This window comes from Pan paniscus, chromosome 1 (genome assembly GCF_029289425.2).
Source record: "Pan paniscus chromosome 1, NHGRI_mPanPan1-v2.0_pri, whole genome shotgun sequence".
Taxonomy (NCBI): domain Eukaryota; kingdom Metazoa; phylum Chordata; class Mammalia; order Primates; family Hominidae; genus Pan; species Pan paniscus.
This window is the reverse complement of record NC_073249.2, coordinates 186,147,070-186,291,248: the sequence shown is the minus strand read 5'-3', so window position 1 is coordinate 186,291,248 and position 144,179 is coordinate 186,147,070. Positions and strand designations below refer to the sequence as shown.

The 144,179-nt window shown below is 45.3% G+C and overlaps 2 protein-coding genes across 8 annotated transcripts; one reads left to right on the top strand and one right to left on the bottom strand.

Moving 5' to 3' along the window:
* The first annotated feature begins 2,102 nt into the window (after positions 1 to 2,102).
* Positions 2,103 to 20,455, top strand: ZNF684 (zinc finger protein 684). Of its 3 annotated transcripts, none has more exons than XM_008968408.5 (5): positions 2,106 to 3,846; positions 5,199 to 5,237; positions 12,583 to 12,756; positions 13,674 to 13,769; positions 18,850 to 20,455. In XM_008968408.5, exons 3-5 carry the CDS (start codon positions 12,723 to 12,725, stop codon positions 19,746 to 19,748), a joined length of 1,029 nt encoding a protein of 342 aa, XP_008966656.1. In that variant the 5' UTR covers positions 2,106 to 3,846; positions 5,199 to 5,237; positions 12,583 to 12,722; the 3' UTR covers positions 19,749 to 20,455. The 3 variants fall into 3 exon arrangements, with proteins under 3 accessions (XP_034818182.1, XP_008966656.1, XP_008966655.1); XM_008968407.5 differs by having other exon boundaries at positions 2,108 to 3,846; positions 12,630 to 12,756; XM_034962291.3 differs by lacking the exon at positions 12,583 to 12,756 and having other exon boundaries at positions 2,103 to 3,846.
* A 45,931-nt stretch (positions 20,456 to 66,386) lies between these two features.
* Positions 66,387 to 137,945, bottom strand: RIMS3 (regulating synaptic membrane exocytosis 3). Of its 5 annotated transcripts, none has more exons than XM_034962367.2 (9): positions 137,633 to 137,945; positions 119,889 to 120,064; positions 113,902 to 114,149; positions 108,083 to 108,224; positions 105,245 to 105,357; positions 101,460 to 101,561; positions 100,999 to 101,138; positions 98,816 to 98,919; positions 66,387 to 66,522 (listed from the first exon to the last, which is right to left on the bottom strand). In XM_034962367.2, the coding sequence occupies exons 3-9, from the start codon at positions 114,116 to 114,118 to the stop codon at positions 66,402 to 66,404; spliced, it is 939 nt and encodes a 312-aa protein (XP_034818258.1). In that variant the 5' UTR covers positions 114,119 to 114,149; positions 119,889 to 120,064; positions 137,633 to 137,945; the 3' UTR covers positions 66,387 to 66,401. The 5 variants fall into 5 exon arrangements, with proteins under 5 accessions (XP_034818258.1, XP_034818259.1, XP_034818266.1 ...); XM_034962368.2 differs by having other exon boundaries at positions 119,889 to 119,983; XM_034962375.3 differs by lacking the exon at positions 66,387 to 66,522 and adding an exon at positions 92,717 to 94,757 and having other exon boundaries at positions 137,633 to 137,944.
* Positions 137,946 to 144,179: the final 6,234 nt, after the last annotated feature.

The following is a 144,179-nucleotide window of genomic DNA, read 5'->3' as shown; positions in this document are numbered from 1 at the left end:
TAACAATAATATAGTTTCAGATAGCTAGAAGGAAGGTATTGAATATTCCCAACACAAAGAGATGATAAATATTTGAGATGAAGTGTATGTTAATTACCCTGATCTGAACACTATACATTATACATATACACTATGCCTATGTATACACATGCACTATACATATACACTATATGTCAAAATATCACTATGTACCCCATAAATATGTACAGTTATTATATGTCAATTTTTACAAACCTCACCAGGGTCCTACAAATTTAGGTACTGTTATTGTTCTCATTTTACATTTGAGGAATCTGAGGCACAGATAAATTTATAAACTGGCCCAGTGTTGCATACCTAATAAGAGGTAGTGCACTGATTCAAATCCAGGTAGTCTATCTCTGCAGCCCACACTGTTAGCCACTAGTATGTCAGAAATTCAAAACTTCAAAGTCAATGTCTAACCAACCCAGGAGCAGTGAACACCACCAGATGCCTGATCAAGGTCTTGAAATACCATCTCCCATTAAAAAGAGCCAGGTTCCTTGGAGAAATGGCTGATTTAAGGTCTGGGTCAGGAAATGAACAAGAGAAACCTGAAGCACCTTGTCATATAGATAACAAGCTATTGAAGACTAATAGGATCATTCCAAAAGAAGAGGACTCTCAAGAGCCAACTTAAAGAGGCTCCCAATGGCCAAAGATGTGACAGTTTGAGTATCAGTAGGGATAACAATAGCAATAGATTGAAGCACATCAAACATGTTTAAATCTATGAGTTCATAATGATGCTCAAAAATGGGTCATGTTTAGAAGATAATTGGGAATTGTTAAGTTGAAAACTGGTAAATAATTTTTTTTCCTGACATTCCTATGTGAACTGTATACCTGAATAACTACATAGTACATGATATGAAGTTCCTCTTTATAGGAATAACCCAGCTGCTAAATGACAAAGGAATGATAGAATTAGAGTGTCCCTTTTTTACAACCTCTGAAGTTGTGGTATGATCATAGCTGACTGCAGCCTCAAACTCTTGGCCTCAAGCAATCCTCCCTCTTCTTCAGCCTCCCAAAGTGATGTGGTTACAGGCATGAGCCACTGTGCCCAACGTATGTACTTAATTTTTTTAAAACTCTAAAAGAAATTGCATTTATGAGAAAATTGATAATTTAAACAATGACTCAATGTTTGATGATGTTAAGGAAATATTGTTAATATTTTAGATGTGATAATAATATGGTTTTTTTAAGCCTTTATTTTTATTGGTGAAATTATATGCTCTGGGATTTGCTTCAAAATACTATGCAATGGGGTTGGGGGTAGAGATGAAACAGAATTGGCCCTGAGCTGATAATTATTGGAGTTGGGGGATGGATACATGGAAGTTCACCACTATTCTTTCTACTATTGCATAGTTTAAAATTACCATAATGAAATGTTTTGTAAAATTAAATGCCTAATTTTTGGGTTGCACAAAATACATACTGTTTCTAATAAAAATACACAAGTAATTTGGTCCAAAATACTTTAGATATTAAGATGTAATGAATTTATTCTACTACCCATGTCTTTAATATATGTCCTTTCTGTTGAGAGAGAGGAGAGGGGAGGGAAGGGGACGGGGGGGGAGGCAGAGAGAGAGAGATGTGTTTATTGCATAGAAAATGCTAGTAAAGTCAATGGGTACTAATATCACTTGATCTTAGCCAAAAGGCTGAGAAGCGATAATGGCTACTAATATCAAGCCAGTTCTTAATGGTGCCAGGCAATAGTACTACATTTCCTTAATCTATTCACTTGCTCACATTCATAAATCATACTTTATCGAATCTCAGATGCCATTGATTATAAATTGTATTATTATTTTATGTACTAATAAAAAACAATGCTCCTGATTAAACTATGGAATGCCATCACTTGTAAGACAGCAATTTCACAGATGTTAAAATATGAAAAAATCGTGTTTCAAAATCATCATAATACAGTATTCATCTTTTCTGTCAAGTCTAAAATACTTTCCCCCATCTTCATTTCAGCTTCCTATTTCACTGGGAAAATAGAAGCACTCAGAACAGGGCATCCTCTTTCTCCTACCACCATATTTGTCCACCTGTTTGGATCTGTACTTATAAACTCTGCCTCCCCTTTTATTTCAATGGAGATGAATTATCCATACTCTTACTTAGAATGATCCCTGTGATTGTGTACTGAATTCCATCCCTTCTCTTCTCAAGGACATTCCTCCGAGTAACTAGCCTGTCTATCCTGAATTGTGTATTTCCCGCCTCTACTGGATCTTTTGTTTTATTTTATTAACTAATTCATTTATTTGAGACAGAGCCTCGCTCTGTCGCCCAGGCTGGAGTGCAGTGGTGTGATCTCGGCTCACTGCAACCTCTGCCTCCCGGTTTCAAGTGATTCTCCCGCCTCAGCCTCCCAGGTAGCTGGGTTTACAGGCGTCTGCCACCACGCCCGGCTAATTTTTGTATTTTTAGTAAAGACGGGGTTTCACCATGTTGGGCAGGCTGGTCTCCAACTCCTGACCTCAGGTGATCTGCCCACCTAAGCTTCCCATAGTGCTGGGATTACAGGCGTGAGCCACTGCGCCCAGCCTAGATTCTTTTAATTAGTACATAAACTTACTATAATTTCTTCCATCTTTTTTATTTTATTTTTTTGAGACAGAGACTAGCTCTGTCGCCCATGCTGCAGTGCAGTGGCGGGATCACGGCTCACTGCAGTCTCTACTGTCTGGGCTCAAGCGATCCTCCCATCTCAGCCTCTCAAGTAGTTGGGACTTCAGGCGGGTGCCATGCCAGGCTAGTTTTTTATTTTTTGTAGAGATGAGGGTCTCACTATGTTGCCTAGGCAGTTTCAGACTCCTGGGCTCAACCAATCCTCCCACTTTGGCCTCCTGAAATGTTAGGATTACAGGCATAAGCCACCACACTCAGCCCCATCTTTGAATTAAAAAAAAAAAATTAGAACATGTGGAAAAACGCAACAACAACAAAAGATTAACAAAATCCCTATCCCATGATAGCCTTATTTTTCTGCTCACCTTAAAAACAAAACTTCTTAAAAGTATTGCGTATATTTGCTTTCTCCATTTCCTCTCCTCCCATCCTTCCCTCCAACTCCTATCAAATTTTCATCAGACTTCATCAAACTTCCACCACTGCCAAAATGGCGTTTCAACATCACTGGTGACCATTGCTACAGTGGCCCATTCTTAATTCTCATTTTACTTGACCTATGAGCAACATTTGAGACAGTGGGTCACTCCCTTCTTGAAACACTTCCTTCCCTTGGTTTTGCAGATCTAAACTCTCCTACTTTTCCATCTACTTCATGGATTATTCCTTCTCAGTCTTCTTTGTTGGATCCTCTTCACCTCTCCGACTTAACCTGGTGCATTGCTAGAAGAAACCCTGCTGAGTAAGAGCAAATTTTTTTTAGCATACCGCTGATTTTACTTTCCAGTATTTAAAAATGCTGTGTATCCTTTTAAATGAAAACGACTTAAAAAGCGTGGCTCTCAGGCTAGCAATAGAGATACCAACCCGGGAATCTCCGCACCACCCCCCAAGAGGAAGCAGCGTCTGACGTCTTCCGGAAACGAGCTCCACTGGCCTTATGGGAAATGTGGTCTCCGACGGATGGCCTACACCCGGGAGGAGTCCAGGAACTCTAGGTGGACAGTTACTTCCGCACACGCGTAGTAGGACGGTAGCCGGTATTCAATCTTCAAATCAGCGCCGCGGGAAGTGCTGGCGGGGCTTGCTCCCCTGTCTCTGGACGACGCTGTGACTGATCCCAGGCTTGGAGCCGGAGCTGCGAGCGAGGCAGTGAAAGGGTGGCAGGTATGGCTTTGCTGGACTCGGAGGACGTAAGAGAAAGGCGGGGACTGGCTTCTAGGTTTACCCTACCGAAGATAAAACTTTAGTCTCCAAGCGCAGTGACTTCAGGTTTGGATATGTGGGTCCTGTTCAACTCGAGTAGCTGAGAGAAAGCAAGAGTTGGGCTCCGACTGGCACTGGGTAGATGTCCAGGGCTCTGGTGGGACTGGGAGAGGCTCAATTTGCATTCCTGCTCTTGTAGGTCAAGGTCACTATGTAGGAGTCTGTTCATCTAACTGTACCTTTCCTGGTTCCAAGAGCATAGTTGGCCCGACTGGAGCCTGCGACAATTTTAAGCCATGTCAAGGGATCCAGTGGAAACTGTAAGCTATTTCAAGGGATCCAGGAAGAAAGCATTCTTGAGAAACTGCTATGGATTAGAAGGGTATTCTCAGCAATCATTTGAAGTAAATGCTATTACCATTTTGCATATGAGTTAACTGAAGCTGAAAGGTGAAATTACTTGCCTGGACTCACACAGCTTAGTAAGTGGAAGAACTGAGATTCAAACTCAGATACATTTTCTCCAAATTTCATTTTTTTTTTTTTTACAGTATAGCATTCCTGCATAAAACAGAGTTGGATTTATTCTCCTGAAATATTTGAGCAATGAATGCTGAGTAAATTTCGATTTGTAGTCATTTTGTAGAGTCTCTTGTTGTATCTGCAGATCTTCCAGTGCAGACTGTGTAAATGAAGATGTGAGTCCCCGGTTTGCCCATTATACCCTTTCTAGAGCCCCAGCAGTCTAAGCTCATAGGAGATGGCGAGTTTCTACAGAGAAACATTTGGAGTTTAAACTGAAGGATCCAGCTTAACAAAAAAAAAAAAAAAAAAAGTGTTCCTGGGTCCCTGAATCCAGCCTTCTCAAGAAAGCCCAACCTAATTTGCAATCTCTTATCCCAGCTTCAGAGTAGAAACCAGAGAATCACAGGAAAGAATCATTTTTAGACTTACGGAGCTTCAGAGACCAAGCTTTTAAGTGAGTCAACTCATTCATTATTTCTTCAGGATAAATTTCTGGGAGGAAAAAAAATAACTGTTTCAAGAGGAACCACTTGGTGCTAGATCAGTAGGACAGAAACATGTAACATCCTTATCTAAGCTCCATATATTCCTAACAATCACAAGTAGAGATCTGTGCTTATGGAACATGGACTTTTCTGTCTTGCTAGAAATGTCATTCTCCCCCACTAGGTGGCATTTTCTGAGGCTGCAGTGTGGGTACTTATGGTCTGATAGAGCAGGGTTCTACTTTGCATGCAGTCCTGGTATCTCAGGTCTTTCTATTCTCTTCCCCATTTCTACTTTCGTAGATTTCTGTGTAAGAGCTGCAGAAAATGATCAGCTTCCAGGTAAGGTATCCATCTATTCATCCAGTTGTTTAAATCTCCCAAAAATCCATATGATAAAAAGGAAATGTATGGTCAGGAAAAATGTAAACCAAATAAAAGATCAAGTCTAAAAGGAAATTTAGAAGATTGGTAAGTTGATATTCAAGTCATAGGGTTTGCAGATGGTTGGAACAAATTTGAGCTGCAAATGTGTACTCAGTCTTCCTGGAAATCATAGTAAATGGATAACCAGCCAGTTAAAAAGTATTGGCATTGCTGTGAAGATAAAGCAAAATTATTCTCCTTGTAAGTAAAGTTTTTCCTGACACATTTCTTTGAAGAAAATCTTTTCTAATGAGTTTTCACATAGATAACATTAGAAATAACATTCACAGCAGTAGCCTGCGATAAATACAGCATCAGGTTTCCTATGACTTTCTTAGAGTATTCCCTAGAGTAAGAACATAGTGCCAAGCAGCACTAAATGAACTCAATTTATAAGTCCAGGTATGTGGCCTTTTTAATGCCCACCTGGATCCATAAGTAAATCTTGTACCTTTTCCAGTCTCTAGCTATCCTGAGCATTTACTCTTCTATATGAATTTTAAGGTCATCAAAATAACAAATATTGTCAAGGTTCATAAAGCAGTATGTTGGGTATTGTTTTTTTTTTTTTTTTTTTTTTTTGAGACAGAGTCTTGCTCTGTTGCCTAGGCTGGAGTACAATGGTGTGATCTCAGCTCACTGCAACCTCTACCTCCCAGGTTCAAGCGATTCTCCTGCCTCAGCCTCCCGAGTAGCTGGGATTACAGGCATGTGCCACCACGCCCAGCTAATTTTTGTGTTTTTAGTAGAGACAGGGTTTCACCTTGTTGACCAGTCTGGTCTCGAATTCCTGACCGCAAGTGATCTGCCTGCCTCAGCCTTCCAAAGTGCTGGTAGGATTACAGTTGTGAACCACTGCTCCCGGCCAGATATTCTTATTAGGATTGCATTAAACCTAATAGGTTAATTTGGAGAGAATTCATGACTTTTCAATGAGTCCTATTTATTCAGGTTTTCTTATAGGTCTTTTATTATAATTTTTTTTTTTTTTTTTTTGAGACAGAGTTTCACTCTGTTACCCAGGCTGGAGTGCAGTGGCACAATCTTGGCTTACTGCAACCTCCATCTCCTGAGTTCAAGTGATTCTCCTGCCTCAGCTTCCTGAGTAGCTGGGATTACAGGTGCCCGCCACCACGCCCGGCTAATTTTTGTATTTTTAGTAGAGACAGGGTTTCACCATGTTGGTCAGGCTGGTCTCGAACTCCTGACCTCAGGTGATCCACCCATCTCAGCCTCCCAAAGTGCTGGGATTATAGGCATGAGCCACCGCACCCGGCCATTTTATTATAATTTTATAGGTTTTATAAGTTTCTTATTGTAATTCCTGTACATTTCTTATATTTATTCTTACATATGGTTTTAGTTGCTATTGAGAATGAGGTAGGCCTTTTTTTCATTATCTCTTCTAATTGGCTATTTTGGTAAATAGAAAAATATGGACTTCTCTTGGCTGGGCATGGTGGTTCATGCCTATATTCCCAGCACTTTGGGAGGCTAAGGTGGGAGGATTGCTTGAGGCCAGGAGTTCAAGACCAGCCTGGGCAATATAGCAAGACCCTATCTCTAGAAAAAAAAAATTAATTAGCATGGCATGATGGCACACACCTGTAGTTCCAGCTACTAGGTAGGCTAGGGCAGGAGGATCTGTTGAGCCTAGAAGATCAAGGCTATAGCTAGCTATGGTCACAGCACTGCACTCTAGCCTGGGTGACCCTGTCTCTGAAGAAAAGAAAAGATGGATTTCTCTATGTTGAATTTATATCCAGCCAATGTACAGAACTCTTGTTAGATCTAAGAGTTCTTTAGTTGATTCTTCTATTTCTTAGGTAGACAATCATACATTCCAAATGGAGTTTTATCTCTTCCTGCCCAATATTTATACCTTCCCCCATATTTTCCTTATCTCATTGCAATGGCCAGGACTTCTAGTCACTGCAGTTTTGAATAAACAGCCATCCTGTGGTATCCATGGGAGACTGGTTGCAGAACTCCTGCAGATCCCCAAATCTGAACATAATGAAGTCCCACAGTACAGTTGGCCCTGTGGAACTCAAGGATAGGAAAAGTTGGCCATCCATATTCATGGGTTTTGCATGGGAGGAATACTGTATTTTTTTTTATCTGCATTTGGTTGTAGATGTAGAACCTGCCAACCAAGGGCCAACTATATTCATTGCAAAAAAATCTGAGTGTAAGTGGAACCAGGCAGTTCAAACCTGTGTTGTTCAGGGGTTAACTGTAATTGCTAGCCAGAAGTCTTTTTTGTCCTAATTTTAATGGGAGTCCTCCCAGTGTTTCACCGTTTCCTCTTGTATTCTAGTAGATAGTTGTTTTTTTTTAATTTTGTTTTTAATCAAGTTAAGGATTTTTAACTTGCAAAGATTATTTTAATAACTAGGGACTTTTGGCCTCATACCCTTTTTTAAAATAGCTGTCAGTAATGTAATATATCTTGCCACCCTTAATATACCAGTTTAGAGAATTTTCAGTGCATTTCCCAGTACTGAACTATCTATACATTCCTGGAATAAACCCTTCCTAGTCCTAACTTTTTCATAAAGGGTGAGATAGTAAATATTTTAGATTTGAAGGTCATACAGCCTCTGTGGCAACTACTTAACTCTGTCCTTGAAGCTGAAGTAAATGAATGAGTGTGACTATGTTTCAATAACATTCTGTTTACAAAAACAGGAGGCCAGTCCATGGGTTACAGTTTGCTAATCCCTGCTGACAATGGTCTTAACTATCTCTTTTGTGGTAGATATGTAACTACTTGTCTTTAATTTCGGTGCTTTTAACATTTATCCCTTAAACATGATTTTGGAATTATGGTTAAAAGGACATATTTTAGCTGGGTGCGGTGGCTCACGCCTGTAATCCCAGCACTTTGGGAGGCCGAGGCGGGCAGATCACGAGGTCAGGAGATCGAGACCATCCTGGCTAACATGGTGAAACCCCGTCTCTACTAAAAATACAAAAAAATTAGCCGGGCATGGTGGCGGGCACCTGTAGTCCCAGCTACTCAGGAAGCTGAGGCAGGAGAATGGCGTGAACCCGGGAGGTGGAGCTTGCAGTGAGCCGACATCGCACCACTGCACTCCAGGCTGGGTGACAGAGCGAGACTCCGTCTCACAAAAAAAAAAAAAAAGAAAAAAAAAGGACATATTTTATCATGTAAAAGTATCCATGTGTTCCTATTTTATTATGCTTACATGCATCTGGCATGTAAACCTTACAGTCTCAGTAACATCTTTTTTTTTTTTTTTTATACTTTAAGTTTTAGGATACATGTGCACAATGTGCAGGTTAGTTACATATGTATACATGTGCCATGCTGGGGCGCTGCACCCACTAACTCGTCATCTAGCATTAGGTATATCTCCCAATGCTATCCCTCCCCTCTCCCCGCACCCCACAACAGGCCCCAGAGTGTGATGTTCCCCTTCCTGTGTCCATGTGTTCTCATTGTTCAATTCCCACCTATGAGTGAGAATATGCGGTGTTTGGTTTTTTGTTCTTGCAATAGTTTACTGAGAATGATGATTTCCAATTTCATCCATGTCCCTACAAAGGACATGAACTCATCCTTTTTTATGGCTGCATAGTATTCCATGGTGTATATGTGCCACATTTTCTTAATCCAGTCTATCATTGTTGGACATTTGGGTTGGTTCCAAGTCTTTGCTATTGTGAATAATGCCGCAATAAACATACGTGTGCATGTGTCTTTATAGCAGCATGATTTATATTCCTTTGGGTATATACCCAGTAATGGGATGACTGGGTCAAATGGTATTTCTAGTTCTAGATCCCTGAGGAATCGCCACACTGACTTCCACAATGGTTGAACTAGTTTACAGTCCCACCAACAGTGTAAAAGTGTTCCTATTTCTCCACATCCTCTCCAGCACCTGTTGTTTCCTGACTTTTTAATGATTGCCATTCTAACTGGTGTGAGACAGTCTCAGTAACATCTTATGGCACTTACGTTTACTTTGTAGAGTCTAATAGAGTGTAAGATCCCTGAGAGGAGTAATAATTTTATTTCTTTTGATATCTCCAGTATAGGGTTGGTAGAGCCTCATTAAATATTTTATGAGTGAACAAATAAGAATATGTAAGTGATATTTTTAAATAGCTTTATTGAAATATAATTATCATACCACAAAAGTGACCAAATTAAAGTATATACAGTCAGCCAGGTGCAGTGGCTCATACCTGTAATCCCATCACTTTGGGAGGCCAAGGTGGGCGGATCACTTGAGGTCAGGAGTTAGAGACTATCCTGGCCAACATGGTGAAACTCCATCTCTACTAAAAGTACAAAAAAAATTAGCCAGGTGTGGTGGTGCATGCCTGTAGTCCCAGCTACTCAGGAGGCTGAGGCATGAGAATCACTTGAACCTGAGAGACAGAGGCCACAGTGAGCCAAGATCACACTACTGCCCTCCAGCCTGGGCGACAGAGCAAGACTCCGTCTCAAAAAAAAAAAATAACAATTGTATACAATTCAGTGGTTTTTTAGTGTATTCACAGAGTTGTACAGCCATCACCACTATCTAATTTCAGAACATTTTCATCACCCTAAAAGCAATTCCATACCCTAATTAGCAGTCACTACTCATTTCTCCCTTTCCCTAGCACTAATCTACTTTCTCTTTCTATGGCTTTTCTCTTCTGAACATTTCATACAAATGGAACCATGAAATATGTAATCTTTCATGACTGGCTTCTTTCACCCAGTACGATAGTTTCCTATTTTTCTTTTTTATTTATTTATTTTTTTGAGGCAGGGTCTCACTGTGTTGTAGCTTCAACCTCCCAGACTCAAACAGTTCTCCCACCTCAGTCTCCCAAGTAGCTGGGACTACAGGTCCATGCCACCATACCCAGCTAATTTTTTTTTTTATTTTTGTAGAGACTGAGTCTTGGTATGTTGTCCAGGCTGGTCTCAAACTCCTGGGCCCAAGTGACCTGCCTACCTCAGCCTCCCAAAGTGCTGGGATTACAGGTGAGAGGCATGGCACCTGGCCCCATACAGTATTTTCAAGGTTCATCCATGTTGTAGATGTACCAGTGCTTGGTTCCTTTTTTATTGCCAAATAATATTCCATCATATGGATATACCACATTTTCTTTATCCATTTATCAGTTCATGGACACCAGATTATTCCACTTTTTTGACTATGAATAACTCTTACTATGAACATTTGTCTGTGGGTTTTTGTGTGGACAAATGTCTTGAATTCTCGTGGGTATATACCTAGGAGGGGATTGCAGGGTTATATGGTTACTCTATGTTTAACACTTGGAGAAGGCTGGGTGCAGTGGCTCATGCCTGTAATCCCAGCACTTTGGGAGGCTGAGGCGGGTGGATCACTTGAGGTCAGGAGTTTGAGAGCAGCCTGGCCAATGTGGTAGAACCCCGTTTCTACTAAAAATACAAAAATCAGTGATGTGCACCTATAATCCCAGTAACTCAGGAGGCTGAGGCAGGAGAATTGCTTGAACCCGGGAGGCCCCACTGCACTCCAGCCTGGGTGACAGAGTGAGACTCCATCTCAAAAAAAAAAAAAAAAAAAAACACTCGGAGGAACTGCTAAACTCTTTTCCATAGTTACATAGGCTGGGTATGGTAGCTCATGCCTGTAATCCCAGCCTTTGGGAGGCTGAAGCAGGAGGATCACTTGAAGCCAGGAGTACAAGAGCAGTCTGGGCAATGTAGTGAGACCCCATCTCTAAAAATATATATATATATATTTTTTGAGACAGAGTCTTACTCGGTCACCCAGGCTGGAGTGCAGTGGCGCAATCTCGGCTCACTGCAACCTCCGCCTCTCGGGTTCAAGCAATTCTCCTGCCTCAGCCTCCTGAGTAGCTGAGACTACAGGCGCATGCCACCACACCCGGCTGATTTTTCGTATTTTTAGTAGAGACGGGGTTTCACCATGTTAGTTAGCCAGGATGGTCTCGATCTCCTGACTTCGTGGTCCACCCGCCTCGGCCTCCCAAAGTGTTGGGATTACAGGCGTGAGCCACCGCACCTGGCCCCCAAAAAATATTTTTTTAATTGCCTGGGTGTGGTGGCATGTGCCTGTAGGCCCAGCTACTTGAGAGGCTGAGGTAGGAAGATCGCTTGAGTCCAGGAGTTGGGTGCTACAATGACCCCTGATTGCACCACTCCACTCCATTCCAGCCTGGGTGACACAGCAAGACCCTATATCAAATAAAAGAAAAGAAAAAAGAAAAAACGTAGTTGCTGCACCATTTTGCAATCCCAGTGTACAGGAGTTGAGTAACGTACAAGAGTTTCGGTTTCTCCACATCCTTGCCAACACAGGTCATTGTCTGCCTTTGATTTTAACTGTCCTCATAGAAGTGAAGTGCTGTCTCATTATGGTTTCGATTTGCATTTCACTAATGACTAATAATTAATGATTTTGGGAATCTTTTTTCTTTTTATTTTTTTTTTCTTTCTTGCTTCAGTTTCAGACCCTAATGTTGAGCATCTTTTCATGGGCTTATTTACTATACACATACCAACACAGATACATACATACATACATATATCTATGTCTATATCTATATATAGATATATAGATATATTTTTGGAGAGATGTCTCTTTAAATCCTTTGCCCATTTTTAAATTGTGTTGTCTTTTTATTGTTGATTTTTTCTCCCCTCCCCCTATTGTTGAATTTTAAGAGTTACTTATATATTCTAGATACAAGCCTCTTATCAGATATATGATTTGCAAATATTTTCTCCCATTCTGTGGATTTTCTTTTCACATTCTTGGCAGTGTCCTATGGAGCACAGAAGTTTTAATTTTGATGAATTCCTATTTATTTTTTACTTTGTCACTTCCACTTTTTCTGTCATATTTCACAAATCACTGCCTAATCCAAGGTCACAAAAAACTTTTTTTCTGTTTTCTTCTAACTGTTTGATAGCTTTGTTTCTTACTTTTAGCTCTCCGGTCCATTTTAGTTCATTTTCTTATATGATGTGAAATGGGTGGGGAGTTCAATGTCATACTTTTGCATGTGGATGTCTAGTGGTCTCAGTACCATTTGTTGAAAAGACTTCTTTTTCCCCTGTTGAACTGTTCTGGCACCAGTTGGATATGTTTAATAAGATTTTTGTTACTATCACAAAGCATATTTCCGAATCAAGCATGTAATCATTATAACTGATTTTCTACAAACTCGACAGTGAACATGATATGATATTAAGGAACTGCCTTGATTCTCTTGCAAGTTCGCTAGTGATGCACACTTTAGTTTGAAGAAAATGTGCTGTTACAGGAATCAGTGACATTCCAGGATGTGGCTGTGGATTTCACTGCAGAGGAGTGGCAGCTGCTTGATTGTGCTGAGAGAACCCTGTATTGGGATGTGATGTTGGAGAACTATAGAAACCTCATCTCAGTGGGTAAGGACAATGAGTGGTAACTTTTCAGTGTAATTCAGTGTATACTAATAGTGCTCATTTTTTAAGACTTGGGAACATTTGCCAATTGTGGTCGCTCATGCTTATAATCCCAGCACTTTGGGAGGCAGGAGAATTGCTTGAGCCCAGGATTTCAAGACCAGCCTGAGCAACGTTGTGAGACTGTCTCAACAAAATTTAGCTAGGTGTGGTGGCACATGCCTGTCGTCCCAGCTACTTGGGAGGCTGAGGTAGAAGGATCGCTTGAGGCTAGGTGTACCACTGCATTCCAGCCTGGGTGACAGAGTGAGACCCTATCTCAAAAAAAAAAAAAAAAAAAAAAAAAATCGTATGAAAACTGTGAGCATTCTGAAGCATTAATCAGCTGGGCCCTAAATTTTAGTTGTCAAAGATTCTGAGTCCCCTTTGAGCTTCACGTAGTCTGCTTATTCTTCTACTTCCCAGATGGAGGAGAAGGGTCTGTTCTATTTTTTTTTTTTTTTTTTTTTTTTGGAGGGGGGAAGGAGTCTCGCTCTGTCACCCAGGCTGAAGTGCAGTGGTGCAATCTCGGCTTCACCTCCCAGGTTCACGTCATTCTCCTGCCCCAGCCTCCCGAGTAGCTGAGACTACAGGTGCCTGCTACCACGCCCGGCTAATTTTTTGTATTTTTAGCAGAGACAGGGTTTCACTGTGTTAGCCAGGATGGTCTCGATCTCCTGACCTCATGATCCGCCCGCCTCAGCCTTCCAAAGTGTTCGGATTACAGGCGTGAGCCACCGCGCCCAGCCTGGGTCTGTTCTGTTTTAAAGGCTGCTTGTTATCCTTTAAAAATCCTGAGACTCAAGGAGGCAACCCAAGTTGTGAGCTGGTTGTTTGCCTAGTACTTTGGCCCCACTTCTATGTTGTTTTCCCACCAACAGGATGTCCAATTACCAAAACAAAAGTGATCCTCAAGGTAGAACAAGGACAAGAGCCATGGATGGTGGAGGAAGTGAATCCACACGAGAGCTCTCCAGGTGAGTGAGAGAAATTCAGATGGGGGTGTGTGGAGTTGAGATCCCCATTGGTCAGTGAGGGACAGGAAGTTCTGAAATACTCTTAGAAGCACCTCTTAAAAGCCACACACCTTTAACGTAACATCATCAGCCAGCTCCCCAAAAGCTGCCTTCACCCTCATTCTCCCCACATGTGCCCTTTCTCTTTGCTCAGCTGTTGTATGGAGGGTTGTCCCTCTCCTGTCTCCTCAGGCTTCTCACACTGCCTGTTTCATCTAGGTCCTTGCTTTGTTTATGTTCTCTTAATTCCTAAAACCCTCATTATTCTTCCCTTCTCAACATCGATCTTTTTCTATATACATAGTCCTTATAATGAAGTTAAATTATCTGAATTTGAGGCGTTACTCTACCAATCACTGTCTAACCTTAAGCAGATTATTTTGTAGCATAATTTTCAATTTTCTTTATTTATAAAATAGGAACATTAATCCTTACCTCAGGTTTGCTGTAAAGATTATATGAGGTAATACATGCAAAACACTTCAAATAGTTGGCAGATAGTAAATGTTCAGTATATGCTAATTATTTTTTTCAAAACTTTTAGGTACATCATGTTCTATTTTATTTTCCTTTTGTTTTTTCTTTAACTTATTCCTTTTCTTGCATCATAAATCCCATCTTGCATCTTTCTTCTCCCTGATAATTTGGGATATGTCTTGTAGCGCAACTTTCTGTTTCACTTGGTAATATTGATAACTTTTTGAAATTCCCCTCCAGCTTTTTGTTGTCTTACTAATCTGTTCTCACCCTTTCTTACTGCTTATTCACCTTTTGCTCAGGCCTTCTCTTCCATCTTCCTAACTTCTCTCTACAATAACTCCCTCAGAAGCCTCATCACTCTGAAGACTAAAGTTACTTGTTTTATGCCAACTCCAGCATCTTTGCCTCACCAACTTTTCATTCCCATAATTTTACTCTACCTGGCCTTCATGGTAATTAATTTTTTTATTTCTTCAATTGTCACCCTTAGCTTTATATCACAATAAATAATAATGAATGGCCCCCTGCTTTGTAGTCTCAAAACCACTGCATTAAGCAATTTGATTTTTTTCCTGTTATAGTTTCTCCTGAAATATGATACTAACTTATGGCCTATGATTTCAGCGATTAGTTTATTCAAGACTGATTCAAAATTAAATTTTCCCTTTCTGCAGAGTTCACAAAAGAACTCTTTCAAATGATTGACATATCTTTCAAATGATTGACACCAATTAAACATATTTCAGATTCCCTGGGACCCCAACTTCTGTTGACATAAACCAAATGACTTTTTTTTTAGAGACAGGGTCTTACTGCATCGCCCAGGCTGGAGTGCTGTGATGCCATCATAGCTCACTGCAGCCTTGAACTCCTGGCCTCAAGCAAGTCTCCTGCCTCAGCTTCCCAAGCAGCTGGGACCACAGGCACATGCCACAGTCCTCGGCTGAATTTTAATTACTGATATTGTATCTAGACTGTTTATGTTACTGTCTTACAAATTACATTCTATTTTCTAGTTTACATTAGATATTTCTACAAGATTTATCCAAATTATTTCTCTTGTCACTCTCCTGGAAAATGTAAATTATCCCCTTTATAACCTGTGTTGTGATATTTAAATGGCTTTTAATGTCCTCTATAACGTGGTCCCATTTTACTTACCCAGAATTATCCATCTTTTTTTTATTCCATGGAAATTGGCCTTTTTAATGTCCACTATATACAGTTTTCTTTTTTTTTTTTTTTTCGAGACAGAGTCTTGCTCTGTTGCCCAGGCTGGAGTGCAGTTGCAAGATCTGGGCTCACTGCAAGCTCCGCCTCCTGGGTTCATGCCATTCTCCTGCCTCAGCCTCCCGAGTAGCTGGGACTACAGGTGCCCACCACCACACCCAGCTAATTTTTGTTATTTTTAGTAGAGACGGGGTTTCACCACGTTAGCCAGGATGGTCTCGGTCTCCTGACCTCATGATCCTCCCGCCTTGGCCTCCCAAAGTGCTGGGATTACAGGCGTGAGCCACCGTGCCCAGCTTATATACAGTTTTCTTCTCTGCATCAATCCTTCTGATTCTGGTCTGCTCCTAAAACCAGCATTTTCTTAAGTCTGAGTTCAGCTTTTCCTCTTTCATTGTAACTCCAGTCTAAATTAATCTTCACTTTCTTTGAACTCCCAAGCCAATTCTATTATGACTCTGTCATGAAAAATTTACGTATACTGTCTTGGATATATTTTTTTAATGCATGTGGCTTTTAAGGCCTGTTTTCTTTTTCTTTTTTTTTATGATAGTGCCTGAAGAGAATGACCTGTTTTATGCAGAGCACATCATGGTATCCAATGAATATTTTATTAATTTATTGTTATAGAGCCAGACATTGTGGGGGATGTTTCTTTTTTTATTTTTCTTTTTTTTCAGTATCCCTGTCATAGCAATGTGGGAGATGTTTCTTATTCTTCCATTCAACAAGGCTTTTAAAAATGTTTCCTGAAAAGGTTCAAAGGAAGCAAAAATCTCATTACCATTTTCTAACTTATGAAAGGTAGTTGGAACAGCAAAACATGTTCATATTAAAATATTTTCCCTGGTGGTTTACTGGTTAGGAAAACAATATATAAATAAAAAGTAAAAGTTTTGTTTTCTTGTTGTTGTTTGTTTGTCTTTTTTTGAGACAGAGTCTCGCTCTGTCGCCAGGCTGGAGTGCAGTGGCACAATCTCAGCTCGGGTTCAAGTGATTCTCCTACCTCAGCCTCCCAAAGAGCTGGAACTACAGGCGCCCGCCACCATGCCTGGCTAATTTTTGTATTTTTAGTAGAGACACGGTTTCACCATGTTGGCCAGGATGGTCTTGATCTCTTGACCTTGTGAGCCACCTGCCTTGGCCTCCCAAAGTGCTGGGATTACAGGTGTGAGCCACCGTGCCTGGCCCAAAAATAAAGTATTTTAAAATTCAACAAATGAGTATGAAACATTTCTTCAATGCACATTAACTTTGCAGTTTTGTTCTAATTAACTGTCAAAATGAATGGTACAGACAGCAGCAGTGACTATCTTAGAAATTCATAGAAAATGGAGCTTAAAGTTTAAAGTATGCAAAATTTGGAGAAGTCTTTTTTTTGAGGTCATGGAACAGTGGTTCCTCCCTAAAGAGTATCTAAGTTCTAGATAGGACGAGAGGAGATAAGGGGGGGTGCAAATGAAGGTGGAGAACGAACATGAGCAAAAGATTGAACTTAGGAATCTAGAATCCATGGAGTAGAAGGTATTTGTTGAGGACTAGTGAAATGCATGCTTCCCGTGAGTGAATTCATATCTTGCATAATTTTGTTTGCCAGGCTGATTATGTTGAATTTTTCAGTGGATTATTGTTGGTAGAGGTAATGCAAGATGCTGCTTCCCATCGGTTGAAATAGAGCGGAAAGAAGAAAGGAACCAAATCCCCAGAGTCAGAACCACTCTATAAAGAAATGTGTACCAATGGCTGTAGCCCACTACTCAGTCTAGCTCCGCAGAGAATAAGGCATAGAGAAAGAGGCTTGGAGTATTGTACTAACACTCCACATGGAGGAAAACTTAAGCGTGGGGAATTATGACCCCCTCTCCCCAATTTTTTTTTAATGGGAACAGATTTGGGATTTATAGTGTTTTGAGGATAGTGAAAAAATGTGAATTCAAGAGCAAAGCAGCTTGCTGAAGACTGGTTTGTTAGATTGAAAGAGGATGTAAAAAGAGTATTTGCCAAATAGAAGTATGACAGGTATTTGTCATATATAGAAACTCAGTCAGAATAAAAAAAAATAGCAAATAGATAGAATCTGTTTGCTATTATTATCCCAAGCTAAGGATGACTTACTCTTGGATGACTTGCTGGACATTTGTGTTCCTGGGCTTACAAGTACAGGTACAAATGAATTCTAGCTCTCAGTAGAGCTGGAGCCATGACTACAGACATGCTTCAGCTGTGGTTTGCTTGGGGTTAGAGGACTGGAGATTTGAGAATGTTTCTAAAGGAAACTGATACTGTGCAGAATGATTAAGAGGAAAAAGACATAAGTGAGAGAAATAGATTTGAGAATGTTTCTAAAGGAAACTGATACTGTGCAGAATGATTAAGAGGAAAAAGACACAAGTGAGAGAAATAGATTTGAGAATGTTTCTAAAGGAAACTGATACTGTGCAGAATGATTAAGAGGAAAAAGACACAAGTGAGAGAAATAGATTTGAGAATGTTTCTAAAGGAAACTGATATTGTGCAGAATGATTAAGAGGAAAAAGACATAAGTGAGAGAAATAGGGAATTATCCTACCAATGTTGTCTAGAAATTAATTATGTAGTGATTTATATAACTCTGCCTGTTACCACCTCCTCCAAACCTAGTCTGTTCTCTGATATTTTCCCTTAATCCCTTTGCCTTTGTCTCCTTTTCTTTTCTTTTTTTTTTTTTTTTGGAGATGGAGTCTCGCTCCGTCACCAGGCTGGAGTACAATGGCGTGATCTCGGCTCACCACAACCTCCACCTCCCAGGTTCAAGCAATTCTCCTGCCACAGCCTCCTGAGTAGCTGGGACTACAGGCATGTGCCACCACACCTGGCTAATTTTTGCATTTTTAGTAGAGGCCAGGTTTCACCATGTTGGCCAGGATAGTCTTGATCTCTTGACCTCATGATCCGCCTGCCTCGGCCTGCCAAAGTGCTGGGGTTACAGGCATGAGCCGCCATGCCTGGCCTATCTCCTGTGTATTTGGTTGTCCTATCCATTAATCAGATCTCCACAATGGGTCTTCTTCATTTTATGAGCTAACCCTGCACCCTCGTTGAGCAGCCTTTTGACTTCCTTTGTACCCTCACTCTACCTTGTGCCTAATTTACTGTCTTTCCACAGGTCACAAGTTAAGGCATCTGCTCCCATTCCCTCTTCAGCAGTTTTATTCTTAAAGCTCAGGAGGAGTGAGGCAAATATAAGATTTCTTTCAGAATGAGATACTGTATTTGAAATTATAGATGTTTTTCTCTATAACATGTTGATGGGAAAAAGTAACTAGGAATGTTTTGTTGTACTCCTTTTTAGAATCTGACTACCCACTTGTTGATGAACCAGGGAAGCATCGGGAAAGCAAAGACAATTTTTTGAAGTCAGTTTTTCTCACGTTCAATAAAATTCTGACTATGGAGAGAATCCACCATTATAATATGAGCACAAGTCTTAATCCAATGAGAAAAAAATCATATAAATCGTTTGAGAAGTGTTTGCCACCTAATTTAGACTTACTTAAATATAATAGAAGTTATACTGTAGAAAACGCTTATGAATGCAGTGAATGTGGGAAAGCCTTCAAAAAGAAGTTTCATTTCATTAGACATGAAAAAAATCATACAAGGAAAAAACCTTTTGAATGCAATGACTGTGGAAAAGCCTATAGCAGGAAGGCACACCTTGTAACTCATCAGAAAATTCATAATGGAGAGAGACCCTTTGTGTGCAATGATTGTGGGAAGGCGTTTATGCATAAAGCCCAACTCGTGGTCCACCAGAGACTTCACACTGGAGAGAAGCCTTATGAGTGCAGTCAATGTGGGAAAACATTCACTTGGAACTCCTCATTTAATCAACACGTGAAATCTCATACACTTGAGAAGTCATTTGAATGTAAGCAATGTGGGAAAACCTTCAGGTATAGTTCATCCCTTTATAAACATTCCAGATTTCATACAGGAGAGAAACCCTACCAGTGTATCATATGTGGCAAAGCTTTTGGCAACACATCCGTGCTTGTTACACACCAAAGAATTCATACAGGAGAGAAACCTTATAGATGTATTGAATGTGGCAAAGCCTTCATCAAGAAGTCCCATCTCCTCAGACATCAGATAACTCATACAGGAGAGAAGCCCTATGAATGTAACAGATGTGGGAAAGCATTTTCCCAGAAGTCAAATCTTATTGTACATCAGAAAATTCATACATAATATTCACTTTATGAATATGAGAAGGCCTTATTAAATATTTGCTAAATCTTATTAAATACTAAAGAATTCATGGTGAGAAGTCTACAATTTAAATGAATTTGGAAGAGTAGATTCCCATAAAAAACAATCAATGCCAATCATGTTCTGGAAGTGATAATAAACTTTTTACAGAAAATATGACAGAAAACAACTATAAATAATAGAGCATAAAGCTTGGAAAGTAAGCATAACTTAAATAATCAAAGAACCAGTGAAAACTACATTTGCCATTCCTGACTTTTAATTTTTATAATAAAATAATTATGCAAGTGTGAGTTTAAAATATATGCTTATACATTATATTAAAGTATGCCTATTAACAGTTTCTGCAGTAAATAACATTTTTTCTTCCAGTCTCAACATACATAATTAATCAAGTGAGAAAATGTGTTTTAATATGTCATATGAATTTCAGTGATATTTTCATCCATTTTCTGGCACTTTTAATGGGCATGACAGTGTTTCTGAATCTGAGTCTCCTTTAATTATACAAGTGAAGACTTCTTATTAAAATTAATATAAAGATATTTTCCTATGTATGTAAATACCAGAACAAAAAACAAGACACTAATTGAGGAGAGAAAGGCACTTGTGTTCTGTATTACAGTAAGTATTCAGTTGAGGAAAAGAATTATTTAAATATGTAAATAAATAATTTGCACTTCAAATATTTCTGTTTTGCTTTTTCATTGATATATCTACGTAAGCTGTAAGGATAGCTTAAGTGGTTTTGTGTTTTTTGTTTTTCTTTTTTTTGAGACAGAGTCTCACTCTTTCCCGCAGGCTGGAGTGCAGTGGTGTGATTTCGGCTCACTGCAACCTCTGCTGCCTGGGTTCAAGCGATTCTCCTGCTTCAGCCTCCTGAGTGGCTGGGACTACAGGCGCATGCCACCACACCTGGCTAATTTTTGTATTTTTAGTAGAGACAGGGTTTTGCTATGTTGGCCAGGATGGTCTCGAACTCCTGACTTCGTGATCTGCCCACCTCAGCCTCCCGAAGTGCTGGGATTATAGGTGTGAGCCACTGCGTCCGGCCAGCTTAAGTGGCATTTAACTGGGGTATCATCTGTATTTTATTTTAATTAAGTAGGGTCTCATGATACTTTGCAACTTTTGGGGAGAGAGTTTTGGGGATTTTGTTGTTTTGTTTGTTTGTTTGAGGCGGAGTCTCACTCTGTCACCCAGGCTGGAGTGCAGTGGCGCGATCTTGGCTTACTGCAAGCTCCGCCTCCCGGGTTCACGCCATTCTCCTGCCTCAGCCTCCCGAGTATCTGGAACTACAGGCGCCTGCCACCAGGCCTGACTAATTTTTTTTTTTGTATTTTTAGTAGAGACGGGGTTTCACCGTGTTAGCCAGGATGGTCTCGATCTCCTGACCTCGTGATCCTCCTGCCTCAGTCTCCCAAAGTGCTGGGATTACAGGCGTGAGCCACCATGCCCGGCCTGTTTTTGTATTTTTAGTAGAGATGGGGTTTCACCATGTTAGCCAGGATGGTCTCGATCTCCTGACCTCGTGATCTGCCCACCTCGGCCTCCCAAAGTGCTGGGATTACAGGCGTGAGCCACCATGCCTGGCCTTTTGTTGTTTTATAGAGACAAGGTCTCACCCTGTTCCTGAGGCTTGAGTGCAATGGCACAATCATAGCTCACCGTAACCTTGAACTCCTGGGTTTAAGCATTCCTCCTACCTCAGCCTCTTAAGTAGCGAAGACGACAGGTGCAAGCCACCACACCTAGCTAATTTTTTATTTTTTGTAGAGAACGCGTCTCACTATGTTGCCTAGGCTGGTCTTGAACTCCTGGCCTCTAGTGATCCCCCTGCCTCTCATCCCCCTTCAGCCTCCCAAAGCACTGGGATTACAGGGATTTTTTTTTTTTTTTTTGAGAAGTCAAAACATGTTTAGCCCCGAAGATGCCTGGAATTTTCCGTATGAACAGCATAGGCATCATTAATGAAGATGAAAACTTGTTAGGAAAGAGCAAGTTTTTCTGCTTAGCAACTTTGGAATATGACATTTTGTAAGTTCTACATATTCCCTTCAAGGATTAATTAGCCATTATTTAAAGTTTTCTTGCTGTCCACAGTATTCCTTGGTAATGCCAAAAAACTTTTATGTCTTTTCTTGAGTGGTGACAAAACTTAGACTTGAACCTAAATTCAGAAATCAAGCCTTTTAAGTTTAAGCTCAGTTACAATTATGTTGCATTGTTTTCTTTTATTAGCCATTTTTTGAAAGAGTAGTGTTGGGTAATAACCATAAACGATAGTGCTTTTTTGAATAAGCATACTGGGACTTTAAAGACCTAAATTAAATCTTGTCTTTCTAAGTTATTTTAGGAGGCTATATGCTAATTTCACTTATGAGGTCATTCCAAAATTTCTGGAACCTTCTTTTCATGGAGTTGTCTTCAAAATCAGTATGCCATCCACACAGGAAAATCTTGGTATTTATAGTCTCAGTACTTGCCTTTTTTCAGCTCAGGAGTTTTCTGTCATTTCCTACATGAAGTCCTCACTTCAGCCTATGTAGTGCTTACCATTTCCATTCTCTCTCTCCTTCCCCAGCCTGTAACCTTCATCTGAGAAACTCCAAACTACACAGATAAAGGAAGAGAGATAGGGGGCAGGAGGCTCCACTGTTGCTGCATGGTATGAGATGCCCCTGAAAGAGCAGCTATGTAGGTCAAGGTGGCAAGAAGTGTGCAATAGTCTGCTCCAGCTTACCGGAAATAAAATATAGCCAGGACATTTAAATTGTAATATATCAGGATGTATCTGGTTTCATAATTTTGTTTGCTCCCAGACAAATGAATTCTACCTAGAAATCGAGTGGGATAATTTTCTGCAAATATGCCTTAGCTGTACTTTGGATGGAGTCAGAGGCTGAGGCTATGAGAAGGTGCCTATAATAAGAGGGAGTTAGTGGCTGACAATTTGCTTGGTGGTTTTGTGCAAGATAAGTAAGAGGGGAAAGACCAGTGTATGAAGGAGACTAAGGAAAATCCTAACAGGACAATTTAATATTTGGAAATTGTGAACCTTGACTCTGATCGAACTCCAAACCAATTCACCTCCTCTCATTTCCCCATCATGCCTTTATCTCCTTGTTCTGATTACCCTCCTCATTCATTCTTCTGAGATGGCTTACCCGATTCTCAGAGTTCACCCTGCATCCTTGTTAAAAATCTTTTAAAAATTCTTTTGTCATCATTATAACTTTGTATCTATTTCACCATCTTTCACAGGTTGGAAAGTATTGTTTCTAACTCTAAAAAAGCTATGTGATGGGGCATAATAGTTCATGCCTGTGATAGCGGTACTTAGGGAGGCCGAGGCGGGAGGATCACTTGAGCCCTGGAGTTTGAGACAACCCTGGGCAACATAGTGAGACCTCCATCTCTGTAAAGGGGAAAAAAATGAGCCAGCTTTGTGCACACCTCTAGTCCCCCCAGGAGGATAGGGGGCGACTGAGGTGAGAGGATTGCTTGAGCCTGGGAGGTTGAGGCTGCAGTGAGCCATATTTGTGCCACTGCACTCCAGCCTGGGTGACAGAGCAAGATTGTCTGAAAAAAAAGCTACTTGTTTTCAATTATTGTCAGTTTTCCAGACCCCTATTTTAGCAGTATTTTCTTAAAGCTCAGGGGCAAGGCAAATGCAGGATTCTGTTTTGTTTTGTTGTCCAGAATGGGAATGACAATTATCATCTATAGGGTAGGTGGTAATGAGATGGAAGAGAGATTTTGACCTTTTGTTTTGTTGTCCAGACCCGAAACCAGAAACTGTGTGTGTAAGTGTTAAAAAAAAAAATGAAGTGTACCCTATCAAAATGTTAAATGTACAGTACACTATTGTTTACTAGATGCACTTCATTGTAGAGCAGATCTCTAGAACTTTTTCATCTTGTATGACTGAAACTGAGTACCCATTGAACAATTCCCCATTTCTAACCCCTCCAGCCCCTGGCAACCACCATTTTACTTAACTGATTCTGTAAGTTTGACTACTTTAGATAATACATGTAAGTGGAATCCTGCAGTATTTGTCCTTTCATGACTTGTTTATTTCACTTGGCCTATTTTTTTTTCTTTTTTTTGAGATGGGGTCTCACTGTGTCACCCAGGTTGGAGTGCAGTGGCGCGATCATAGCTCACTGCAGCTTGAACTCCTGGGCTCAAGTAATCCTCCCTCCTCAGCTTCTTGAGTAGCTGGAATCATAGCTGCATGTCACTATGCCTGGCTTAAAAAAGTTTTGTTTTGTTTTGTTTTGTTTTTGGTACAGACTGGGTCTTGTTTTGTTGCCCAGGCTGGTCTCAAACTCCTGACTTCAAGTGACCCTCCTGCCTCGGCCTCCTGAGGTTCTGGGATTGTAAGTGTGAGCCACCCTGTCCAGCTGACTTACCCTAATTCTTAAGGATCATTCACATTGTAGCTTATGACAGAATTTCCTTCTTTTTTAAGGCTGAATTATTCCATTGTATTTATATCCCACATTGTCTTTATTCAACTATTGATGGACATTTAGGTTGTTTGTAATTCTTGGCTATTGTGAATAATGCTACTATGAACATGGGACAGCAACTATCCCTTTGGGATCCTGTTTTCAATTCTTTTGGATAAATACCCAGAAGTGGGATTGCTGCATCTTATGGTAGCTCTATTTTTAATTATTTGAGAAGCCTTCATATTGTTTTCCATAGCAGCTTGACCATTTTACATTCCCACCTTAGCGTTCAAGGGTTCCAATTTCTCCACATCCTTGCCAACACTCGTTATTTCTTGTTTTCGTAAGTGATATTACTGATTTTATTGAAAAGATTACAGAAAATTTTGAGTTATAAGTAGACAATTTTAATGTAGAGTATAAAGCTTAGGAAATTGTGAGGAATTGAATATGAGGCTTCAGATGGACTATAATTACATGTATGCACTGCCCCGATTTTTTTAATACAAATTATAGAAATATCTGCATTGCTTCAAAATTTATATAACTATAGGTTTGAAATATGTCATGCACTTTATACAAAATTTTATCTATTATGATAATGGTTGTACAACATCATGACTGTACTTAGTGCCAGTGAATGATACACTTAAAAATGGTTAAAATCTTAAATCTTATTTACATTTTACCACAATTTTTTAAAATGCTCCCAAAATTGTGTCTATTAAAAGTCTCTGGCCAGGCGTGGTGGCTCACCTGAGGTCAAGAATTTGAGACCGGCCTGGCCAACATGGTGAAACCCCGTCTCTACTAAAAATACAAAAATTAGCCGGGCGTGATGGCGGGTGCCTGTAGTCCCAGCTACTCAGGAGGCTAAGGCAGGAGAATTGCTTGAACCTGGAAGATGGAGGTTGCAGTGGGCCGATATCATGCCACTGCACTCCAGCCTGGGGGACAGAGTGAGACTCCATCTCAAAAAAAAAAAAAAAAAAAAAGAGTCTCTGGTAAACACCTTGTCTCTTCAAATCCTAAAAACCACCATTTGCATAATTGCTGATTGTAAGTGAAATAATATGATTTATTATCTAGTATGAAGTTCATTTCTATGAACTTCATTTCTGACCATTTCCTGGTGCCAGTCAATAGATGTGGCAGTTGTTACTGAGCATTCTCGAACCTCCTTTTAGATAAAAGAAGTCAGGGACAGTCACATAGTCTTCTACTGCCTCTGCTCAGCTGAGAGCATTGTAATATGTTTTCTTCCCCATGCAAACCACAAACGGGGTGTGTGTGTATGTACATGTGCATATAGATATATTTAATCCTGATTAACAAGATACTGAAGAAAGAAAGCAGCTGTGTTCTGTATTACTTTAAGCATTTAGTACAGGAAAAGAGGCATTTCTGCAGGTAAATAGTTTTATAAATATAACTCATCCTGTTTCACTGCCGTAGCTACATATGTAGGAGTAAACCTACAGGAGGTCAAGCAGCATGTAACTAGGGAACTCCTATATTTAGTTTAGAAAAATTAATCATGATACTTCGCAGAGACTTCTGGAAGAAAATTAATTAGCATTATATTCTAAAGGAATTTAGGATGGGGGAATGAATAGGTCTTTGCATCAACATACGTGCTATGATTGAAAGGCAAATAAAAACTAGTTAGGGCTTGGTGACTCTTCTTCCCTAATAAGGGAAATGTTCATGATATTTTAATTGAAAAATATTAAAAAAGTTACAGAGAATATCCCAATTTAAAAAAGTTTTATATACATATGTGTTCCAAAACATAAATAGTAGTAACTTTTGGGTGATGTGATTATATATTTTGTACTTTTTCTACATCTTCTCTAATTATATATAATATTTGCTTTTTTTTTTTTTTTTTTTTTTTGAGACAGGGTCTCACTCTGTTGCCTAGGCTGGAGAGCAGAGGTGCAAATAGGGCTCACTGCAGGCTGGACCTCCCTGGGCTCAGGTGATCCTCCCACTTCAGTCTGCTGAGTAGCTGGGACTACAGGCACACATCACCATACCCAGTTAATTTTTGTATTTTTTGGTAGAGAGGGGGTTTCACCATGTTGCCCAGGCTGGTCTCGAACTCCTGGGCTCAAGGGATCTGCCCACCTCAGCCTTCCAAAATGCCAGGATTACAAGTGTGAACCACTGTGCCTGGCCTTAGCACTTTTCTTATCAGAAAATAAAAATTATATATATATATATAGAGAGAGAGAGCAAATGAAATGTTATTCCCTTTGCAGTGGTGAGAGGTGTAGTTGAAATGTTTGTTGTTTTCTTTTTCCTTTTTTTTTTTTTTTTTTGAGATAAAGTTTCACTCTTGTCGCCCAGGCTGGAGTGCAATGGCGCCATCTCAACTCACTGCAACCTCTGCCTCCCAGGTTCAAGTGATTCTCCTGCCTCAGCCTCCCGAGTAGCTGGGATTACAGGCATGCGCTACCATGCCTGGCTAATTTTTGTATTTTTAGTAGAGACGGGGTTTCCCCATGTTGGCCAGGCTGGTCTCGAACTCCTGACCTCAGGTGACCCACCCACCTCAGCCTTCCAAAGTGTTGGGATTACAGGTGTGAGCCACTGCACCCGGCCGAAATGTTTGTTGTTTACATCAAATTTTATTTTCTTTTTCTTTCTTTTTTTTGAGATGGAGTTTTACTCTTGTTGCCCAGGCTGGAGTGCAATGCCATGGTCTTGGCTCACTGCAACCTCCATCTCCTGGGTTCAAGCGATTCTCCTGCCTCAGTCTCCCGACTAGCTGGGATTACAGGGGCCTGCTACCATGCCCGACTAATTTTTGTATTTTTAGTAGAGACGAGGTTTCACCATGTTGGCAAGGCTGGTCTTGAACTCCTGACCTCAGGTGATCCGCCTGCCTTGGCCTCCCAAAGTGCTGGGATTACAGGCGTGAGCCACCGCGCCCGGCCCAAATTTCCTTTCCATGGATGAATGGTGATGATAACAACCATCCACAGCCTAGGAAAAAAGTCATAATTTAAGTATTCTAGCCTAGAAATACAAGCTGTCAAACTAGTGGGCAAGATAAGAGGCTTACAGTTGCTGATGCAATTATTATATAAAAAGAATACGCAGCAGTCAGAGAAAATCTTTAGCCAAGTGAATAGATAGTACGACTATACTGCACACACATTCTGGAAGAGAAGAATATGGAGAAGAACCAGAGATCATACTTTCTATATGTAAAATCAAGTAGATCGTAGGCTTAGAGGTTTCATTTATATCAGCAACTAATTTACGTGTGTCTGTATTATTCAATGTAGGATCATTATAGATATGAGGTATTTTAACACTGCAGATGATCTTTCAGTATGGTCTGAGGTGGTATAGTCATACATGCACTTGATCTTGCTTCTTTTCTCATAGCTAAAATAAACTCTAGGGTTGGGCATTAAAAACTATGGTTTTAAGCATTTAAACAGTAAGAAGTTTCTATTCTATTTAGAAATAAATTTTACAAAATAACAATGTAACTGGTATGGTTATTCATTATTAACTAAGAACAAAGCCAATTTTATGTGTGTACCTGAGTAAATTTGTAAAGCAAACTCCTTAGCAAAATATTGTCAAGCTCCCTATATTCAAACTAAGTCAAAATACTAAAAGTTTCTGTATTTTGGAGACCAACTTAAATATGTTCATTTTCACAACCAGTTCCCAAAAACTTGTCATAATTAAGGATTGAAAATGATTGCTACTATGTGAACATATCTAATTACTGGGAATTTACTCTGATCAGCTTTGGTTCTTAAGTTGCTATGTCTCTAGATTTAGTAATTTTGCATTAATTCACTGTACTGCAATGAATGGGTTTGTGATGATTCAGGTACAAGATTGAGACAGTGGATAGGTATTCACAATTTATGTTTTTTTGTTTGTTTGTTTGTTTGTTTGAGACAGAGTCTCGCTCTGTCGCTCAGGTTGGAGTGCAGTGGTGCAATCTTGGCTCACTGCACCTCCGCCTCCCAGATTCCAGAGATTCTCCTGCCTCAGCCCCCTGAGTAGCTGGGATTACAGGTGCGTGCCACCATGCCTGGCTAATTTTCGTATTTTTAGTAGAGACAGGGTTTCACCATGTTGGCCAGGCTGGTCTCAAACTCCTGACCTTGTGATCCGCCCACTTCAGCCTCCCAAGGTGCTGGGATTATAGGCGTGAGGCACCGTGCCCAGCCTAGAATATATGTTTTAAATGTGCCTTTAAGTAACATATAATATAGTTTTAAAAAACAAGGGTTACAATTATTATGGACTAAACATTCATTATGCTGATGCGTGAATTTCAAGACTGAAAAACCACTAGTAAATTATTTCAAAGCTTTACAAAAGACAGTGAATTTTATTGTGTCATCTCACAATGCAACTTAATTTTTCTTCTTAGAACCATAATAAATACAAATAACCATACTCAAAGATCTAGCACATCCTTATTCATATGTTTTATAGCGCAGTAACCGGGAAGGAAAGTACTAGCTTTTAAGTAATCCTATAAAACAATTTCAGTTGATAAAACACCTGCCTACTTATTGGCAAAACTACCAGTTCTTATGAAGGGTATTTTAATGCTCAGCTGCTCTATTGAGGTGTGAATGCAGCTAAGTTTGCACTTGTTAGTCTATAAGATGGTCCAAGCATCTACAAATTGCCTTGAAAATAGGAATGATATCTTCTGGATCAAATGAAAACTTTACATTTTGTGAAAATGAGGATCAAAAGACTGTCAGTATAATTTATTAGAAAGGTTTTGGGCCAGGTGCGGTGGTTCATGCCTGTAATCTCAGCATTTTGGGAGGCTGAGGCTGGAGGACCGTCTGGGCCCAGGAGTTCGAGACCAGCCTGGGCAACACAGGGAGACCCTGTCTCTACAAAAAACAAAAAAAAATTAGCTGGGCATGGTGGTATGCACCTGTGGTCCCAGCTACTCAGGAGGCTGAGGTATGAGGATTGCTTGAGCCCAGGAGGTTGAGACTACAGTGAGCCATGATCACACCACTGCACTCCAGTCTGGGCCACAAAGCGCGAGACCCTGCCTCCAAAAAAAAAAAAAAAGAAAGAAAAAGAAAACGGATCCCAAACTCCTAAGCAACACATATGGTTATTGTCTTTAAAAATTAATGCATGTGGCCGAGTGTGGTGCCTCATGCCTGTAATCCCAGCACTTTGGGAGATGGAGCCAGGTGGATCACCTGAGATCAGAAGTTCAAGACCAGCCTGACCAACATGGAGAAACCCTGTGTCTACTAAAAATACAAACTTAGCAGGCATGGTGATGCATGCCTATAACCAGCTACGCAGGAGGCTGAGGCAGGAGAATTGCTTGAACCTAGGAGATGGAGATTGCAGTGAGCTGAGACTGCGCTATTGCACTCCAGCTGTGTCCGGAATTGGTGGGATCTTGGTCTCACTGACTTTAAGAATGAAGCCGCGGACCCTTGCGATGAGTGTTACAGTTCTTAAAGATGGTGTGTCCGGAGTTTGTTCCTTCTGATGTTCAAACATGTTCGGAGTTTCTTTTTTCTGATGGGTTCATGGTCTCACAGGCTTCAAGAGTGAAGCTGCAGACCTTCACAGTTGAGTGTTACAGCTCTTAAGGCAACACGTCCAGAGTTGTTCATTCCTCCTGGTGGAGTCGTGGTCTCGCTAGCCTCAGGAGAGAAGCAGCAGACCTTCGTGGTGAGTGTTACAGCTAATAAAGGCAGTGCGGACCCAAAGAGTGAGCAGCAGCAAGATTTATTGCAAACAGCAAAAAAACAAAGCATCCACAAGGTGTAATGGAACGTCAGTGGGTTGCCACTGCTGGCTCTGGCAGCCTGCTTTTATTCCCTTATCTGGCCCCACCCACATCCTGCTGATTGGTCCATTTTATAGAGAGCTGATTGGTCTGTTTTACAGAGAGCTGATTGGTCCATTTTGACAGGGTCTGTTTTGATTGGTCTGTTTTACAGAGAGCTGATTGACGCATTTACAATCCCTGAGCTAGACACAAAAGTTCTCCAAGTTCCCACTAGATTAGCTAGACACAGAGCACTGATTGGTGTGTTTACAAACCTTGAGCTAGACACAGGGTGCTGATTGGTGTGTTTACAAACCTTGAGCTAGACACAGAGTGCTGATTGGTGTATTTACAATTCCTTAGCTAGACATAAAGGTTCTCCAAGTCCCCACCAGATTAGCTAGACACAGAGCACTGATTGGTGCATTTACAAACCTTGAGCTAGACACAGGGTGCTGATTGGTGTGTTTACAAACCTTGAGCTAGACACAGAGTGCTGATTGGTGTATTTACAATCCCTTAGCTAGACATAAAGGTTCTCCAAGTCCCCACCAGATTAGCTAGACACAGAGCACTGATTGGTGCGTTTACAAACCTTGAGCTAGATACAGGGTGCTGATTGGTGTGTTTACATACCTTGAGCTAGACTCAGAGTGCTGATTGGTGTGTTTACAAACCTTGAGCTAGACTCAGAGTGCTGAGTGGTGTATTTACAATCCCTTAGCTGGACATAAAGGTTCTCCAAGTCCCCACCAGATTAGCTAGATACAGAGTGCTGATTGGTGCATTTACAAACCTTAAGCTAGACACAGAGTGCTGATTGGTGTATTTACAATCCTTTAGCTAGACATAAAGGTTCTCCAAGTCCCCACTAGATAGATTAGCTAGACACAAAGCACTGTTTGGTGCATTTACAAACCTTAAGCTAGACACAGGGTGCTGATTGGTGTGTATACAGCCCTCCAGCTAGACATAAAAGTTCTCCAAGCCCCCACTAGACTCAGGAGCCCAACTGGCTTCACCTAGTGGATCCGCCCACCAGTCCCGCGCCCTGTGCCCACACTCCTCAGCCCCTGGGTGGTGGATGGGACCAGGCGCAGCAGAGCAGGGGGTGGCGCTCATCGGGGATGCTCCGGCCGTGCAGGAGCCCACTGCGTGGGGGGAGGCTCGGGCATGGCGGGCTGCAGGTCCCCAGCCCTGCCCAGCGGGAGGCAGCTAAGGCCCAGCGAGAATTCGAGCTCAGCGCTGGCGGGTCAGCACTGCTGGGGGACCTCTGCAGCTGCTGGCCTGGGTGCTAAGCCCCTCACTGCCTGGGGCCAGCGGCGCCCAGCCGGCCGCTTGGAGTGTGGGGCCCGCAGAGCCCACGCCCACCCGGAACTCGCGCTGGCCCGCCAGCACTGCACGCAGCCCCGGTTCCCGCCCGCGCCTCTCTGTCCACACCTCCCCACAAGCTGAGGAAGCCGGCTCCAGCCTAGGCCAGCCCAGAGAGGGGTTCCCACAGTGCAGCAGTGGGCTCACTCTGTCACCCAGGCTGGAGTGCAGTGGTACGATCTCGGCTCACTGCAACCTCTGCCTCCTGGGTTCAAGCGGTTCTCCTGCCTCAACCTCCTGAGTAGCTGAGATTACAGGCCCGTGCCACCACACCTGGCTAATTTTTGTATTTTTAGTAGAGATGGGGTTTCAACATGTTGGCCAGGCTGGTCTCTCCTGACCTCAGGGTGATCATCCCACCTTGGCCTCCCAAAGTGCTGGGATTACAGGCATGAGCCACCTTGTGCAGCCCAAATCATACAGTTTGAAATGAAACTTTGCTACAACCAGCTTTTGCTGTAGCACACACATACACCACTGAACCTGTTTGAAATACAGTTTTTTTCTTTTTCATGATTCATCTTTGAGTAGCTCCAGGCTGAAGGACTGAGGTACCAGTAAAAACTTAAAGGCACAAATTCTCCTTGAAGACCGTCTCCCTTTTCTTTGTCCCCATATTTTATGTTGCTTTATCTTTGAAATTTTTCATGAAAAGGAAATTAGTGGGTTCAAATGAAATTGTCCTTTAGAGCATGAGTACTTGTTCCCATGGACAAATCTTTTTCTCCCCTTGCTCTTCCTGGCCTGAAACACAGGAAACCAGAGTCAGAAGTTATCTCCCTCTCCCTGTGATGCCTTGAGATTTTTTCTGCATTGTTTTATGCCTGAAATCCAATAGTCTTCCTCCATTAGAAAATACTGTTATACCAAATAATTCTAGATGAATAACAAAGATCTTTGTAGGCCTTCATTTTATGTTTTTTTCTTAACTGTTTTATTATCATGACACAGATTGTAATATTACTAATTTTTGGACGTTTCAAAAGGTCAAGAAGTAAAAGATGTTGGAAAGCAATGAGTGAGTCCTTTTGATTTTTAACTTATTCCTCATGTCCCTATACTTACTTCCTGTGCTTTATCTTTTTTTTTTTTTTTTTTTTTTTTTTTTTTTTTTTTTTTTTTGAGATGGAGGCTCGCTCTGTCACCTAGGCTAGAGTAAAGTGGCACGATCTGGGCTCACTGCAACCTCTGCCTCCTTGGTTCAAGCGATTCTCCTGCCTCAGCCTCCCGAGTAGCTGAGATTACAGGCACGTGCCACCACACCTAGCTAATACTTATATTTTTAATAGAGACGGGGTTTCACCATGTTGGCCAGGCTGGTCTCAAACTCCTGACCTCAGGTGATCTGCCCGCCTTGGCCTCCCAAAGCGCTGGGATTACAGGCGTGAGCCACTGTGCCTGGCTTATTTTTCTTTATGTTTTTGCTTCATAAGAGGTTCTGGTTAAGCAGTGATTCCCAGCTCTCACTGACATTAGAGTTGCTGGGGAAGCTTTAACAAAAAAATGCCCCACAGAGATTCTGATTTGATTGGCTTGGAGTAGAATTCAGGCACTGATATCTTTAAAAACTCTCCCCAGTGTTGAGAAACAAATTTAGAGAGTTGAGAAGTAGTATGTTAAATTACAGAATCGTACTGAGTTTTCGTAGTCTGGTAATACAATTTGCTTTGCTTTTCTTAAATTTGCATCGAGATGGGATTTGAAGCATATTGTGCTCTTTTGAATGTTGAAGTTGCATTGTAGAAGTTTAGAAGCTCTGGCTCTGGGTTATCTAAGTTGATGTTTTGAGGAGGCATATTAATGTTATATACTTGGCTGACTTTTAAGGTTGTGTTGTAGCATGAGGAACACAAATAAAACAATTCTAAATAAAAAAAAAATTGAAGTGCCTGTGGGACATCCAATTAAAGAAGTCTAGATGGTAGGTAGTAGATATCAAGGTCTGAGAGAGATCCAGGGTAAAGGTACAAATTTATGAGTTGTCACCATAGATTGGTCATTAAAGCCATGGACTTGGTTGATACGTAAGAAGAGAAGAAAAAGAAACAGAGAAGAACCTTGAGGAACACAAATATTTAAGAAATGGGCATAAAAAGAGGAGATTATATTGCAGAAAGGCAACATGGTATATAGACCAACTAGGAGGAGAGGTGAGAGATCACAGTGGCTCAGAAAAAAGTGGCGGCAGCAGAGATACTTATTTATTTATTTATTTAGCGACAAGGTCTCTCTCTGTCACCCAGGCTGGAACACAGTGGTGCAATCATGGCTCACTGCAGCCTCGTCCTCCTGGGCTCAAGTGATCTTCCTATCTCAGCCTCTTGAGTAGTTGGGACTACAGGTGCATGCCACCACACCCAGCTATTTTTTTTTCTTTCTTTTTCTTTTGAGATGGATTTTTCACTCTTGTTGCACAGGCTGGAGTGCAATGGCGCAATCTCAGCTCACTGCAACCTCCGCCTCCTGGGTTCAAGTGATTCTTCTGCCTCAGCCTCCCAAGTAGCTGGCATGCACCACCACACCCAGATAATTTTGTATTTCTAGTAGAGACGGGGTTTCTCCATGTTGGTCAGGCTGGTCTCGAACTCCCGTCCTCAGGTGATCCGCTTGCCTCGGCCTCCCAAAGTGCTGGGATTACAGGCATGAGCCACCACGCCTGGCCTTATTTTTTTTCTTTTTGGTAGAGATGGAGTCTCCCTATATTGCCCAGGCTGGTCTTGAACTCCTGGGCTCAAATGATCTTCCCACTTGGGCCTCTCATGGTGTTGGGATTACAGGCGTCAGCCACCACACCCAGCAAAGAGATATTTAGATTTAGTGATGAAGCAGATGTGAGGGAGGAGGGAGAAAAAGAAATCAAGGATGACTCATATTTTTCTGACTTAAACATTTTGGTGGTTGGAGGTATGATTTCCTGAACTCAATTTCCTGATCATTTCCTAAACATGAAAGAAAAGCAGGAGATAAAGTTGGAATTTAGCATGTTAATTTAGATGCCTTTGAGACATCCAAGTAGGTGTTTGTTTCATTGGGTAGATATTTATTGATTACCTATTCTAAGTCAGGCACTGTGTTTCAAACTGGATATTCATCTGGCACGTACTTGGGTCTGTAACTGTCTGGCTTGAGGTCTCAGCTGCAAGTGTACATTTGAGTTGTCAGCATTCAAATGGCATTTGAAGCTATACGAATAGATGACATCACATAGGAGGAGTAAGTAGAGTAAGAAGAGGGCTTAGGATCCAACCTGGGGAACCCCAACATTGATGAGTAAAGGAGATTGAGAGTGATCAGAGAGGTAAGAGAAAAACCAGGTTACTATGAGAGGAAACCAGGTTACTATGAGAGGAAAGAGTTTTGAGGAAGACTGTGTAGTCAACAGGGCCAAATAATGTCAAGAAATCAAGTATAAAAAGGATTGAAAACTTTCCATTGGATTTAGTGGCAAGGAAGTCATTAGTTATCTTAATGAAGATGAATTTCTGAAATTGGAATTGCTGGGTCAAAAGATGTTTAATAAATATTGCCAAATTGCTCCCCCAAAAAAGTTTACAACAATTTATACTCCTTCCAACGGCATATGAGGGTATCTGTTTCCTCATACCCTCACTAATGAATATTATAAGTCTTAATCTTTGCCCAATGGGTTGAGAGAAATAATGTCTCATTGTTATCTGAATGTACATTTCTTTTTCTTTTTTTTTTGAGATGGAGTATTGCTCTTGTCGCCCAGGCTGGAGTGCAATGGCACGATCTTGGCTCACTGCAACCTCTGCCTCATGCCTTCAAGCAATTCTCCTGCCTCAGCCTCCCGAGTAGCTGGGATTACAAGCATGTGCCACCGTGCCCGGCTAATTTTGTATTTTTAGTAGAGGCGGGGTTTCTCCATGTTGATCAGGCTGGTCTCGAACTCCTGACCTCAGGTGATCCACCCGCCTCGACCTCCCAAACTGCTGGGATTACAGGCATGAGCCACGGCGCCCAGCCTGAATGTCCATTTCCTTGATGATTTGTGAGGCAGCATATGTTTTTGTCTGTTTATTGGCCATTTGTTTTTCTTCTAGGAATTATCAGGTCATTTTCCATTTGTCCATTTTTTAACCAGAGCATTTTATCTTTTTCTGACTGATGTTTAAGAGCTCTTCAGATTATTAAGGTTAGTGAGCCTCTGCATATGACACATGTATCTTTCTACATTTTTTAAATTGTTCTTTTAATTATTCTTATGGCTTGGGGCGAACTCTGAGGTTATCTACCTCCCCCAGTGTTGCCAGGTGGACACTGTGTACCGCATGCATTGCTGTAGATGCTTGCTCACTGAAGAGGAATTCCTGTTCATTGGTGTTTTAGGAACCTGTTACATTCAAGGATGTGGCCATGGACTTCACCAAGGAAGAATGGGGGCAACTAGACTATGCACAAAGGGCCTTGTACAGAGAAGTGATGCTGGAGATCTATGGCAACCTGGTCGTAGTGGGTGAGGACAACTACTCTTTGGAGAATTCTGTTTTCCTTGGTTGTAAAAAGCTGTGGACTCTTAAAGTGTTTAACAAAGCTAGGGCTTGAGATTCAAATATCAGAATTTCCAAATCGTGACTGAAGAAATAAAATGCTTCTATCTAAGTAAAAACTCAAGTTTCAGGGCCAGATGTGGTGGCTCACTCCTGTAAACCCAGCACTTTAGGAGGCCAGGGCAGGAGGATTTCTTGAGCCTAGGAGCCTAGACCCTGTCTCTACAAAAAAATTAAAAATTAGCTGGGCGTGTTGGCACATACCTGTAGTCTCAGCTACTTGGGAGGCTGTGGTGGGAGGATTGCTTGAGCCCAGGAGTTTGAGGTTTCAGTAAGCTATGATTATGCCACTGCACTGGACCTGGGTGATAGAGCAAGACCCCCATCACCCCCTGAAGAAAACCCTCCAAGTTTCTACATCCCTATTTGTTTTCTTTTCTTCTTTCTTTCTGTTTCCTTCCTTCCTTTCTTTCTTTCTTCTTTCTGTTCTTTCTTCCTTCTTTCCTGAAATAAATAACCTTGTACTTATATTTTTGAGTATTTGTTCCAGTATTTCTATAGGATAAATCTCTAGAAGAGGAATTGATGGATCAGAGATTTATATATTTACTATAAATTTGCCCCCTGAGAAGTTTGAATTAATTTCTATTCTTGTCATGGGAATTCCCATTCTCCACACTCTCACAACTCCTAATCTTTTTATTCTTCACCTACCTGAAGAGTGGGGAAAATACTATCTCACTGTCTTTTGATTTGCCCCCTTTCTCTCCCAACTTGTTCTCCCTCTATCTTCTCTTTCTCACAATAAAGTGGAAACTGCATCCTTCAAGTTGCCTAGGCCAAAAACCTTGGAGCCACCCCATTTTTCTTTCTCTCTCACCACCAGATCAATCCATCAGCAAATCTGTCAGCTCTACTATCAAAGTACATTCAGAATCCAACCACTCCTCACCACTTCCACTGTTGTTACCCTAATTAACCCACTGTGCCTCTCTGTCTCCCCCTCCCTTTCTCTCATTTTGAAGAGCCTCCTACTCTCCACATCCCAGCCTGTTTTACATGTGGCAGTCACTGCGATTGTGTAAAACACTCAGTCAAATCAAAACCTTCTCAAATCAATGTTCTTCAGTTAGCGAATACACAAACTGGAGTATATCCATGCTTTGGAATTCTACACAGCATAAAAAGAATGAACTATTGATTCACACAACAATTTGGATAGATTTGAAGGGAATTATGCTAAGTAAAGAAAGGTAATCTCAAAAAGTTACATACTGTGTGATTTCATTTCTATAACATTCCTGAAATGACAAAATTATCAAGATGCAGAACAGATTATTGGTTGCCAGGGACTGGAGAGAGGAAGTGGGAAGTGAGGTGGGTCTGGCTGTAAAAAGGGTAGCACAAAGAATCCTTACGATAGAATAGTTCCTTATTTTGTTACACAATTCTACACAGGTAATAAAATTGCACAGAACTAAATACACACACAAATTAGTGCATATAAAACTGGCGACATTTACAAAGACACATGCACACATATGTTTATTGCGGCACTATTCACAATAGCAAAGACTTGGAACCAACCCAAATGTCCAACAATGATAGACTGGATTAAGAAAATGTGGCACATATATACCATGGAATATTATGCAGCCATAAAAAATGATGAGTTCACGTCCTTTGTAGGGACATGGATGAAGCTGGAAACCATCATTCTCAGCAGACCATCGCAAGGACAAAAAACCAAACACCGCATGTTCTCACTCATAGGTGGGAATTGAACAATGAGAACACATGGACACCGGAAGGGGAACATGACACACCGGGGCCTGTTGTTGGGTGGGGAGAGGGGGGAGAGATAGCATTAGGAGATATACCTGATGTTACATGACGAGTTAATGGGTGCAGCACACCAACATGGCACATGTATACGTATGTAACTAACCTGCACGTTGTGCACATGTACCCTAAAACTTAAAGTATAAAAAAAAAAAAAAACTGGCGACATTTGAATGAGGTCTGAATTGGTAACATCATCTTACATGTAAACCAAATTATAAAAATTAGATTTGAAAATATATTTATTCTACAGAAATTTTAGAAAATACAGATGCTTAAAAATAAAATGTAGGATGGAATTTCAGTAAATGTATTCTCTTAAAAAATGAAATATTAGCTGGGCATGGTGGTTTATGCTGGTAATCCCAGCCCTTTGGGAGGCCAAGGCGGGCGGATCACCTGAGGTCAGAAGTTTGAGGCCAGCCTGGCCAACATGGTGAAACCCTGTCCCTACTACAAATACAAAAATTATCCAGGCATGGTGGTGCATGCCTGTAGTCCCAGCTACTCGGGAGGCTGAGGCAGGAGAATTGCTTGAACCCAGGAGGCAGAGGTTGCAGTGAGTGGAGATCATGCCAGTGCACTCCAGCCTGGGCAACAAGAGTGAGACTCCATCTCAAAAAAAAAAAAAAAAAAAAGGGAATATTATTCAGCGCTAAAAAGAAATGAGCTATCAAGCCATGGAACTTTAAATGCATATTACTAAGTGAAAGAAGCCAAACTAAAAGGCTACATGTACTGTATGATTTCAGGTATATGACAGTCTGGAAAAGGCAAAACTATGGAGATAGTAAAAATATCAGTGGTTTCCAGTGTTTAGCGGGGAGGGAGGATGAGTAGGCAAAGCACAGATTGTTAGGGCAGGGAAATATTCTTTATGATATTAAGATGGTGGAGACATGTCATTATACATGTGTCAAAGCCCACAGAATGTGCAACACCAAGAATGAAGCCTAGTGTTAACTATGGATGTTGAGTGATGTGTGGGTATAGGTTCAGCAGTTGTAACAAATGTACCATTCTGGTACAGGAAGTTGACAGTGAGGGAGGTATGCATGTATGGGGGCAGGGTATATGGGAACTCTACTTTCTTTTTTGAGATGGAGTTTCGCTCTTGTCACCCAGACTGGAGTGCAATGGCGTGATCTCGGCTCACTACAACCACCACCTCCCGGGTTCAAGCGATTCTCCTGCCTCAGCCTCCCAAGTAGCTGGGTTTACAGGCACGCGCCACCACGCCCAGCTAACTGTTTTGTATTTTTAGTAGAGACTGGGTTTCACCATGTTGGCCAGGCTGGTTTCGAACTCCTGACCTCAAGTGATCTGCCCGCCTCAGCCTCCCAAAGTGCTGGGATTATAGGCATGAGCCACTGCGCCCAGCCAAGATTATCTCTTTATCTTTAAAGAGGTTTAGCAAAATCCTCAGAGGCAGAAAAATGTCCTGCCATTTCACTAAATGTATCTAAGCATGAGTTTTTTATGTTTTTCCTAATCAGGACACATTATGCTTCTTTCTTGGTGCTATTTTCTATTTTATTAATTTTTAAAATCTTTACTAAATCCTTCTACTTATTTTAGGGTGTTTTTGTTTGTTTTGGGGTGTTTTTGTTTGTTTAGTTTTTAGAGAGACAGGCTCTTTCCCTGTCACCCAGGCAGGAGTGCAGTGGCATGATCATAGCTCACTGTAACCTTGAACTACTGAGCTCAAGGGATCCTCCCATCTCAGCCTACAAAGTAGCTAGGACTACAGGCGCACACCACCAATCCTGGCTAATTTTTAAATTTTTTTGTTGGGGATAGGGTCTTGCTATGTTGCCTAGGCTGGTCTTGATCTCCTGGCCTCAAGTGATCCTCACATCTTGGCCTCCTGGACCTCTGGGATTACAGATGTGAGTCACTGCACCTGGCCTTCTTCTATAAACTTCTTTTAAGTTTATAATTATTTTTCTAGTTTCTTGAGTTAGAGCTTATTTATTCTTATTTTCTAATAAATGCATTTCACTGAATTAAATTTTCCCTGAATACTTTGGCAGCATCCTGTCCAGAACACAGTTTGGCAACATATATCAAAAGCCTTTAAATGTTTCTGCCATTTGACTTAGAAATTTTACATCTAAGAACTACATTAAGGAAATAATCAGATGAATGATGTATAAAAGGTATATATTACCATGTTATTTTTAGTATTTTTTAAAAAAGGAAAAATTTTACATTACAATAACAGAAATGTTTTTCTGTAAATTATAATATTTATATATCATTCATTATTCTCTAGCAAGAAAAATTATATTTTTGGATTATTTTTAATGACTTAGGTAAATGTACATAAGTTATAGCAGGATGTTAAAGATACATACATATAAGAAAAACCTGGAAAGACACTAATATATTAATAGTATCAATGAGTGGTTTTTATTTTCTATTTTATGCTTTTCAGGATTTTGCAAGCCATCTCGAATGTTTCCCAATACTATTGCTTGGCAAATAGCAAAAGTACGCAAAAGTAAGTGTAACTGGTTTATTGTAGAGTGTCACCTCAATGGGGCATATAAGATTATGAAATGGTTTTTTTTTCCAATCACTGCTTTCAACCATATTCTATTGAATTCCTCAAATAAATTAATGTATGAATAAATATTGAATGGGAAAAGAAAACCTAGAGGGAGGGCTTTAAAAAAGAGAGGTTTTCCCCTTTACCAGCTCCCAGAGGAAGAATACAAACGGAGTAAAAGATTACAAACTGTTGAAAATATTTGCAATTCATATTACAGACAAAGGGATCCATTGCCTTATTTATCAAGAGCTCTTAGAAATCAAGAAGAAAAAGCATGGAAAATATGAAGAGACTTGTCAGAGAGAAATACAAATGATCCTTAAATTTTTGGAAAGGTGTTCTACCTTTCTCATTATATGAGAAATGAAAATCAAAACCATACTGAGACACCATTTCCTACCTATCAGATTAGCAAAAAATTGAAAAGGTTTTTTTTTGTCTGTTTGTTTTGTTTGTTTGTTTTTTGAGATGGAGTCTCGCTGTTACCCAGGCTTGAGTGCAGTGGCACGATTTCGGCTCATTGCAACCTCGGCCTCCTGGGTTCAAGCGATTCTCCTGCCTCAGCCTCCTGAGTAGCTGGGACTACAGGTGCATGCCACCATATCTGGCAAATTTTTTGTATTTTTAATAAAGACAGGGTTTCACCATGTTAGTCAGGATACTCTTGATCTCCTGATCATGATCTGCCTGCCTCGGCCTCCCAAAGTGCTGGGATTACAGAAATTGAAAAGTTTTAAAACCCATTGTTAGTGAGGCTGTGGAAAAACAGGCATTCTCAGACTGCTGTGGGTAGGCACAAAATAGAATAATTCCTTTGGAGAGCAATTTGACAGCATCTACCAAAACTGTAGATACACTTGCCTTCCAAGCCAAACACCCCATTTCTGGGAGTTTATCCCACAGATACACTTGCACATGTGCTTTGAAAACATTCGGCATTGTCTCCATTAGTAAAAAATGGAAAACAACACAAATGTATGTCAATAGAGGACTGGCTTAGTAAACTAGATATCCACATAGTGGAATAGTATGCAGCTCCAATGAAGAGTAAGCAAAATTTCCTCATCAAAATGGAAATATCTCCAAGATATGTTATTAAATGAAAAATGCAAGATAAAGAACAATGTATGTATGTATGTATATATAAATATATTAAATATGTACACAGAGTATTTTATGTAAGGGAGAATGAGAATTATATCCATATTTGCTTATATTTGCATAGTGTCACACTGGAAGCCTAAATAGGAACTAATAAAGTCATTTAATAATCAAAACTATATTTAAAAGTTGTCTGGGGAAGCAAGGGTAAGAGTGAGGCTTTCCTGTACTTTTTTCTTTTTCACTTTTAAATATAGTTTTGATTGTTGAATAACTGGAACACATTATCCATTTTTTAAATATAAACAACAGAAATGTATTTCTCACAGTTCCAGAGGCTAGAAGGTAGGGATCAGAACCTCGCCAGAGTCAGGTTCTGCTGAGGGCCCTCTTCTGGTTACAGATTGTAGCCTCCCATAGCAGAGAAGGCTACAAGGACCCTGGTTTGTTTTGTTTGTTTGTTTTTTGAGACGGAGTCTTACTCTGTCGCCCAGGCTGAAGTGCAGTGGCGTAATCTTGGCTCACTGCAACCTCCACCTCCCGGGCTCAAGCAACTGTCCGGCCTCAGCCTCCCGAGTAGGTGGGATTACAGGCGTGCGCCACCATGCCCAGCTAATTTTTGTATTCTTAGTAGAGACAAGTTTTCACCATGTTGGCCAGGCTGGTCTTGAACTCCTGACCTCAGGTGGTCTGCCCACCCTGGCCTCCCAAAGTGCTGGGATTACAGATATGAGCCACCATGGCTGGACCCTGTTTTTAAAATTGTGCTAAATGAGAGCCAGTGGGTTTTCAGTATTTATTGATATTAAAATATTGTTTTTCCATATTAACTTTTTTTTTTTTTTTGAGACAGAGTCTTGCTCTGTCACCCAGGCTGGAGTGCAGTGGCACTGATCTCGGCTCACTGCAACCTCTGCCTCCCGGGTCCAAGAGATTCTCCTGCCTCAGCCTCCCATGTAGCTGGGACTACAGGCACCTGCTACCATGCCCGGCTAATTTTTTGTATTTTTAGTAGAGATGGGGTTTCACTGTGTTAGCTAGGATGGTCTCGATCTTCTGACCTCATGATCTGCCTGCCTTGGCCTCCCAAAATGCCTTATTAACTATTTATGTGATTTTTTAAATAAAATACTTTATTTGTAAGTTTTACACCTATAGATTTGTCTGTTTTTGTTTTTTTTTTTCTTTTTTAAATTTGTGTGTGCTATTTTAGTCAGGATTTGGTATTATGGTTATTTGGTCTCCAAAATGGAGTATAATCCACCTAAATAAACTAGAAAAAGAAAAGCAAAAATAAAGCAAGCAGAATGAAAGAATAAAGTTTAGCCGGGTACAGTGGCTCACACCTGTAATCCCAGCACTTTGGGAGGCCGAGGTGGGCGGATCACCTGAGCTCAGGAGTTTGAGACCACCCTGGGCAACATGGTGAAACCCTGTCCAAAAAATTGGCCAGGCGTGGTGGTGCGCGCCTGTAGTCCCAGCTACTCAGGAGGCTGAGGCACAAGAACCGCTTGAGTCCCGGGAGCAGAGGTTGCAGTGAGCCAAGATCACGGCACTGCACTCCAACTTGGGCTAAAGAGTGAGACTCCGTCTCAAAAAATAAATAAATAAAAAATTTTTTAAAAGTTTAGAGCAGAAATCAATGAAATTGAAATCAGAAAAATAGAGAAAATAAATTAAATCAAACACTGATTCTTTAACAAGAAAGACAGAGAAGACACAAATTGCTGACATAAACAATGACATAAACAATGAAAGAGGGGACATCACTACTTTCCCTTTTTACAGACAGTAAAAGGATAATAGAGAATCCTAGGGACAACTCTGTGCACACATATACAACAACTTAGATAAAATGGACCAATTCCTTGAAAGACACAAATTATCAGAACTCATTCAAGGAGAAATAAAGTGAATAGTCCTGAATCTATTAAAAGATCTAATTCATAGCTTCCAAAAAGGAAAACTTGAGGTCAAATGATTTCACTGGTGAATTCTTCCAAACATTTGAAGAAGAAATAGCAGCAATTCTTCACAATCTCTTCCAGAAGATAGAGGCAACACTTTGTAGCTCATTTTATGAAACCAGCATTACCCTTGTATCAAAACTAGCCAAAGACACCAGGCATGGTGGCTTACACCTGTAATCCCAGCACTTTGGGAGGCTGAGGTGGGGGGGGGATCACCTGAGGTCAGGAGTTTGAGACCAGCCTGGCTAACATGGTGAAACCCCGTCTCTACTGAAAATACAAAAAATTAGCCAGGTGCGGTGGCGGGTGCCTGTAATCCTAGCTACTCAAGAGGCTGAGGCAGGAGAATTGCTTGAACACAGGAGGCAGAAGTTGCGGTGAGCTGAGATCTTGCCACTGCACTCCAGCCTGGGCAACAAGAGCAAAACTCCATCTCAAAAAAAAAAAAAAAAAAAGAAAAGAAAGAAAAGAAAAAGAACAAAACTAGATAAAGACATCATGAGAAAAGAAAGCTACAGATCAATAACCTTCATGAACATAAGTGCAAAAATTCTTCAGCCAAATCTTAGCAAATCAAATTTAGCAATATATAACATGACACGTCACAACCAAATGAATTTTATCCCAGTAATACAAGGCTGGGTCAGTACTTGAAAATCACTGGGTGTGATTGCAGCACTTTGGGAGGCCAAGGCGGGTGGATTAATTGACATGAGGAGTTCAAGACCAGCCTGGCCAACGTGGTGAAGCCCCGTCTCTACTAAAAATACAAAAAATTAGCCAGGCGTGGTGGTACGCACCTGTAGTCCCAGCTACTTGGGAGGCTGAAGCAGGAGAATCGCCGGTGTGGGGAAAAGAAAGAGAGATCAGATTGTTACTGTGTCTGTGTAGAAAGAAGTAGACATAGGAGACTCCATTTTGTTCTGTACTAAGAAAAATTCTTCTGCCTTGAGATGCTGTTAATCTGTAACCTTGCCCTCAACCCCGTGCTCTCTGAAACATGTGCTGTGTCCACTCAGGGTTAAATGGATTAAGGGCTGTGCAAGATGTGCTTTGTTAAACAGATGCTTGAAGGCAACATGCTCGTTAAGAGTCATCACCACTCCCTAATCTCAAGTACCCAGGGACACAAACACTGCAGAAGGCCGCAGGAACCTCTGCCTAGGAAAGCCAGGTATTGTCCAAGGTTTCTCCCCATGTGATAGTCTGAAATATGGCCTCGTGGGAAGGGAAAGACCTGACTGTCCCCCAGCCCGACACCCCCGTAAAGGGTCTGTGCTGAGGAGGAAGGAACGCCTCTTTGCAGTTGAGACAAGAGGAAGGCATCTGTCTCCTGCCCGTCCCTGGGCAATGGAATGTCACGGTATAAAACCCAATTGTATGTTCCATCTACTGAGATAGGGGAAAACCGCCTTACGGCTGGAGGTGGGACATGCGGGCAGCAATACTGCTCTTTAAGGCATTGAGATGTTTATGTGGATGCACATCTAAAGCACAGCACTTGATTCTTTACCTTGTCTATGACGCAGAGACCTTTGTTCACGTGTTTATCTGCTGACCTTCTCTCCACTATTATCCTATGACCCTGCCACATCCCCCTCTCCGAGAAACACCCAAGAATGATCAATAAATACTAAGGGAACTCAGAGGCCGGCGGGATCCTCCATATGCTGAACGCTGGTCCCCTGGGCCCCCTTATTTCTTTCTCTATGCTTTGTCTCTGTGTCTTTTTCTTTTCCAAGTCTCTCGTTCCACCTAACGAGAAACACCCACAGGTGTGGAGGGGCAACCCACCCCTTCAGCTGGAACCTGGGAGATGGAAGTTGCAGTGAGTTGAGATCAAGCAACTGGATACCAGCCTGGGCGACAGAGCAAGACTTTGTCTCAAAAAAAAAAAAAAAAGAAAAAGAAAAAGAATAAAAGAAAGAAAATCAATGTAATGTACACTTATATAAACATTAACTCAAAATGGATCATAACAAAACTATGCGATTTAACACATCCTCAAAAAGTTACACAGAAAGTTTCCAAATGGCCCAGCAACTCCACTCCTAAGCATACTCAAGAGAAATGCACACGTACACCCACACAAAAACCTGTACACAAATGTTCATAGCAGCAGTGTTCATATCAGCTAAAAAGTTGAAACAACCGAAATGTTCGTCAACTGATGAGTGGATCAATAAAACATGGTATATACACACAATGGAATATTATGAAGCTATAAAAAGAAATTAAGTACTGATATCTGCTACAACATGGATGAACCTTGAAAACATGCAAAGTGAAAGAAGTCACAGAAGAACACATATTGTATACTTCCATTTACATAAAATGCCCAGAATAGGCAAATTTACGGAGACAGGGTAGGTTAGTGGTTAGTGGTTTAGGACTAAGGGTGGGAAGTAGGGAAGAGGATTGATTGGTAATGGGTATGAAGTTTCTTTTGGGGTGAATGATAATGTTCTAAAATTAGTTTGTAGTGATGGTTATACGATCCTGTGAATATACTAAAAAACATTGAGGCTGGGTGTGGTGGCTCACGCCTGTAATCCCAGCACTTTGGGAGGTCAAGGTGGGTGGATCACCTGAGGTCAGGAATTCAAGACTAGCCTGACCAACATGGTGAAACCCTGTCTCTACTAAAAATATAAAAATTAGCCTGGCGTGGTGGTGGGCACCTATAATCCCAGTTACTTGGGAGGCTGAGACAGGAGAATTGCTTGAACCCGAGAGGCGGGGGTTGCAGTGAGCCAAGATCTCACCACTGCACTCCAGCCTGGGCAACAGAGCGAGACTCCATCTCAAAAAAAAAACCAAAAAACAAAAAAATTTACTTTACATTTTAAATGAGTGACTTGCATGGCATGTGAATTACATTCTAATACAGCAATTAAAAAAAAAAAAAGACCAGAGGCCCAGTGTGGGGGCTCATGCCTGTAATCCCAGCACTTTGGGAGGCGAAGGTGGGCAGATCACCTGAGGTCAGGAGTCCCAGACCAGCCTGGCCAACATGGTGAAACCCTGTCTCTACTAAAAATACAACAATTAGCCGGGTGTGGTGACACATGCCTGGAATCCCAGCTACTAGGGAGGCTGAGGCAAGAGAATCACTTGAACCCCAGAGGCAGAGGTTGCAGTGAGCCAAGATCGTGCCACTGCACTCCAAGCTGGGTGACAGAACGAGACTCCATCTCAAAAAAAAAAAAAAATCAGAGACCTGAATGTAAAACATAAAATTATTATAAAACTCTTAGAAAAAAAATAGGAGAAAATCTTTATAAGCTTTAATTAAGCAAATAATTTTTTTTTGAAAGCATCTCACTATGTTGCCCAAGTTCCCTTCAAACTCCTGGGTTCAAGCAATCCTCCCATCTCAGCCTCCTGAGAAGCTGGGACTACAAGTGTGTGCCAAAGAGCTGTAACATATAATATCAAAAGCACAATCCATGAAACAAAAAATTGATAAATTGGATTTCATCAAAATTTAAAGCATTTTATCAGTGAAGGACATTGTTAAGAGAATAAAAAGACAATTGAGAGGAAAACAGTTGTATGACACATCATACAAAGCCATATGATATGGTTTGGATTTCTGTCTCCGCCCAAATCTCATGTCAAATTGTAATCCCCAGTGTTGGAGGAGGGGCCTGGTGGGAGGTGATTGGATCATAGGGGCAGATTTCCCCTTGCTGTTCTCATGATAGTGAGTGAATTATCACAAGATCTGGTTGTTGAAAAGTGTATAGTACCTCCCCTTTCACTCTCTTCCTCCTGCTCATAAGAGGTGCCTGCTTCCCCTTTGCCTTCTGCCATGATTGTAAATTTCCTGAGGCCTCCACAGTCATGCTTCCTGTACAGCCTGTGGAACGTGAGCCAATTAAACCTCTTTTCTTTTTTCCTTTTTTTTTTTTTTTGAGATGGAATCTCACTCTGTTGCTCAGGCTGGAGTGCAGTGGCGTGATCTCGGCTCGCTGAAACCTCCACCTCCCAGGTTCAAGCGATTCTCCTGCCTCAGCCTCCTGAGTAGCTGGGATTACAGGCGCACACCACCACGCCTGGCTAATTTTTGTATTTTTAGTAGAGACGGGGTTTCACCATGTTGGTCAGGCTGGTCTTGAACTCCTAACCTTGTGATCCACCTGCCTCAGCCTCCCTTTCTTTATAAATTACCCAGTTTATGGTATTTCTTTATAGCAGTGCAAGAACAGATTAATATACCATATATTTAGAATATATCTGTTTAAAAACCCTGTCAGGCTGGGCTTAGTGACTCATGACTATAATCCCAGTGCCTTAGGAGAACGCAGGGAGAGGATTGCTTGAGACCAGGAGTTTCAGGCTGCAGTGAGCTATGATCATGCCACTGCACTCCAGCTTGGAAGACAGTGCCAGAACCTGTTCTCTGAAAAATAAATAAATAACCTTGCAAAACTCGACAATAAGGAAACACATGATCTAATTTTTAAAAGAAAGAAACAATATGAATGGATGTTCACCAGAGAATATATACAGATAGCAAATAAACATCTCAAAAGATGCTCAACATCATTAGTTATTAGAGAAATGCAAATTTAAAACAAAGTGAAACATTATTACACGTGTGCTTGATATTTATTGCTGTGTAACAAATTACCCCAAAACTTAGTGGCTAAAACAACATGACGTTTATCTCAGTTTCGGTGGGTCAAGGATCCAGGAACAGCTTAATTGGGTTCTCTGCCTTAGAGTCCCTCACAAGGCTTCAATCAAGTTATTGGTTGGGGCTGTGAACGCCAATGAAGGCTGGGAGGCTGGAGGGAAAGGATCTTCTTCCAAGCATGATTATTCACAGGATTCAGTTACTTGAGGGCTGTTGGACTGAGGGCCTCAGTTCCTCCACTGTTGGTTGGAGATGGCCTTCAGTCCCTTGCCAGGGCTGACCCTTCCCATCAGATCAAGCATGCAAGAGGAGCCAGCAAGAGAAGTCCAGCAAGACAGAAGCCACAGTCTTTTGTAATGTGATCCCAGAAGCAACACCTCATCACTGTTGCCATATTAATTTCCATTTAAGAAAGTGAAAGGGAAATTAATATTGTTAGTATTTCTTCTTCTATTCATTGGAACCAAGGCATTAGGTTCGGCCCAAACTCAAGACGAGGAAATTATCCAAGGGTACAATTACCTGGAGGCATGAATACCATGAGAGCCATGTCAGAAGCCTCCTACCATGTGCCCTTTTGAGATTAGCTAAAATTTGAAAATACTGACAATACCAAGTGTTAGCAAGGGTTCAAAGCAACAGGAATTCTCATACATTGCTGGTGGGAATGCAAAATGTCACAGCCACTCTGGAAAACAGTTTGGCACTTTCTTAAAAAGTTGAACATATATCATGTTACCCAGCAATCTCACTTCTAGGTATTCATTCTAGGGAATGGAAAATGAGAACACATGGACACAGGGGCACACATCACTGGGGACTGTCAAGGAGTGGGGGCAAGGGGAGAGAGAGCATTAAGACAAATACCTAAAGCATACGGGGCTTAAAACCTAGATGATGGGTTGATAGGTGCAGCAAACCACCGTGGCACATGTATACCTATGTAACAAACCTGCATGTTCTGCACATGTATCCCAGAACTTACAGTAAAATAAAATAAAAATAAGAACTTACATCCAACAAAAACCTGTATACAAATGTTTCTAGCAGCATTATTCATAATCATCCAATGTTGGAACCAACTCAAATGTCCTTCAGTGAGTGAATGAATAAAAAAATTGTGGTATATCCATTAAAGTTATTACCCAGCAGTGAAAAGGACTTAATTATTAATAAATGCAACAACATGGATAAATCTAAAATACTAAGTGAAAGAACCCAATCTCCAAACTCATCTCACACACATACTGTGTGATTCCATTTATATTGTTACTGGCAGAGGGTGTCCAAGTTCTTGGTGTCTTGAGCAAAGAATTGGACAAAACACACAAACAAAGCAAGGTAAGAATGAAGCAACAGAAGCAGAAATTTATTGAAAATGAAAGTACACTCCACAGTGTGGGAATGGCCCGAGCATAGGGGCTCAAGGGCCCCATTAAGAATTTGGGGGAGTTTACCCATTTACAATTGCTACAAAGAGAATAAAATACCTAGGAATCCAACTTACAAGGGATGTGAAGGACCTCTTCAAGGAGAACTACAAACCACTGCTCAATGAAATAAAAGAGGACACAAACAAATAGAAGAACATTCCATGCTCATGGATAGGAAGAATGAATATTGTGAAAATGGTCATACTGTCCAAGATAATTTATAGATTCAATGCCATCCCCATCAAGCTACCAATCACTTTCCTCACAGAATTGGAAAAAACTACTTTAAAGTTCATATGGAACCAAAAAAAGAGCCTGCATGGCCAAGACAATCCTAAGCAAAAAGAACAAACCTGGACGCATCACGCTACCTGACTTCAAACTATACGACAAGGCTACAGTAACCAAAACAGCATGGTACTGGTACCAAAACAGATATATAGACCAATAGAACAGAACAGAGGCCTCAAAAATAACACCACACATCTACAACCATCTGATCTTTGACAAACCTGACAAAAACAAGAAATAGGGAAAGGATTCCCTATTTAATAAATGGTGCTTGGAAAACTGGCTAGCCATATGTAGAAAGATGAAACTGGATCCCTTCCTTACACTTCATACAAAAATTAATTCAAGATGGATTAAAGACTTAAATGTAACACCTAAAACCATAAAAACCCTAGAAGAAAACCTAGGCAATACCATTCAGGACATAGGCATGGGCAAAGACTTCATGACTAAAACACCAAAAGCAATGGCAACAAAAGCCAAAATAGACAAGTGGGATCTAATTAAACTAAAGAGCTTCTGCACAGCAAAAGAAACTACCATCAGAGTGAACAGGCAACCTACAGAATGGGAGAAAATTTTTGCAATCTACCCATCTGACAAAGGGTTAATATCCAGAATCTACAAAGAACTTAAACAAATTTACAATAAAAAAACAACCCCAGCAAAAAGTGGGCAAAGGATATGAACAGGCACTTCTCAAAGGAAGACATTTATGCAGTCAACATACACATGAAAAAATGCTCATCATCACTGGTCATCAGAGAAATGCAAATCAAAACCACAATGAGATACCATCTCACGCCAGTTAGAATGGTGATCCATTAAAAAGTCAGGAAACAACAGATGCTGGGGAGGATGTGGAGAAATAGGAATGCTTTTACACCATTGGTGGGAGTGTAAACTAGTTCAACAATTGTGGAAGACAGTGTGGTGATTCCTCAAAGATCTAGAACCAGAAATACCATTTGACTCAGCGATCCCATTTCTGGGTATATACCCAAAGGATTACAAATAATGCTACTATAAAGACACATGCACACGTATGTTTATTGTGGTACTATTCACAATAGCAAAGACTTGGAACCAACTCAAATGTCCATGGATGATAGACTGGATTAAGAAAATGTGGCACATATACACCATGGAATACTGTGCAGTCATAAAAAAGGATGAGTTCATGTCCTTTGCAGGGACATGGATGAAGCTAGAAACCATCATTCTCAGCAAACTATCACAAGGATAGAAAACCAAACACTGCATGTTCTCACTCATAGGTGGGGATTGAACAATGAGATCACTTGGACACAGGGCGGGAAACATCACACACCGGGGCCTGTTTGGGGGTGGGGGCTGGGGAAGGGATAGCATTAGGAGAAATACTTAATGTAAACGACAAGTTGATGGGTGCAGCAAACCAACATGGCACATGTATACATATGTGACAAACCTGCATGTTGTGTACATGTACCCTAGAACTTAAAGTATAATAATTAAAAAAAAAAAAAGACTTTTAGGGAGTTTAGATACCCTCTAGAGGATTCCATTGGTTACTTGGTGTATGCCCTATGTAAATGAAGAGGATGAAATAAAGTTACAAAGTCATTTACTCTGCATACGCTCTATAAAGAGGATATTTCCTGTCATAGCTGAAGTGTGAATTGGCCTTATGTTCCCTGCCTGCAGACCCTATTTTCCTGCCTCAATATGACATTCTGGAAAAGGCAAAAGTATAGGAATAGAGAACAGATCAGTGGTTGCCAGGGTTAAGGGATAAGGGAGAGAATTTGAATAGAAATCAGCCAGGAACAGTGCATTTGACAATAAAAAGCACAAACAGATGGTTCCTGAACCTGAAGAAAAAGAGATGGTATCTGGATGCTACAAAGAATCTTTATGTACAGTGACTGGGCAATAAACAAATTTATAAATACCTCTTCTCTACCCATTCTAGATCTTTGTCAATATGTCACTATGCCTCACATTGGCCCATGAAATTGCTAATATATTTTTTAATCAAATGTTTTATATAGGCCGGGCATGGTAGCTCATGCCTATAATCCCAGCACTTTGGGAAGGCTGAGGTCAGAAGTTTGAGACCAGCCTGGCCAACATGGTGAAACCCCGTCTCTACTAAAAATACAAAAATTAGCCAGGCTTAGTGGCAGCTGCCTGTAATCCCAGCTACTCAGGAGGCTGAGGCTGGAGAATCTCTTGAATCTGGGAGGCAGAGGTTGTAGTGAGCTGCGGCCATGCCACTGCACTCCAGCCTGGGCAACAGAGCAAGACTCTGTCTCAAAAAAAAAAAAAAAAAAAAAGAACACAAAAGGGAAATTAGTATTACTAGTGTTTCCTATGTACTGGACATTGTACAAGTACATTTTGTCATCACAGTCACACATCATCTTCATTATAGCCCTATGTCATGGAAAGAGTTTGCTATTCCTGTTTTACTGAAAGAGAAGATTCAATTATAGAGAGATTTCACAGCACGTCCCGTGGCATACTGTAAAAAATTGATGGTGTCAGAATTCAAACATAGGGGCCAGGTACGGTGGCTCACATGTGTAATCCCAGCACTTTGGGAGGCCAAGGCAGGTGGATCACGTGAGATCAGGAGTTTGAGATCAGCCTGGCCAACATGGTGAAACCCCGTCTCTACCAAAAATACGAAAACTAGCTGGGTGTGGTGGCACATACGTGTAATCCCAGCTACTTGGGAGGCTGAGGCAAGAGGGTCATTTGAAGCTGGGAGGCGGAGGTTGCAGTGAGCCGAGATCGCGCCACTACACTCCAGCCTGGGCAACAGAGTGAGACCCTGTCTCAAAAAAAAGACTTTAAACACAAGCCTGTCTTTGTCTTCCTATTCTCAAATACTGAACTCTGTGGGAGAAAAGCAAAAATAACCTTTACTTGCCCTCATTGATTCTTATAGAAGGCTGGAATGAAAACTATGTAGGAAATCTTCAAATAAAAGAATTTAGGCCGGGTGCAGTGGCTCACGCCCGTAATCCCAGCATTTTGGGAGGCTGAGGTGGGTGGATCACGTGAGGTCAGGAGTTCTAGACCAGCCTGGCCAACATGGTGAAACCCCCTCTCTGCTAAAAATACACAAATTAGCCGGGCATGGTGGCAGGTGCCTGTAATCCCAGCTACTCGGGGGGCTGAGGCAGGAGAATCGCTTGAACCCGGGAGGCCATCGCACTCCACCTGGGGGACAAGAGTGAGACTTCATCTCAAAAAAAAAAAAAAAAAAAGAATTATTCTTTACAGAAAACTTTCTTGCTGCCAAATATAGGAAAAGGTGACAGTCAAATAACTCAGATTCACAACTACATTATGACTCTTGAAGGGGAGGATTCCAGGAACACAGATAAGATCTTTCTCTCATCATACATGGGAAGGGGAACCTGCAGGAGCAAGAATGGTAAGGTTAATCTTTGAGGGGATGATGCTAAAAAAATACAGAAAATCAAGAGGATACAGCTTGAGAAACGGAGAAATCTGCCCAGCCAGGGCCTTATATAAAATTCTATGATTCCTTGTTAGTATGGTGGTGAGTTTTTTAAAAAGTCCTATGTGAGTGAAGGCCGAAATACATTCTTCAGGCAGCAAAGGTTACTTTGGGATCCAGAACAATATTGAAAGAAGAGTAAAATGTGGGAGTGAGAGACCTTCTCCCAGAAAATATTGCTTAGAGAAGCTCCAAAGTCAACTGTTGCCTGGCTTTATAGAGCAACACTCTCCATTACCTAATGCAGGGGTTCCCAGTCCCCCAGCCACAGGTACCAGTCTGTGGCCTATTAGGAACCTAGACGCACAGCAAAAGGTGAGCGGTGGGTGGCAAGCATTACCACCTGAGCTCCGTCCGCCTTCTGTCAGATCAGCGGCAGCATTAGATTCTCATAGCAGCGCAAACCCTATTGTGAACTGTGCACGCAAGGGATCTAGGCTGTGTGCTCCTTATGAGAATCTAACTAATGCCTGATGATCTGAAGTGGAACAGTTTCATTCCGAAATCCTTCCCCCTCCCCGCCCCCTGTCCATGGAAAAATTGTCTTCTGTGAAACTGGTCCCTGGTACTCAAAAGGTTGGGGAACGCTGAGCTAATAGCTCAGAAACCTAATCCAACTCTGTACTTAGGGTTACGAATATTTATAACCAGAAATCACAATTTGTCACAAACGGGAACCAAAGAAACATAGAACAGAAGTCCTAATTTTGTAATAACTATGGATTTTTATTATTATTTTTTTTTGAGATGGAGTCTCGCTCTGTCACCAGGCTGGAGTTCAGTGGCGTGATCTCGGCTCACTGCAACCTCCGCCTCCTGGGTTCAAGCAATTCTCCTGCCTCAGCCTCCCAAGTAGCTGGGCCTACCGGCATGTGCCACTATGCCCAGCTAATTTTTGTATTTTTAGTATAGACAGGGTTTCACTATGTTGGTTGGCCAGGATGGTCTCGATCTTCTTGATCTCATGATCTGCCCACCTCAGCCTCCCAAAGTGCTGGGATTACAGGCATAAGCCACCGCACCCAGCCAGAAAACTTTTTTGTAATCACTCAAACGTGCAAGGATATACCATAACTCACAGAGAAATTATATATAGATGAATGACTCAGATATAGCTGAACCCCTTACCAACTATCACCAAATTCAGACATTCCACAAGGAGAGAAACCCTGCCAATGTTTGTGGTAGGCCTTCAGCTAAGGTATTTCCTTTGAGATCATGAGACAATCGGACAGAAGAGAAACTTGTATATGTGAAGAATGTGTTAAAAGCTTTGGCCCAATTCCTCTTGGAGTGCACACAATAGAGGGGGCTTATAAATGTGATGCATGAATTGTGGGTATCAGCTGGTACAAAAATTTTTCCAATTATGAAAGCACCTGTGCAGGAGGAAAACCTTTGAAGTGAAGGGAATGTGGTCAGGGTTATTGTACAGTTGCAGATCCACATGGGACTCAGGAACCATATGGGAGAGCAACCCTACCTGTGTGATGAACGTAGTGAGAGCTTCACCAGGTGCTCCTCTCTTCTCCTTTGTAGTACCCTCCCTCCATTCAGGAGAGAAAGCACATCATTATCATTTCTAAGAGCGGTGAGAATTTTTCTCAGAGTGCAAAACTTGGCACTGATGAGCAAGTGCATAGGGGAGAGAGACCCCATAAATGTGATGAGTTCAGTAAGGGCTTCTCTCAAGCCTCAGAAGTTCACATTCACCAGAGAATCCACACTAAAGAAAATTGCTATTAATGAGTGTAATACAAACTTCAGTCAGAAGGGAAATGTTCACCTTTAGTAGAATCTAGGCAGAAGAGAATCCATGTGATAATAAGGACTGTCAAAACATTCAAATACATTCAAGTTATAAAGCTGCAGAATAGATGCCTACTATAAATGTGACAATTAAACTTGGGGTTGGGGTGAGGAAGTTTACCCAGAATCTTAAAACTCATAACAAAATTACACATAGGAAATAAACAATACCAATAGCCTAAATTAAATCTAAATGAAAATATTACTTGCCAAGTGTTTCAATGTTACAAAATGTTTTAAGGGGTTACCATAAGGTTCTGTTTGTAAGGAAGCAAGGAAGAGAGTTGAAGAGACTGATCTCTTGGCCGGGCAGGGCTGTAATTCCAACACTTTGGGAGGCCGAGGCGGGCGGATCACCTGAGGTCAGTTCAAGACCAGCCTGGCCAACATGGTGAAACCCTGTCTCTACTAAAATTACAAAAAATTACCTGGGCATGGTGGCAGGTGCCCGTAATCCCAGCTACTCGGAGGCCCAGGCAGGAGAATTGCTTGAACCCGGGAGGCTGCAGTGAGCCGAGATTGTGTCATTGCACTCTAGCCTGGGTGACAGAGTGAGACTCCATCTCAAAAAAAAAAAAAAAAAAAAAAAAGACTGATCTCTTATAAAACATTCTGGAGCCATAATGAGACCAAACAGAAACAAAATCAAAACCTCAGGGAGAGTTGGTTTCATAACATGACTCACCCAGTGGTAGGAGATTTTGCCAAGAATGCAAGTGACCATGGAGATAAGGCCACAGTGCTATTTTTCCTGGGTAATGATGTTCTATGCAATTGTGTGAAATCTTGTCTTATTTGAGATGTGTGAAACTTTCCACTTTAGCATCTTTTACAAGGGTATATTCGTCTCTCAAATTGTGGTTTACAGACCACCTGTATCAGAAGTACTCAAAGTGTGTACTAAAGTGTAAATAGTACTACTTTAGTATTTTGTACACAAAAACTTTAGTGTACGTAATTATCTGGGGGTACTTGAAAAATACAGATTCCTGAGCCTCATCCCATGTCTACTTAATCACTCAGTGGGTACAGAGACCAAGGGTTTGCATTTATAAAAGCTCCTCCCCCAGAGCTGGGCGCAGTGGCTCATACTTATAATCTCAGCGACTTGGGAGGCTGAGGCGGGAGGATTGCTTAAGACCAGGAGTTTGAGACAAGCCTGAGCAACAGAGTGAGACCCCTGTATTAGTCCGTTCTCATGCTGCTATAAAAAACTGCCTGAGACTGGGTAATTTATAAATGAAAGAGGTTTAATTGACTCACAGTTTCGCATTGCTGGGTAGTCCTCAGGAAACTTAAAACCATGGTGAAAGGCAAAGGAGAAGCAAACACCTTCTTCACAGGGTGGCAGAACGGAGTGAATACAAACAGGGGAAATGCCAGACACTTATAAAACCATCATATCTCGTGAGACTCACTCACTATCACGAGAATAGCATGAGGGAAACCGCCCCCATGATCCAATTACTTCCATCTGGTCCTGCCCTTGACACATGGAGATTATGGGGATTACAATTCAAGGTGAGATTTGGGTGGGGACACAGAGCCAAGCCATATCAACCCCTGTCCAAAAAAAAAAAAAAAAAGTTTTTAAGCTCTTTTTCCCATTGCAGGTGATTTTTATGCATGCAAAAGCTGGAGAATTATTCTATGAGATGTTTGGATGAGGTCAAGAAAAACAGAATCTTAAGTGGCACTTTTGCTAGTGTCCTGAATCTACTGGATATTGACATTTTTACCAACAAATTGATAGAAATCAGGAAGTAAAATTCAGGAGACTTGAAACGCACAACAACCAGCCCAAGGGAATATTAACAAATGGCTGACAGCACCCAGGATAAGACAGGTGATGGCCACAAATGAAAACTAATGGAGTCAAGCAGCCACAATTCAGCTTCAAACAGCATCAACTTAATAAAGGGAATCTGGTATGAGTCTATTATATCTGAAAAATAAGAAATGGATTGAGAAGTTCAAATATTAGAGTGGGATAATAGTTAAATTATCCTTAGTGCAATGATGATTATATTAGAAACACCAGGATAGGCCGGGCGTGGTGGTTCACGCCTGTAATCCCAGCACTTTAGGAGGCCAAGGTGTGCGGATTACCTGAGGTCAGGAGCTTGAGACCAGCCTGGCCAAGATAGCTAAAAATACAAAAATTAGCCGGGTGTGTTGGTGCACGCATCCAGCTACTCGGGAGTCTGAGGGGGAAGAATTGCTTGAACCTGGGAGGCAGAGGTTTTAGTGAGCCGAGATCATGCCACTGCACTCACTCCAGGCTGCGCGACAGAGTGAGACTCCATCTGAAAAAAAAAAATAGAAAGAAAGAAACACCAGGATACATTCAACCTGTCACTGAAATAATTCACGCTGACTCTGGCATCAGCCTTTTTACTGCAAATCGTCCTATTGAATGGCATAAACATGCAATTTATACCTTAATCTGAATCTATGTCAGTGGTTCCCAAATGCAGCTGGGCTTCAGAATCCACTCTACAGCTTGTTAACGATATAGTTATCTTGGGTTCCACTCGAGGAGGCTGCGATTCAGCATTTCTGAGGAGGCCTGAGTAAGCATGTAAGTTCCTGGTTTAGGAACTGCTGCTTTATACACCTTACTAAATGGACCTTGCTTCCTAGAGGCTGGCTTGTTCAGAATCTTGGTCAGGGAGATTAAGATGGGGCCTTGAACATCTCGTGAAATTACTGATGCTTAACAGTTTCCTGGGTAGCCATTAAGAGAAGTAAAGGAACCAGATAAGAAAGGGGCTTCCACTTGTGCTAATGGCCAGGCAATGACAAGCTGAGTTGTTAAAGCAGCCTCTCATCACCCTGCCTCGGGATGATGAATAGGTTCCACAAGTCCTGTTTAAAGAATATAAAAATAATTTTGCACCTGTCAGCAATTCCTCACTGAAAAATGTTTCTGGTACTGGAACATTTTGCTCTATTAAGTAAGAAGCTGTTGGTCCTGGAATAAGCAAGCCCCTGGCCGGGCGTGGTGGCTCATGCCTGTAATCCCAGCACTTTGGGAGGCCAAGGCGGCTGGATCACCTGAGGTCAGGAGTTCGAGACCAGCCTAGCCAACATGGCGAAACCCCGTCTCTACTAAAAATACAAAAATTAGCCGGGCGTGGTGGGTGCCTGTAACTCCAGCTACTTGGGAGGCTGAGGCAGGAGAATCGCTTGAACCCAGGAGGGGGAGGTTGCAGTGAGCTGAGAAGGCATCACTGCACTCCAGCCTGGGTGACAGAGGGAAACTCCAACTCAAAAAATAAATAAATATATAGCCCCTAATTTTTGACATGGTACCATAGGAAGGAATGAACTAGTAGCATCAAGCACCCACTCCCAGCTTCTGTATGGAAACCTTAAGGTGGGACTCTGATACTTTTGCAAAGACATTCAGTAAAGTTCAATAAGGAGCAAGTGTCTGCTTCTGAAAACAGGCTAGGGAGCAACAAAGAGATGAAAAACATTGAGCAGTTGTCAGGAGCAGGGCTACGTTGTGTCTATCTGTTTTGATAACACTTTAAGACATTCTATGCCTTGGCTTCCCTTAAACCAGCAAACAACTAAGAGGTGGGAGCCCTTCAGTGAACAAGCCATGGTCAGGAGCAGTCTTCTCATTAAGCGTTTTTCTGGCACACTTGCCTAGGACTAAGGGAGGGAAATTTAGAGGTGGGGATAGAGGGGTTGCTTTTTTGGAGGGTCCGCTGCATCCCAACAAATAAGCCTTCGTTTAAATAATGTACTATTGAGCAACTATTGATCAGTCCATATGGGTAGGTAGAAGAGATAAACACTTTTTCTTCTCTTACACAGCCAACACAACAACACTCCTGACACCAGATGTGGAGGGATTTTCCTCCATTGGACACTCTCCACTGGAAAATTTCCCATTGAACACTCACTGGGTGTCTTACAATTTAACTGAAATCTAATACTATCTACCTGGAGTTAGCATCAGATCCCACAAGTTAAGGGCTCAGTCCAACACTGCCCCCAACTTCAGGTACCAGTTGAAGGCAGTAGGTTGTACCTGTACTTCTGACCAACTGGCTATACATCAGGGATCCCACGATCCCCACCTCTGGTTTGATTAATTTGCTAGAGTGGCTCACAGAACTCAGGGAAACACTTTACCTGTATTTATCCATTTATTCTGAAGGATTTCACAAAGGATACAGATGAACAGCCAGATGGGAAAGTGGCATAGGGCAAGATGCACATGAAGGTGATGGGAGGGTGGCACATCTGAGAGGGCATGGAAGCTCCACACTTCCTGAGTATATGGAAGAGGCACAGAGCTTCCAAGCCCTCTCCAGGTGTACCGCCCTCCCATCACCTCCACGTGTTCAGCAATCCAGAAGCTCCATGAACCTTGTCCTTTGGGGTTTTTATGGAGGCTTTATTATGTAGGCATGACCATTCGCCCATCACTGGCCATTGGTGATCAACTCAGCCTTCAACCTGTCTCCCCTTTTTGGAGGTCCAGGGGTGGGACTGAAAGTTCCAACCTTCATGATTAATTCCCTAACAACTAGCCCCCATCCCAAGGCTGTCCAGGAGCCCACTAAGAGGCACCTCATTAGAACAAAAGATGCTCCTACCACCCAGGAAATTCCAAGGGATTTAAGACCTCTGGGTCAGACACTAAGATTCTCCTAGTCCCTCAATCTACAATAGCATTAGGAACTCATCTCAGAACTGGAGGCAGAGACCAAATATATACTTTTCATTACATCACAATATCACAGTGGGTTATGCAGGATTCAAATGAACCGTTCTCCTTTCCTTCCTCTGATTCCTCCAGCTGACCAGGGCCATCTGGAACACCAAAATATACTTGGCAAATTCACCCAGAAGCAGCTCAAGCAATGTCTTTATGAAGCCTTTCTCCCAACTTAAAATGTCCTCTTAAATAGGAAATCATCACTTTTGTTATTTTTAAAAAATCTTGGGTATGTTAAACTATGTAAAATTAATGCCTAAGTCCTGGAGGGCTAAGCTTCACTTAAGGATTTGTTTCTCTCCTCTCCCACGGTCCCTGTTCCCTGAATCTTAGAAATGTCATCCTTAAGTGACTAAGATTTTACTTTTGATCTATTTCTCATCTGCCCTTTGCCTGCACACTGATCTTCAGCATTGGAAATGAGCAACATCTCTCAGGCTAGGGTCATCCTATTCCCAAACAGACTTTAAGGGTGTAGCTCCCGGTAATCCTTACTGAGCTTTTGTATTTTAGTCTCTTCACCATCCAGAATTTTGATTCCAAGTTCCTTCATCCAAACATGAAGAAGTACCCTGGTTTATTTCAAAGACTCTCAGTGGACACAATAATAGATAAGCACTAAATACATTTTTATAGTATAAGTAGAGGAAAATGGCACATAGAAGATAGCTGTGATGGTACCAGGTAGCTGGTACTCTCTCCCAGTCTTTCGTTCACCCTTTCCACCAGTTCTGAATATAATTTTTTAGCACCTCTATACATGTGTGATGCAGAACCAAGCTTTGGTTGATTTATTCATTTTGTTCTAGTTAAATGAATTGCAACCTTCCAACCTGAAAGTTCTTAGAGTCAATTACTCACTTGCTCTTAACATTTCTAGAGCTACTCAATAATTACATACAATTTTATCTGTCAACTAAAAAAATTTCCAGAGCTTCACTTACCAATTCAAATTGACCTAAAACCAACCATGAATTGTCCTTAACAGTCTAATTGGATGGATATATTTAGTAAATATTCCTTCATTGAAAGCCATTTGCACATTTAAGAAACACTCACTGAGTGCCCATCCTGTACCAGGCAATCTGTTGCATAAAGCATAAAGGCTGGCCTGTTCATTCCTTTGCCATGTGCTCGTCTGTGTAGACTGGAAATGCCCGTCCTCTGTGTGATTTAGCCAAGGTTGGCAAATACCACATCTGTCACTCAGACCATTTTGAAATTTTAATAAGAGTTTTTGAGACCCTGCCTCAAAAACAAATAAATAAATAAAACTCATGTTTATTGTTTCTGTGCTATTCAGAACCTTTGGAATAAAGCTGGCCTTTTCATCTTGATGACATTCTCTCCTAAAAACTATGGTGTCCACTTAAATGAATACTATGTTTTCTTTTTTTTTTTTGAGACGGAGTCTCGCTCTGTCGCCAGGCCAGAGTGCGGTGGCACAATCTCGGCTCCCTGCAACCTCTGCCTTCTGGATTCAAGCGATTCTCCTGCCTCAGCCTCCCAAGTACTGGGACTACAGGCACGCACCACCACACCCAGCTAATTTTTGTATTTTTAGTACAGACGGGGTTTCACCATGTTCGCTGGGATGGTCTCGATCTCTTGACCTCATGATCTGCCCACCTCAGCCTCCCAAAGTGCTGGGATTACAGGCATGAGCCACTGCACCCAGCCTATTTTGTTTATTCTATACCTGGTAGAAACCTTAAGTGTCTCCTTATTCACCACTTTAAGTCATAAGCCTCTGCCTAATTTTCTAGGCCATTCATACTTGATCCTGTTACTGAATGCCCTTCCATTAACTCTGAGCTCCAATTTCTCATAGAAGATGAATGGAGGGAATTATGCTCTAAGTGATTTCACCGATATCCTCAATCATAATAATTCTTTTTTTTTCTTTTTTCTTTTTTTTTTTTTTTTTTTTGAGACAAGGTCTTGCTCTGTCACCCAGCCTGAAATGCAGTGGCGTGATCATAGCTCACTGCAGCCTCAGATTCCTGGGCTCAAGCAATCCTCCCGCCTCAGCCTCCTGAGTATCTGGGACTACGGGCAAGTGCCACCATGCCCAGCTACTTTTAAAAATATTTTGTAGAGACAAGATCTCACTATGTTGCCTCGGCTGATCTCAAACTCCCAGCCTCAAGCAATCATCTCACCTTGGCCTCCCAAAGTGCTGGTGTTACAGGCATGAGTCACTGAGCCTGGCCTCTCACCTTAGAGAGTACTCAAACCACCCAAGAATTCCACATTTCATTAATTAGCCTGCTGCCTGCTTTCCAAGACAATTTGAAAGGCCAGGCCTTGGTATCTGACATTTCAGAGTCTAGATTCAAGTCATCTCTCTGCCCGCTTAGTAGCTGGATAACCTCAGACAAGTTATTTAACTTCTCTCTGCCTCACTTCTTTCTTTTCTTTCTTTCTTTCTTTTTTTTTTTTTGAGATGGAGTCTTGCTCTGTTGCCCAGGCTGGAGTGCAGTGGCGTGATCTCGGCTCACTGCAACCTCTGCCTCCCGGGTTCAAGCGATTCTCCTGCCTCAGCCTCCTGAGTAGCTGGGATTACAGGCGCCCGCCACCACACTGGCTAATTTTTTTGTATTTTAGTAGAGACGGGGTTTCACCATGTTGGTCAGGCTGGTCTCAAACTCCTGACCTCGTGATCCGCCTGCCTCGGCCCCCCAAAGTGCTGGAATTATGGGCGTGAGCCACCGCGCCCAGCCCCCTCACTTCTTTATCTGAAGAATGAGCTCAAAATGTTGTTTAATTTACATGTTGTGAGGATCAAATGAGTTAACACCAACATAGTGTTACCTCATGCCTAAGAAGCACTCAATCAGGCCGGGCGCGGTGGCTCATGCCTGTAATCCCAGCACTTTGGGAGGCGGAGGTGGGCAGATCACCTAAGGTCAGGAGTTTGAGACCAGCCTAGCCAACATGGTGAAACCCTGTCTATACTAAAAATACAAAAATTAGCCAGATGTGGTGGGTGTCTGTAATCCCAGCTACTCGGGAGGCTGAGGCAGGAGAATTGCTTGAACCTGGGAGGCAGAGGTCGCAGTGAGCCGATATCGTGCCACGGCATTCTAGCCTGGGTGACAGAGGGAGACTCCACCTCAAAAAAGAAAAAAAAGCACTCAATCAGTCGTTGTTAGCAATTATGACAATTTTCTCCCCCTTTCTGTAAGCCAGCTGCAGCTTACCCCACTCTTTTCATAACTTTGCCTCATATTTTATTGAGAGAATAAGAAAACCACAAAGGAAAGCCAGGAAGCTCCCTTCTTCCTCCCACCACATCTACCTGTGTGCCTGCATCTGTACTAATATTGTTTCTTTCCTCTGCTCATTAAAAATGTCCTTGCAGGCCAGGTGCAGTGGCTCACACCTGTAATCCCAGCACTTTGGGAGGTCGAGGTAGGCAGATCACTTGAGGTCAGGAGTTCGAGACCAGCCTGGCCAACATGGGGAAACCCCATCTCTACTAAAAATACAAAAATTAGCCGGGTGTGGTGGCATGTGTCTGTATTCCCAGTTACTTGGGAGGCTGAGGCGGGAGAATTGCTTGAACCCGGGAGGCGGAGGTTTCAGTGAGCCAAGATTGCACCACTGCACTCCAGCCTGGGTGACACAGCGAGACTCCGTCTCAGAAAAAAAAAAAAAAAAAAGTCCTTGCTGACTCAACCTGTGCTCAGGATCCCACCCTGTTTACCTTGAAGGATTTCTTCAACTTCACCTTCTTTCCAGTATTGTTGATATCCCCCTCTGACAGCATGCAGACACCTTTTAAAACAAGAGGGAAAAACCGAACCCTTCCTCAACCCTGTACCCCTGGACAGCCTTTGAAAGATGGGATGGGGCCGGGCACGGTGGCTCATGTCTATAATCCCAGCACTTTGGGAGGCCTAGGAGGGCGGATCACGAGGTCAGGAGATCGAGACCATCCTGGCTAACACGGTGAAACCCCATCTCTACTAAAAATACAAAAAATTAGCCGGGTGTGGTGGTGGGCACCTGTAGTCCCAGCTGCTCGGGAGGCTGAGGCAGGAGAATGGTGTGAACCTGGGAGGCAGAGCTTGCAGTAAGCTGAGATCGCGCCACTGCACTCCAGCCTGGGTGACAGGACAGAGCGAGACTGTCACAAAAAAAAAAAAAAAAAAAAAAAGAAAGATGGGATGGGAGAGCAGAAGAGGGTCTCCACGTTTCCCTCATGGGGCTGGCTACTAAAAGGAATATTATCTGATAAATGACGTCAAGTCCCAAACATAGCACCTACCTTATAGCAAGCACATAAATATTAGCCATTCTTCTCATCGCTGTTGCTATTATTATTGTAAGTGTTCATTTCAGTGCTTGCTGCCACAGAGTGGAATCTCTTACAGAGATATTTTAGGCACCAATTAGGGTTCCAAATTTAAGAGACAATTCACAGAACTCACTTGAAGTAAGGAAAGGATTGCGAATATTGCCTGTTCCCACTTGATCAGCCAGACGCTGTCTTCCTCTGCCTGCCAGCTGGCAAGTTTTAATTTGCTTGCTCTTTTAGTTTTTTTTTTTTCATTAATATGTCTGCATATAAAAGTGAGGCAGGAGACTGGCAGGACTTGTTTTCTGGTCACAACCCTGCTGAGCAAAACAGGATCTGGCCGACAGGATAAAGTGAAGAAACCACTGAAACCAGCAGATGGAGACAAAAGCCATCCCTAGCTGTCCTCGTTACTCATTAGCATAAGACATTCCCACCAGTGCCACGACAATTTACAAATGCTATGGCAATGACCCAAAAGTTAGTACCTGTTTCCTAGAAAGTTCTAAATAACGCGCCCCTCAATTTGCATTAACCCACCCCTGAATTTGTGTGTAATTGAAAGTAGGTATAAGTAGGTATAAATAGAATTGCCAAAAGTCCATAGGTTGCTGGTTCTGGGTGCACTGCTTGTGAGTTAGCCTTGCTCCTTGTGATGGTTAATAATAAGTGTCAGCTTGATTGGATTGAAGGATGCAAAGTATTGTTTCTGGGTGTTTCTAGTGTTGCAGAAGAGATTAACATTTGAGTCAGTGGACTGGGAGAGGAAGACCCACCCTCAGGAAGACCCACCCACATTGTGAGTCTTGGCACCATCCAATTGGCTGCCAGTGAGGCTAGAAAAGAGCAGGCAGAAGAAGATGGAAGAAGCTGACTTGCTGAGTCTTCTGGCCTTCATCTTTCTCCCATGCTGGATGCTTCCTGCCCTCGAACATCAGACTCCAAGTTCTTCAGCTTTTGGACTCTTGGACTTACACCAGTGGTTTGCCGGGGACATTTAGGCCTTCAGCCGCAGACTGAAAGCTGCACTCTCAGCTTCCCTAATTTTGAGGTTTGGGGACTTGGACTGAGCCACTAGTGGCTTCCTTGCTCCTCAACTTGCAGATGGTCTATTGTGGGACTTCACTTTGTGATCGTGTGAGGCAATTGTCCTTAATAAAGTCCCTTTCATATATACATCTACGCTATTAGTTCTGTCCCTCTAGAGAACTCTGACTAATACACTCCTTGAGGAGCAGAACCGTTCAATAAACGATTGCTGTGTGACACCACTGGCTGGCCCTTGAATTCTTTCCTAGGCAAAGCCAAGAACTCACCTGGGCTAAGTCCCAATTTTGGGGCCCCTCTGTCCTGCACAAAAGGGCCACATGTTTTAAACATTTCAAAAACACATTATTCTTCAATTGTTTTAGAATGTGTGGTGTGGTCAAAGACAGGCAGTTATCAGAAAATATTTTCTCATTTTATATCTCTTTTATTTCCCTGGTTCATAATCTAAAAGTGAATATTTAAAAAAAGATACGTAGCCCTGTAACTCCCACCCCTTACCAAAAATAGCCCAGCCTCACATAAGTTTAGTGTCAGCAGATGACTATGCTCCTGCTATCTCCTGCTGCATGACCAAGGGTCCTCTTGCTCACTCTTGGCTGCTGCCGGATAATGTCAGTCTCTGCCTTCAGCTCCATGTGCTTTTGTGGGGACCACTGACATTTCAAACACCCGTCTCATTCAAGATTTCCTTGAGGCACACACAGATTGCATTGTGATGCCAACCACATCCTTTATGTTGTAACACTGGTGTTTCTCAAAGGCAGCAAATAGCAAGGATAAAACGTGGTCTTTATCAGCCTGCACCCTCTTTCCCTCTTCTTTCTTTTTCTTCTCATATGCAATATTACACTGATGATTAGCAACAGGTTTATAGCCAGCTGTGACAACCTTGTCCGTTTTCTGCAGGGTTTTGGCAGGTTTGGCAGGTTCCTGTGTTTGCATTCTCTTCAGTCTCATGTAGTTTTAATTTGCAGCTGCTTGGCATTCCTCTCACTGTACCACTGTTCCTTCCAGTGAGAGCTTACTCGGTGCACGCTTAGTCAACACTGTGAGCATCTGCCCTCTGAGCCCTTGCACAAGAAACTGAGACACCCTGGGTGTGCTGATGGGTGGGTTGTCCACCAATATTGTGAATGTTTTTAAGTTCCTCATTCAAAGTAAATGACAGCTCAGACTTTCTCTGATTCTTGGCAGTCTGCGGCTTCCCTACTTCACTACTTCCAGAAGCTTCAGACCACTCTTATGACAGGTATTTGGGAACCTCCACTAGCCGCAACAGCTGCTCTGTTGGATTGCTTCCAAGTCGAGTTGCATGCTCTGGGTCTTGGGTCTGCTGCCTCCAGGCACCATGTACACCTGAGCTGAAGGTGCAAAGGGTAGGTGAGTTAGGGTTGAGGCAGAAGCAAGACACCAAAACCCGCGTGTTTCAGCTGCCATGAAAGTGTAAACCACATGCTGACTTCGGAAATGTTAAAAACTAGAGTCTTAGAATCTAGAGGATACTGTACAACAATCGTCAGTTAATTCATAAGGAAAAATTGGAAGCATCTTTAAAAATCGGGAGGTTAATAAAGAAGTATGGTACCTCTTTAAAAGAAGTACTGCACCAATTAAAAAGAATACAGTAGCTCGTATCTAATAACATGAAAAATTTTCTAAGACAGACATCTCTCTCAGGCTTTTACTCAGTTGTGCCTTTTGCAGAGAGGCCGCCCTGGACTACCCTGTTCCTCCCTGTCCTTCCCCGGCGTTTTCTCTTGAGTACCAGTCAACATGAATATACTAGATACTCCACTGGGTGACTCACGCCTGTAACCCCAGGCTTTGGAAGGCCAAGGAGGGAGATTACTGGAGCCCAGGAGTTCAAGACTGCAGTAAGCCACGATTGTGCCACTGCACTCCAGACTGGGTGACAGAGCTAGACCTGTCTAAAATATAATAAAATAATTTTAAATCTAGATACATATTTACACACACACACTAGATACTATTCATATTTATTTATTCATTTATTATTCTGTCTTTCCCACTAGTAAGCAGCATGAGGGTAGTTTGTGGCAGTTATTCACAAGGTGTTTAATAATTTTGTTTTTTGAATGCGCAAAAGGTCTTATTTGATGGATTTGTTTGCTGTGAAGAAATCTAGCAGAGGAGGTGCTCCTGGAGAAGGAGGATTGGGCCGGGGGCCTCCTGGGCCCTGCCAGGTCCTCCTGGTACTTCGTCTGACCTGGTACCCCACTCCTCTGGTGCTCCGTGCCCTAATGACAGGGTGAGAATGGCCTCCACACAAAGTGAGAGGTGCAGAGGTCCTGGGGACAGGGATTCATCCTCCCACCCGGCCTGGGCCGCCACCAGACCGGGCATAAGGGGAGGTGGACAGTCGCCGAGCCCTGGGTGCCTTGGCTTGACCCCAACTGTGGGCAGGGACCCAGGAGAAGGTGAGAAATTTCTTTCTTTTTTATTCTTTTTTTTTTTTTTTAAGAGACATGATCTCGCTTTTTTGCCCAGGCTGGCCTTGAACTCCTGGGCTCAAGTGATCCTCCTGCCTCGACCTCTGGAATGGCTTCAGTCAAGGGCTACAGTCAAGGGCCACCATGCTCAGCAGAAATTGTATGCTAAAATAACCTCTCAGGTGCCGTCTCGTGCCTCAGGCAAAGTGAGCAAACCCTGTGCAGGGTGAGCATAATCTGACGAAATGAAGCTGGGGAGGGGAGACTCTCCCATCAGGCTGGGGCTCCCCAGAGCAGGCCGGAAGCTGTGTGGGATGAGGTCTCCCAGTGAGAGAGGTCACCGCCAAGCAAAGGCCCTCCTTGCAAGTCAGAACAGACCTTGTGCTGCCACCTTGAGGGACTGTCTTGATTGGGTTACATTAGAGCCATCCTGAGAATTCAGACACCTTGGTTTGATTATGGGGGTTTCCCAAACCTCTTAAAGCAGGGGTCCCCAACCCCCGGGCAGCAGACCGGTACTGAACCATGGCCTGTTAGGAAACGGCCCCACAGCAGGAGGTGAGCTGTGGACGAGCATTACCGCCGGAGCTCCACCTCCTGTCAGATTACCCGTGGTATTAGATTCTCATAGGAGTAGAAAGCCTATTGTGAACTGCACGTGGGAGGGATCTAGTTGCTTCTTCCTTATGAGAATCTAAAGCCTGATGATCTGAGGTGGAACAGTTTCATCCCAAAACTATCCCTCCTGCCATCCGTGGAAAAATTGTCTTCCACGAAACTGATCCCTGGTGCCAAAAAGGTTGGGGACCACTGTCTTAAAGCATGCCCATAAGGGTGGGTAGCTCACTGGACATCTACTGAACAATTTTTCCTTAATTGTCCAGTTTAGAGTGGGTTATGGTGAAAAACAGCTTGCTTCAGCTCCCCTAGAAAAACTTCAAGATGCAGGTTAGGCCCTCTGAAGAGTTACTAGACATGTTAATCCTAGCACCTGGCCAACCACTTCCACCATGCACTGAAATTGCTGTCACCATCCTGTGGCTAAATGCAAAAAAAAAAAAAAAAAAAAAAAAAAAAGTCCTTATTTTACTTCTCTGATTGCTCCTTCTATCATCGTTTTCTTTCTTTCTTTTTATACAGACGGGGACTTGCTCTGTCACCTGGGCTGGAGTGCAGTGCCATAATCATAGCTCAGTGCAGCCTCGAACTCCTGGGCTCAAACAATCCTCCCACCTCAGCTTCCCTAGTCACTGGGATTACAGGAGACTCCACCAAGCCCCAATCATTTTAAAAAATGTTTTTATTTTTAGACACGGGGATCTCACCATGTTGCCCAGGCTGGCCTTGAACTCCTGGCTTCAAGTGATCCTCCAGCCTCAGCATCCCAAGTAGCTGGGATGACAGGTATGAGCCACCATGCCCACCTTGCTCCCTTTTCCCCCCCAATTTTTATTCTATTGTGGCAAATAAAACATAAAGCTGGAGAGGCACGGTGGCTCACGCCTGCAATTCCAGAATTTTGGGAGGCCAAATCAGGCGAATCGCTTGAGCTCAGGAGTTCGAGGCCAGTTGGGAGGCCAAGTCAGGTGGATCTCTTGAGCCCAGGAGTTCGAGGCCAGCCTAGGTAGCATGGTGAAACTCTTGTCTCTACAAAAGATACAAAAATTGGCTGGATGTGGTGGCTCACACCTGTAATCCTAGCACTTTGGGAGGCTGAGGCAGGCGGATCACTTGAGGCCAGGAATTCGAGACTAACTTGGCCAACATGGCAAAACCCTCTCTACTAAAAAAACAAAACAATTAGCTGGGTGTGGTGGCTTACGCCTGTAATCCCAGCTACTCGAGAGGCTGAGGTGGAAGAATTGCTCGAGTCCTGGAGGTGGAGATTGCAGTGAGCCGATATCATGCCACTGCACACCAGCCTGGGTGATAGAGCAAGATCCTGTCTCAAAAAAAAAAAAAAAAAAAAAAAATTAGCCAGGCATGGTGGCACACACCTATAGTCCCAGCTGCCCAGGAGGCTGAGGTGGGAGATCTCTTGAGCCTGGGAAGTTGAGGCTACAGTGAGCTGTGATCACGCCACTGCACTCCAGCCTGGGCAACAGAGTGAGACCCTGTCTCAGAAAAAAAAAAAAAAAAAAGCTTACAGTCTTCATTATTTTTAACTGTCCAGTTCAGTGCTATTAAATACATTCGCAATGTGCAACCATCACTATCATTCATCTCTTCATCTGGTAAAACCGAGGCTCTCTACAGTCCCCCATTATCCCTGGTTTCAGTCTCCGAGGTTTCAGTTACTCCCATCAACTGGGGTCTTAAAATAGGTGAGTACAGTACAATAAGATTTTTTGAAGAGAGAGAGACCACAATCACACAACTTTTATTACAATATATTATTATGATTGTTCTATTTTATTACTAATTAGTTATTAATCTCTTATGATGACTAATTTATATTCTTTTTTTTCTTCAACTTTTATTTTAAGTTCAGGGATACATGTACAGCATGTGCAGGTTTGTTATATAGGTAAACGTGTGCCATGGTGGTTTCCTGCACAGATCATCTCATCACCTACATATTAAGCTTAGCCTCCATTAGCTTTTCTTCCTGATGCTCTCTCTCCCCCAAATCCCCACCAACACTGCCCAACAGGCTCCAGTGTGCATTGTTCCCTTCCCTGTGTCCATGTGTTCTCATCATTCAGCTCCCACTTGTAAATGAGAACATTCGATATTTGGTTTTTTGTTCCTTAGTTAGTTTGCTGAAGATAATGGCTCCCAACTCCATCCATGTCCCTGCAAAGGACCATGATCTCGTTCCTTTTTATGGCTGCATAGTATTTTATGGTGTATATGTAACACATTTTCTTTATCCAGTCTATCATTGATGGGCATTTTGGTTGATTCCATGTCTTCACTATTGTGAATAGTGCTGCAGTGAACATATATGTGCATGTACCTTTATAATAGAATGATTTATGTTCCTTCGAGTATATACTCAGTAATGGGATTGCTGGGTCAAATGGTATTTCTGCCTCTAGGTCTTTGAGGAATCATCACACTGTATTCCACAATGATTGAACTAATTTACACTCCCACCAACAGTGTAAAAATGTTCCTTTTTCTTTACAACCTTGCCAGCATCTGTTGTTTTTTTACTTTTTAATAAACTCCATTCTGACTGGCATGAGACGGTATCTCATTGTGGTTTTGATTTGCATTTCTCTAATGATCAGTGATGTTGAGCTTTTTTTCATATGTTTGTTGTCCACATGTACGTCTTCTTTTGAGAAGTATCTGTTTATGTCCTTTGCCAACTCTTTAATGGGGTGTTGTTCGTTTTTTTCTTGTAAATTTGTTCAAGTTCCTTGTAGACTCCAGATATTAGACCTTTGATAGATGGATAGATTGCAAAAATTTTTTCACATTCTGTAGGTTGTCTGTTCCCTCTGATGATAATTTCTTTGCTGTGCAGAAGCTCTTCTGCTTAATTAGATTCCATTTGTCAATTTTTGCTTTTGTTGCCATTGCTTTTAGTGTTTTCATCATGAAATCTTTGCTCATGCCTATGTCCTGAATGATATTGCCTAGATTTTCTTCTAGGGTTTTTATAGTTTTGGGTTTTACATTTAAGTCTTTAATCCATCTTGAGTTAATTTTTGTATGTGGTGTAAAAAAGGGGTCCAGTTTCAATTTTCTGCATATGACTAGCTAGCACTCCCAGCATCACTTATTAAATAGAGAGTACTGTGACTAATTTATAAATTAAACTTTATCAACGGTATATATATCAAAGGTATATATAGGAAAAACACAGTGTATATAAAGTTTGGTACTATCTGAGGTTTCAGACATCCACTAGGGGTCTTGGAACATATCCCCTGAGGATAAGTGGGGTTTACTATACCCTTAAACAATAACTCCTCATTCCTCCTTTATCCAGCCCCTGGCAACCACCATTCTACTTTCTGTCTCTATGACTCTGACTACTATAAGTACCTCATAGAAGTGGAATCATACAGTATTTCTCTTTTTTTTTTTTTTTTTTTTTTTTTTGAGATGGAGTTTCACTCTTGTCCCCCAGGCTGGAGTGCAATGGCACGAGCTCGGCTCACTGCAACCTCTACCTCCTGGGTTCAAGCAATTCTCCTGCCTCAGCCTCCTGAGTAGCTGGCACATTAAAATTTATGTGCATTGAATTTATGTGCTTTAGGCCACCATGCCCAGCCAATTTTTATATTTTTAGTAGAGATAGGGTTTTGCCTTGTTGGCCAGGCTGGTCTCGAACTCCTGACCTCAGGTGATCCACCTGCCTCGGCCTCCCAAAGTGCTGGGATTACAAGCATGAGCCACCATGCCCGGTCAGTACTTTTCTTTTTGTGACTGGTTTATTTCACTTAACGGGATGTCCTCAAGGTTCATCCATGTTGTAGCATGTGTCAGAATTTCCTTCCTTTTTAAGGCTGAATAATATTCCATTGTGTGTCTATACCATATTTTGCTTATCCATTCATCCCTCAGTGGACACTTGGGTTGCTTCCATGTTTTAGCTATTCTGAATAATGCTGCTATGAACATGGGTGTCCAAATATCTCTTTCGGTCCCTGCTTTTAATTCTTTTGAATATATATGCAGAAGTGAAATTGCTGGGTTAGAACATAATTCTATTTTTAATTTTTTGGGGAACTGCCACACTGTTTTCCACAGCAGCTGTACCTCTTTACATTCCCACTAAGAGCACACAAGGGTTCCAGTTTCTCTCCATCCTGGACAATACTTGTTACTTTATGTTTTTTTGATAGTAGCTATCTTAATGGGTATGCAGTGGTATCTCATTGTAGCTTTGATTTGAATTACCCTAACGATTAGTGATGTTGAGCATCTTTTCATATGCTTATTGGCTATTTGTCTACTTCTCTTCTTTGGAGAAATATCTATTCAAGTCTTTTGCCCATTTTTTAAAACTGGGTTGTTCGTTTTTTGTTGAGTTTTAGGAGTTCTCTCTCTATATATCTTCTGCATATTAATCCCTTGTCAGATATATGATTTGCAAATATCTTCTCCCATTCTGTGGGCCGCCTTTTTACTGTGTTTATATAGTCCTTTAATGCACATAATTTTTAAATTTTCATGAACTGCCACTTGTCTATTTTTTCTTTTGTTGCCTGCCAAATCCAAGTCGTGAAGCTTTTGCTCTATTTTTTCTTCTAAGAGTTTTACAGTTTTTAGGTCTTATATTTAGGTCTTTGATCCATTTTGAGTTACTTTATATGTATAGTTTTAGATATGGGTTTTACTTCATTTTTTTTTGCATTTGGATATCCAGTTTCCCCAACACCACTTATTATATTTAAAAGACTGTCCTTTCACCATTGAATACTCTTGTCACCCTTATCAGAATTATTTTACTGTATATATGAGAGCTTGTTTCTGAGCTATTTCATTTCAGCTGAAAACACTCTCTTTCCTTGGGTTCCATGACATTACATGCTCCTGGACTTCCTCTTCCTTTCTGGGCTGCTCATTTCCAGCCTTCTTTGTGGGCTCCTCTTAATCTGTCTTGGGCCATGCACACTGTTTCTTGGTTTTAGGTGCCATCCCTTCTTTTTTTTTTTTTTTTTGAGACCGAGTCTCACTCTGTTGCCCAGGCTGGAGTGCAGTGGTGCAGTGGTGTGATCTCAGCTCACTGCAACCTCTGCCTCCTGGGTTGAAGCAATTCTCCTGCCCCCACCTCCCCAGTAGTTGGGATTATAGGTGTGCGCCACCACACCCAGCTAATTTTTGTTTTGTTTTGTTTTGTTTGGTTTGGTTTTGTTTTTTGTGTCAGAGTCTTGCTCTGTCGCCAGGCTGGAGTGCAGTGGTGCGACCTCGGCTCACTGCAACCTCCGCCTTCCTGGTTCAAGCAATTCTCCTGCCTCAGCCTCCCGAGTAGCTGGGACTACAGGCACGCACGACCACACCCAGCTAATGTTTGTATTTTTTTAGTAGAGACAGGGTTTCACCATGTTGGCCAGGATGGTCTCAATCTCTTGACCTCATGATCCTCCCGCTTCGGCCTCACAAAGTGCTGGGATTACAGGTGTGAGCCACCGTGCCCAGCCTCAGGTGTTTCTTTATAGCAATGTGAGAACGGACTAATACAGCGGAACTTCTTGCTTCCTCCTTCATTATATTCCACGCGCTGGAGTTATAGTGATATTTCTAAAAGATGCTTCTAAGCATGTCTTTCTCCTTCTCAAAAGCTTTCATAAAATAAAGTCCATTCTCTCAATGTTAGTTTACAAAACCCTTCCAAAAAAAACTGCTGTTCATCTCTTGTCAGAAATTCCCTAACGCTCCACTGGAATAAACTTTGTGTTTTTGTTTTTTTTTTCCGAGATGGAGTCTCGCTCTATTGCCCAGGCTGAAGTGCAGTGGTGCGATCTCGGCTGATTGCAACCTTTGCCTCCCGGGTTCAAGTGATTCTCCTGCCTCAGTTTACAAGCGTGCACCAACACACCCAGCTAATTTTTGTATTTTTAGTAGAGATGCGTTTTCACCATGTTGGTCAGGCTGGTCTCAAACTCCTACCCTCAGGTGATCTGCCCTCCTCGGCCTCCCAAAGTGCTGGGATTACAGGCACGAGCCACCACGCCTGGCCTGAAATTTGAACTCAGCCTCCATTGCTCTCTGCTGCCACCAGGTCTCCTTCAGTGTTATTTCTTTTCCCTGGACATTGCCACCACAACCACCCCACCCCTTTAGCTTAGCTAACTCCCATTCTTCTTCTAGGTGTCACCTGAGAAGTCTCTTTCTCTCCCCTGAACCACCGACTCTGGCATGGCCACCCTCCTGCGTTCCTCCATGGCACCGTGTGCTTCCCCACTCACAGTGTTTCTAAGGACCTTGTGACAATGGACCGTGTCCGTCTTGCTCCCCACTGAAGCTCCAGCACATAGGAGGGGTACAATAAAAATGTGTAGCATGAGTGAAGGATTACAAAATCTTAAGCTGGCATCACCTTTTTGGGATACTATTTGGCTATATGAAATGAGAGCCTGTCTTTTATAGATGTCATCTCTGGACAGTCAGAAGAAACAGAGAGGACTTGAAGTTCACGCTGTGGAGTTAGACTGCCTGAGCTCAAACCCTGGCTCTGCCACTTACTGGTTGTGTGGCCTTAGTGGGTCACTTTACTTCTCTATGCCTCCTCTTCCTCCTCAGTGAAATGGGGGATAATAATAGTACCTACTTTTAAGTTGTTATGAGGATTAAGTGAGTTAGTAAAGTGGCTGACATGTAGTGTGGGCTCAGTAAATGTAATCCATTCTTATCCACTAGAATGTAAGTTCCATAATGGTAACCAGGGTTTGTGTCTTGTTTCGTTTGCTGCTGTATAAAAACAGGGCATAGAACCAAATAGGTGCTTAAACAATATTTATTAAATAGGGCCAGGCGCGGTGGCTCACGCCTGTAATCCTAACACTTTGGGAGGCTGAGGCGGGCAGATCACAAGGTCAGGAGATTGAGAGCATCCTGGATAACACGATGAAATCCCGTCTCTACTACTAACACAAAAATTAGCTGGGCGTGGTGGCGGGCGCCTGTAATCCCAGCTACTAGGGAGGCTGAGGCAGGAGAATCACTTGGACTCGGGAGGTGGAGGTTGCAGTGAACTGAGATCACACCACTGCACTCCAGCCTGGGCAACAAAGCAAGACTATGTCTCAAAAAAGAAAAACTTAAATAAACGAGTAAATAGGCAAAATTCATATAAAATCATTTTTTTAGATGGGGTCTCTCTGTTGCCCAGGTTGGAGTGCAGTGGTCTAATCACAGCTCATTGCAGCCTCAAACTCCTGGGCTCAAGTGATCCTCCCACCTCAGCCTCCCAAATAGCTCGGATTACAGGTGTGCACCACCATGCCTGGCAAAGTTTTCAATTTTTCTGTAGAGACAGGGTCTTGCTATGGTGCCCAGGCTCGTCTCAAACTCCCAGATCCTTGTCTTGGCCTCCCAAAGTACTGGGATTATAGGCATGCACCACTCTGTGCTTGTAATTTTGCTCTTTAAGACTATTGAAATAGTATGACATTACATATTGTCACACTATTTCATTATATACATGGTTAATTTTTTAAAATAATATTTACATAGGGCTTATAGTATGCTAAGTACTGCGCTAAGTGCTTTACATAAATTAACTCCTATAATTTTTATAATAATGAAATTAGATAAGTACTGTTCCCAGTTTTTGGATGAGCTAACTGAGACACAAGAGTTTGCATTTACTCAAAGTCACTTACCTAGTGAATAAAGGAGCCGGGATTCAAACCCAAATAGTCTGTTTCAGCATGCTGGTTCTTGACCTCTATCTGTATAGCCTTAATGAGCTAAGGGCAAAAATATTCGGGGAACTAGGAGACAACTTTTTTTAAATCTAGTACTTGGAAAGTTTTCCAAAGGAAAGCACAAAAGTCATGAAGCAAAACTTGGGCAAACTTAATTACATAAAAAATGAAAATGTCTGCATTACTGAATACTCTGTAAACCAAGCTAAAAGACAAATGACAGCCTGCAATTATTTTCAATTGCAACATCTAAAACAGAGAAGGAATCAATATCTAGATGATATATAAAGATTGTGACAGTAACAAAAGAAGAAAATTACATTTTAAATGAGCAAAGATAACGAATAGGAAATTCAGAGACTACTTGATCAATAAGCATGAAAAGGTGTCTAGGGAAATTAAATCAAAACAAGAAAAGCAAATTAAAATGAAATTTTTTTAACCCATCAAATTAGTGAAATTGACAAAGTTTGTTACTATTCAATGTCTATGTGATGGTTAGTTTTTTTTTGTTGTTTGTTCATTTTTTTTTTTTTTTTTTTTGAGATAGAGTCTTACTCTGTTGCCCAGGCTGGAGTGCAGTGGTGCGAACTCAGCTCACTGCAAGCTCTGCCTCCTGGGTTCATGCCATTCTCCTGCCTCAGCCTCCTGAGTAGCTGGGACTACAGGTGCCCGCCCCTACACCCGGCTAATTTTTTGTATTTTTAGTAGAGACAGGGTTTCACCGTGTTAGCCAGGATGGTCTCGATCTTCTGACCTTGTGATCTGCCTGCCTCGACCTGAGATTACAGGCGTGAGCCATCGTGCCCGGCCATGATGGTTAGTTTTATGTGTCAACTTGACTGGGTCAAGGGGTGCCCAGATAGTTGGTCCAACATTATTCATAGTGTTTCTGTGAGGGTATTTTTCGATGAGATTAACATTTAAGTTGGTACACTTGGAATAAAGCAGATTGCCTTTCATAATGTGGGTGGGCCTCATTCAATTAGTTGAAGGCCTGAACAGAACAAAAGATGCCAACTGCACCCTATCCCCATGGAGCAGAAGAGAATTCTCCAGCAGAGTGATGAGTGACCATGAACTTGAACTGGAATATCGGCTCTTCTGTTTCTCCAGACTGGTGGCTCACCCTGCAGATCTGGGACTTGCCAGCCTCCATAATCACATGAGCCAAGCAATTATATATGTATAATAAGTTCCTGATAGTAATTTCTTATTTATCAACAGAGTTATATCAAGATACATAGATACAATCTCCTATTGGTTATGTTTCTCTGCAGAACCCTGAATAATATAGTCTATTAATAATTCAGTCCTGGCTGGGCATGGTGGCTCACGCCTGTAATCCCAGCACTTTGGGAGGCCGAGGCGGGCAGATCACCTGAGGTCAGGAGTTCGAGACCAGCCTGGCCTACATGGTGAAACCCCGTCTCTACTAAAACTACAACAATTAGCCGGGCGTGGTGGCATGTGCCTGTAATCTTAGCTACCCAGGATGGTGAGGCAGGAGAATCGCTGGAACCCAGGAGGCAGAGGCTGCAGTGAGCCGAGATCACACCACTGCATTCCAGCCTAGGAGACAGAGCAAGACTCCATCTCAAAAAAAAAAAAAAAATCAGTCCTGGAAGAAGTGCCAAATGTTAAAAATAAAAATAATTCAGGAAAGCGGGCACAGCCACACATATATACAGCAGAGTAATACTTGGCTGGGCACGGTGACTCATGCCTCTAATCCCAGCACTTTGGGAGGCCAAGGCGGACGGATAGCTTGAGCCCAGGAGTTCAAGACCAGCTTGGGCAATATGGTGAAACCCTGTCTTTACAAAAAATACAAAAATTAGCTGGGTGTGGTGGTGCACACCTGTAATCCCAGCTACTCAGGAGGCTGAGGTTGGAGGATGACTTGAGCATGGGAGGTCAAGGCTGCAGTGAGCCATCATCATACCACTAGACTCCAGCCTGGGCAACAGAGCCAGACTTGTCTCAAAAACAAACACTAAAAAGCATAGTAATACTCAGTATAGGATACACTGATAAAGTAGAGGCTGTGGTCCAAGGTGAGAGGCTTAGTAATGCTATAGCCTTTCTCTTCTGCCCTAAATCATACAAATGAAAGAAAAAATATGTTTATAAACCCTTTATTTTGGTGGGAACAAAGAATGGCTTTCCTCAGACCAGAAACTAGTAGGACACCCTGAAAGCCAGAACTAGATTGGCTAACAGGATATGTCAGTCCAAAGATGAGTATACAAGAATCCCAAACATTTGAGGAGTTCTAAAATCATGAAAAAGAGAGGCACAATGGAGACAGAAGAAGCCCCAACAAAACAGAGTAAATAGAGCAATCAGAATAGGACTATAGGATGGTATGGTGGCTCACACCTGCCATCTCAGCATGAGGCAGGAGGATCACTTGAGCCCAGGAGTTTGAGACCAGCCTGGGCAACACAGTGAGACCCTATCTCTATAAAATAAAATAAAATAAAATTTAAAAAGAAGAAGACTTTAGAAACATTAGCATCCCCAGAGATGAAAGACGATATTGCATCATAGACAATAGTTAGCTAAAGAGCTTGGAAGTTAAAAACAGTCTGAAATAGGCCAGGCACCGTGGCTTAAGCCTGTAATCCCAGCATTTTGGGAGGCCAGGGCGGATGAATCACTTGAGATCAGGAGTTCGAGACCAGTTACAATGGTGAAACCTCATCTCTACTAAAAATACAAAAAATTAGCTGGGCATGGTAGCAGGCACCTGTAATCCCAGCTACTTGAGAGGCTGAGGCAGGAGAATCACTTGAACCTGGGAGGCAGAAGTTTCAGTGAGTCGAGATCGCGCCACTGCACTCCAGCATGGGTGACAGAGTGAGACTCCATCTCAAAAACAAACACACACACACACACACACACACACACACACACAAACTTAGTCTGAAATAAAATCTTCAAGAACCACATAGCAGCAGAGAGGCAGGTTAAGTCTACAACTTGGTGGTCCTCCCCTTCTAGGAGGTCACCAGGTAGATGCTGAACTTAGTATGGACACCCAGTTAGCACAGTGCACTACAGCCTAGAACTCCTGGGCTCAAGCAACCCTCCCACCTCAGCCTCCTGAGTAGCTGGAACCACAGGCATGTGCCACAGTGCCTGGCCTTTGTTTCTGAATTTATAAGATGGAGAAAGTTGTACTCAAGGATATCAAAGGTCTCTTCCAACTAAAAATGTCCTAGAATCTTAGACTCTCTTTTAGTGGACTCTGAGTCATAAGGCAATCAAGCAAAGAAAGAAAGCAGAACACTGAACCCATCAAACAACCCTCACTTCTCAATGGAGAGCTACGCAAAGGAAATTGCCCTGCCTCATTCCTGCCCAAGTTCTACTTCATCCCACTTCTTCCCCTTCCGTGGCTTGGCCTTCAGCTCCCTCCCTTCCCTCTGCCCTGTCTCTTGTCCCTATGACTTCTCTGTCTCTTCCCCCTGTGCCTGCCTCAGTCACCAGTCACTCAAACCCTCTTCCTACTTCATGTCCAGACCATCTTCTTCCTCTGGCCAGTTTCTCTTCTTCCCAACTCCCTGCCTGGACCACCTCCACCCCGGCTTATCCCCCTGCTCCTCCCACCACCTGCCTTCCTCCACTCCCTCTCTCTTCCATTTGCTGCCTCTTCCAACTTGCTCCCCTCTTCTCCCACACCCCTCCCTTTACCCCTGCCCCACTTCCTCACCCTACTTCTTCCACCTGCTGCATGAGCCTTGGGCCCAGATAGGCCTCTTCTGCTCCTGCTAGGACATCTGCCCCAACCAGCCCTCACCAGGCCTGGTGATTCCCACACTCCACTGGGCATGCCCTCTGTCCCTGCCAGTGAGAACCTGGCTTGTCCCAGAGCTCCTGGGAATGTGATACCCAGCATCCTGGTGACCCAGTGAACATGGAAGACCCTGGATGATGACCAGCAGACATACAGCGTGGAGGGGCATCTTCCTCAGATAAAGGCCTCTTTTCCAAGACTGGGTTCTCAGCCACCACCATGTCTTGGTTATCTTGCTGCCTGAGGTTAGCGTGTGCCTCCATTCCCATTCCTTACATCAAATTTAAGTGCAGATCTTATTATTTGTACATGACAGATACTATAGGGATTAAAGTGCAGGAAAAATTGCAAGTAGACTCTGAATTCTGATTATTCCTATTCGTTTCAACAGTTAGGTCATGGGCACTCTGATAACACACACAGACACAGACCATCTTGCACAAATGGTTCACTGTTGCTGTCAGTGAAACAACCAGGTTTCCATCCAAGTCCTGGGGCTTGCTTCACAGAAAGCCAATGACTAAGACAACAAGTACTGACAGGGAAGAAGGCTTTTAGGCTTTAACTGGGTGCTGCAGCCAAGAAGATGGGAGCTCAATCTCCAATCTATCTCCTTAACTGGTTAAAATTAGGGGTTTATCTAGCAGGGAAGAAATACAACAATTTGTTGGAAAACAGGAACTAGGGAGGGGTAAGGAAACAAAACCAGGGGTCTGGCATCTCATTATTTGGATGAGGCAATCTGGTGAGTTTCAGTTCTTTGATACTTTCCAAGAGGCCTCAGGGTCCTTTCTGTAGGAAGGAACTCAGATAAAAGGAATATAAGTTTCAAGCTTTCAGACCAGAAGGGTCAATTTCTATGTTTATCCAAGGTCGATTTCAATTTTTTTTTTTTTGAGGCAGAGTCTTGCTGTGTTGCCCAGGCTGGAGTGCAGTGGCACGATCTTGGCTCACTGCAACCTCCGCCTCCTGGGTTCAAGCGATTCTCCTGCCTTGGCATCCCAAGTAGCTGGGACTACAGGTGCACACCACCACGCCCAGCTAATTTTTTGTATTTTTGGTAGAGGTGGGGTTTCACCTTGTTAGCCAGGATGGCCTCGATCTCCTAACCTCGTGATCCACCCACCTTGGCCTCCCGAAGTGCTGGGATTACAAGCATGAGCCACTGCGCCTGGCCCAATTTCTATGTTTATCTCAAAGAATTGTCTATAGGACTGTGGGATCGGTTTCATTACCATTACCCAATACAGAGGGACCAGCCTGGAAATGTCAGGCAGCTGTAGCCTGATGGTGGTGTGAATGGAATACTCCTAAGAAGCTGTGTTTTCCCTGTCCTTTTATATAATCCAGACAACTCGATTTGGATCGCTTGATTTACTTCTATGTCATATTTATCCAATAAAGTCCATTTGGCCATAGAACACATTTAATCTTGGGATGAGGAAACATTTTTATTTTAACCCCTTAGGAGCAGAAGACTGAGCTTATCATTTCCCCCAGTTCACAACCTACTTTTATCATTGGCCTGGGCAAGGCCTCTGTTTTGTTTTATTTATTTACTCACTTTCATGCCCATTTCTCACTTCTACCACCTTCATTTAAAAAAACTCTCAAAATATTTTGATAGGAATTTGTATCTATTCTTGTAAAATATGTGGTGTCATTTTGTGGCCATATCTTTAGTTTTTGCACATATTACGCTCTAGATTTCATTTTTTCTATCTTGTCACCCAGCACTCTATTTTTGAGATCTGTCGATGTGTGCATATGTCATCTGTGCTTCTAACTTCTGCACTGCATCCTTAGGGTGTCTCCTCCACATTGTCCTCATTCATTTCCCCAGTGGTGGACACAACCTAGGTTGCCTTCAACTCTGACCATGATGGACAGTTCTGAACTGTATACATGCCCACTTTTGATACATGTGAGAGTTCTCTGGGGTAGGTACCCACCACTGGGAGCACTGGATTGGAGGGCTGAGTTAGAGAAGAAGGCAGGGGCCTACCCTTAGAAAGACCATCACTTGACTTTTTTGAGTAATATCCAGATACTGATAGGGACAGGAAGCAGAGAAATTCTAGGCAGAAAAGGGTCCCCAGAGAAACCCTACCCTCAAACTGAAAAGCCTAAACCACAGCCAAAAGTGAGAACTTATATCCCAGTTTTCCCGCTCAAATGTTGCCTTTTCCTAAACCACCATGGCCCTGCCCTGCTCCATCCTGTGCATATAAAAACCCCAGACTCAGCCAGTATATGGGACTATGGCTGGATGTTGGAGAGAAGCAGCTTGACTTCAGAGAGACAGCTTGATGGTATAATTTCAGAGAAGAATCTGGCTGGAGACAGCTGGACTCCAGGGGAAGATTACCAATCCTCCATCCCCTTTTCAGCTTCCCTTCCCACTGAGAGCCACTTTCATTGGCAATAAAATCCCCCACATTTACCGTCCTTCAATTCCTTCGTGAGACCTCATTTTTCCTGGACACTGGACAAGAGCTTGGGAGCCACGAATGCAGATACAAAAGGCTGCCACACTGGCCCTTTGCTCTCCCTGGCGGAGGGCAGCCACCCCATGTGACAAGGCAAAGGGCCCACTGAGCTGTTAACACTTAAGCCATCCACAGACAGCAGAGCTAAAAGAGCACTACAACACGCACCCTGGGGCTTCAGGGGTCACAGGCAGCCCCACCTGGAAGCTGCCATGGGGCCTGCATGGAATTTGCTCCTGCCGGTGCCAGAGTGGCTGGCCAGTTTCAGCCACTCTAGTCCACTCATGCACTCCAGTTCCACCTGGTTCACTTGCACACTCCCTCCTGTGAGGAGTTGAGAGTGGCAGGCTGAGTAAACAAGGCATCCCTGTCACGAGTCCCATGAAGGGGTCAGGGAAATATCCTGCTTCTGTACCATCTCATTCATATCCCAGGAATAATCCACGAAAATCTATTCTGACCACCAAGGCCTTCCCACTTTGAGAATCCACCTCCTGCAGGAAGAGGGAAGGTTTCCAGTGTTTCCATCCAAGCTATGATCAAATGACCCCTGCCCTGGAATTTATAAGGTAATGGGGTTTGGGAGGTGATGGTGGTCTAGATCCTACACAACTGTAGACATCTGATTTTCAGATGATATATGTTGTAGGTGATTAGTGACTGGGCTGGTGGCACGGATCGTAAGAAGAATTTACCAAGGTAGTTGTAGGTAAAAAAGGCAGATTTATTAGAGAAAGTATGAAAATATGTTGCAAGGGTACAATGGGCAGGCCAGCCAGAAAGGAGCTGACTGCAAAGAGACAAAGGCTTACTGGGGATTTTATAGGATGGTGCTGTGTGCTGAAGAAGGCTTTGTACAGTATTGATAATGCCCTGGTTACAGAGAGCTCACGTGCAGGTGTCTGGTGATAAGTTGGGCGCAGGAAGATTGTGAGTTATTTGCGCTGGGCCATGAAGAAAGGCAGATGTATAGCTTATCTGCTTTTTCTTTTAACCTTCCCTCTGTCCTGCCAGCCTGATTCATTTTCCCTAATTAGGAATCCACAATATATTTTTAAATTTTTTTGTAGAGATAGGATCTCACTGTGTCACCCAGGTTCATCTTGAACTCCTATCCTCAAGCAATCCTCCTGCCTCAGCCTCCCAAATTGCTGGGATTACAGATGTGAGCCACCATGCCCAGCCTCAGATGATATTTTAAAAACAGACATAACTGAGGTATAATTTACATGAAATAGAATGCACCCATTTAAAGGGTACGGTTTGATGTATTCTGATAAATGTATACACCTATGGAGCCACCATTCAGATACAGAACATTTTCATCATCCCCCCAAACTCCTTTGTGATCCTTTGTAGTCAATATCTCCACCCACCCCAAATCCTCAGGCAACACTAACTGACATTTTGTCCCTATAGGTTAGTCTTGTGTGTTCTAGAATGTCATTTAACAGTATTTACCTTTTGTGCTTGATATCTTTCATTCAGTATTGTTTTTGCAATACATTTATTTTGTTGCCTGCAGTGCAGAGGATTGGTTCTCGGAAGCCACAGATAACAAAATGCTTGGATGCTCAAGTCCTTTAAGTAAAATGTCATAGTATTACATGTAACCTACACACATCCTCCTGTATACTTTAAATCATCACTTGATTATTTATAATACCTAATATAATGTAAATTCTATGTAAATAGTTGTTATACTGTATTGTTTTTATTTGTATTATTTTTGTCTTGTTTTGTTTTGTTTTGTTTTTGAGACTGAGTCTCCTCTGTCACCCAGGCTGGAGTGCAGTGGTGCAATCTCGGCTCACTGCAACCTTTGCCTCCCAGGTTCAAGAGATTCTCCTGCCTCAGTCTCCCGATTCCAGGGTGGACCACCATGCCCAGCTAATTTTTGTATTTTTAGTAGAGACAGGGTTTTGCCATATTGGCCAGGCTGGTCTCGAACTCCTGACCTCAAGTGATCTGCCCACCTCGGCCTCCCAAAGTGCTGGGATTACAGGCATGAGCCAACCCACCTAGACTTATTTGTATTATATTTATTGTGTGTTTATTTTTTAAAACATTTTTTATCTGTGGTTGATTGAATCTGCGGATGCAGAACCTGTGGGTATGGAGGACTAACTGTATTATCAGAATTCATTCCCCTTAGTGCTGAGTATTATCGCATTATTGTAATACACCACAGATTGTTTTTTCACTGCACCTATTGCTAGATGTGACAGTTTCAATGTGTGGCCTTTCAACTCCAAATCTACCCTTCATTGCCTGTTCTGCATAGTGGCATAGCCCCATTAACCATGTCTCCTTTGCAGTGAGAACAGTGTTGGGTTTTGTCAGTAGATGGCGCTGGTAGGACGCTGCTGGAGGGAGAAACTTCTGGAGCCAGTGTGCTTCACTGAGAAAGAGAAGTTTTGCTTCTCTTTCTCCACTAGTGCGCTGCTGCGAGGGGCAAATGCATGGGGACATCCATTAGGGTTCTGCCCTGGCTGTGCGTCCCCAGCACGTTCATGCCTCTGAGCTCACAGCCCCCGCCGTAGCCCCGTGCCCACCTCCCACAGCCCTCCCCACATGGACTCTACCCATCTCAGGCTTTGTACGGAGGTGAGCGGCCCTGGCCCTCTGACTCCCTGTGTGCCAGCTGCCAGCATGGCCCGCCAGCTCCCTGCAGGGTTTCCATGCCTCCCAGGCCTTCGATGACTCTGCCTGCGAGTAGGTTCCTGATTCTGACTCTCCCTGTGCATACGCCTGCCAGCCTTGCCTGCCTGTACCTGGGGGTGTTGCCTTGCTTACCTGAGACTCTAGACCAGGTTTGGGCTGGGAAACCCAGCACACTTCTTCACATCACATTCATTACACGTTTTCCAACAAGGTTCGAATCCCAGCTTTAAGGAGAGGGCCTTCTTCCAATGTGTTCCTTTCTTGGGCACTCTCCTTCAGTCTTAGGATAGTCTTTAGAGTTCCGTTTACATCTTCAGAATTACTCCTCTGCTAGAATTAATCTTTTTTTAAAAAAATAAATTTTAATATATATGTAAGGTACACAACATGATGTTATATAAGATGCATATATATAGTAACATGGTTACTATAGTGGAACAAATTAACATATCCATCATCTCACATAGTTACTCATTTTCTCCCCTGTGGCAAGAACAGCTATAATCTACTCATTTAGCAAAAATCCTGAATAAAATACACTATTATTAACTAGAGTCCTTATGTTGTACCTTAGGTCTTTCCATTTGTTCATCCTACATATCTGCTGCTTTGTATCCTTCGACCTACATTCCCCATTTCCTTCCCCACCACACCGACCCTGGTAACCACCATTTTATTCTCTATCTCGGTATATTTGACTTTTTTTTAGATCCCACATATAAGTAAGATCATATATTTTTCTTTCCGTGTCTGGCTTATTTAGCATAATGTCCTTCAACTTCTTTCACGTTGTGGAAAATAGCAGGATCTCCTCCTTTTTAAAGGCGAATAATATTCCATTATTCATATATATAACATATATATAACTGGTTTATATATATCAGTTATATATATATATGTTTATCCATTCATCATTGTTTCTATATCTTACCTGTAAGATATAGAATATTATCTTATAGGTAAAATAATGTGAATAATGCTGAAATAAACATGGGAGTTCAGATACCTTTATGAGGTGGTGATTTTATTTCCTTTGGGTTTATATGCAGAAGAGGGATTGCTGGGTCATATGGTTTTTTTGTTTGTTTGTTTTGTTTTGTTTTGTTTTTGAGATGGAGTCTCCCTCTGTCGCCCAGGCTGGAGTGCAGTGGCGCAATCTCAGCTCACTGCAAGCTCTACCTCCTGGGTTCACGCCATTGTCCTGCCTCAGCCTCCCTAGTAGCTGGGACTACAGGCGCCCGCCACCACGCCTGGCTAATTTTTTGTATTTTTAATAGAGACGGGGTTTCACCGTGTTAGCCAGGATGGTCTCGATCTCCTGACCTCGTGATCCGCCTGCCTTGGCCTCCCAAAGTGCTGGGATTACAGGCGTGAGCCACCGCACCCGGCCCATATGGTATATTTTAATTGGGATCATATGGTTATATTTTAACTTCTTTAGGAACTTCCTTACTGTTTTCCATAATGGCTGTACCAATTTACATTCAACCGTGTATAACGGTTCCCTTTTCTCCACACCCTTGCCAACGCTTGTTATCTCTTATGTTTCTGATAACAGCTATCCTAACACATGTGAGGTGCTATCTCATAATGTTTCTGATTTGTATTTCCTTGATGATTAGTGATGTTGAGCACCTGTTCATGCACTTGGTAGCCATTATTATGTCATCTTTGGAGAAATGGCTATTCAGATTTTTTGCCCCCCCCCCCTTTTCTTTTTTTTGAGATGGAGTCTTGCTGTCACCCAGGCTGGAGTGCAGTGGCGCAATCTTGGCTCACTGCAGCCTCCGCCTCCCAGGTTCAAGTGATCCTTCTGCCTCAGCCTCCCAAGTAGCTGGGATTACAGGAACGCATCACCATGCCTGGCTAATTTTTGTATTTTTAGTAGAGACGGGGTTTCACCATGTTGGCCAGGCTGGTATTGAACTCCTGACCTCAGGTGATCCACCCGTCTTGGCCTCCCAAAATGCTGAGATTACAGGTGTGAGCCACCTCGCCCGGCTTGGTTGTATGAGTTCTTTATAAAGCTTGGATATTAACCCTTTATATGATATGTGGTTTCCAAATATTTTTCTCAGTCTGTAGGTTGTCATTTCCTTTTGTTGATTGTTTACTTTGCTGTGCAGAAGGCTTTCAGTTTTAAATAGTCCCATTTATTTGTTTTTGCTTTTGTAGCCTGAGCTTTTGGTGTGACATCCAAGAAATCACTGCCAAGACTAATGTCAAGGAGACTTTCTCTTATGTTTTCTTCTAGGAGTTTTATGGTTTCAGATCTTACATTTAGGGCTTTTACTCATTTTGAGTTGAATTTTGTGCCTGGTGTAAGATAAAGGTCCAGTTTCATTCTATTGCTTGTGAAAATCCTGTTAATAATTTTTATATTAAAATTTTCTTCAAATTACTGTGTGGTTTCTATATTCTGATTGAACCCTAACAGATGTATTAGACATTTGTATTGTTTCCAATTTGGGGCTATTGTGAATGAAGGGTTATATGTTTTCTTGCTATTGAGTTGTATGAGTTCTTTATAAATCTTGACTATATGATTTATAAAGAAGCTGCCATAAACATTCTTGTGTTTGTGCAGAAATATGTTTTCATTTTTCTAATAAACACCTAGGAGTGGAACTTCTGGGTCATGTGACAAGTACATGTTTACCATTATAAGAAATTGTCAATCCTTTTCCAAAATTGTTGCACAATTTTATATTTCCATCAAAAATGCTGCTCCATATACTTGCCAACACTTAATATTGCCAGTCATTAATTTTAGGCATTCTGTGGATATGCAGTTTCCTGATGGTTAATGATGATGAGTATCCTTTCATGTGCTTATGTATATCTCCTCTTGTGATTGTCTGTTCAAATCTTTTTACTTGAGTTGTCTTGTTATTGTCATCTTGTTATGAGTCTTAAATGGTATATTTCAAAAAGGGAATAAAATTAATATTTATGATATCCAATATATCTTTTTAATTTTATTTTAGGGTCAGTGCTTTTTATATTCTCAGAAATTATTGTCTGTCATAAAGTTGTGAAAATGTTTTCCTATATTTTATTCTAGGAGTTTTCTAATTTTAGCTTTTATGTTTAGGTCTATGGGGTTCGTTTTTGTACATAGTGTAAAGTAGGATCAAGGTCTGTATTTTTCCATCTAAATATCCTGTTGCTGCACCATTTGATGAAAAGATTATTGGGCCGAGTGCGGTGGCTCACACGTGTAATCTCAGCACATTGGGAGGTGGAGGCGGGTGGATCACCTGAGGTCAGGAGTTCGAGACCAGCCTGGCCAACATGGTGAAACCCCGTCTCTACTAAAAATACAAAAATTAGCCAGGCGTGGTGGCACATGTCTGTAATCCCAGCTACTCAGGAGGCTGAGGCAGGAGAATCGCTTGAACCTGAGAGGCAGAGGTTGCAGTGAGCTGAGATCATGCCACTGCACTCCAGCCTGGGCGACAGAGCAAGACTCTGTCTCAAAAAAGAAAAAAGAAAAGAAAAAAAAAACACAATTACTTTGGCATCTTTGTTGAAAATCAATTGATCTATTAATCGATTTCAGCAATCTCTGTTCTGTTCTATCGATATAATGTCTATTCTTAGGCCAATACCATTGTTACTTTATAATAAGTCTTGCCATCAGGTAGCATAAGTCTTTCAACTTGGTTCTCCTTTTTCAAAATTGTTTTTACTATTGAAGGTCTTTTGTATTCCAAATATATTTTAGTATCAGCATGTCAATTTCTACAAAAAGCCTGCTGAGATTTTTATGGAAAGTGCATTGTATCTAGGGATCAATTTGGGTAGAACTGACAGCTTAACAATATTGTTTTTTTAAGTCCATGAACATGGTATAACTCTCCATAAAGTTAACTCTTTAGATCTTTAATTTCTCTCAGCAGTGCTTACTATTTTCCAGTGTATAGATCTTAGATTTTGTTAAATTTACCCCTAAGTTATTCATGTTTTTACATGCTAGTGTAAAAATTATTGCTTTTAAATGTTATTTTCTAAAGTTATTTTTAATAGTATATAGAAATAACATTGATATTTGCTTATTGGCTTCATTTCCTGAGTCTTTGACAAATTTATTTTAGTTTCTTTCCCTTAGACGTTTCTGTGTACACAATCAAGCCATCTGTTAATAAAGGCAACTTTACTTCTGTGTGAATCTATATACCTTTTATTTATCTCTTATACCCCATTACCATATTGACTAAGACTGCCAGTACAATGTTGAATAGAAATAGTAAAAGCAGACATTCTTTTCTTATTCCTGATCTTAGGGGGAAAGTGTCCAGTTTTCATCATTATGTATCACGTTAGCTCTAAGTTTTTCATAAATGCCCTTTTGGGGGTTAAGGAAGTTTTTTCTATTTCTATTTGTCAAGAGTTTTTTTTTTTTTTTTCATTATAAATGAGTATTGAATTTGGTCAAATTCTTTTTTTTTTTTTTTGAGATGGAGTTTCGCCCAGGCTGGAGTGCAGTGGCCAGCTTACTGCAACCTCCGCCTCCCAGGTTCAAGCAATTCTCCTGTCTCAGCCTCCCGAGTAGCTGGGACTACAGGCTCCTGCCACCACGCCTGGCTAATTTTTTGTATTTTTAGTACAGACAGGGTTTCACTGTGCTAGCCAGGATGGTCTCGATCTCCTGACCTTGTGATCCGCCCACCTCAGCCTCCCAAAGTGCTGGGAGGCCCGCACCTGGCCTGGTCAAATTCTTTTTATGCATCTATCGAGATGATCACATGCTTTTCTCCTTGTTTTCCATTTGTGTTATCATTCTTTGTTCCTTTTTTCTGCTTTTCCTACCTACTCTTAGATTGTATATTTTTAGTATTGCAACTTATCTCCATTGTTTATTGACTAATTGTTTATTTTTTTCTTTTTATTTCTACTGTTTGTGCATTTTAACCACAGTCTACCTTTCGATATTATATGTAACTTCAAATAAAATGTAAAAACATAGTATACTTCTGTTTTTCCTGTCCCATTCCTTATGTTATTGTTACCATACAGTTTTCTTCTACATAAGTTATTCACCCCAAAATAAATGGTTGTTGTTTTTTATTTGTTTGTTTTTGCTCAAAGCAATTATCTTCTAAGAAAATGAAAAGTATTTTATATTTACACATGTATTTCTGGTGCTCTTCATTCTTTTGTATAGGTCTGAATTCCATTTGGTATCATTTTCCTTCAGCCTGAAGGATGAGCCTCAACTCATCCCCAGCCCTAAGCAATCACTAATCTACTTTTTGTCTCTATAGATTTGCCTTTTATGGACATTTCCTATAAATGGAATCATACAATATATGATTTTTTTGTGACTGGCTTTTTTTGCTTAGCAAAATGTTTTCAAGGCCATCCATGTTGTAGCATGTATCAGTACTTCTTTCCTTTTTATTGCTAAATAATATTACATTGTATGGACATACCATGTGTTTAGCCATTCAACAGGTGATACACATTTGGGATATTTCCACTTTTTGGCTATAATGAATAATACTGCTATGAACATTCATGTACAAGCTTTTGTGTGGACATATGTTTTCAATTATCTTCTGTATATACTTAGGAGAAGAATTGCTAGGTCTTATGGCAACTGTACGTTTAACCTTTTGAGGACTGTCAAACTGGTTTCCATAGTGGCTACATCATTCTACATTTCCAAAAGTTTCCAATTTCTCCATATTCTCACCACCACCTGTTATTGTCTTTTTATTTTTATTTTTTTAGACGGAGTCTCACACTGTCACCCAGGATGGAGTGCAGTGGCATGATCTCAGCTCACTGCAAACTCCGCCTCCTGGTTTTATGCCATTCTCCTGCCTCAGCCTCCCGAGTAGCTGGGGCTACAGGTGCCCGCTACCACACCCAGCTAATTTTTTGTTTTTTTAGTAGAGACGGGGTTTCACCATGTTAGCCAGGATGGTCTTGATCTCTTGACCTCGTGATCCGCCCGCCTCAGCCTCCCAAAGTGCTGGGATTACAGGCGTGAGCCACCACGCCTGGCCGAGATTATCTAACTCTTTTATTAGAATTTGAAAGTTATCTCCATAGAGGCATCACATATTCTTAAATAGTCCCTAGATGTTTAATGACTTTTATTGTTATTGTGGATAATAACTCATACTTATTTTTCATTGGTTTTGGCTGTTATAGAAAAATGCAATTGATTTTTGTAGGGTTATCTCATAGCCAGCAACCTTGCTGAATGCTCTTATTAGTCCTAATAATTGATACTGGGGTTTTTTGATAGCTTAACAATCAGATGTTATTGCTTTATTCATGTGTTTTTGCAAGGCACCGTGGTATGGACTAGAAAAGTTGGAATGACACATGAAAGACAATAGGAAAGTCATTGTGAGGCAGGATGCTTTACTAAATTTTTTAAAGAGACAATAAACGACTTGCTCTGTCACTCAGGCTGGAGTGCAGTGGCACAATCATAGCTCACTGAACCCTTGAACTCCTGGGCTCAAGCAATCCTCCTGCCTCAGCCTCCCAAGTAGCTAAGACTACTGGCATGTGCCACCATGTCTGGCCAATTTTTAAATTTTTGGTAGAGATGAGTTCTCACTATGTTGCCCTTGCCAGTTTTGAACTACTGGCCTCAAGTGATCTTCTTGCCTCAGCCTCCCAAAGTGCTGGGATTACATACGTAAGCCACAGTACCTGGCCTATATTTTACTAATATTTTAAAACCTATTACTTTGCTCAGTTTTCCTTCTTGCATTTCAGCCTTTCCATCCAGGATCATTTCCCTTAATAACAAACATGTAGGATTGATTGTGTTCCAGGCATTGTTCTTAGATATGTTTGTTCTATCTGAAGAACATCCTTTAGAATTTCTTTGGATCTCAGTTTTTGTTGTCTGCTTTTTGTTTTTTAGGGGGTGGGTGGGGGAGGGTGCAGTTGTTATTGGAAGGAATTGCTGGATAGAAGCATAGAAGTTCTTAAACTCATGAGAGTATAAGCCATGTCTCAGGGAGAGAGCAGCAGTGGGAAAGAGGGAAAAGACAGAATCCTGGGGGGGCCCAGAGCTCACATATTGATCTTATGATCCTTCCTTCAAGAGATGGTGCTCATGGGAACTGCAAGGCCAAGGGCCAGGGACAATGCAGTGGAGGTAACCTGGAGGGCTCTTGGGAGGAGGGTGCCAGCCTTGTGCCAGCAAGCACATGCCATGATGATGCCACACTTCTTTTATCCATCTTCTGTACCCCCCAAACCCAACCCTAGGAGGACAATGGATCTGCCCAGAAATGACTAAATATTAACAAACTGTTCTGCTCCACCAGGAGACAGGGAAAGGAATGGGTGCTCCAGGCATCAGTGACTGATGGAGGGTGCAGCACATAGAAGTCAACCGCTATGTTTACTGCTGGTATCAGGTGTGGCTGCAATAAGCAAAGCCAAATGCCTGAGCAGAGCTGCTGGACCCAAAAGCTCAGAAAGAAAGGAACAGTGGGTCGACAGCTGCAGCCTTAGCTCCATCTTACCTTCCTCTGTCATTGGATATCCCTTGTGGAGTCTATGGAAGTAGAAGGCTTTGAGGGCCTGGAAGCAGAGGACCGGGGAGACAGAGCCAGGAAGCTGCCTGGACCCGTCAGATTTCATGGCTCAAGAACACTGCTGTGACCATAGAGTTCTCAAACAGGAGTCAGAGGCCCAGGCCATATCTTTCATGCTTTTTTTCTGAAATGTACTGCTCTCCCCTGCCTCTCAACCAAGGCATCCTCCTCCTCTTTGTAGCCACCTGGAACCCTGTTTTCTTCCTTCTAGAATGAAGAGCCATCTATAGAAAGCAACACATGAAACCATTTTCAAACTGACTTTAATCATGTTTTGCTGCCCAAATACTGTACATGCAGAAGCCATGTGAAGAATTTTCTCCTCAAGGGAATTGGCAAGAATGTTGTACGAAACAGCCGGCAGTCCCTCCCAGCTGTGCACCTGCCACCCGGGAACCACAACAAGTTAGGAAAGATGCTGCACATAGAAAATGTATAGAGCACAGATATAAAAGGCTAATTGCTTCTTATCTAAACAGTGTGCTTGTCAGTCCCTATCAGCTATCTCTCTCTTTGCAAGATGCATTTGGAAAGTCTAAAAAAAGGGGTTCTTGCCTTCTGTGAGTTTACATGCTAAAGGAGTTGGTTGAGCTATCAGGCCCACTCTTCCTAAGGAAGCAGCTGCCCCACCTTCTGAAATGATGTCTGGTTAAAGACATTCTGGAGGGAGGAGTGGTCTTAAGAAGCAAACTACTTTGAAGGGAAATAAGTTCCCTCTCTCCTCCCATCAGAGAACATTTCCTTTAGAATTCTCAGATCTTCAACTCTCCCACTGATGTCATCCCAGAAGCAGAAATGAGGAAAGACCCAGCCTCATCTGCTGTTGGGGACACTGACTTACTCAGGATGTAGCTGAGGTTGTGACATCACATCAGCACCTTGAAAATTGTCCATTGTAGATGACCCTTAATTATGTCTCATCATTACACAAGAATAAAAGAGGGAGGACAAACCACGAAGAGAGGAAAGCAGAGTCTGTTAGGATTCCCAGAGTTCTTGTCTGAGGCAGCATCTGGGCATGGACCAGATGAGGGCCTGCACCCAGCCTGGGCATCAGGGGCTGGAGGAAACCAGCCCACGGAGACAGGAACCAGGTGCACCAGGCTCGCAACCCTCATGTGCTCCAGATCAGAGACTTTTAATTAAAACTGGGAGGGAATCATGGGGAGAGCAGCTAATGCTCTGATTTTGCAGATGAGGAAGTTGAGGCCCAGAAAAGTGAGGAGCCTTACCCAAGGTCACAGTTTCTGGTAAAACTGTACAGAACAGCCTTTGATTCCCTGTAGCCAGCTGTCCCTGTCCAGATCACTGGCTAATGGGGTGGATGCTCAGTTGCCCCTGGAATTCCCAAGCCCCATTCTGTTAGCCAAGCTGACTGGAACCCAGGCTCAGGGACCCTTCCTGGCATCATTGTGAACTCCTTGGGAGGCCCAAGGCCCTGTCCTTACTGGCCAAGTTTCCAGCCAGAGCCCTGGAAGGGTTTCCCAAAGCAGAAACACTCATGCTTTTCAACAAGCACCTGCCCCAAGCCAATCTAGGCCCCTGAGAGAATGCAACTTTCTCTCACTGATGTGGCTTCCCTCACAGGCACAGCCATGCTGGGCCCACACAAGCCCAAGCTCAGGGTTCGGGGGGAGGGGAGGGAGGGAAAGTTGCTTTGCTACATGGAAAGATTAAGCCCTTTATCAGAGAACAAGGTCCCACCGTCGGGCATGCCAACATCTGAGCCACGTCTGTGCAACTCAGCCATCAGAGTTGGTGCCCAAGGAGGCCAAGTTGCTCTCTTTGGCATCACTGACATTGCTCTGAGATGCTCAGGCACGCTTTTAAAAGAATCCTTTCCCAGCCAGACCAGGCCAGTCCAGCCCCCATCAGGCCTCACCTGATTGTGTGGGCTTCCCCTGCTCTTCAATCATGCTTGTTTTCTTTTGCCACAACCTCTTCTGACGTGAGTGAAAAGGTTGAGGGAGAAGGCGGGGGGATGTGTCCACATTTTCATCTCCTCCCTGACTACTCAGTGAAAGACAGTCCAGTAGAAGAAGCAGCATTTAAAAGAATCTCTTTACATGTCAGGATACTGGAGAAGAAAACTCTGAGGAGTGGAAGAGAAAGGTAGGAGGAGGCAGGGAAGCAGGGCTCTTCTTTTCCATCTCCCTGCAGCCACTGCAGAAACACTGCTGGACAACCTTCTGGCCCTGAATGATGTGCCATCTCTCCAGCCAGGTGGAGGGCAACTCATCTACAACATCAAGCAAAGGCAGCAATTTCTTGCAGAGTTTGCACAGTGCTAGAGGCAACCAGAGAGACACAAAAGAGGAGCATCACTAAAGCCCCATTGCTTTCTGGGCTGAGGAAGATGGGGAATATGAGGTATTAGGAGGGCTGGAACCCCAGGGGAAGAGGAGCTCAGCATCTCCTGGGCAGCAGGGCATGGAAGAGGGACCCTGGTTGCATGTCAGGGCTCCTGGTAACGTAGGCTAAGATTGTGCTACATTTCATTTCCAAAGAAGTACCCTTGGAGGTCTTTATTGTCTTTAAAAATGGAGGCTTCTGCTCTCCTCAAGGCTGGCAGTAAAGAAGAGATCAGGCATGCTTCCCTGGTGGGTGGCATGACCATGGGAGGACTGGCTTGACCTCAGTGTTCTAACCGGCAGTGATTCCACAGAGGATGAGCTCTATGGGTGGCCTTTCTTGGAGCTCCTGGGTTCTGCCTCAGCCCCCATGAAATGCTGGCATTGCCTGGGACTTGCTGCATCCCAAGAGCCTCCTAAGTGCTCCTTTCCTAGTAGAATTGGGTGGTAGAAGAAACCAGATGGGGAGTCATTTTGGAGATGATTCTTCCCTGAAGGATCAAGTTCCCCTTGTCAAACCAAGACTTGGCTCCATTTACTGGAGCCTTTTTCATACCAAAAACCCATTGCAGGGAAAAGGAGTCTATGAAGAAAGTGGGACAGAATGAACAGAGCAGAAATACAAAGACAGACGCTCTGAGTCATCCATCACTGTCCCTGCCCACAACCCAACATCACTGCAGGGCCACTCCTGTCTCTGCCATATGCACGGTGAACCTCGCCTGACCAGAGGAGGTGGAATGACAAAGAGCTCCATTCCTGTAACCACTGCAGGGTTTCATCTGGGCGAGGGGGCATTTGGAGCCGGGACACTGAACATGGCAGTGAGTTGGCCCCAGGGTGGGAGACTTCTGGAGGGATCATGTTCCTTCCTTCCCCACCCCCCGTCCTCAAACAGCAGATGCTCCCCCACCCCAGCAAACAACCAGGAGTTACACTTGTGCATTCTCCTCTTCTGGGACAGGCTAGGTCCAGAGTGGCTTTTCAGACAAGCCCCTGCATCCATGATGCTGAGAAACAGACCCTTAAGTGCAGCCACACTGCATCACACAGACGTGTCAGCCTCACACAACTTTACCCTCATGGGGTAAAATCCAGGTGGGGATGAGTAACTTATTTGGTGCAAAGGGTTAAAAGAATAATTCCCCAAGGTCAATTTGGGGAGGAAATTACCTTCTTTTAGAGAGGTGGAATAGTGGAGTGGCCCAACTGCTGAGCAGTTTTGGCGGCCAGGGACTGTAGGTAGGTCAGCCCAAGTTACCAGCACATCAGACCCCTCCTCCAGCTAGAACCTCCCCTGTGCTAACCCTTCCCTAGAGGCAAGGGGCACCACGGCCTGGAACCCCCAGTGGCAGGCCTCTCTGCAGGCAGCTCCCCACCAGAGGAATGAGGGTATGGGTAGCCCCCATTTCCTGGGGTGACTGCTGGTCTGGGTATCACCACTCAGTGCTACATCCACAAACATCTATACTGTCCTGTGGGTCACTAACAACCCTATCATCCCAAAGGTGAAGAGTATTTTCGCAACACCCTGACAGTGACTGCTCTAGAGGTGAATATATCATAAACAGGAGATTAAAATACCCTTTTGCAACGGAGTTTCCTTCTTGATCCCCCACTAGGGTCGAGGAGGACAGAGCCCTTTGTCCATTTCCAAGAACTTGACGAACGCAATGGGCCTGGGGAGAGCATTTCCGCCTAAAGAGAAAATTCAGCCCAGTGGCCTCCTCCCCATCTCTATGCACCCAATGGTCCCTTTCTCTGATAATATAAGAATAGAGGCTCAGGCAGAGATAGGAGCCTTGGAGCTAACTCCGTTCATTTCCTTCCTGCCCTTACCCACTTCTTGTCCTGTGGGCAGGCCAGGTGGGGTTCTGGCTTCTTCCCCCATCTTTCTTGGGAGGTGTTATAAGACTCTGGCTTCAACGTAACACAGAACCATGCCAGCCAAGGAGGCCCTTTGGGCTGAGATGACCTATCCATAAGGCGCCACTGCCTCCATGCCCCTCCAACTTTGGTTATGAATGGAGGCCCCAAGTCATTCAGACCCCAAGACCTTTCTACTGCTACCCCAGGTAGCGTACCCCTGCCTCAGGTGCTGGGGCCACAGCCATTTCAGCACCTGGGGGTAATGCCTGGGGGGAGGTGGAAAGAGTGCCTTCCACACACCTCCACTGTCCTGCTGCCTTCTTCCCTACCAGATACAAACCCAAGGGCTGCTCTGTCCATGTCCTGAGCAACCTCTCGCCTTTCACCCTAGAGCTGAGGAGGGACAGGGACAGGTCTGGGCATTCCTGAGTCAGACTTCAGGATTCCCACGGGACAGATTTCACAGGGTCCAGTTCAGGCACTGGTCTCCACCAACAGGGCCCAGTTGTCAAATCAAGTCAGGGTTTGAGTGGCTGTGAGAAGCTCCAACCAGACATGGGTGAGAAAGCAAGCAGAGGCAGGTGGGTGCCTGGAGCAGATGGCTCTGCAGAGGGCAGCAGTGGGGCACAGGAAAGCAGGGAAGCCCGGGGGGGTAAGTATTGCTTAGACAGAGCTGGTGATGGTGGCAGACGAGAGTCCGGAGCCAGGCTGCTGGAGCCCAGCTAAGTCTGAGCTCCCAGACAGGGACCCTGGTCTGGAAATGCACAAAAACTGGAGCCCCAAATGAACAACTTCATGCAGTGAATCCCCAAATGTCAGATGGGATCCTCAACAGTGGCAGGGAACAAGTCAGCCTCAGCCCTCCTTATTCCAGCAAACAGCCCTACCCACAGCACCTCCTTACCGAGTCATGCCCACCAGGAATGAGCCCTGAGGGGGTCAGGGCCACCCTCAGGGCCTCAGGAGGACTATCTGCTTTAGCAGATAACATGCCCTCTGTGGCTGCCTGCCCAGGCCCACTGGCAGAGCTCCTTCGGCACGGTGGAGTGGGGAGGCTTGAAGAGACAGGAGATGAAGAACAAATGCTAAGGGGGCACCTGGCCAGGAACCCTGGAACCAAGACCTCGTGCTTCACTGGAAGAAGGAGGAGGTTCCAGCCTCATAGAGAAAGTCATTTCTAAGCCCTCAGTCCCCTGGGTACCCTCTGCCTCCCCAGGGCCCTGGCCAGGGAGCTAGGTGGGCATGCTACATGCTGCAGAACGCATTCAGTGGCAGGAAGAGCTGCCGGAGCGGCTCCAGTGGGGTGGGGTTCCCAGAGGGCCCTCAGTGTGGCCAGCTGCAGCGGATGCTACATTTCTCAGAAAACAGTGGCAGAGCCGGGAGAGTCAAGAGTGGAACAAAAGACAAGACAGAAAACAAAGCAGAGACCACCAGGAGCAGGCACAGGTGAAGAACACACAGGCTCTGCCCCGGGCCCAGGACCAGGAGCAGGCACAGGTGAAGAACACACAGGCTCTGCCCCGGGCCCAGGACCAGGAGCAGGCACAGGTGAAGAACACACAGGCTCTGCCCCGGGCCCAGGACCAGGAGCAGGCACAGCTGAAGAACACACAGGCTCTGCCCCAGGCCAGGACCAGGCAGCACCGACCAGCGGCCGCGTGCCCCACCTCCATCCCTGGAGACTCCTCAGGGTGAGTCATGTCCACACAACACTCCTTTGGGTTTCTTTTCAACAAGACACAAAGAGACGTGGAGACATTTCAGCCCATATCATCACCAGGAGTGACTATACCCAGACAAATGAACAGATAGAACGTGGTCACGTACACACACACACACACGCACGCACACACGCACACACTACAGTCTCCACTGCCAGCTGGGATGAGCCCAGTAGCCAACAGGCATGCAGCAGGACAAGGGGTCCAGAAAGACACGAAGACTATGTACAGGGGAGGACATGGGGCCAGCAGGCACCCCTCCCCACACCACCATCCTGGCCTCTTCCTGACATCCTTAAGAGCATGAGGGGCTGGTGGCACTCTCCAGGGAAGACTGGGACAGGCGCCTGGTGAGGGATCCGAGTGTGGAGTCTGCCACTGAGGAGGTGGGGAAGAGTTTGTACCAGCCGGTGACCGCGGCGCTGAGGTCCAGCTCGTCCAGCATGATCTGGGCCATGCCCATGAAGCACTTGTGGTCCATGCGGCCATAGTCTCCCCAGACGATCACCTGCCAGGAGGAAGAGAGGGAGGGAGTGAGCCACCTCCCTGACTCCAGGACTGTGCAGCAGGCCCAGGAACCTACAAGTTTCAGCAGGGCACAGATGGAGCAGAGGGAGCCAGAACTCAAGACTGATTTCACACAATAATTTACTGAGCACTTGAGGTGTGTTAGATACGATCCTATGGATTTTACCTAGATTCTTTCTTTCAAGTGTTATAACAAGCCATGTAGGTAGGGGTGCTCTGTATCATTAATTCCATGAAGGAAACTGTAGCTCAGAAAGGTTAATTAGCTAACCTAAAGTTGCACAGTAACTTGTGGCAGAGCTTGGATTAGGACCCGGGTGTGTGACTCCAGAGCCTCCCAGCATTTCAGATAACAGCCTTCCCCAGGAAGGGGCAAACTGAGAGTTCAGGACTTGGCCATAGCTCTAGCTGTGCTGCTGGCTTGCCGTGGGACTTGTGTAAGCTCCATGCCCTCACTGGACCTCAGTGTTTCCAGCCACACCACTGGGAGATTTTTTGAGACGGAGTCTCACTCTGTTGCCCAGGCTGGAGTGCAGTGGCGCAATCTCAGCTCACTGCAAGCTCTACCTCCTGGGTTCACGCCATTCTCCTGCCTCAGCCTCCCAAGTAGCTGGGACTACAGGTGCCCACCACCACGCCCGGCTAATTTTTTTGTATTTTTAGTAGAGACGGGGTTTTACCATGTTAGCCAGGATGGTCTTGATCTCCTGACCTCGTGATCTACCCGCCTCGGCCTCCCAAAGTGCTGGGATTACAGGCGTAAGCCACTGTGCCCGGCCGTTATTCCTTTTCTAAGCAAACACCAAAGATTATTCTTCCCACTCCCCAAAGCCTAGGGTTCCGCAGTTCTTTTTTTATTTTTAATTTTTAAGAGACAGGATCTTATTCTGTCACCCAGGCTGGAGTGCAGTGGCATAATCATAGCTCACTGCAGCCTTGACCTCCCGGGCTCAAACAATCCTCCTGCCTCAGCACCTCGAGTAGCTGGGATTACTGGCACGTGCCACCATGACCAGATAATTTTTTTTTTCATTTTTTAGAGATGGGATCTTGCTATGTTGCCAGGCTGGTCTCAAACTCTTGGACTCAAGTGATCCTCCTGCCTCAGTCTCCCGAGTCTCTGGGATTATGGTTGTGAGCCACCATGTCTGGCTCTGCAGTTTAAATCTGCAACTCCAAGGCCCCTTGCCACAGAACCATCTCAGCCCAGAGGAGCAGCCCTAGATGAGAAGTTGGATGGCCCAGACAGCCCCTGGCTCTAGCCTCTTCTCTCTCACCTCCATGGCCTCAGGCAAGATCAGCAGCCACCACCATGATTGTTAATACTTAGTGAGTAGCTGTTTATGTGGCAGGCCCTATGTAAGGCTCCCTACATGCAATCCTCTGTTTAATAGTCACATCTACCCACAGCTAATGAGTGCTGAGCTAGAATCTGAACCTAGGACTGAGCCCAGAGACTGATACACCACTGTGCTTTATCCCCACATGACCTCAGGTTCTTCATCTATGAAACGAGCATGAAGATCCCTCCCTCCCAGGACTGTTGAGAAGGGCTAACAATACCAAGTGTGCAGAAGGCCTTTGTTGCTCTCAAGTAATTGGGATGACAGTCACCTGGCCTGGGCTCACCCCAAGCAAGTGACTTCATCTGTAAGAGACTCGGTTTCCGTAAAGTGAAGAGAATCACACCTACTCCACAGGATCATCTGCAGGATGAAATGAGGTCGTGTTTGGAAAGCACCTAACACAAGGCTTGGCACTGAACTGATGTGCAATGAACATTAGCACTAGGGGAAGGAGGAGGCAGTGGTCACATGTGTCCTGGTTCTACCTACCAGCTGTGCAACCTGGGGAGCAATTTGATTACCCCCAAAACCTTGGTTTCCTTATGAATCAACTGGGGACAGTAATACCTCACAGGGTTGTGAAAGTAAATGAGTAACGCAAATTAATGCACCTACCACAGCACCTGGCACAGGATGAATCATAAATGAAAAACTTTAAATTACAACTTCCAGTCTGTGAGTCCACCCTGCCCTACTCGCCCTGTGACACCCACCTGCAGCACCTTGCCCTGGGGTCCCTCGTCAAAGAGCAGAGCCTGCTGGTACAGGGGATCACAGGTCTTCTTGGTCATCTTTGTCTTCTTCTTGGCCAAGCAGGCCCCATTCTCCAGCAGGTAAACCTTGATATAGGTGGCTAAGGGAGGAGAGAATGTATGACAGGGAGGGGTCCAGGACAGACAGCTTTGGCCTGCCCATCCCCTAACTGCCAGGTGATCTTGGAGGTGAGCAGGATGTATGGAATGAGCCAGCCAGTGGACAGCAGGCAGAAGAGGTGACTCAAGTACTGATTCCTCCATCCTCCCTTACTCCCCGCCCTAGTCACTGGCCTTCCAGGCAAGCTGTGACTCCACTGTAGAGAATCCCGATTTAGGCCAGTGGGAGCTGAGGACCTGCTAGACCCAGAGCTCGGCTCTATGCCCCTCCCTGTCAGGACCCCATTTCCAAAATCCCTCACCTGGGAGGGATTTGGAGCCTGGTTTGGGGGTCAGGCCCCGAGCTTCAATCACTTCCACCTCCAGCTGGCCACTCCGGTCCATGATGGCAATGTGCACATCTCCTGAAAGGAAGAAGAGGGTGAGTCCAGGCAGGGCCAGACCAAGGGGCAGGCCAGCCAGCTGCTGTACTGAATGCCAGCCTGTGGAGGAGGCTACATCATCACTAGAAAGGGAACAAGATGGCACCAACCACATGGGCCAAAACTGCTCTCGGAAGACCACTTTAAAGCAGCTGAGGGACCCTTTGATAGGTCCCTTGGGGTGGGTTGGGGTAGGGGCATGATCTTCAGGGGCATGACTGGGTAACAACAGATGGCTGCCAAACCCCCATTTGTGTCTGGCTAACTGAGAGGCTTCTGTTTTACTGAGCAGAATAGCAAACTTGAGGACAGAGCTTCCTGTGTCAGGAAGACAGGGGAGGCTGCGGGCTCAGTGGCTGTTCTTCACCTCCCCATACATCTGTGTCAAAAGAACATCCGTTTGAGGCCGGGCGCAGTGGCTCACACCTGTAATCCCAACACTTTGGGAGGCAGAGGCGGGCAGATCATGAGGTCAGGAGATCAAGACCATTCTGGCTAACATGGTGAAACCCCATCTCTACTAAAAATACAAAAAATTAGCCAGGCATGGTGGTGTGCACCTGTAGTTCCAGCTACTTGGGAGGCTGAGGAGAATCACTTGAACCCAGGAAGTGGAGGTTGTAGTGGGCCAAGATTGCACCACAGCACTCCGGCCTGGGTGACGAGGAAGACTCCGTCTCAAAAAAAAAAAAAAAAAAAAAAAGAAAGAAAGAAGAAAAGAAAGAACATCTGTTTGAAAAGGCTCTGAGCTAAAAACCTGCCCAGGACACGAGGCACTACCAGACAACAAGGGCCTACTACTGCATTACCAGTGGAGGGAGGGAAGGCCAGCAGACTTTCTGGGTGTGGACGGCTGAGAAATCTTCACTGTACTCCCATAGAATGGATTATCCAGCCGGGGCAAGGTCTGTGTGTGGAGTTATGTCAGTTACCTGATTTCTAGGAACTCTTAGTTTTGTTCAACATTGGTTGGCAGAATTTGGAATTATGTAGTAGTCAGTCACTCAGAACAAAGTGGAGTCTTTTACAGGGGTGCAGAATCATAAGCCTGGTCCACAAGAATCAAATGGGCCAGACTTTGAATTCAGTCACCCATTTTTAGATTATCTGAGCCATCATGAAATTGTTTGTATTTGTGTACTACGGAAGATGGGGATTTACTAATTTCAAGAGACCTCCTGGAATTCATCCACCTCCATCCAGCTATTCCTGACCTCCTTGTGGGGAAGGGAGAAGGGAAGGTCTTGGGAATTAATCTCCAGTAACATCACTACCGAGGTGAGCAAGGCAAACCTGTCCTTCCCTGGTCTGACACCAGGGGGTACCACACACGAATGGTCCCGGCTGCCATGGCGCATTAGCCTTGTGGAAGTGGCTGGCTCCTCTCACTGCTGCCCAGCCTGTGGCTGGGTCTAGGGCTGGGAAAAGCAGGCTCCCCAGACCCTTAAGAGACTGAAAACAAGGGTCCAGCCCTAGAATTGGATTTGGCTAATTCCCAGCCTTTGCTTTCAGCTGATCCTCGCCCTCTGAGGGTCCCCATGATCTCCTGTTCCAGCAGGCAGGAGCTCCTGGGCAGGAGCTTTTGAGGGCATTGCAGTGGAAGGAGTCCTGGCCTGGAGTGGAACCCCAGCTCCACTGCATGACTCACAGCAGGACACTGCACTTGGCTTCCTCATTTGCTGGGAGGGTCAAAGGTTGAGCACTGTCCTGATGGGGGCTGAGTGGGGACGTGTGGGTCAGGTGCTGCTCAGGTCAGACTGATGGGAAAGGAGTGGAGGCGAGGAGGCACCTCTGGAGGAGCTATCCTGGGGAGGAGCTGCTGGAAGCCAACACAGCCAACACCTAAGAGAGGGAGGGGGCAGGGAGGTTCTGTCTGAGAGCTCATGAAATGGGCCAGACTGAAGCTAACAGGACCAAGCGTAGGCTTCAGGTAGTACCGTCATCCCTCAGTATCCATGGGGGATTGGTTCCAGAACCCTACCTCGCCCCCACCCAGGGATACCAAAATCCTTGGATGCTCCAGTCTCTAATATAAAATGGCAGCCAGGAGGCCAAGGCAGGCGGATTGCCTGAGTTCAGGAGTTCAAGACCAGCCTGGGCAACATGGTGAAACCCCGTCTCTACTAAAATACAAAGAAAAAAAATTAGCCAGGTGTGGTGGTGTGCGCCTGTAGTCCCAGCTACTCGGGAGGCTGAGGCATGAGAATTGCTTGGACCTGGGAGGCGGAGGTTGCAGTGAGCTGAGATTGTGCCATTGCACTCCAGCCTGGTGACAGAGCGAGGCTCTGTCTCTAAATAAATAAATAAATAAATGGCAGCCAGGTACAGTGGCTTATGCCTGTAATCCCGGTACTTTGGGAGGCTGAGGTGGATGAGGTCAGGAGTCCCAGACTAGCCTGGACAATACAGTGAAACCCTGTCTCTACTACAAATACAAAAAATTAGCCAGACATGGTGGCACATGCCTGTAATCTCAGCTACTCAGGAGGCTGAGGCAGGAGAATCACTTGAACCTGGGAGGTAAAGGTAGGTTATGGTGAGCCAAGATCGCGTCAGTGCACTCCAGCCTGGGCAACAGAGTGAGACTCCATCTCGAAGATAAAATAAAATAAAATAATAAAAATAGCATAGCATTTGCATATAATCTATGCACATCCTCCCATATGCTTTATTTTATTCAGTTTTTGAGACAGGGTCTCACTATATTGCCTAGGCTGGCCTCAAACTCCTGGGCTCAAGCAATCCTCCAGCCTCAGCCTCCTGAGTAGCTGGGACTACAGGCACAGGCCACTGCAACCAGCTTCTTCCATATACTTTCAATCATCTCTAGATTATACTGGTGTGCCGCATAATGACATTTCAGTCAACAATGCATCATATACATGACAGTGGGCCCGTAAGATTATAATGGAGAATATATAGAAACCTGATATATGGTACTTGATATTGGCATTGCAGATCAAATAGGGGACATGATTGATATTCAGTAATGGTGCTAGGATATATGGTTTTCCATATGAAAAAATACATATAAATTTAAATAAATATATATATATATATGCCATCTAGGTTTGTGTAAGTACACTCTATGATGTTCACACACTGAAAATGACTGTACTTATAATACCTAACACAATGCCTACATATCACTTCCTTTGCATGGATTCAGGGTAGTACTCGGCACACAGCAAATCAAATTTTGCTTTTTGCAACTTTGTGGAATTTTTTTTCCCTGAATATTTTCTATCCAAGGTTGGTTGAATCCACAAACACAGAACCCATGGATACAGAGGGCCAACTATACTTCCTAGCTGCAAGGAAAAGCGATAAGAAAATTACTAAAGGGCCTCTAGGTGCCAGGCGCTGTTGGGTGTAACAAGTCAAATAAGCCACAGTTCCTACGCATTAAATTGAAATACCTCATGCAAAGCATCTAATAGGAGCTCAGTAAAGTATTGTTAGAGCATAGAACTCAAGTGGGTATTATTATTCCCATTTTAAATATGAGGAGACTGAGGTTCAAAGAAGGGAAGTGACTTGCTTAAGATCACAGAATTGGTGATAGAATAAACTCTACGATGGCCAATGCACGGCCCCCACTGAGCTCACCCTTCCTGTCGCATGGTCACCATTACCCCACTCAACCTGCCCTTAATAAGACTCACCCATGGGTGGTGTTGCCAGTGTCTGTCGCCCCACAATCTGAGCTGGTCCCAGCCCATCCAGGAAATCGCTGAACTGGCTTTCAGCCCCTAGCCGGGTAGTGGGGAAGATGAACCTGCAGGAGGAGGCAGAGGGACGCGTGAGGGGGTCAGGGCAACCTGAGGATGAAAGTATAGCTGGCAGGCTGCCATGCTCTGCCCCTGGGGCCCTGGGCACGTCCCTCTGTGCCTCAGTTTCTCCTCTAGACAGTATGATTGCACTACTCTGGGAAAGGACAAACAGAACTGTTCATTTCTGCATACTGAAGAAAAATACTTTGATGTCACTTGAGAAAATAAACTAATAATAATACATAATGATGCTATTTAATCCTTAATGTCCAGGGACTTCTGAAGTGACCCTTACAAGGCAGGGCTTGCTGGACACCTGTGTCCTCACCAGGGCATATCAGTGCTAAGAACCAGAGACATAGGTCAGAAATTTCAATGCCTGGAACAAGTTACAAGAACTCAGGTTTGAGTTGACTGCAAGTTTGAAATCCAAGTCAAACATGAGGTGGTGCCCAGAACAGCAGCTAAGACCAAAATAACACAATTACAGGGTTGAGGTGAATGGCAAGTGATGGTGGTTGGTGGTTGTTCCATGACTGTGTGGGGGTCTAGAAACAGTAACAAGAAAAGCTGACAGTGATTGACAACTGGCCAGGTGCCAATGGTACATTAAAAATTCCACATGGGTTATATCTTTTAATCCTTACAACCACTCTGTGTGGTAGGAGCTATTATCCAGTCTTACAGATGAGAAAACAGAGGCTCCAAAAGGTAAAATTGCCTTGCCTGCAAAACAAAATTCATAGGGTTTTATATGTTGAGGATTAGGGCAGATGAAAAGTTCCAGACAAACAGAAAGCACTAAATGATAGTTCCGGTTGCTGCTGTTGTTATCATCAAGGGAAAAGTGCTACTTCTCTTTTGTGCTCCAGTCTAGATGTTCTGGGTGTGGCCAGCTAAGAAAGGACAGATGAGGGAGGGTTGGCCCTGCCAACCCTCAGGGGCTATGATAGAATAAAGTTCTAAGATCTCCTAGAAAGGCCCAGGCTCCTGGCTGCAGAGATAAAAGGCTGTCCAAGGAAGAATCTCCTACTAGATAGTTTGGCCTTGAGTCCCCCTTGGCTAGCGGCCAGCAGGGAGGAAAAAGTAGGCTGTGTATGCTTGTCAGAGAGAGCCTGTGTCTCTCCCCGACTAGGCCCAGCCTCCACCCCACAGGGAGGGGCTTCAAGGCCCCACTTTTATTGGCCATGGTCAACAACAGCCTAATATCACATTCTTAGGACAATGATATCTGAGAAGGTTAAATAAAGAAACTTAGACTCTCAAGGTCACAGAATTTTAGGAGCTGGATATAGTGTGGAGATTGTGAACAAAGGTCATGGAATCAAATGGCCTTAATTCCAATTCTGACTCCATCACCACTTAATAGCTGTGACCTTGGGTGAGGTGCCCCACCCTCTTCCTCTCCCTGTTTCTCCACTTGTAAAATGGAGATAATGGTAATACCCACAACCCTCAGGGTTGCTGTAAGTGTTAAATGATCCCTGTTAGGCTGGGTGCAGTGGCTGTAATCCCAGCACTTTGGGAGGCTGAGGTGGGCGAATCACCTGAGGTTGGGAGTTCGAGACCAGCCTGACCAACATGGAGAAACCCCATCTCTACTAAAAATCCAAAATTAGCCGGGCGTGGTGGTGCACGCCTGTAATCACAACTAGTCAGGAGGCTGAGGCAGGAGAATTGCTTGAACCTGGGAGGTGGAGGTTGTGGTCAGCTGAGATTGCACCACTGCACTCCAGTGTGGGCAACAAGGGCAAAACTCCATCACAAAAAAACAAAACAAAGAAAACAACAATCACTGTTCCTGGTCTGATCACAGCCAGCAGATTCCAGTGTAAGAATCACCTATCTGAGATGCCCAGGCATGCTCTGCACCTGGGAAGATGTAATAAATGCTTGAGAGTACTCGCATTCATGGAAGTAGGTGCAGCAGTGAGACACACAATCACTGAATCTCAAACGAGGGAGCCACAGAATCCTAAGCCTGGAAGTCACTAGGCCTTGAAGCAGAAGCAGAAAATCTTAGTCATACAACTATAATTTCATAGACTTAGAAGAGATCTGTGGGAATATCTAACCCAGTGACTTTCAGATTTTTTAATGCAACCTACATGTAAGAAAGGAGATTTAACATCATGACCCAGGACAGACCTCTGTGCATCTATACATAAAAAATGGAAACAAAAGTTCACGAGGCAATTTATTCTTACTTCATAAGATATGTCTATTTCTTTTTCTAATGCTGGTTTTGACCCACTAAACCTATTTTATTTCCTGTCTATGAGTCACCATCCATGGTTTGAAAAACACTGATCTAGTCCAATCTCCTTCCCTCAGCTCTAAGCAAGCCTCCTTGAGAAAATTCCACTCATCTGGGCCACAACAATGGTTTTAGACTTAAAAGGATTTTAGGGCCACATTTTCCTTTCCACCCTTTCCTCTGGAGCAGGGCAGTGTGTGCATGGTGGGAGGTGGGAGGTAAGGGTCCCTTCCTGAAACATACAGAAGGAACTGATAGCTCCTGGGTATCTGGATATTCCAATGGGAGCAATGGAAGACCTGAGGTCCAGGCACAGAGTGTTGAGGGGAGGGGTATGAAGGAAGGCAGAGACACAGAGGACCCAGATATTTTAGCTGGAAACAAAACAGGGAGGCGTTCCCACCCTGCCCAGTGGCTCTGTGACTGGAGGACCGAGGAGGAGGGAGGGGACCACAGCGCGGGGCTGCACGCACGTGCCGTCGGAGCTGTTGCTGTTGGTGCTCCCATCGGTGGACTCCCGGCTGCCCTGGCGTGTGACCCGGCTCCGCATCTCCACCGCGATGCCTGTCTCCGTGCTCCGGCGGATGTTGCTGCGCAGCTTCTTGGTGGCCCCTTCTGTGACCCCCCCCAACCCCAAGCACAGAGAGGGAACAAGGTCAGATTATGAATGGGGCTTCTCTAAGAGTCCTGCCAAAGTCACTCTCTTGGCATGGGGGGTTGATGGGGAGGATGAGCAGGGCTCTGACTGGAGGCAGGGGCATGGCTGAGCTGACCTCAGAGCTGGTCTGCAGTCTGACACCTGGCCCTGCTCCGGGCAATGACACTGACAGAGCAGACTAGAAAGATGGCTGCAGGCAGAGTCATGATGGTGCCACCAGGCAGAGCCGCAGATCTGCAGCTGGGGCCCTCGCCTCACCCTCATCAGGCTGCCCTGACGCCCACCTTCCCACTCGATTTCAGCCCTTGCCCCAAAGGTTAAGTGTGCCTCTTCCCACTCTCTTCTGGAAAGTTCATCTTCTCTGGGATTCTCAGACTGACTTTCCCTCTTTCAGGCACCCTCAGACCCTATCACACCCAGACCTCACAACTCACCTCTGATACCTCTGGAGGCTCTATAGGAAAGCCCCCATGGGAAGCCTGGCCACTCTCAAACAAACCCACCTTCTCTAGGTGGGGCTGAACATGGAGAGGACGTGTGTGTAGAGCTGGAGAGGCCATTAGGAAAACAAGACAGAGAGGGACTGCTGGGTTGACCCAAATTGTCTTTGGCTTTGAGAAAAGGTCTGCAGAAGAACCCCCGAAGCTGGCCTGTGAGGACTTACCCGTGTCTCCGTGCCTCCTGTTCAGAGGCCCTCGACCCCCATATCCTGGCCTCCCCCTCAGCCTTGCAGGGAACATGGGACACTTTCCCTCTCCCAGCAGCACACCATCCTGCCTGGGTTTCCATGGCAACCTCCTCGGCATTGCAGTGTGGTCCCTCTAGACACCCTCTCCTCCTGGTGGGGGGCGGATGGGGGAGACGGCCTGAGGGTTTGCAGGGACTTCCCCCGCTGAAGCTTGGCAGCTGGAGGAACTTGATGGGGAGGGAACTGGCCCTCAGATGGGAACTGCACCAAAGGAACCATTTGCTGTCACTGGTTAGAGGCCAAGCGAATTAACAGTAGAGTTGCCTACAGGGAGGGGGAGAGGCCAGGGCAGGACAGACAGCACAGCCCCTGAAAACAGTGGGGAGCAGGGAGCTGGTTACCTTGGCAATTCTCTCCCACCACACCCAATGGTGGGCTGGGGAGGGGATGTTCAAGACCCCAGCCTGGGAAAAGGAAGACTTTATTCCTCCTGCTTCATCTGCTTATCTTTCAGAAAGTCCCCACTGGAGGAGGGCAGGCAGAGAGGTCTAGGATCACTAGTGGATGGAAGGGTGGGTGGCGGGACAGGCTGAGAACAGGGTGCAGGGTGAGGAGGAATGCCTTCTCTGAAATCATCCCAGCTTCTGGGATACTGGAATAGCATATTCAGGAATCCATGACACCATCAACATGTCAGTCTGTCTCTCTCATACACACACACATACACACACACACAGAGTCACATTAGCTCATACATATTTTTTTCACAAAGAGAGGCATAGGCAGACATGCACGAGCAGCAGCAATCACATATATGAATACAGTAATCTCATACACAAGGCTACATGCAGGTTTATATCACAGTCACACAGTCACAAATGGTCCTACCAGGTCTTGGTCACATGTACACATGATGTACTCTGCCACCTTCAGTCAAGTCACAGACACATGATCTTCACATGTAACACTTGGAGTTGAACCCTCCCATTCAATCATATATGTTGATGAAAACTCACAAATGGTGTCTGACTCACCTCACACACAGAGGCCTGGGTAAAAATGCTGGTGTGTGGGGCCTCTCCCTGTCTGTGGCTCCTAACTCTACATCCTCTCTAACACAATTAGAAAACAGATGGGTCTGTGGGGGCTCCCTCGCCTTCATATCTCTACCCCACAACACACAGCCTGAGTTGGGGTCACCTCCTCATGACCCCAACCCTCCTCTTTCAGAGTTTAGGGAAACTTTGACCCATTTGGGAGCAAATTTGCCTTTTTGATAAGACTTGTCCAACCCAATGTGAGACCCTGAGTCGGGGAGTCACAGAATCCTGAAATCTTAGAGATACTTTGGCTACCCCTCCCCCAAATTTCACAGATGGGAAGCCTGAGGTTCAGGTGCCGAGAGAGCTGGGACTAGATCAGGCCCACAGACTCCCAGTCTGCTGTCATGCTCTTTTCACTCCCCTCCCAATCCCCCATCTAGCTGAGAGGTGATTCAGCAGAGATTAAGTTCCATGACCTCAGAGGGAGGAGAAAGCTCTTGCAGTCTCAGAGACGATCCCTCCACTGGCTTCATACATGTCCATACGATCCCTCCACTGGCTTCATACATGTATAGTCTCAACCCCTGCTGATTTAAGGAATAACTTTATATAATCTCTCTCTCTAGAGAAACAGGCCAAGTTGCTTGCAATAATTCTATGGGCTCCAGAGACCAAAAGACTCCAGGAACCATCCCATCTGTCCCATCACAAACAAAGGAGGGGCACTCACAGCCTGTACCACCACTCCCTATGGCATCTTCTGGAATGGTCCTGAGCCCTCTCTCTACCCTGACCCAGATCCCAGAGTCCAGAAGGGGAAAGCCACTGTCCCTGGTACTGAAAATACTAGCTCCGTTTGGGCAGGGGCTGGGACAGCCCAGGATGGTCCTGTGTAGACTCAGCCAATTGCCAGACCAGAACCCACCTGTGTCCTGGACCCAAAGCTCTGACCCCACCCTCCTCACTGCTCCCACGACTTAGTGAATGTCAGATCCAGAAGGAAACTGGGAGAGAGCATTTTAGCTCCATTTTACAGAAGAGGAAACGGAGGCCCAGTGGAAAAGTAAATTTCCCGAGGTCCCATGGTGACTTAGAGCCAGGACTAGCCCTCTAAAGTGAGTTTTTGTAAGTCCACTCTAGGGCAACAAGAGGAATAAACTGGAAGAAGGCAGGCAGGAGGCAGGAGAACTAGAGAGGAGGGTGGTGCAATTGTCCAGGCTAGATATTATGGGTCCTGTACTAGGGCAGGGGCTTTGAAACAAAGAAGGATGGGCAGAGGTCTAGCCATTGCACAGTACAGACACACCAGGAGGAAGGAGGCCCTGGGAAGGGCAGACCTGAGCCCAGAAGACAGAGTCCAGGAGAGGAATTCCTCCCCACTTCACACAGCCCAGCCCTGCAGGGAATGGAGCCATCTCATCTGTCAGGAGTGGGGGCACCCTTCTAGGTCTTTCCCAGAACAGTTTCCAGAGCCAATGCCCATGAGTCTGCCTCATATATTCCTCTGGCACCAGATGCTCCCACCCATGAGGTGGGTCCGAGCTGGGATACTGGCATCCTCAAGGCATGGGGGCAAAAAATGGAGAAGGAATTCCAGATGGAGAGGAACGTGCTACAGGGAAGGAGCAGAGGTGTGGAGGCTGAGAACTCACTTCTCTTTTGGCTTTATGGTACAATGGCAGGTAATAATAACAGCATCAACACTTCACTGAGTGCCTATACTATGTGCCAGGCATGAAGCTGGGTGCCTTTGCATACCCTATCTCACTTAATTCCCTGGATAACTCTGCAAGGCATGTATCATTGCCCTCATTCTACAAACAAGGCAGCAGGCTCAGAGAGGTGAAGTAACTTGCCTTAGTCACCCGGCTAGTAAATGACAGGGGATGGATCTGAACTTGAGGTCGTTCTCCAGGAACATGCTTTCTCCCCAGGCTCTGGATGCCTCATCAATAAAATAAGTACAGCGTACTAGATGATCTCAAGGGACTCTCCTCACTCTGACATTCAGCAATTAGCTGATTCACAGAGACCTTCAGTTAGAAGGGCATCTGGGCAGTTCCCCTAGCTCCAGTCCTTTAGCCATGCCCTTGCATACCAAGGAGACAAGGGATTCAGAAGCCCCATCATCATTCATCTCTTCTCAAGATGAAAGGTCTTCCTGGTATCTGCTCCAATCCCTACCTGCAGCCTGTAAAGTCAAGAACCACTAGAAGGTTCTCCCAGTGACTCAGGTCCCTATCCTGGCCTTGGAAGACTGTCCCTCCAAATCACTTTGGGCATGAAGAAGCCTTTGGGTCTGAAGCTGAATCAGCTGGATTTCTGGGCTTGGTCCCCTGGAGCCAGACTCCCGGGGTCCAACACCTCCACGACCTTCTAATCTTAATCTCACTCCTTAGTCCTATCTCAGCCCCCTCCTTGTCCCAGCCCAACTTCTAGATCCCTAAGTCCCCATCTCCCTGACTCTCTAGTACCAGGCCTAAACTGCATATTCACAGAGGCCATGCCCACTCTAGGGCTCTGATAACCTCAAGCCCCTTCCCCACCTATAATAGCTTTCCCCAGCGAGAAACCACATCACAGCTTGATTGCTGGAAAAGACCAGCCCACGTGCTACTGTCGAGGGCTTTGTATAAATCTATTTTAAGGCCTGGAAAAGTCCCCCACCCCCAGCCCCAACTGGGAGCCTTGATGAGCATTCTCCCTGGATCCTCCGGAGCCCCCGCCCCCTCACCATCCCATCCAGCTGCCTATTTGAAGGTTTCTGGGGAAGTTGTTACTCTGAACAAAATAAGCCGGAAGAGATTTTAAAACAAAACCAGCTGGTGTCTGGGCTGATACCACAAAGTGAGGAGGTCTTGGTGGGGAGGGCTGGCTCCTCTGTGATGTGGGGTCTATGTATGTCACAAGGTGGTCACCCACCAGGCTGAACATAACTGAAATTCTGCAGCTAGGTGTCTGAAAAAGGATACTGTATTGATGAGGATGGAGCTGTTAAGGTGTGTGTGAATGTGGCTTTGTGATGTACACCTGCACACATGTGACATGTTTCTGTGATCTGGGTCTGTGCATGTGTAATCAGAGGGCCGTGTCTGTGTGGTTTGCATGACTGGTTTTATCTGTGACCATGCGCAGTGTGAATTACTCTATTATGCTTCCCTGGAAATACGGGCAGCTTACCAGAGCCACTGAGCGTTCTATTTATATAACTGCACAAGTCACACATCTTTGTGTGTGTCTCCCTTGTGCTTTGTAACATATACATGGGACTACAGAACTGCATTTGTGTGGCTATTTGTATTTAGGAGACTAGGAGATTATAGGCGAGACTGAATCTTTTTTGTTTTTTAAACCAGGGGGTCTCACTATGTTGCCTAGGCTGGTCTCAAACTCCTGGGCTCAAGTGACCCTCCCGCTTCTCCCTCCCAAAGTGCTGGGATTATAGGTGTGAGCCCTGCACCTAGCACTTGAGACTAAATCTTATGGATGTGTATGTCTGTAAAACTGTGGTGTCACTTACACAGTGCCAGGATCATAAGGCTGTTTAATAAGTAATTACTGGTTAATGTCTGTGTGTGGAGACAGTGGAGTGTAAAGGTTAAGAGCATCAGCTAGGAAGCCCAACTGCTAGAGTTTGAATCCAGGCTCCACCACCTATTAGTTGTGCAGTTTGAAGCATCTGACCTCCCTTTTCTGTTCTTTGGTACCTGCCTCATAGAGCTCCATGGAGATTTAATCAGTCCATACACCTACTGGACCTAGAACAGCACCTGGTGTATGGGAAGGGCCACAGTATAAGTGTTTGTGGGCATGGAAGTGCAGACCCATCAGGGCAGTCCCTGGGTAGTCTGTCTTTGCGAAGTGTCCCCCACCCCTACCCCGCGATGTCCCATGCCCCCTCACCAGGCTGCGGAAGCTGGAGTGTGCTCTTGCTCCACTGAGTCAGGCCCACGATGGCCACCATCTTGGCACCCAGGCTGCTCCGCCGCTTCTTGGCGGTGGTGGTCCCAGCCCCGCCCCCGGCTTGCTGGGATCCGCAGATTTCACCGCTAATGCTGGAGCTCCGCACCACATTCCTGGAGGCCCCAGATGAGGCAGGACCTGGCTCCCCGTTAAACATGGTCCCCGGGGTGGCAGGGCCTCAGGCAGCTCTGAAGATGGGCAGGAAACAAAAGGATCCCACATCAGACCTGGATGAATCTACTGCAGTCCCACCACTTCCTAGCTGCGTGACCTTGGGCTAGTCACTTGACCTCTCTGAGGCTATAAGGTTAAATGCACAAACAAATGTCAAGAGCATGCACAGGTTCTGGCTCAATAAAAGAGACTATTCCTATTAGCACATGGCTATGAAAAACCTTGCAGGTGACCGGTTTGATGGAGAGGACCGAGGCTGTGGGGTCACATGGCCCGGGCTTGAATTCCAAAGGCCTCTACACACTAGCTGCGTGGACTTGTGACCAAACAAACATCCTGAGGTTTCAGTGAACACCTCAGCAAGATGTGAAATAAAAGCACTTAGCTCATAGGATTGTTCTAAGGATTACATTAAATAATGCACGGGAAGTGCCTGTCAGGCTTAGGGGAAATATTCAGTAAGTATTGGTGGTTATTATTTTCATAGCAAATAATAACAGGGAGAACAGAACTGGCTCCAGCCTGTGCAGACTCTGGTGGGGTCCTTCTATGTGAAGGGGATACTGCAGAAAAGTCCAAAGCAGCAAGAAAATCACCCTTTATCATACTCTTGAGAGGCATTTTAGCCTATTCCCTTCCAGCCACCCTTCCATGCAGTTTTTAAAATAACTGAACTCATGCTGCAAATATCATTTTATATCCTACAATTTTTTCATTTAACATTATATCATGGCCAGGCACAGTGGCTCACGCCTGTAATCCCAGCACTTTGGGAGGCCGAGGCGGGCGGATCACCTGAGGTCAGGAGTTCGAGACCAGCCTGACCAACATGGTGAAACCCCATCTCTACTAAAAATACAAAAATTAGCTGGGCGTGGTGGTGGGCACCTGTAATCCCAACTACTCAGGAGGCTGAGGCAGGAGAATCGGTTAAACTGGGGAGGCGGAGGTAGCAGTGAGCCGAGATCGCACCATTGCACTCCAGCCTGGGTGACAGACCGAGACTCTGTCTCAAAAAAAAAAAAAAAAAATTATATCATAAGCATTTCCCAATGTCATTAACACTATGTATGCTACCGTGATATTCCATTGTATAGAAGTAGCATAATTGATTTAAGTATTTCAGTACAGTTACCGCTTAGATGAGGCCCAAGTTTATCTCCTCTTTCTCTCTTTCCTCTCTTTTATTTGTATTTATTTATTTATTTTTTTTTTTGAGATGGAGCCTCACTCTGTCACCCAGGCAGTGGCATAATCTTGGCTCACTGCAACCTTTGCCTCCTGGATCCAAGCAATTCTCCTGCCTCAGCCTCCCAAGTAGCTGGGATTACAGGCGCCCGCCACCAAGCCTGGCTAATGTTTTGTATTTTTAGTAGAGATGGGGTTTCACCATGTTGGCAAGGCTGGTCTCGAACTCCTGACCCCAGGTAATCTGCCTGCCACAGCCTTTCAAAGTGCTGGGATTATAGACATGAGCCACTGGGCCTGGCTTCTTTCCTCCCTTTTAAATAAGCATGGCAATAAACATCTTTCTCTCTTTTTTTTTTTTTTGAGATGGAGTCTTGCTCTGTCACTCAGGCTGGAGTGCAGTGGCACGATCTCTACTCACTGCAACCTCTGCCACTTAGGTTCAAGCGAATCTGGTACCTCAGCCTCCCAAGCAGCTTGGATTACAGGCGTGCACCACCATGCTCAGCTAATTTTTTTGTATTTTTAGTAGAGACGGGGTTTCACCCTGTTGACCAGGCTGGTCTCAAACTCCTGATCTCAAGTGATCCACCCACCTCGGCCTCCCAAAGTTCTGGGATTACAGGTGTGAGCCACCAAGTCCAGCCTAAACATCTTTCTACATGGATTTTGTCTGCTTATTTCTTTAGGACTGATTCCTCGAAATGGAATGACTGGATCAGGGGGTACAAATACTGCTAGGAGCTTCCTTAGCATCCACTCCCCCTTTCTGCTTCCTCACAGAGGGCTGGTTTTGTCCAGGTACCACCCACCCCTTGTTTTAGAGGCAGATCTTGATTAATTTAAGGCAATCTGTGAATGGCATTCACCTTAGCAACTCTTACTTGTCCAAGTGGGGGGAAGATTTGGATCCCGTGCTTACAAGAAAGGTGGGGGGGCTCTCTCTCTTTCTCTCTCTGTCCTTCTCTTTCCTACACCCTAGAGAGGGCTAAGCCCTAGGACAAAGCCAGTGCTACTGTGAACAGACAGCACTCAGACAGAAAGTACCTCAGGCCATACCTAGGGCCTGCCCTGCGCTGGCTTTCCAATGATGTGAGACAATACATTTTCCATTGCTTAAGCCAGTTTGAATCAGAGTTCTCTGTTACCTCCAAAAGCATCCTACCTGATGCCAGGGTCATAAATGTCTTTTGGATTCTTAGAATCTATTGTCAAAATCCTTTTTAAAATATAGACATTTACTCTCCCTGTTAGCTGCATTCAACAAATATTTAAGCCCCTAAAATTCCCAGGCCCATGTTGAATGCCAAGGATACAGCAGTGAGCCAGGCCAACTTGGTCCTGCCCTCCCAAAGCCTCCAGTCCAAGAGGGAGACAGACAGTAAGTAACTAATTCTACAGTTAAAGATTTAATGATGGTTACACTAAGTGCTAGGGAAGAGGACAGAGGGCCCTGAGAACCACTCTGGGGGAGGGGGCTGCAGGAGTCCATGGCTCTGTTTTGAACAGAGCTGGGATCTCCAGCTGTTGGCCTCCACAGTTTGGCTGCAAAGTCCCAAGCTGAAGTCAGTATCCTCTGCTCAGGAAGAACCCAACAAGGCCAGCCTCTCCAGCATGCTCTGCACCCAGCACCCTACTGGCTCTGTCCTAGCCCACAGTGGTTTTCCTGGGGCAGCTGACCATGCCAGGGTTCAGGGCACTTCACTTGACCCTGGGCCCTTGGGCCTGGAACACTGAGAGAGTCTGCCTATTCAAAAGGACACAGAAAGGGGAGGGAGAATGGGTGAAAGAGGAAAAGCACCATTGTGGCAAATAAAGGAAGACAGTCCCCAGACAGCTGAGAATGGTCACCTGGTCAGCATGGCTCCTGCCAGCCTGGCAAAGTATAGCTGACAGAGTGGATGAGTTAACGCCTCATTTTGCCTTCTCTGTGGCTGCCTGGACCGATCTCATTCGCCCTGTGACGTGTGCAGAGTCCTGGATTGTATTTCTCTATCCCCCATCAACCCTGCAGCTAATGGAAAGTCCCCCTGGACTGGGGCCTATGATGATCTCTTCGAGTTTCCAATTCTAGTGCCAGTTTGTGTGTTTTTGGGGTATCTGCACGGTGTTTTGGTGGAAGGTGGGAGAAGGCTTATCTGATCCTGTGACTCTGCCACGGTGTAGGTCTAATTTACTCCTTACAGTATTTCTGGAAGGCATGTGGTTATCTCTGTATTGTAGATAAGAAAACTGAGTCTCAGAGAAGTAAAGGACTTGTTCATACTAGCCAGCTAAGAAGAGGCAAGGCCTGGACTTGAACCCAGGTCTCCTGTTTCCACAAAGAGACAGAATGCTTAGCATCCCCTGTCCCTTCAACAAAAAATGGAGGCCCGGCCCTTAAGCTCAGACTCTGCCCTGGGTCTCTGGGCCCTTTGAGAAAACTAAAAGGAAAGTGTCTATATGAGAAAAGCCCCTCTGGCCCAGGTGCCCCTCTGGCCCAGGTTCCCACAGCTGTCATGAGCATCTAAGTTAGGGCAGTAGAAATCCCAACCGGACCATAGCTGGAGAAGCAAAGTGCTTCCCTAGCACAGCCTCTGGGAAGCAGGAGAGTACCACCCCCAGGGGGTGAAAAGGGAAGGGGGTAAGGGACAAAATTCCTGACCCTGCCAACCCAGGGGCTCATGTTTCCTCATGAATAATAAATGGAATTGACAAGCAGTTGGTTTGGCATCAAGGTCTCTGCACCATCCAGAGCTATTTTCTCATCTTTAACCATCTAGGGATCAACCAGGGGGGCTGGAGAACTGAAAAATGCTTGGGAGAGCCCAGCCTGCAGGCCACTCCCCAAGGGGCAGGAGGAGCCAGACCCAAAGCACTGGACCCAAGGTCCTAGGACTGACCTTGTGGGTCAGAAGTCCTGGGTAGGGCAGCTTAGGAGGATTAGGAATCAGGATGTGGGATTCGAACGTGAACAGATTCCTTATGTGAACTCCTCTGGGCCTCGGCTGTCTCATCTGGGTGTAAAATGAAGGGGTCAGGTTAAGTAATCTCTAAAAGTCCTTTTGACTGGGAGAGTTGAGTCTCTGAATGCACATTGTAGCAGAGGTCTCAGAATTAGAGATCTAGTTTCTTCTCCGGCAGCAGGTCTAGCTCAGGAAAGACATGCCAAAGTTACAGATAGGGAACCTAAAAGGAGGGCCATCCACTGCATAGCAACCCCTGAGCCATCAGACCACAGGGATGGAAAAGGGAAGGTGGTGGAGACTGTGGCAGAGTGGTTAGGAGCAGGCAGGACACAGAGCACACCGTGTCACATGTTGGTGATTCCAAACGATTGCTAAATAAACTATACCCTTCCCACGCAAGTCCCTTCACCAATTCCCTGCTTCTGAGCAGACTGTCCCTTTCTCAGCCCAGGTCATGGCACCGCAGGGAAGGAAACCGTCCTATGATCCCAGTGAGTCACAGAGACCTCACTCTGAAGTTCTTCCTGCTGACTCCCAGCTATTGCCACAGCAGCACAGAAACTTTGATCTATCCTCCAGGGAGACAGCTACTGCCCCCACTCCTGCCAAAACTCCATGCCAAAAGAGACCTGTCCAGCTCCCCAGGAATAAGCTTTGTGTTTTCTTTTTAGCCCTTGGATGTTTGGCCTCTACCCTGGGGTCTCAGTACCCTAAAAGGGCCCTCCAAACTCTCTCCTGAATCCTGACAACAGCAGGTCTCAGGGCCCTACCAGGCTACCCTGGGCCCCTCAGTCCCTTTAACCGTGGGTCTAACCAGATAATTTTTTTTTTTTTTTTTTTTTTTTTTTGAGACGGAGTCTTGCTGTGTCACCCAGGCTAGAGTGCAGTGGTGCGATCTCGACTCACTGCAACCTCCGCCTCCTGGGTTCAAGCAATTCTCCTGCCTCAGCCTCCCGAGTAGCTGGGACTACAGGCGCCCACTACCACGCCCAGCTAATTTTTGTATTTTTAGTAGGGATGGGGTTTTGCCATATTGGCCAGGCTGGTCTCGAACTCCTGACCTCGTGATCTGCCCACCTCGGCCTCCCAAAGTGCTGGGATTACAAGTGTGAGCTACCGCGCCTGGCCCAGATGAGAATTTTTGGTAGTTCAAGGCCGCACAAAAGCTCAAGATGAACCTAGTCACCCACCTTTCCAACAGTAAAGACCAAGGAATGCATCACAGGGTGATGGAGTGTTAGGCTGGAAGGGACTGCAAATAACTGAGGCTCCCACCACCCCTCCCCATCCTCTACTCACAGTGGACATCATTAACCTCTCTCTTTCCCATCAAGGTCAGACTTAGCCTCAGAGTCCCTCTCAACACAGGGCACCAGCACCAGCTGATGAGAAACAGCTCATGAGCTAAAACTGACTTGCTGTCTCTATTCTAGCCTGAGCCTTTTATTTTGCAGAACAAGAAATCAAGGCCCAGAATGGGGGAAAGATGCACCAGGGTGACATAAAAAATTGGTGGCAAAATCACTGCTTCAACCCTAAGTCCCCTAACTCTCAGGTCTCACGTCACCTATTGGGTGCTCCCTCCCCACCCTTCACCTGGAAGAAAACCCAACTCACCGAACTGATGAATCTGAGCCTGGTGTTCCGCATCACAGGGGGCTGCCTCCCAACAGCACACCCCTAGGGCATTTGCACAAGGCTTCAATTGACTTCTGCCAAAACACCAATTTTCAAGAAATGAGGTGAAGGCAATCAGGGCAGGCTCCCAGGAGGAGGCGATGTGATAAAAGGGTCTGGAAGGGAAGAGAGGAGCTTAGAGGAAGGGCTAGGTAAGGCATCTACCCTCAAGGGCTTCCAGTAGATTGTGGCATAAAAAGATAGACTTTGAAGAAGCTGTGTGACCTTGAGCAAATCATTTAAACTCTTCAATTCTCCATTTCCTCTTGTAAAATTTTTACAACTCATGGGCCCCCTTAATGTTCCTTTAGGTACTTGGATGTCAAGCTGCTGAAGACCCACAACTTTGAGATTTTTAAATACATGTACAGAGACTTGGCCAGGACCAACTGCTAAGGAGCTCTAGACCCTATCCTTCCTTCCTCCAACCTCCCTCTGATTAATGGGGTCTGTGTCCCTCCCCAGACACTCTGTGACATGCCAAGCAGTTGGGAGACACACTCCTGGCTCTACCCCCAGCCATGTGATCCTGAGCAGGTCCTTCAGCTTCTCTGAACCATTCCCTCCATTCCCTCCTCTACAAAACGAGTCTAATCACCACCTGGGCCCTCCCTGACTCTCCCGGCTGGACTGGGGTCAGATGAGACAAAGAGGAGCAGAAAGGCAGAGTGAATGAAACACATGCTCTGCAGGCAGACAGACTTAAGTGCAAAACCTAGATCTGCCACTTACAAGCTGTATGATACAGGGCTTCCTTAACAAATCCCCTGAGCCTAATGCTCCTCATCTCTAAAGTGGGGACGATAATGCCTGCTTTAGGATTCTTACATAAAACATTATAAAACAAGGATTGGGATGTGGTAAATGATCAGTTGGGCAATTACATTATTATTACTAATAAGATTCCTTTATAAATCGTAAAGGATTGTCCAGTTGTTAGTTCTTATTGGTCTGGAGTCCACACCAGGTGCAACCACTGCAGGGGAAGGCCCAGAGACTAGGAGCATCGCCTCCTACCACAGCCCTGAGTGCTCCAGAAGTCTGGGATCAGGGTCCCTGCACTTTTCAGTTGAGGTGAGAGGTGGCGCATGAAGCTGTGCCAGCATCTCAGCTCCTGACCCCTTGCTGGATGCTGGGTCTGGCATCTAAGACCCCTGGCCCAAACCTAATCCAGCACCAGGACGGCCCATCGCATCACCTGTGCCAATCTGTGCCCCTGTCAGAGGCCAGTGCCTGCATTCACAGAAGGGGGAAAGGGGCTCCTTCGGCTCTAGTCTCTCCTGTCCCCACTCAGGGAGAGGTGGGCGGGTGATGGGTTGGTAGGTGGTTGTGGTGGGGAAGGCAGTCTGTGCCAAGGAAGCACACCCAGCCAGCGTGGGCAGCACACAGCGGCGGCTCCTCTCCTAGTTGTGCAGACCTTTGTCTCCCCGAAGCCAGGCTGGCACGTGCATGCACAGACACACACACACACACACGTGCACACACACATGCAGGAAGAGACATGGGGCACAGAATTCCAAAGGTGTGATCACACAGACTCATGTCAATGATACACACTTAAAGACGCAATCACATGTGCACACCACCCCCCACCAAGACACTCATACACACAGAGACACACAGAAGCAGCCACGACAGCCATAGTCGTTCACAGACTCACATGTGTACACACCTGCAAACACCCACACACACCCTCCCCATTGGGCCCCTGCCCAGTCCAGAGAGGCAGGAAGAGCCCCATGGCTCCGTGGGCAGGGAAGCAGGAAGCATCTTACCCTGAGCCGTGGGCTCCCTTGGCTAAGGCACACACCCCACCACTGAGCAGGTGTGTGCGAGCTTGAACACGTGCACAAGGTGTGTGCAAGCTTGAACACATGCACACTCATACACACCACAGCCCCCAATCTCACTCGCCTGGCCCCCATCCTCGCCAGACCGGACAAAGGAGCTCATCGGTGAGGTTTGTGGTGAGGAGAGGAGAAGGCTGGCAGGGAGCAGCTGCTGTCACCATGGCTACCAGGCTGACCCACTTCTCCTCCACCCAGCCTGGCCCACCCAGCCCGGGCAAGGCAGGGACAGGCAGCTTTGGGCAGGGTGGGCCCTCTCCCATCAGACACAGGAAAGGGGTAGCCCCCTGAGGGTATGGTAAGGGATGGGTTGAGAACCCCAGAGAGGCTGGATACTGTGTAGGAAGGCAATACAGACTCCAGACATACCTTGAGGGGAGTGGGGTGCTGAAGGCATGGTCCCTGCAAGACCTACAAGACTGAGCCCCTGATGTTCCCCCAGGGCCTCAGGGCACCACATGGGCCCTAGATACATTCTCAGTCACAGTCCTCATGGCAGTGCAGGGGATGGGGTGGTCGGACTCAAACCACAACTCTAAGGACTCAGAACACACAAGGGTAAGGCAGACCCAGGGCTGGGTGAGCCATGTCTCCCATTCAGAACAAGGTTCCTGAAGGCTCCACTAGGGGCCGCTGGGGTCACCCAGCAGCCATGCCCCCTTCCCAGGACAGGGTCACCATGGGCCTTCACTGGGCTGGGGGCTCCTGAGGACAGGGCTGTGTGTTCTTCCTCAGAAGCAGGGACTTGAAGGAACAATACAGCCTGAGTCAGTTTTGGGAGGAGCCAGCCTACAAAGCAGAATGAATCTCTCCTGCTTGACAACCTCCCTTAGCTTCCCATTTCCTGCAGGACAAAGGAGAAGGCCCTTGCCAAGGCCCACAAGCCCATGTGAACTGGGGACTGTCTTCCTCTCCTATCTCCCAGCCCATCCCATGCCTCTTGCCCCTACTCTGTATTCCAGCCACACTTGCTTCTTTTCAGTCCTCAAAAGTACCACCTTGGGCCGGGCGTGGGGCTCATGCTTGTAATCCCAGCACTTAGGGAGGCCAAGGCAGGTGAATCGCGTGAGCCCAGGATTTTGAGACCAGCCTGAGCAACACGGTAAAACCTCGTCTCTAAAAAAAAAAATACAAAAATTAGCCTGATGTGATGGCACACACCTGTAGTCCCAGCTACTCGGGAGGCTGAGGTGGGAGGATGGCTTGAGCCTAGGAGGCAGAAGTTGTAGTGAGCCGAGATCGCAACACTGCACTCCAGCCTGGATGACAGAGCCAGACTCTGTCAAAAAAAAAAAAAAAAAAAAGAGCCACTTAGCCACTTTGTCTCCTGTCTGCCTGGCATACCTTCTCTGCCCCCACCCCCATGATCTGGTGGCCCCAAACTTGTCTGTCCTGCCACCTTTGCCTGGCTAAACCCTATTCTTGGCTCAATCCAAGTTTGAAGGTCATTTCCTAGGACAGTCTTCCCAGATAAGGTTAATCCCCATAACTCCCTTTGTACTGTCCCTGTGTGTTATAAGTTGAGTTGTGTCCCCCCAAAAACTGTTGAGGTTCTAACCTCCAGTCCCTCAGAATGTGACTTGGTTTGGAAACACGGTCGTTGCAGATGTGACAAGTTAAGATGAGATCATGCTGGAGAAGGGTGGGTCCCTCATCCAATATAACCAGTGTCCTTATAGGAAGGTGGCCACGTGAAGACAGACACGGGGAGAGCGCCATGTGCCGATGGAGGCAGAAATGGGAGTGACGCGTCAATGCGCCAAGGAACGCCAAGGATTGCCACCTGTCACCAGAAGCCAGGGGAGAGGCACAGAACAGATTTTCCCTCACAGCACACAGAAGGAAACAATCCTGCCAACACCTGATTTTAGACTTGTAGCCTTCAGAACTGTGAGAGTCTACATTTCTGTTGTTTTAAGCCACCCTGTTTGTGGCACTTTATTGCAGCTTCCCTAGGAAATGAACACACTGCTGTTCCTAACTTGTTCCGTACTTCTCTCCCACACCCCGCCCCCTGGCTGTGAGCTGGTTAAAAATAGGAACCTTGTCGTCGTCTTCACCCTGAATCCCTAGTACCTGGCACAGGTCTGGCATATAGCAGGACTCAGTAAATATTTGTAGAATGAATGAATGGCAACCTAAAACATTAAATTAGCAGTATTTATAGCACTGTGAGTCATTTTTATTTTCTCCATGTGACATACTGTGTTTTCTAAAGTTACTACTTAAGAAACTGTATTAATGTTATAATAAAGAAAAAAACCAAAACCACATATTTTTCTTTTCAAAACATACATTAAAGTAACAGGCATTTCCACCAATGTGTGTTTTGTGAAGAGGGAAAAGTTCTTCTATCTGCTTGATAACTGCTTTTTTATTGATTAATTGATTCCTCCTCGTGTCACTAAAGTGCTTTCTGGAGTCAGATTTACAGAGCTTGAGCTCTGGGGCCTTGCAGGGTATAGATTATGGGTGGGAAAGGGCCAGCCAGGGTACACATTCTTCTCAGCCATCTCCACCATTCGCCCCTCCCTTGGCTTGTAGGATGTGGCTAGATGTGGCACCTGTCTCCTTACAGGGGCTGCTAAACTTGGCACTGGAGAATACCACTACTCCTGGCCAAAGGTGACTCCCCAAACAGAAGCAAGATTCCGTCCTCAATGACCACACCATCCAGTGCTTATCAAACTGCAATGTGCAGGTGAATCACCTGGGGAGCTTGCTCTGATCCATGGGTCACAGGTGAAGCCTGAGACTCTGCATTTCTAAGAAACTTCCAAGTGATGCCCAAGATGCTGGTCCATGGACCACCCAAGGCACTGAGAGGTGAAGAGACATTGCTCTGGTTGTTCTGCAGAAACAGTGAACACTTCAGGGTGGGGGAGACCAGAAAAGGCATTACCCCAGTAGTTGCACCTCAAAAGATAGGTGAGGTTTTGGAGAGGAGAGGCAGAGGTGGCTCTAAAGGAAAGAGGCGGCAACTACTGGGAAGGCCCAGGGAGAAAACGCTGTGTTCAGAGGCTGGCGAACACAGCAGTGCAGTTGGAGAGGAGGTAGGTACAACTGCGGAACAGAGGGCTGGAAAGATAGGCTGGGAGCAGCCAGTGCAGGGCTCTGAATGTGGGGCTAAGAAGCTTGGCTTTCATCCTGTAGGAGTGAAATCTGACATGATTTAGATGTAATGCTTTACAGAGATCAATCTGAGACTGAGTGCAGAATCAGAAAGAAGCCTGACAGCAGAAGAGCAGCCAGGAGGCTGCTACATCCATGCAGGAAGAAGGGCTGCACTGCTTCAGAAAGTGAGGTGCGAAGAGGAAACGGGGCCAGGAGTCATGGGTGGGGTTAGGGGATTGCCTAGAGTGAGTGAGGGGACAAAGTAGGGAAAAGGGAAAAAATGAAATCCAAGGTGATTTACAGGAAGGATGGGGGTGAGAGGTGCCATCAGCAGAGCTTGAGGTCCTAGCAGAAAAAGCCTGGCTTAAGGAGAAGATGAATCCCCAGTTTAGTCCCGATGGGTCTGAGATAATGCTGCAACTCCCACATTCAGGTGTTGGCCAGGTAAGCTGATTCACGAGCGCTCAGGAGAGCAAGGTGAGTAGGCAGGATTTGGGTGTGTTCTCCAAAGAAAAAATGGGGTGTGGAAAGGAAGGAGAATGCCCAGAAGAGAGCAGAGAGTGAGGAAAGATTGAGAGGTAGTACCCACAGTTAGAGGTAGGAGGAAGATGGAGCCAACTGAAGGAGGGAGAGTCCATGGTGAAGAGTAGGAGAGGAACTCACAGAAGATGCCATGAATATACAGATGGCCAAGCTGGAAGGCCTACAACACCCTGATATTGAGACCGAGAAGAGGCCTGCCCAGCTCAGGATGCAGGAGGGAGGCTAGGGCGGCACCCTGACTCCCTTCCTAAGGCACAGGAGAAGCCCAGGCCTGAAAGGAGCACAGCTGGAATGGAAAGCAGAATTTGGACTGAAAGAAAAGGGGGCTGGATGCATTGGGGAGGGTTTGGGCTGTGGCGGGAGCCCGGGGCTCTGAAGCACTTATTCCAGCTCAATCCTAGTACAGGAAGGACAATTTCCACACATGCAACTACACACACACTTACATGTCCACATGATTGGGGAACTCCCAGGGCAGAGCAGAGGCGACTGGGAAAAGGTCTTTGGATCAAAGCCTTATTACCGGTGAGCACATAATTTATCATCCACCTGGGACCCTTGTGAGAATGAGCAGGGACAATACTCACAATCACACTGGACCGCAGGTGAAAATGAGGACTGTGCCAGGCAAACCCAGCCATATAGTCACCCTAGCTGGTGGATACTGGATCTCAATAAGATACACATTTGGTTCCTCTGCTCCCCCTTCCTAGATGCGGGATAGCAGAAGGGAAAGGCAGGCTCATCCTGAGAGGCAGGGGCCCCAGCAAAGGGTGTTGGTGGATGGGACAATCTCTCCCCCTCCCACACCCTCGCTGGGGGAGACACGGCAGTACCACGGACAGCGGCTGGCGACTCGCTCCCAGTCCCTCCCCCGCCTGCCCTCCCATCTCCTCCCCTCCCCTTCCCGCCCCTCCCCCTCCCCGCCCCTCCCCCGCGCCGCTGACGAGGCCGGATCAATATTTCATGGGGGGAAGGGGCTCCAGTTACCAGCCCCGCGCCAAGCCGGAAGGCGCCGCCCGCGCCTGCTGCCCACCCTGGGGACCCTCCTCAGAAACCCAGCACAGGCTCGGCCCCAGGCCAGAGAGACACCGCCCAAAGAGGTGCACGCATTCCCTGCAACCTCTCCACCCCCGGACCCTTTCAGGGCACAAAGACCCGCGCGCAAGCCATACACCTCCGGTTGGCCACTCCGACGCGCCACAGAGCGAGATGCACGCTGTACAAAGAAGATGACGTACACAAAACAACAGGCACACACCACACCCAGCAGGCAATCCACCTAGACAGGCACTCACAGGGCACACACATGCACACAAAAACACACCTTGTGCACCACAGACTCACATGGCATGGAGATGCAGCTACCACAGACTCACACACATCACACAGACCCACAACACACCCTGCCACACACACAAACTCGCACGCTGCAGAAAAACTCCCTCGCAGAGAACTGCAGACATATCGCATGAAGATACATTCACCACAGACACACACACACACAGTGCACACACAATATGCCCTCAGAGACCCTCAGACATATCTGTGAGTTACCTAGCTACATTTGCCAGGGACACACACACACACTTAAACTCTCTCATACATACACACACACATTATGCCTTCACAGAGATCCTCAAACATTCACCATGGACACACAAGCACACACCCCACACTCTACCCAGGCCCTCCATCCTCCTGGTGCCCAGGCCACCCTTCCCACTGTGAACATGGGACTAGGGAGGGGGCAGACAGGACTTCCCTCCCTCCTTGCCATCTGCCTTCTCTACTTTGGCCCTGCTCATGGGCCCTGAGGATAAATCCACTGTGTCCTCCGAGGCCCCCTGGGGTCTGCTGCGAGGTCCCAGGGACAAGCAGTCGGCACAAAGCGGTGGGCAAAGCGGGGAGTAGGGGAAGAGGGACCTATGAGACTCCGAAGCCTTCTGCTTCACTGTCCCTGAGCCCCAAGCTCTGGGACATGAAGCCCCAGGGGCAGCCTTGCCCTTACCTGTGGCTCCCAAAGCTTCACTGCTCCCTAGGCCTCCCTGAGGCCTGTGTTATACATAGGAAGCAGAAGAACTGTAGGGTATGCAGCCCCTACTCCCCCCAGGAGGTCTCAAGTCCTGGCCTCAGAGATGAGGGGGCATCCTACCACATCCAGACACCTTATCTCCATAAGCCCCCCTCCCAAGCAGGTTGTGAAAACAATGGCACAAATTCTCCTGTGTGCAGGGAAATCATGGCAGGATCCTCCAAAAGAAGCCCAAGCCAGGGTTCAAGGTGAGCAGAAGAGAGCAGGCCAGCGCAGCAGGGGGAGACCCCTAGATTTGTTGGGCAGGTGGAAGGGACCTTCAAAATTATCTAGGTCAACAGCACACATTTCCGACATCCCCATACCACTTCCCAATTTTGCATTAAGTGCATAACACTGTGTGTCACCTCAATGATTTCTGGCAAATCTACAGACTCCTAGGCTGGGCACAGTGGCTCACACCTGTAATCCCAACACTTTGGGAATCTCAGGCAGGCAGATCACTTGAGGTCAGGAGTTCAAGGCCAGCCTGGCTGATATGGTCAAACCCCGTCTGGATGGTCAAACTAAAAATACAAAAATTAGCCGGGCATGGTGGCACGCACCTGTAATCCCAGCTACTTGGGAGGCTGAGATAGGAGAATCGCTTGAACCCAGGAGGCAGAAGCTGCAGTGAACTAAGATCGTGCCACTGCACTCCAGCCTGGGCGACAGAGACTCCGTCTCAAAAAACAAACAAACAAACAAAACAAATCTACAGACTCTTGTACTGTTTATTACTTATTTTCTTTAAATTGACACTCTGGCTAGGGGCAGTGGCTCACACCCATAGTCCCAGCTATTTGGGAGGCTGAGGTGGGAGGATCACTTGAGTCCAGGAGGTCAAGGCTGAGGTGAGCCAAGAACAGGCCTCTACACTCCAGCCTGAGCGACAGAGTGAGATCTAGTCTCGATAAACAAACAAACAGATAAAAATAAATTGACACTTTTAACTTTAATGCAACTATTTTCAATAGAAACCATGTTATTACTATAAATGGAAAGCCAGTATCACTTTTAATAAATAGAAAATGACAATAAAACAAACACAGTAAAAACAGTTATGTTATTATGTTTTAGCTATATGGAGTTGCCAGGCAATGTTCTGAGCCTAGCCTGAGAGCTCTCTGTTAAAAAGGGAGGGCAACCAGTGTTGGAAAGTTGTTAAAGACACATTAGAGGCCGGGCGCGGTGGCTCACGCCTGTAATCCTAGCACTTTGGGAGGCCAAGGCAGGCGGATCAACTGAGGTCGGGAGTTCATGAACAGCCTGACCAACATGGAGAAACTCCGTCTCCACTAAATATACAAAATTAGCCGGGCGTGGTGGTGCATGCCTGTAATCCCAACTACTGGGGAGGCTGTGGCAGGAGAATCTCTTGAACCCAGGAGGCAGAGGTTGTGGTGAGCTGAGATTGCGCCATTGCACTCCAGCCTGGGCAACAAGAGCGAAACTCCGTCTCAAAAAAAAAAAAAAAAAAAAGACACACTAGAAACTACACTGACATGTTCTCCCTTGGACAATCTTGGACTTGATAACGTTGAGAGGGAACCAACTTTCTCACTATGTGAGCTAATGTTAAGAAATGGCACTGAAAGTCATCCCCGGTCCCACTCCACATATTGGGAAGCTCTAGGCTTGTCCACCTCTTGCAGGAGTTCGGGCACAGTGGCCCGCTAGTGCCCTGTTGCTACAGCCTATTCTGGTAATAACAATCTTTTAGAAATTCCTTGGTCCTTTCCTATTCACAAATTGTCATAACGGCCACCATCTAATATGAGCCTCAGAGCAGGAATTATCATCCCCGTTTCTGAATGAGAAATGTGAGGCTCAGAAAGGATGAGATGTGTCCATAGTCACAGAGCTAGCTACACAGGGGAGATCCACACGTCAGAGACTTGACGTCCACCCAGACACCTTTTCTACTCTACCTGCATCCATCTGTTCCACAGTTGGCAGCCCTTGCTGGGCAGTGGGGAAAGAGGCAGGATGGTAACCTGCTATCTGCCCGTGAGACCTTCACAATCCCAAACAGCAAGCAGACAAATCAGCAAATCACCGAGATTAAGAGAGGTGAAGAGCTTTAAAATCTAGCCTGTAAATGCCTAAACTGCAGTTTCCTTGTCTGTAAAATGAGATGACAGACTGGGTGTCGTGAATCACACCTGTAATCCCAGCACTTTCAGAGGCCAAGATGGGAGGATTGCTTGAGCCCAGGAGTTGGAGACCAATCTGGGCAACAGGGTGAAACCCTGTCTCTACAAAAAAATACAAAACTGAGCTGGGCATGGTGGCATGAACCTGTGGTCCTAGCTACCAGGGAGGCTGAGGTGGGAGGATTGATTACCTGAGCCCAGGAGTTCAAAGCTGCAGTGAGCCGTGACCCAGCCATTGCACTCCAGCCTGGGTGACAGAATGTGACAATGTCTCAAAAAAAAAAAAAAAAAAAAAAAATTAGCCAGGCATGGTGGTGTGCACCTGTAGTCCCAACTTCTTGGGAGGATCATTTGAGCCTAGGAAGTTGAGACTGCAGTGAGCCGTGTTCAAGTCACTGCACTCCAGCCTGGGCAACAAAGTGAGACCTTGTCTCTAAAATAAAATAAAATTTATATGTTTTAAAAAAATAAAATAAAATGGGAATAATAATAGTACCCATCTTATAGAAGTGAAGATTAAATGAAATGTGTGAACACAATGTCTGGCACAGAGTAAGTGCTTAAAAAAAATGTTTATTACCAGGGAAGTACAAAGAACAGAATCAATACAGGTCAAGAATGAGTGACAGGGGGAAGGTGAGGTAGACATGGTTTGGTTTTTCACTGATGAAAAGAGTTACATCTTGGAGGATGAAGATTTTCGTGGGGAAAAACTCTTCTGCCTGTTCCTGCCTTCCTCTTCCCTCTCTCCTCACTCCAAAGCAAGGTGAGAAAATTCAGGCTTTCTTCTCCCTCTCTCTCCTCAGGCCTCTGAATGACATTTGACAGGTTCTTCAGAGCCTGTCCTGAGCACTGCTGCCCAGGAAAAGACTCCCCTTTAAGTCACAATTCCAGGCCTTTTTTCTCCAGCTGCTGTCCAGATGGAAGTTTGGGGCTCAGGCCCAACTGCCTGCACCCACATCGGCACTCTAAGAATTCCAGGAGATGTGTTTGGAAGCTAACGAAGATCCCCCTTCTCTGAGCGGGGCACTGAGAACCATGTTTGCATGTCTCTTTGATCCTTCCCAGTAGGCTACAGATGACTGGACCAGGGTGGGCACCTGCCTCACTCTGAGCCAATCAGATCCTCTCCTGGGAGTTTGGGATTGGATCTGCCAAGCCCCAAGTTCTCTCTCTCCATGTGGCTGAAACCAAGGGACACAATACAGGAACTATAGGTGGCTTGGTGCCTGAAAAGGCAGAGATATCCAGTCTGTGGAGACAGAAAGGCAGGGTGCAGAGAATGGCTGCTTCAAGTTCCCTTGGCCCTCCAGGTCCCGCCTTCCTGAAGCTAATGGTTTTCCTTCCCCTTAGTTCCAGGGAATCCCTTCTGTCCTTGTAATAAGCCCTTCTTTATTACTGAAGCTGGTTTGAGTGGGTTTCTGTATATAAGCAAAGACCTAATTAAGACAAGAGAGAAGCTGGGAGCCGGAGGTACGCAGATGAACAATCCTGAAAAAATAATCACTGTGCCTACGTCGGAGAAGCCCAGTGCAGTGGGAGACAGCGAGTAAGAGATGTAGACTTTGCACAGATGTGGCAGAGGGAGGGTGGGCTAACTCTGCCTGGGGAGGAGCGGAAGGGCTCCACAGGCTTCACAGCGAAGGTAGCAGCTGAGCCGATTTTGAAGAATTAAGGACGTTCTCCATGGAGACAAAGTAGGGGTGGGGAGGCATTACAAGCAAAGGGAACAGCAAGTGCAGACGCACAGAGACCCAAAACAGCCTGGTGTCTTAGAGGGACTGGAGTTCAAAGTGTGGCGGGGAAGCAGGGAAGACAGGCAGTCAGGCGCACATCATAAAGGGCTTTGAATACCATGATAAGAAGCCGAGGCCTTTTCCTGTGACAGGGAGCTATTGAAGTATTTTAAGTAGCAGGGGGTGACGGGGTCAGTTCTGTGTTTTAGAAAGATTGTTCTGGGGCTGCTTGGAGAAAGGGCTGGAAAAGGCAGGCCTGGAGGCAAGGACCAGTTAGGAGGCTGCAGCACTCCTCATCTAGTCCCTTCATTCATCTAACAGCTCACTGTGTACCTACTATGTGCCGGGGTGAGGCAAAACGGATTCCTGAGCCCACAGAGTTCACAGCCTAGCATGAAATAGACATGATGGAAAAGCGATTTGAGTGTGCTGAATGTTATGAAGAAGTACAAGGTCCTCTGGAGCAGGGTGCTGTTTACTGTCTGGTTTTTAGGCTTCCCTGCGGAAATGACGTTCGAGCTGGTATCTATCTGAAGGATAAGTAGGAGTTAGCAGGGCCCCAAGAGGGGGCGTGCATTCCAGGATTGGGGACAACACGTGTGGAAGTCCTGCAGCTGAGGGAGAGTGGCAGAAGAAGACACAAAAAGGTAGGCAAGGACCAGATCCCACAGGGCCTCGGAGACTGCGTCAGTGCATCTGGCTTTCATTCCAAGAAGGCTTGGAAGGGTCCTAAGCAGGGAAATGACACAATCCAACGTTTATCCTAAGAAGACCATGAAAGAAAGCGGGGCAAGAACAAATGTCAGGAGACCAGGTAGGAAGCTGTCACAGTGGCCCAGGTGAGAGCCAATGGTGGCCTGGAGGGGGTGGTGGGCAGCGAGAGGGTCCACGGACTCAAGGCAGAGATTCAGGAGGACTAACAGGGCTTGCTGAGGACTGGTTATAGGGGTGTAGGACGGGAAGAGGGGCGTATCCAGGAGAACTTCCAGCTTTCTAGCTTGACCAGGTGGGAGGACGGTGATGCCAGAGATGAACCGGGGACCTTAAAGGCAGAGCAGGTGCAGGTGGGAGAGTCAGGAGCTGGGTCTGGACCTGAACTGAAGCTGATTGTGAGACATCTAAGTGTGGGCCAGGAAGCAGTCACACCTGCAGATTGTTGGGGCTTCTTTTTTTTTTTTTTTTTGAGACAGGGTCTCGCTTTGTCACCCAAGCTGGAGTGCAGTGGCATGAACATGGCTCACTATAGCTTCAACTTCTCAGGCTCAAGCAATCCTCCCACCTCAGCCCCCCAAGCAGCTGGGAATACAGGCAAGCGCCACCATGCCCAGCTAATTTTTGTATTTTTTTTGTAGAGATGGGGTTTCGCCATGTTGCCCAGGCTGGTCTTGAACTCCTGGGCTCAAGTGATCCGCCTGCCCCAGCCTCTCAAAATGCTGGGATTACCAGCACTTTGAGGAGGCGTGAGCCACCGCACCCAGCCAGACCTGCAGATCTTCAACCCAGAAGAGATCATTAAAATCAAGAGAAGTAAACGAGATTACCCGGGAGGTAGGGAGGGAGGGGGCAAAAAGGTGGGAAGAGGGGTTGGGGCAACTTGAGGAGCCATGGTAGCAGCAGGACCTAGGGGCAGAGTGACAAGGGGCTCTGAGCTTGGCAAATCAGGACCATGAAATGCAAAGGTTACCTTCTCTCAACCCCAGAAGGCACCAGGATTTGGCTCCCCATCTCCTGGCCAAGCATCATGCCCTTAGCCTGGACACTTCCCAGGTGAGAGAGTCCTCCCTTCTCCACTGCACTTCTTCCTCTTGGGCAAACTCCAAGTTATCCTCCAAACCCAGGGCAGGTGGTCGCTCCTCCTAGGTGGAGACTTCCCTGGTGTAAGCATTGCTCTGCAGTTGGACAACCTGGTTTTGAATCCCAGCTCTGCCACTTGATAGCTGTGCGACTTTGGCTAGGTCACCTCAGTTTCCTCATCTATACCACAGAGATGATAATAGTACCTACCTCATAGGACTGTTTAAAGATGAGCATGTAAAGCGATGGGCAGAGAACTAGCACACAGTAAGCACTAAATAAGTGTTATTCTTATTAACATCCCACCCACCTTGGGACAGTTAGTAATGCCCTCCACCTCATCCTTGGGAACCGTTTGCAGATCCATGTCTCTCCCTGCCTCTTCCTACCCCTACCCGATTTGTGGGGCTATATAATATGCAGAGCCCAGTGCTAAATGAAAATGCAGGACCCCTTGTTCAAAGTTACTAAGAATTTTAAGATGGTGTCAGCAGAACATTAAGTGTGGGGTCCTTCTAGGCGCAGGGCCCTGCGTGACCACTGACTCTTGAAACCAGCCCTGCTCCCACCCACAGCCAGCCCTGGGCCCGGCCCAGAGTTGATGTCAGCCCCCACACAACAGAGTAAAAATGCCAACTGACATCCAGATAGGGTTTATGGTTTCCATGTGAAATTTCACTTTATCCTTTTCCTAGAGATATCATCAACTCCATTTTATAGTTGAGGACACAGAAGTTCAGAGACGGGTATGCCTTCCCAGAGACTACCCAGCTCAGGAACTGCAGAGCTGGGATGTGGGCACAGAGCAGCCTGGTGCAAAACCCTGCCTCTTGCCCTCTGGCTCCCCAGGGAGGTTGGGAGAACCTGGCCCCAAGGGCTGAGCTTCGTCAACAAGGCCACAATACAGCTTAGACCAGAGAGAAGGAGCTGGAGGGACTGGGACTGGCCGCCCTCCCTCCTGGGGCCAGCCACATAAACAACCGGTTCCCTGGGACCGAGGCTGCTGCACAGGGAAAAGGATAGGAGAGGGCAAAAAGTCACTCCCAAGAAGGCTCTGCCTGAGGGCCATAGACCCTAACATTCTGGGGAAATCTGATCTTGCCTTTTCTGCTTAAAACCCTTTAGGGGTTGCCATTGGCCTGAGGATAAATTCCCAAGTCTTTAGTATCCTGCTAGACTAGGAAATCGGGCCAGGCTGTCCTGGGCCTGCCCACACTGCCCTCCCTCTACCACGCCAAGCCTGTTCTCACCATCAACAGGGCCTCAGACACACAGTTCCCCTTCCTCATCCCTTCTTCGCCTCTACAATTCCTTGGCACCCTTCATGACTCAGCTAAGATGTCGCCACCTCCAGGAACCTTTCCCAGATTACAGACGGCAGGAGAGCAACCTCAGTGATAGGTTCCAGAGCTCCCCCCGAGTCCCTCCTTTCTACACACATGCCATGTGTAATTACCTGCTCTGGGTCATGTCCCCACTAGAATGTCAGCTCCGTGAGGGCAGGGGCCGCCTGGCTCATAGAGTCTGATACATCAGAGGTACCTGGTGGACTGAATGCATCCTTCTGCCACAGAGGCAAGAGGGCCAGGCATTCTTTCTCCTTTTTTCTTCACTCCTCCCGGACCCTCCTTTTCTTGTCCAGGCTTCTTGAGCTCAAGCTATGAAAAGCCCAAACTTGCAAAGGGAAGAGAACCATCATACAGTATGCACCCTCCCCCTGCCAGCTCTAGACTAGGTACTATACATCTGGTTACTACAGTTAATTCCCTAACCACATTCCAGATGGGGTGGAGCAGTATGGGTATAAATTATTCCTATTTTCCAGAGGAGACTGAGACTTGGTAGTTGAGGCCACCTGCCTGAAGTGGTAACAGGTTGGAAGCGGAAGGCATTAGATTTGAATCCTGTCTGTCTGATGCCCAAGTGCCTGGTCTCTTCTCTGCCCCAAACCAAACAACCCCTGTGACTCACCATTCCCAGCAAGCTCACCTCCAACCAGAGAGCACTTGTTTCTAACCTCCGCCTTCAGTTCACACACACCCCAGCTGGTAAAGCTCTTCTGTGAGGTCAGTGATATACCAGTGTAGGAGACAGCCCCACTGTCAGTGAGAGGACAGTGTAGAAGTCACTCCTCCCCTGGGTCAACAAAATGCCAGTGTGGGAGAAACACCCCCATCGTCAGCAAAATGCCAGTACAGGAGACGCACCCTGCACCCCAAGTCAGCAGATTGCTAACAGGAGAGACAGTGCCACAGTCAGCAAAAGGCCAATGTGAGAGACACTTCCCTCCTCTTCTGGGGCCCATGACATTGACTGGGGGGTACACACAGAGAGCTCTCCAAGGTGGTGCCCCTGGAGTGGGAGGAGGCACTGAGGCAGCTGTTGCCTGGGGGAGAAGGTTGTGGCTGGGGAGTGGGGCAGGTGAGAGTTCTCACATGGCACTAATGAAATCAACCACCAGCCTGCTCCCCCCTCCCCAGGGACCCTCCAGGCTCCAGCTGATGCAATGCCCAGGCCAGATAATTGTTTTCTTCCCTCCTTAAAGGGCCAGCTGCTACTGCAGCTGCAGACATCACCCAGACCCCTGACAGACCCCACAGAGCTCAGCACCTGGGCAGGAAGTTGGGAAGCCCAGAGAGTAGCAGCTTTAGGCCTGGGCTCTGCGCAGTAAAATCCAATTAAAGTCCAGAGACCAGAAGCATCGTTGAGCAAGGAGGGAGGGACAGAGAATAGTTAAGACAGTGACACAGACCACATGCCCTGGGAGAAGGGACCGTGGTCCCTGCTGGGTCCTCAGCACCTGGCTCCTGCACGCCCGCCCAGCAAGTACTTGGCACAGGGGTTGCTCATGAGTTCAGCAGTTAGCTGCTGAGCCCTCCTGAGTGCCAGGCACTGTGCTGCGCAGCTCAAATCCACCATTTCACTCACTCCTTCCTGCTACCCACATAGCAGCTGGGTTTGTTTTACTGAAAGAGTCTCAGAGAGGGGAAGTGATTTCCTCAATATCACACAGCCAGAAAGTGGCAGAGCTTGGGTTTGAAGCCAAGTTTAACCAACTCTGGGCTTCATACCCTGCAAAGGGTCGGATAAGTGTAGAACCCCAGGGCTGGAAGTCCCTAAGCAAGGCAGTCAGGAACAGAAGGCAGGGAAGGGGTCTGTGGGCCCTAAACAAACAACAAAGGGCATGGTGCTTGGTTTAAGCACAGGGCACATGGGTCACCTCCCCAGCACATCCCTGCCAACCCACCCACCCCGCCCCCCAACCAAGAACGCCCCATTAGGCTACCCACATGCCCCCAGGGACAGTTGGCAGCTGCCTGATTACAGACTAATTGGTGGCTGGCAGCAACTATGGTGGGGTGGGGGAGATGGCTCATTAACCCCTTGTTGACCAGGCCCTATCCTCCTCCCATGACTTCAGGCCCCAAACCCAAGGAACCCAGACTTAAGAAGTCATCATGGATAGAGGACAGGACCAAAGGAGCAGCAGCCTTCTTCCCTACATCCTGATAACACCCCTGGGGCTAGGGTTGGACACTGATATTCACCCAGGTGTCCAAGCCCTGAAGGACCACATTGAAACAGGCCCCAAGTGGCAGTGCCAGCCAATGCCCCGTTCTCCAGCCTTGATATGCCATTGCCCACCCCATTCCAGGATGCTTCCTGAGCCTTCAGGACCAGGACACTGAAGAAACCCACTCCTCAGGGCTGAGTTGTCCAGAGGTGATGGGGACATGGAGTCCAGGTACCCAGGCGGCCAGTCAGGGAAGAGCTCCTCCCTATGAATGAGAGCATGCCCAAGTTGCCCATCAAGGGTCCTGCCAAGCCTCCCTGAACCCTGGGCTCTGCACCATGCTGCTGACCAACTGCATTCCCAGCTTCCCAAAGCCCCCTCTTCCCACCCCAGGGCTGGAGTAAGCAGCACTCCTTTTCTTTTATGGGGCGGAGGGGGTCTTCTTTTATGGGGCGGAGGGGGTCCTCTGGACACCACAACGGTGTCACGTTGTGAGGAAAAAGTGGCTGCTTCTCAACCAGGGCACAGGCAGAAGGGAGAAAAGCAGGCTGCCTTCCAGCTCCCTTTCCAGGAGGGATTTTAAGCACTTTCCAAAAATGCCATGCCAGGCAATGCTGTTGAAGACCAGGGCCCCAGGAGCTCTGAGCATCAGCAAAGAACTCAAGACTCTGGGCCCCCTTCCCCATTTTCCAGGCCTCCCCAAACACCCCACGTCCCTCTCTCATCCCTTAGTCCCCTCCCCAGAGCCCTCTCACACCCTGTGTTCATCCCCCCACCCCCGCCCCTGCACACTCACATCCCTACGTTGCGCTTCATGGCCAGAGCCCCCCTCCCCCCGTGGTCCTCCAGACCTCTGCAGCCCCCTCCCCACGTCCACTCCCAGGCGAGCAAGGCCTGCTGACTTACCCGGAGGTGGGGCCGGGGTCCAGACAGGGAGGGGGCCTCCACAGGCCGAGGCGGCTCCGCAAGGCGGGGCAGGTGCTGCCCCGGGACCCCGCCCCGCGAACCCGGCAGTAGGCGCGGCCCGGCCCCAGGCTGGCGCGGACTCCGAGTGGATAGGCACGCGGGGCGGGGAGGGGCGGCGAGGGAGGCTCACGGGGGCATCGCCCGCCACCACGGGGGCAGCTCCGCTCCGCCCGCCTGCGCTGCCGGCTCCGCAGCAGCCACCGTTTTCAGTCGCCGCCGGGTGCAAAGCCCAAGCTTGGGCCGGCGGGAGGCGAAGGGGAGGCGGGGCCTGCCGGGGGCGGGGCCGCGTGGGTGGGCGGGGCCAGTGGGCCGGACCTTGGTGGTGGGCGGGGCCTAGGGGAATCCGGGGAGTTTGGCTTGCCGGGTTGTGGTTGGGGGACCTACATTAATGAGGCTTCCAAGAAGCGGGGTCTGGGGAAGCCTCATTCCTCTCCGTGTCCCTAGGACTCTCTTGCCTCCTGCCCGGCCTCCCCTCTCCACCACCTACCCTATCTGTTCTTTCTCATCCTTCCTTTTCTTTGGGGCACCTCCCAGGACCTCACAGGCACCACGGCTCCCCCTGCCCTGCCCTGCCCTGCCCTGAAGCAGTTCCAGGAACGTCAGATGGTAAGAGAAGAAACGACTTACAAACGTCAAGTCCATTTTACAGATGGAAAATCTGAAGCTCAGATAGGAGAAAAGACTTGCCCAAGTGCCTGGTATGAAGAGAAAGACTTTATAATGTCCCTTTCAGACAGAAGGAAGTAGAGTGGCCGGCCCTGAAGCCCAAGTTAACCTGCTTCCCCTGCGCTCTCTACTTCTAGAGCAATGGTTTTAAACTTGGGGCGATTTTGCCCCCCAGGGAACATTCGACCATGTCTGGAGACATTTTTGGTTTTCCCAACGAGGAGGTTGCTACTGGCGTCTCATGAGAAGAGACCAGGGATGCTGCTACACGCCTTCAATGCACAGGACAGCCCCTGCGCCAGAGAATTGTCAGGCCCGAAATGTCAGCAGGTTTCTGAGGTTGAGAAACTCTGTTCTAGGGCCTGGCATCTGCCTATATAAACTTCCAAATAGACTCCTGGAGTCCTGGGTTCTTCTGCAGCCCGGGAGGATACTGTATAAAGTCTTTCCTAGGGTCGTGCCTGCCCCAACTTGTCTATTTAACCTTGCTTAGGACTGGTCAGTTCCACTCTTGGGCTCCAGTGTTTTGAATTCCACCCACTGACAGAGAGGACAGAATAATTAATATTTGCTGGAGGCATGTAAAACCAGTAGTCTCCCTGCTGAGGGCATGAATTAAAATGTAAATGGGAGCTGGGTGCGGTGGCTCATGCCTGTACCAGTGTTTTGGGAGGCCAAGGTGGGTGGATCGCTTGAGGCCGGGAGTTCGAGATCAACCTGGCCAACATGGTGAAACCCCATCTCTACTAAAAATACAAAAATTAGCCAGGTGTGGTGGCACACAACTATAGTCCCAGCTACTCGGGAGGCTGAGGCATGAGAATCACTTGAACCCAGGAGGCGGAGGTTGCAGTGAGCCGAGGTCGCACCACTGCACTCCAGCCTGAGTGACAGGGGGAACTCTGTCTCAAAAAAAAGTAGATGGGGAGTGGGAAGGTGGGGAGAAAAAGGAAAATTATTGGGATTAAAGGATCCTCCTGGGGATTGCTAGGAGGCATAGTCATCCTACGCCTTCCCTTCTCACCTGGTCTGTGAGAAGCATAAACTGAGGCCCTACAATGTGAAAAGCTTCAAAGTGGGTTCCACAGCTGGTCAGAGGTGGAGCTGGGGCTCCTGATTATATTTACATATTAATTAAAGCTTTGTTATCAGCTATTCTACCTCAGGCCTAGGCCTGGAACTAGGGCCTGGGTGGTAGAATGGTTACTCTGGAGCAGCAAGGGGGACTAGATTAGGGGAGGTGGGATGGAGGCCAGGGCAGGACCTGGAACGAGGGTGGAGGTGAGGGGTGGGAGCACAGAGAGGAATCAGGCTTCCTGTGTGCTCCTCCCTGGCCCCTTTCACAGAGACAGGTAAACCAGGGGTTCCCTTTGCACATCTGATGAAAACTTTGCACTATCTCTCTGGAGATGTGCAATGTATATTTTGCATATAATTTCAGTATCTTCAAAGTTCTATATTGGTTACCAGAAGGACTGGATGGGAGGTGGGTGGAGAGGGGGTTGATTCTTAAGTGTATATAGAAGAATAAACATACAGGAATAAAAAGTCCAGGAAGAAAAGTAATGAAAAGGGATTTGTCTTACCCGATACTAAAACATACTATAAAGTCAATGTATTTAAAGCAGTATGGTATTGAAGCAGGACTAGACCGATCTGTGGAACAAAATGGAGTATGGAAATGGATCCAGCCCCACAAGGAAATTCAATGTATGATAAAGATAGCACTTCAGGCCCGGCACAGTGGCTTATGCCAGTAATCCCAAAACTTTGGGAGGTTGAGGCGGGCAGATCGCTTGAGACTAGCCTGGGCAACATGGCAAAACTTTGTCTCTATAAAAAAATACAAAACTTGTGGCCGGGGGCGGTGGCTCACACCTGTAATCCCAGCACTCTGGGAGGCCGAGGCAGGCGGATCACAAGGTCAAGAGATTGAGACCATCCTAGCCAACATGGTGAAACCCTGTCTCAACTAAAAATACAAAAATTAGCTGGGTGTGGTGGCGTGCACCTGTAGTCCCAACTACTTGGGAGACTGAGGCAGGAGAATCGCTTGAACCCAGGAGGCGGAGGTTGCAGTGAACTGAGATCGCACCACTGCACTCCAGCCTGGTAACAGAGCAAGACTCTGTCTCAAAAAAAAAAAAAAAAAAAAAAAAAATTTATCTGGGCATGATTGCACACACCTGTAGTCCCAGCTACCAGGGAGGCTGAAGTGGGAGGATTACCTGAGCCTGGGAGGTCAAGGCTGCAGTGAGCTGTGATCACGCCACTGCACTCCAGCCTGGGCAACAGAGCAAGACCTTGTCTCTAAATGAATGAATGAATAAAAGACAGCACTTCAGACAAATGGGGGGCGGAGTTGGTAGGGGGTTGGGGGTGGGGGTTGGTGGCGGAGATCAAATGGGTGGAATAACCAGCAAGTCTTTTGGGGAAATTACAAAAAGTTGTGCCCTTATTCGACACTGAAATAAATTCCAGGTGGACCACATATTTAACACCATAATGTATCAGAAAAAAGACATGAGTGAATATTTTAATAATCTTGGAGATGGAAAAGACTTTCTAAGCATGATGAAACCTAGAAGCCATAAGAGAAAACATGGAAATGTTTGACTACAAGGCTTCTATACAGAAGAAATGGCCATAAGTCAGTTTGAAAGACAAATGACAAAACGGAGGGGATATATCCTGGTTGCCCCCTACCCTGTCCCCTCCTGCCCGCCAGCCCCTCGAAGCCGAGACGGGGACGAGCAGGAGGGATGGCTGGGGCTGTGAGAGTCGAGACCGAGCACCTGGCAGAGGCTTCTCCTGCGGCGCTGTGGCCAGCGCCCACATGTTTAGGGGCCGGGAAGTCCCGGAAACCCCAGGCGGGCCATCTGGGTCCTCAGCAGGTGCCTTGGCACAGCCGAGCCGAAGTCCTCCTGGAGGCTGCTCACCACTTCCCTCGCGTGGCCATCCTAAGAACTGCAATCCTCTGTTCCTGCTCAGCCCCTTCTGAGCATCAAGGCGAGAATTTAAAAATAAATAAATAACAGCTAATTTTTTGAGGGAACTAACCATGTTCCAGGCATTGTGTTAAACACTTAACCTAGCATATTTCATTTTCCCCTCAAAACAACTCTTCGAGGTAGGTGCACTGTATTCTTATCTCCATTTGATGGACGGAAACTGAGGCTTGAAAAAAGTGACTTGTCTTTCTAAGTGGTGGCACCAGAATTTACTGCCACATTCCTGGCCTCAGCTCTTAATGTAATAAAGCCAAACCTTTGGGAAAATTCAATAAAACAAACTTTTTTGAGGTTTACCTTTATCCAGGCCTTTTGCAGGTGCTGGGGATTCTGAATTGAGGAAAATAGTCATCAGAGGTGACAGCAGAGGAACACTCCTGATACAGCGAATCCTGATGGCTACAGAGGACTCATTCACCCCAGGAAGCGGTGGGGGCAGTGGGGAGGGATCCCAGAGGAGAAGTCCTCCAAGCTGCATCTTGTGGAGAGAGAGTAGTGGGGTGGCACTTACTAAGGTGGGCTGGATGACAAGTGGGGCTTGGGGGAGGAGCAGTGATCTATATGCTCTGAGTTTGGGGGTAGACCACAGATGGGGCTGAATAAAGTACACCAGGACCAAGCTAAGGAGTTTGGGTGCAAAGATTTTTTTGAGAACTTTTCCATGTTTCAGTTGCTTGGGTCTAGGGACAGCCTGCTCTGCCAACCCAACCTGCCTCTTTTGCAGATTCTTTCTCACCCCAGTTCAAGGTGCTCTCAGAAACTTGGGAGTCCCTCCTGATTCCTTCCTCTTCCTCACTTCTATCCACTTAATTATCAGGGCCGTCCAGTTTGCTTCCTAAATACTTCCTAGGTTCACCCACTTCTCTCCATCCCTCTTGCCTCTCCTCTAGTCCAGCCTGCCTTCCTGTCACTCCTGAATTCAGCTGCTGTTGGTGACTTGGTCTCACCACCTTCAAACTTTTACACAAGAGAAATCCTTCTAAAACAAATCTGACCACATCCCCTCTCTTACTGAAAATGCTTTTCATTGATTCATTCAACAAATATCAAGTATTTATTATATGTTGAATATTCAAGATATAATTATGAGCAAAACATGGAATTTAAAGCCTATGGGGGTGACAGACATGAACCAAATCACCCCCTAAATAATTGTATAATAAAAACTGGGTTAGATGCTATGGGAGGGACTGGCCTAGAGAGGGAGATCTTTGAATGCTCCCCAAGGCATCCCATCTGAAGTTTGAATAGCAGTCAGCCAGATCAACAAGCCAAGGATGGGTAAGAGCTTACACAAAGGCCCTGAAGTTGCTTCTCTGAGTTTCTGTTTCCTTGTCTGTATAATGGGAATATTTAGAGTTATGAGGATTAAATGAGTTAATATGTGTAAAGTTCTTAGAACAGACCTTAGGATATAAATTTTCCATAAGTGTTAGTTATAATTTTATATATATATATATATATTTGAGACGGAGTCTCACTCTGTTACCCAGGAGGCAGTGGCGTGATCTCTGCTCACTGCAACCTCCGCTTCCCAGGTTGAAGCAGTTCTTCTGCCTCAGCCTCCTGGGTAGCTGGGATTACAGGCATGTGCCACTACGCCTGGCTAATTTTTGTGTTTTTTGTAGAGATGGGGTTTCACCATATTGGCCAGGCTAGTCTTGAATCCTGATCCACCCACCTCAGCCTCCCAAAGTGCTGGGATTACAGGAGTGAGCCACTGCGCCTGGCCAATAACTTAATAATATATATTTTTTTAAGTGGAGAGATATTGGAAATCTTTCAGCAAAGGAGTTAAAGGAGAAAGTAGCATTTTTAAAATGTCACTCCAGCTGCAATGAGGAGCATGGATTAGTACAAAGAAAGAGCAGATTTGGGGAAACTAATGAGACTTTTGCAGGGGTCCATTGAGAGCTATGGGGATTTGGGCTAGGGAGGCAGAGGGAAATTGGAGAGATTTTGTGGTTTAGGTAGTAGACACTGCTGGACTTGCTGTTTTATTGGTAGTGGGAGGCTGTAGGAGGTAGGTGGTCCCTACAACTGGTTGGGTGGTGATGTTCTTCACCAAGACAGGGAAGCCTGAAGGATGCCTAGGCCTTGGGGGGGATGCTGATTCTGGATGTGTTTAGATGCACACACTGTGGGACATCCCAGATGAGGGCTGCATAGGCAGCTGATTCACTGTGGAGTTCAGAAGAGAAACTGTGGCTGGAGATACAAAACTAAGATTGTTGGTGATATGGTTTGGATCTGTGTTCCCACCTAAATCTCATGTCAAATTTGTAATCCCCAGTGTTGGAGGTGGGGCCTGGTGGGAGATGATTATACTAGGGGTGGTTTCTCATGAATGGTTTAGCACCATCCCCTTGGTGCTCTTCTCATTATAGTGAGTGAGTTCTCATGAGATCCAGTTGTTTAAAAGTGTGTGGCACCACCCGACCACTCTGTCTTGCTCCTGCTCCTGCCATGTAAGACGCGCTGGCTCCCCCTTTGCCTTCAGCCATGATTGGAAGCTTCCTGAGGCTTCCCCAGAAGGCAAGCAGATGCCAGTATCATGCTTCCTGTACAGCCTGTGGAACTCTGAGCCAATTAAACCCCTTTCCTTTTTTTTTTTTTTTTTTTTTTGATGGAGTCTCACTCTGTCACCTAGGCTTAGGCTGGAGTGCAGTGGCGTGATCTCAGCTCACTGCAACCTCCACCTCCCGGGTTCAAGGGATTCTCCTACCTCAGTCTCCCAAGTAGCTGTGACTACAGGCATGTACCACCATGCCCAGCTAATTTTTTTATTTTTGGTAGAGACAGGGTTTTAC

Bases quoted from the DNA above. Each gene is read 5' to 3' on its own strand.
- ZNF684 (XM_008968407.5), top strand. The intron at 12,757-13,673 runs GTAAGGACAATG...TCCCACCAACAG, and splicing joins TAGAAACCTCATCTCAGTGG to GATGTCCAATTACCAAAACA. The intron at 13,770-18,849 runs GTGAGTGAGAGA...ACTCCTTTTTAG, and splicing joins TCCACACGAGAGCTCTCCAG to AATCTGACTACCCACTTGTT.
- RIMS3 (XM_034962367.2), bottom strand. From the start codon at position 114,118: ATGTTTAACGGGGAGCCAGGTCCTGCCTCATCTGGGGCCTCCAGGAAT. The intron at 108,225-113,901 runs GTGAGGGGGCAT...GGGGGGTCACAG, and splicing joins ACTCCAGCTTCCGCAGCCTG to AAGGGGCCACCAAGAAGCTG. The intron at 98,920-100,998 runs GTGGGTGTCACA...TCCTCCTGGCAG, and splicing joins CCCAGGGCAAGGTGCTGCAG to GTGATCGTCTGGGGAGACTA.